At 36.6% G+C, this 130,359-nt stretch overlaps 13 protein-coding genes, 1 long non-coding RNA gene and 1 other non-coding gene across 18 annotated transcripts; 9 read left to right on the top strand and 6 right to left on the bottom strand.

The window, feature by feature from the left end:
- The first annotated feature begins 2,306 nt into the window (after positions 1 to 2,306).
- On the top strand, positions 2,307 to 16,295 carry LOC132312437 (cytosolic endo-beta-N-acetylglucosaminidase 1-like). The gene is made up of 11 exons (XM_059810806.1): positions 2,307 to 2,939; positions 3,229 to 3,366; positions 3,919 to 4,028; positions 4,142 to 4,253; positions 4,342 to 4,449; positions 4,805 to 4,917; positions 10,928 to 11,009; positions 11,722 to 11,802; positions 12,358 to 12,413; positions 13,228 to 13,363; positions 15,439 to 16,295. The coding sequence occupies exons 1-11, from the start codon at positions 2,541 to 2,543 to the stop codon at positions 16,150 to 16,152; spliced, it is 2,049 nt and encodes a 682-aa protein (XP_059666789.1). The 5' UTR covers positions 2,307 to 2,540; the 3' UTR covers positions 16,153 to 16,295.
- A 1,019-nt stretch (positions 16,296 to 17,314) lies between these two features.
- On the bottom strand, positions 17,315 to 18,680 carry LOC132314978 (uncharacterized). The gene is made up of 2 exons (XR_009483554.1): positions 18,461 to 18,680; positions 17,315 to 17,578 (listed from the first exon to the last, which is right to left on the bottom strand). It is a non-coding gene; the product is annotated as an uncharacterized LOC132314978 (long non-coding RNA).
- Positions 18,681 to 20,370: 1,690 nt separating this feature from the next.
- On the top strand, positions 20,371 to 27,109 carry LOC132314456 (cytosolic endo-beta-N-acetylglucosaminidase 1-like). The gene is made up of 11 exons (XM_059813320.1): positions 20,371 to 20,769; positions 21,161 to 21,298; positions 21,743 to 21,852; positions 22,007 to 22,118; positions 22,207 to 22,314; positions 22,508 to 22,620; positions 23,029 to 23,110; positions 23,201 to 23,281; positions 24,387 to 24,430; positions 25,612 to 25,747; positions 26,375 to 27,109. The coding sequence occupies exons 1-11, from the start codon at positions 20,371 to 20,373 to the stop codon at positions 27,107 to 27,109; spliced, it is 2,058 nt and encodes a 685-aa protein (XP_059669303.1).
- Positions 27,110 to 38,631: 11,522 nt separating this feature from the next.
- Positions 38,632 to 50,347, top strand: LOC132312435 (cytosolic endo-beta-N-acetylglucosaminidase 1-like). Of its 2 annotated transcripts, none has more exons than XM_059810805.1 (11): positions 38,632 to 39,223; positions 43,078 to 43,215; positions 43,599 to 43,708; positions 43,864 to 43,975; positions 44,075 to 44,182; positions 44,376 to 44,488; positions 46,025 to 46,106; positions 46,196 to 46,276; positions 47,372 to 47,427; positions 48,603 to 48,738; positions 49,397 to 50,347. In XM_059810805.1, the coding sequence occupies exons 1-11, from the start codon at positions 38,828 to 38,830 to the stop codon at positions 50,129 to 50,131; spliced, it is 2,067 nt and encodes a 688-aa protein (XP_059666788.1). In that variant the 5' UTR covers positions 38,632 to 38,827; the 3' UTR covers positions 50,132 to 50,347. The 2 variants fall into 2 exon arrangements, with proteins under 2 accessions (XP_059666788.1, XP_059666787.1); XM_059810804.1 differs by lacking the exon at positions 38,632 to 39,223 and adding an exon at positions 41,910 to 42,600.
- Positions 50,348 to 54,028: 3,681 nt separating this feature from the next.
- Positions 54,029 to 54,680, bottom strand: LOC132312434 (LOB domain-containing protein 12-like). Its single transcript, XM_059810803.1, has 2 exons — positions 54,525 to 54,680; positions 54,029 to 54,349 (listed from the first exon to the last, which is right to left on the bottom strand). Exons 1-2 carry the CDS (start codon positions 54,678 to 54,680, stop codon positions 54,029 to 54,031), a joined length of 477 nt encoding a protein of 158 aa, XP_059666786.1.
- An 849-nt stretch (positions 54,681 to 55,529) lies between these two features.
- Positions 55,530 to 63,534, bottom strand: LOC132314455 (uncharacterized). The gene is made up of 3 exons (XM_059813319.1): positions 63,410 to 63,534; positions 63,030 to 63,307; positions 55,530 to 55,569 (listed from the first exon to the last, which is right to left on the bottom strand). Exons 1-3 carry the CDS (start codon positions 63,509 to 63,511, stop codon positions 55,530 to 55,532), a joined length of 420 nt encoding a protein of 139 aa, XP_059669302.1. The 5' UTR covers positions 63,512 to 63,534.
- A 2,279-nt stretch (positions 63,535 to 65,813) lies between these two features.
- LOC132312432 (uncharacterized) lies at positions 65,814 to 74,508 on the top strand. The gene is made up of 11 exons (XM_059810801.1): positions 65,814 to 66,056; positions 66,923 to 67,010; positions 68,635 to 68,928; positions 69,237 to 69,395; positions 71,659 to 71,799; positions 71,921 to 71,977; positions 72,202 to 72,340; positions 72,940 to 73,044; positions 73,208 to 73,398; positions 73,833 to 73,874; positions 73,961 to 74,508. The coding sequence occupies exons 1-11, from the start codon at positions 65,950 to 65,952 to the stop codon at positions 74,120 to 74,122; spliced, it is 1,485 nt and encodes a 494-aa protein (XP_059666784.1). The 5' UTR covers positions 65,814 to 65,949; the 3' UTR covers positions 74,123 to 74,508.
- Positions 74,509 to 74,682: 174 nt separating this feature from the next.
- Positions 74,683 to 80,401, bottom strand: LOC132312433 (protein MID1-COMPLEMENTING ACTIVITY 1-like). The gene is made up of 7 exons (XM_059810802.1): positions 79,821 to 80,401; positions 78,636 to 78,979; positions 78,449 to 78,561; positions 77,202 to 77,273; positions 76,398 to 76,504; positions 75,600 to 75,693; positions 74,683 to 75,112 (listed from the first exon to the last, which is right to left on the bottom strand). Exons 1-7 carry the CDS (start codon positions 80,202 to 80,204, stop codon positions 75,060 to 75,062), a joined length of 1,167 nt encoding a protein of 388 aa, XP_059666785.1. The 5' UTR covers positions 80,205 to 80,401; the 3' UTR covers positions 74,683 to 75,059.
- Positions 80,402 to 85,159: 4,758 nt separating this feature from the next.
- On the top strand, positions 85,160 to 91,629 carry LOC132312431 (probable methyltransferase PMT23). Its single transcript, XM_059810800.1, has 8 exons — positions 85,160 to 85,761; positions 87,024 to 87,173; positions 89,521 to 89,791; positions 89,905 to 90,015; positions 90,249 to 90,420; positions 90,511 to 90,765; positions 90,856 to 91,050; positions 91,179 to 91,629. The coding sequence occupies exons 1-8, from the start codon at positions 85,285 to 85,287 to the stop codon at positions 91,378 to 91,380; spliced, it is 1,833 nt and encodes a 610-aa protein (XP_059666783.1). The 5' UTR covers positions 85,160 to 85,284; the 3' UTR covers positions 91,381 to 91,629.
- A 2,752-nt stretch (positions 91,630 to 94,381) lies between these two features.
- LOC132314977 (probable methyltransferase PMT23) lies at positions 94,382 to 99,258 on the top strand. 2 transcript variants are annotated; one of them, XM_059813739.1, is made up of 9 exons: positions 94,382 to 94,584; positions 94,690 to 94,993; positions 96,237 to 96,386; positions 97,354 to 97,624; positions 97,738 to 97,848; positions 98,039 to 98,210; positions 98,295 to 98,549; positions 98,636 to 98,830; positions 98,929 to 99,258. In XM_059813739.1, the coding sequence occupies exons 1-9, from the start codon at positions 94,382 to 94,384 to the stop codon at positions 99,128 to 99,130; spliced, it is 1,863 nt and encodes a 620-aa protein (XP_059669722.1). In that variant the 3' UTR covers positions 99,131 to 99,258. The 2 variants fall into 2 exon arrangements, with proteins under 2 accessions (XP_059669722.1, XP_059669721.1); XM_059813738.1 differs by having other exon boundaries at positions 94,382 to 94,993.
- An 889-nt stretch (positions 99,259 to 100,147) lies between these two features.
- On the top strand, positions 100,148 to 103,456 carry LOC132312430 (trihelix transcription factor ENAP1-like). 2 transcript variants are annotated; one of them, XR_009483270.1, is made up of 3 exons: positions 100,148 to 101,143; positions 102,049 to 102,164; positions 103,176 to 103,456. XR_009483270.1 is itself a non-coding variant. In XM_059810799.1 (2 exons), exons 1-2 carry the CDS (start codon positions 100,360 to 100,362, stop codon positions 103,187 to 103,189), a joined length of 798 nt encoding a protein of 265 aa, XP_059666782.1. In that variant the 5' UTR covers positions 100,150 to 100,359; the 3' UTR covers positions 103,190 to 103,456. The 2 variants fall into 2 exon arrangements, 1 of the variants encoding a protein (XP_059666782.1); XM_059810799.1 differs by lacking the exon at positions 102,049 to 102,164 and having other exon boundaries at positions 100,150 to 101,143.
- Positions 103,457 to 104,355: 899 nt separating this feature from the next.
- Positions 104,356 to 104,429, top strand: TRNAI-AAU (transfer RNA isoleucine (anticodon AAU)). The gene has a single exon. It is a non-coding gene; the product is annotated as a tRNA-Ile (tRNA).
- A 3,048-nt stretch (positions 104,430 to 107,477) lies between these two features.
- On the top strand, positions 107,478 to 109,532 carry LOC132314976 (U-box domain-containing protein 1-like). Its single transcript, XM_059813737.1, has one exon. The coding sequence runs from the start codon at positions 107,478 to 107,480 to the stop codon at positions 109,530 to 109,532; it is 2,055 nt and encodes a 684-aa protein (XP_059669720.1).
- Positions 109,533 to 110,576: 1,044 nt separating this feature from the next.
- LOC132312429 (uncharacterized) lies at positions 110,577 to 120,286 on the bottom strand. Its single transcript, XM_059810797.1, has 4 exons — positions 119,606 to 120,286; positions 112,794 to 113,279; positions 111,454 to 111,966; positions 110,577 to 111,062 (listed from the first exon to the last, which is right to left on the bottom strand). Exons 1-4 carry the CDS (start codon positions 120,116 to 120,118, stop codon positions 110,982 to 110,984), a joined length of 1,593 nt encoding a protein of 530 aa, XP_059666780.1. The 5' UTR covers positions 120,119 to 120,286; the 3' UTR covers positions 110,577 to 110,981.
- Positions 120,287 to 121,163: 877 nt separating this feature from the next.
- LOC132312428 (probable inactive receptor-like protein kinase At3g56050) lies at positions 121,164 to 127,549 on the bottom strand. The gene is made up of 10 exons (XM_059810796.1): positions 127,340 to 127,549; positions 126,997 to 127,128; positions 126,753 to 126,891; positions 125,722 to 125,793; positions 125,426 to 125,569; positions 125,195 to 125,335; positions 124,263 to 124,615; positions 123,320 to 123,510; positions 123,100 to 123,232; positions 121,164 to 122,023 (listed from the first exon to the last, which is right to left on the bottom strand). The coding sequence occupies exons 2-10, from the start codon at positions 127,097 to 127,099 to the stop codon at positions 121,452 to 121,454; spliced, it is 1,848 nt and encodes a 615-aa protein (XP_059666779.1). The 5' UTR covers positions 127,100 to 127,128; positions 127,340 to 127,549; the 3' UTR covers positions 121,164 to 121,451.
- Positions 127,550 to 130,359: the final 2,810 nt, after the last annotated feature.

Here is a 130,359-nt window from a genome sequence, read left to right as displayed (position 1 = left end):
AATGACGAATTTTGCCTTTTATATGTGTAATGTAGCCCAAGCAGTACAAAAACAACTAAAAACACCAAAATGGTGTTTCATGTTTTTGGCCCATTTTTGAAATTGTTTTGTTACTGTTTAAAACACAACAAGCCCAACCAAACATGTTTTGGGCTTGAAAGGGGTTACTGTAGCAAGCCTAAAACAAAACAAAACACATGCCAAAGAGCCCCTAAGTCCGTGGAATTGTCTATTTAAATGTGTGTTGTGAATGAAATTGAGGCAGAGAAGATAGAAAAACAAAGGGTGTATACAGAGAGTGAGTATAGAGTGAGTAGCAGGGGTCGAGAGTTTGAGGAAAAATACAGGTGAGCCGAGTTGCAGAGGTGGCCGGAGCTTGAGGAGATGATGATCCAATGAGGAATTACTCTTTTTTAGTGTAGGGTTCTCATACCTTGAATGGCATGGAGTGGTTTTGCCTCAAATAATTTTATCAAATGTTTTGATTAAATGCATATTTATTTTGTCTATATATACTCACATGATTATGTATGTTTTGTGATTTTATTACACTTTCATGAAATTCTTGTTATGGTTTTTCTTACAGGGACTTTCAGTCTCACCACTCTCCAGTTTCACGTACTGAAGATGAACGAAAATTGCTAGATACGGGCTTAGGTTGAAGATTCTTGCAGGATTTTATTTATTTATTTGGAAAATTTTTGTATATATTTGAGGAAATTAACTTGTATAAAAGATGGTATTTTTTTTTTTTATGATCTGATTGTATTTTGATGTATTTGGACTTGTATAAATTGAAGATTTTATTAGAATTTACGGGTGGTGACATTACTAAAATAAAGGCACAAGACAAACAAGTCTTAAAAAAAAAATTTATTTAAAAAATTGTGTTATTAAATTTATGTTTAATTTTAGCGCCCACCATTAACCACCTAAAAATTGACAACATTACGAAATTTCCTCGCTACTTCAAGACAGAACGCACCTCATCAATGATATCATCAAAATATTCAAAATTTAGAAAAAATTACATTTAGGAAAAGAAATAAATGGTTGTTTATTTCTAATATGTTGACAGATTGACCTCATCAATGATATCATCGAAGTATTCAAAATTTAGAAAAAATTACATTTAGGAAAAGAAATAAATGATTGTTTATTTCTAATATGTTGACAGATTGTTTTGTATGATGATGAATATATTTATTCATATCATGTATTTCTGCATCTATTTATATCATTTAGGATCAATTATTTATTTATTTATTTTAAATTATTTATAAAATTTTGTAAAATTTTATATAAAACCTTACCTCCAAATGGGGCGCAGCCAGTTCAGAGGGGCACAATGCATTTGTAATTTTTTTTTTTTTTTAATAAATATGACAATATAATTTTTTTTTAAATTAAAAAGACAAATAAAAAAAATAGTTATAAAAATAATATGTTAAATAAATAAAGTAAAAAAAATATAGTTACAAATATAAGAATCAAAATATTAATTAATAATATTTTAATTAAATACAATCACAAATGTCATCTATAAAAAAAAATAAGTTTAAAAAAAATAAAAAATACATAATTATACATAAGCTAAAAAAGAAATTTTTTGAAAAAAGGAAACACAAATTAGAAAAGGAAAAATATATTGTATATTTGAAAAAGGAATATATGTTATTTTTTTTTTTTGTCAAAAGAAAATTAAAAGAATTTGAAAATTTGAGGGGGATACTATTTAAAATTACTATGTAAGTGTATATATATATATATACCAAAAATATGTACCTATGTATAATAGGTAGGAGCAAAGTGAGAGGGGAGGGCACGTGACCCATCTGGGCCTTAATTGACTCTGTCCCTGCCTCCAATTAATTTTTAATTAGACAAATGAGGGTAATTTGCTACAGTAGAGTAAATTGTGGGTGTTTGTTATTTCAAAAAACAGAAGAGGTATTTTGTAACATTTTAAACCAGAAGGGGGGTTTAATGCATTAAAGTCAAAAATAAAAAAAACACAATACTTCTATCTTCACCAACAAAAATATAGATTATCTCATTATTAATGTAAATTAATAATAAATAATAAATGATTACTACTTCTTTACTTATCAAATACCAAATAACAAAAGAAGTCGTGTTCATTTACAGTGGTGAGGACTTAAAAATTGTTAAAAATATATATTAAAAAACTTTAGATTCCCAAAAATATATTTATTAAAGGTCATTAGTGAGTATAAATTTATTTAATTATATTTAATATATATTTATTTTGGAAACGAGGGAGCCGTAGGAAGGCAGTTCAGGTCAAGTCAATAATCAATAGTAATGTTAGTCCAACGCTCACAAGTGTGAAGTTCAGGAAATTTGAATCCAATGGCAGCAACGACTACAAAAAAAAAATCTTTTCTTCGTCATCTCACCGACGACTTCCTGTGCTGAATTGCTTTCGCGCCTATATAAACAGCCAAATCCTATTCTCCGTAACCATAAGAGCCTCTCTCAGATCAATTTACAACACTATCTTCTCTCTCTTCCCCAAAATGAACCCAAATGATGACAGCAGGAATGTCCCCTCCTCCTCTGATCCTCCACCGTTCGATCCATCCCAGCCCGCCGTGCCAATCTCCTACCCCCTCAAAACCCTAGAAGACCTCGAATCGAGGGTCTATTTTGACTCATTTCACTTCCCATTCAACAAAGCTTCGGTCACTCTTCAATCTGGTAATGGTTCATTGCCTAACCGCCCCAGAATTCTAGTGTGCCATGACATGAAAGGAGGTTACACTGATGATGATAAGTGGGTACAAGGTGGGACCTATGCCGATGCCTATGCGATATGGCACTGGTACTTGATGGATGTTTTCGTGTATTTTTCGCATAGTTTGGTTACACTTCCGCCTCCTTGTTGGACTAATGCAGCTCACAAGCATGGTGTCAAGGTTTGTGTTTTTTGTTATATCGATTACATGTGTTTTTGGAGTATTATAACAAGTGAATAGAAGTTCATATTGGGGATTATAAGATTTGGTTTGGCTCTGTTATGTTTACAAGACTTTGTACTGGGAATTGATAGTTGAAAATGAAATTGGCTGATACATATACATGTCTGTGTGATGTATATATACATATACACATATATGTTTGTACATAGACTAGTTTGAAACACATAATTGGAAGACTGAAGTTCTGTTTGTACATAATGTTGTTGCTTCTGTCATGTTGAATAAGGTACTGGGGACTTTCATTACAGAATGGGCTGAAGGGAGAGTTATCGCCAACAAACTACTCTCGACGAGGGAGTCTGCTCAAATGTATGCTGAGCGCTTGACTGAGCTAGCCGTTGCTTTGGGCTTTGATGGATGGCTGGTAAGTTCCCCCACCAAAAAATAAAAATAAAAAATCCCTGCATGCTTTACAATGTTTAATATTTAATTGCCAAGTTCCAAGTGCATATATAGTTCGGTGTTGAATGCTTCAGCTTGACATAGAAGGTTGTTTCCAGTTGTTTATGTGATACCTATATCGACTTCTCTAAATTCTTTTTTCTGTTTTTTGATGGGGTTAAAGTTCTTATAGGTTTTACATCCGTTGGGAACATGAAAACTGTTTAGATTAGGCAAAATTAGCTGATCTAAGAATTTGACGCTTTCCTAGTCACTTCATAGGCTTGGTTGATTTTTTGGATTCAAGCATATCCAAGAAAGAAAACGTAGAACTAGCACTCCAAGGAAACTCAAAATGGAAAAATTCCTGCAGTACATAGTGAAAACTGTGTTTTATCATGTGCATCTTTAGTGCTTTTGACATGAAAGAACAAAAAAGGTAAAATTTAAAATCTGTTCCCTTGAATTAAAGTGGCTCTCACGAGGATCATTCATGCACTCTCATTATTGTTGATATTGTGACGGTTATTTGCAGATAAATATGGAGGTTAGATTGGATGTAGGGCAAATCCCTAATATGAAAGAATTTATCAGCCAATTAACCAAGACCATGCACTCTTCAATGCCTGGATCTTTGGTCATATGGTAAGAGTTAGTTGATCCTACATTCTTAGTCATTGAAGCTTTCTTTTTACTTTTTCCCCTTTCTTAATGAAATGCATATAACTTGTGATTCTCTCATTTTATTGACCATGCAGGTATGATAGTGTTACTGTCAACGGCAATCTTCACTGGCAAAATTTATTGAATAAAAAGAATAAGCCTTTCTTTGATATATGTGATGGCATATTTGTAAATTATACATGGGGGGTATTGCCTTCTCTCTCTCTCTCTTACTCAAATTTTGATTTTGGTGTTACAGTTTTCTTGCATATACATTTTCTTCTATACCATGCAGAAAGACTATCCAAACCGTACAGCTGTTGCTGCCGGGGATAGAAAGTTTGATGTCTACATGGGTATTGATGTTTTTGGAAGGGGCACTTATGGTGGCGGAGAGTGGAATGTATGCGTGCTATTCAATCCTTGAAACTGTTTAATATCCTGTGTATATATTATATAACTGTTGGGAAGCTGGTAGTCAACATAACACCATATTATGATTCATGAACTGAATTTAGGTTATTTACTTGGTGGTCTTTGTGCTTGAAGCAACTTCTTTAAGCTATGTCCGGTAGTATGGAATTGGTGCCTTGGAATTGGAATTGAAAAAAAATTAGTTCAGACTTTAAAATATTTTTTCTCCAATTCCAATTCCAAGGTACCAATTCCATGCTACCGAACATAACATAATTGTTTTTTTATTCAATTGTTGGTAGATTTTGAAATTTCATATGATTGAGTGACCTTTTGCACCTCAGACAAATGTTGCACTTGATGTGTTGAAGAAAAGCGATGTGTCAGCTGCTATATTTGCTCCTGGATGGGTCCATGAGGTACCGCAACCACCTGATTTTCAGACTGCTCAGAACCAGTACTGAACTCAATTCTTGTTGCAAATTTTAATAATTTATCTTTTACTTCTAATATGCTTTCATTATTTTTTATGAAGTTATTTTTGTTGGTCTACGATTTCTTTAGCTACGATATTACGACACTTCACTCTATCAACAATTGATGTGTTGGGCAGTGTTGAAAGACATAAAAATTTGAAGAGAGAAATTAAACATGAAGAACAAAATGATAGACACACAAAGCCCAAACGACTGCATCACTTTTATTATATTCTCTCTTAATATTGTTTACAATTAGGACCTTTATTAATAGGTTGTTACGAAATAATGATCGAATAGGAGTTTATGAGAACAAGAGAAAAAATAGGCGCACACAAACGAGATAAGGATTTACGTGGTTCGGCTATGCCTACATCTACGGGGAGAAGACAGAACAATATTTCACTATGGAAATAAAGAGATACAATGCTTAAGTGGCTCACACCCAAAACCCAATTACACCCAAAATTCTCTCACACTTCGCTTTTCTTTACTAAGCAAACTCACCCAATTGTTGGATGCTTTAAACCATGTAGATCAAGGCTCTTTATAGCCAAAATGTCATCACTATTCGTGGACTTGGAGACCAAGCATAATGCTTGTTGAACACATATACTTGGAGGGCAAGTTGAATGATGTCATGGGTGAGCTATTGCATGATGATGTAAGTGATGAGCTATTGCATGGTGAGTTGGCATAATTTGAGCCACAACTATCAACAAATCTCCACCTTGGCGAAAAATTCAAGTGGGCCACTGTATCTCTGTAAAACAAACTGTCTTCTCCATTAAGCCCCTAAGGGCAATTTCAACATTTGAGAATACCAACCAAGTCCAAGCAATGCTTGAACTTGAGAGTCGGAATGGACTTTGTCATCATATCCGTCGGATTTTCAAGTATGCCAATTTTCTTCAATATAGTAATTCCTTCTGATATGACATCCCGAATAAAATGATATCTGACATCGATGTGTTTGGTTCTCTTGTGATACATTTGACTTTTGGTCAAATATATCGCACTCTGACTGTTACAATAAATAACAGTTGAGCTTTGCTGCAAACCCAAAACACTGACCAAACCTCTCAACCAAATGGCTTCCTTTACTACTTCAGTGGTCGCCATATATTCTGCTTCTGTAGTAGAGAGAGTAACTGTGGATTGCAAAGTTGCTTTCTAACTAACTGCACAACCTAAGAGAGTAAAGACGTATCATGTCAGAGATCTCCTTTTGTCTAAATCACCAGCGTAGTCGGAGTCCACAAAACCAACAACACTGCCAAAATAATCACTGCTCTTCTGATAAACTAAGCCAATATCTGCAGTACCTTTCAAATACCGAAGAATCCATTTCACGGCTAGCCAATGCTCTTTTCCTGGATTATCCATATATCTGCTAACTATACTGACTGCATGTGAAATATCAGGGCGAGTGCAAACCATTGTATACATTAAGCTACCAACTGCACTAGCATAAGGAACACGTGACATGTGCTCCTTCTCTTCTTCGGACTGCGGTGATAAAGCTGCAAAAAGACGAAAAGGAGCAGCAAGTGGTGTGCTCACAGATTTGGAATTCTGCATGTTGAACCGCTCAAGCACTTTCTTAATATAACTTTTCTGTGACAAACTCAACCCTGCCAGCTTGGCGATCCCTCTGAATTTCCATGCCCAAAATCTTCTGCGCTGCAATGAGATCTTTCATCTCAAATTCAGTATTCAACTGAGATTTTAACTTGTTGATTTCTGACATGTCTTTTATAGCAATAAGCATGTCATCAACATATAACAACAAGAATACAAAAGAACCATCTGAGAGCTTTCGGTAGTAGACACAAAGCTACTTCTCAAGTAGCCATAACTAACCATAAAAGTGTCGAACCTTTTGTACCACTGCCTTAGAGATTGTTTCAACCCATACAAGGATTTCTTTAACAAACAAACATGGTCTTCTTTTCCCTGAACAACAAACTCCTCTGGCTGATGCATATAAATTTCTTCTTTTAGCTCACCATGTAGAAAAGCTGTTTGGACATCAAGTTGCTTAAGCTCCAAGTTAAATAGAGCAACCATTGCAAGTAACACGCGGATAGAGGTGTGTTTCACAACTGGTGAGAAAACTTCATTGAAATCCACACCTTCTCTCTGACTATAACCCTTTGCCACCAAATGTGATTTGTACCTTGTATCTTTAACACCTGGAGTTCCTTCCTTTTTCTTGAAGACCCATTTGCAACCAACAATTTTCTGGCCTTTAGGAGGTTTCACCAACTCCCATGTCTGATTCTTATGAAGAGATTCAATCTCCTCAGTCATAGTAACAGTTTACTTGGCAGATTCATTTCCTGTAACAGCTTATTAGTAGGTGGAAGGCTCTTTATCTTCAATATTTTCTACCACAAACAAAGCATAAGCAACTAAATCTGGATAAGCATACCTCTCAGGAGGTTTAATCTGCCTTTTCTGTCTCCCTGAAGCAATATTGTACTGTTGCTCATCTGGTACTTGATCATCCTGCACCTCTTCAACATTGGGCTGAACTGGAGTGTTGACTTGTTTTCTGGAGCTTCAAAGTCATGCTCCACCTACTGCTTAACACCCTGAGATTCACCTGTAACAAAAGACTCCTTTCTCTGGTGAAGTAAAGCAAACTCATCAAAAGTAACATCTCTGCTGGTAATAAATTTAGGTGACTTAGGATCAGGACACCACAACCTGTATCCCTTCACCCCGGATGCATAGCCAATAAAAATACATTTCTTGGCTCAAGTTTTCCTTCATTAACATGAGCATAAGCAGGACATCCAAAAACTCTTAAATTAGAATAATTAGCAGGAGTACCAGATCATACCTCTTCAGGTGTTTTGCACTCAATAGCAGTTGATGGTGACCTGTTCACCAGATAGCAAGCTGTGTTGATTGCTTCAGCCCAAAATCCTTTAGACAACCCAGCATTGAAAAGCATACAACGAGCTCTTTCTAAGAGAGTTCTATTCATGCGTTATGCTACACCATTATGTTGTGGAGTCTTTCGAACTGTATGGTGTTTGACAATGCCTTCATTTCTGCAGAAATCGTCAAATTCTCCTGAGCAAAATTCTAAACCGTTATCTGTTCTGAGACGCTTGATTTTCTTTCCGGTCTGCTTTTCAATTATGGCCTTCCACTGCTTAAACTTAAGGAACACTTCATGTTTTTGCTTCAAGATATAAATCCAGACTTTCTTGGAGAAGTCATCAATGAAAGTCAACATATATCGAGAACCACCAAGAAAGGGAACTCTGGAAGGACCCCAAAGATCTGAATGAATGTAATCAACAGTGCCCTTGGTCCTGTGAACAGCTGTACTGAACTTGAGTCTTTTCTGCTTGCCAAAGACACAATGCTCGCAAAAGTCTAGCTTTCCCGTCTTTTGTCCACCTAGCAAACCTCGTTTGCTCAATTCTATCAAACCCCTTTCACTCATATGCCCTAAACGCATATGCCACAGATGGGTAGTTTTTGATTCTTGATCAACTGAAGAAGATACTAAAGCAGCTCCTGTCACAGTACTGCCCTGCAAAAAATAGAGGCCTTTTCTCTATTTTCCTTTAAGCATAGTAAGAGCACCTTTAAAAACTCTCAAAACTCCACCTTCAGCTGAAAATAATTTGAGTCACCTTGATAGTTGTGGCTCAAATTATGCCAACTCACCATGCAATAGCTCATCACTTGCATCATCATGTAATAGCTCACCCATGACATCATTCAAGTTGCCCTCCAAGTATATGTGTTCAAGAAGCATTATGCTTGGTCTCCAAGTCCACGAATAGTGATGACATTTGGCTATAAATAGCCTTGATCTCCATGGTTTAAAGCATCCAACAATTGAGTGAGTTTGCTTAGTAAAGAAAAGCAAAGTATGAGAGAATTTTGAGTGTAATTGGGTTTTGGGTGTGAGCCACTTAAACATTGTATCTATTTATTTCTATAGTGAAATATTGTTCTGTCTTCTCCTCGTGGATGTAGGCATAGCCGAACCATGTAAATCCTTGTCTCGTTTGTGTGTGCCTATTTTTTTTTTCTTGTCATTAATTTTCTCTTTGTTCTCATAAACTCCTATTTGATCCTTTTTTTTTCTTCATAACATAGGTGAAAGAATGCAAGTGATAAATATGAAAAATACATCGATGGAGGATTTCTAAAATCAATTCCATAAATCATTCTAATCAATATTCTATCATAGGCTCAAATCACTCCTATGATATTCTTCAACACCCCTGCTCAAGTTGGTACACGTTAACTTAAGTGTCCAACTTGAAACTAAATACGAAGTTGTCGAGAATTCGAGACGAATTGATCCGGAGATCCGCGACGAGTTGATCTGAAGATCCGAGACGAATTGATCCGAAGATCTGAGACAAGTAGAGTATTGAGTAGGGTATGATAAACCCGCTCTAATAGCATGTTGAAAGATATAAAAATTTGAAGAGAGAAATTAAACATGAAGAACAAAAGGATAGGCACACAAAGCCTAAAGGGCTGCATCACTTTTATTATATTGACGGAGGATTTCTAAAATCAATTCCATAAATCACTCTAATCAATTGGCTCAAATCACTCCTATGATATTCTCCAACAGGCAGTTATCAACACAATATCCTTGTCTACGTGTCTGACATTTCTGTGATACTTACAAAATGTTTTAATCATTGTTCCTCAAGTGCAACAAACTAGCTATGCTTGCCATTTTATCATAAAGCCTGTCAAAAAGTTGCAACTCCTCCATTTTGTCACTCTCCATTGGCCGTCCATTAAACCCAAAACATGAGGCTGTATATATAAATACATATACACATATACATATATAGACACACTCATAGTCAATTTACAACATTTTAAATACACAAATGTATAGCTGTGACCGCTTATCTACACTAAAGGAGTTGCCATGTCGTGTACTCCATTCTCAGTCAAAATTTGGCACCCTCATATATATTTGCCATTTTATCATAAAACCTGTCAAAGTTGCAACTTCTCCATTATTTCAGTCTCCATTGGCCATCCGTTAAACCCAAAACATGAGGTTGTATATATAAACACATATACATATATATAGACACATATAGTCAATTACAACATTTGAAATACACAAATGTATTGCTGTGACCACTTGTCTACACTAAAGGAGTTGCCATGTTGTATACTCCTTTATTTGTCAAAATTTGGCGCCCTCGTATGCGGTCAATAATAATAGCTTGAGAGGTTTTTGCGCATCGCCATTGTCAAGCATGTTATGTCTTTTTAAGTTTTGAGCATTAATTTCTTACTCAAGCATGCATCAAATCTCCAACAGCTTTGAGTGCTCATATTTCCATTGATCATTAAATGGGTATGGAAACATGATTAATGTGTAGTCGTGTACAGTGCAAAATTTAAGAAATTTCCATAGAATCTAACTATTTTTTTTATCATTTTCTGAAGTGCATGTTACTGTTTTGAAGGTCAACAAATTTTATCTGCATCAGATCTTTTGTATTTTCAGTCTTCAATGTTATGACATTACCATAGAATTTCTGCTTTCTCCACCAATTCTGCATTTGATAACATTGATTCTTTTCTGTTCCAGAAATTGTTTTTCGTAGAATATTAGTTTTGAGTTTAAAAAGTATTTGAATACCCTGTAATTTTTTAATGATGTCCTTTTGCTTCTACCCGTAGAAAGGTGTCACTGAAAATTATAATGGTTAGCCCTTATGCTATTTCAGCAATTCAATTATCATACTTGCCATCTGTGTTTTTTTTTTTTGTTTGTCAGGTTGGTCTTATAGATTCACATGGTAAGAATATGTTATCATTATTGAGGTCTCCACCTCTAATGACAAGTTTTCAGTTTTCTCTTTCATAGTGGTTCCACAATATAACCTTTTTTGTTCCATGTCTTCCTTCTAAATTGCATGTAGGCCTTTTAATTATTTGATCACCTTCATCTGTAATATGCTTTCAATTTTGCAGTTGGTGGGCCCTTGTTGAGCAATCATGGGGAATATTACAGAATTACCCCAAAGTACTACCATTCTACTCAAATTTTGATCAGGTTACAATTTCGTATCTCTTTTGTACTTTCTCTCTTCCTTCTTTTTCCCCATTTCTTTTTCCAAGTAACAGAGAATATGGAAGCTTTCAGGATGACTGTTTCTCAAAATATCTCACAATATTTTTATGTAACACGACTTTTTACATACATTTTCTGAATTTTACAAGCATGTCATGTGAATTTGGTTTTACTTCTTATAAGAATTAAATGTTATTGCTTACTCGCCTCATTTAGTAGATGGGAAGTCATGAGGTTCAGCTCCGTTACAGTGAATTCTCTTCATTATTCTCCAGTGACCACTAAGCTCTCATAATGTTATTTATTATGACAACGTTAAAAGAAGGGTCAACCATGAGTATTTGATCGGTCCAATTTATCATATCATTTGTCCAAAAAAGGATTATTTTGGTTTGGCCATTTCGTACATGATTCTAATAAAATTTTGTAGTTAAAGGAATTACTTGTGAAGTTGTTTTGGTGGAGACAAATAGATAGATATAGAGATAGAAGAAAAGGAGAGTGTGTGATTAATGTGTTGAACTCATCAGACCAAACTAATTTCTTTTCAACCTGTATGCCAAACGGGGCCTGCTGGATGCTGGATTTCTCAATTAGCAAAGATCTGGTGAGAGAGAAGTGGTAATGGGGGAAAACAGACCCCATACAGTGTAAACCATGTGTACAGAATGACTAATTTCTTTGACTTGTTCAGGGCCATGGTTACCATTATTCTGTTGATGGAGGGCAAGTACTAAATGCTCCTTGGAACAACATTTCTTCTCAAAGCTTTCAGGTATTAACTTTTTCTTTCTTTCTTGTGTTTTCTTTTGTTTTTTCTTTTCCTGTTCTCACTATGATACAGTGATTTGACACCATAACGCCCAAAATCATTGTCCGGAAACTTGTGTTTGGGACCATGTTCTTGCGATGGCAGTTGAACTGTATAATCTATGTCACCATACTTTTACTTTGTACCAACTTATCTGCCTTTTGAAATGCGAGAAAACTATTTTTCTGGAGACAACTTGTTTCAAGACATTGACAGAAACAGTGTTCAAAATGTTCTGGCAAAAGCATCCTTTACATTATTTTCATATTCTACAGTTTTGTAGAATAAAAAATATTTATAGAAAATTATACCAAACATGTCTCCAAGGTTTTTACAGGAGCATGTGTCCTGTCATAAGTCAGAGATATAACAAAATAATTCTCAGATTTACTGTAACATGCTCCTGTACATTCTGGTCCTATCACCAATGTTATGTTTTTAAATGAACACGTTATGTTATGATTTTTGTCCTTGCAGTATGCCCTTTTTACTTGTCCTAACTAATCTTATTTGTTACAGCCTTGCCTTGAGTTTTCTGGACGGCCTATCCCAAACACAATTCAAGTGCTTGTTAAGTAAGTTCCGTTGCTCATATGTGATGTAGGACCTCCATCAATATATCGCTTTTATTTCTTTGCAGTTTGTCTTTTGTACAGCTGTCATTTCCATTGGGAAGTATATGTACCAATTATTCACCTGATTTCGACAGGAAAATGTTATACATATAGAATCTGTATATGGACCCCAATTAGAATGCTGTGTCAGTGACATTTTTAAAATAATAAGGTGCTTTTTCTTGAGGTCCTTTGTTTTGAAGTGATAGAAGCCGAATGAAAAATGTCGTTATGTATGGAATTTTTTTTTGATGATTCTGTTCATATAACATCATTACTTTTTAGTCATATGTAGAAAAGTTCATGTTTTGGAGAACTTACCATTGAAATATTTTTCATACATTTAGATTTTATTTGGAGCTTCAGATATTTCCTTCTTTCCTGTGAATCATTTTAGAGCGGCAAATACTATGATATTCCTGAGAATCAATAAACTTTTGTGTACACCTTATGTTGCGTAGTTAACTGTGTTCATACATCTATGAGTGAACCACCACTTGGATCAGTAACCACTTGGTATGTGAGCTGTTCTTGTTTGTGTTTTCTTAGGATTGAAGTATATTTCAATACTCAGTAAATTTATATTTATAGTACCTTTCATGTTTTTGGTTGTAAGTTTGTAACCAGTGTTCTGGGCCTTCTGACTGCTTGTATATCTTGCTCCAGAAACATGTCCTCTGTAGTCTGTAGTGCATCACAAAATTCTCTATTTTGTTTCTTCAGTTAGATTAAATTTTAAGTATCATTTGATTGAATGTATGTTTTTAAATTGAAGTTCTAAGGAAGCGTCTTATAGCGGAGGAGGGAACATCACGTTTAAAGGAGCTCTTGAAGACAGTGCATATTTCACAACAAGACTCTTTCAGGGAGAGATTCTTTTGGCGAATTTACCGGTCTACCTTTCATATTCCGTAAGCGATCTCATTTGTGTATAAATAATGCAAACAAAATTGTATCTCAAACAATTCTTAGGTCAATTTTAAGTTGTGAGACCTGGCTATTACAACATCAATGCCATTTTTCTCTGTCTGGTCAGTGAGAATGTCATATTACAAGTGATCCAAATTGTGTGAAGAATATATCTTAACCCTGCCTTTTACGGATCAGAGCTTAGAATTTGTGGTGTATGTGGAGAGTAGGGGAAAAATGGGAGCCCGTCAACTATCAGTCAAATCAGAATTGTTAGAATGGTTAGGATGGACCAAACGGTCTGAAAAGGCACCATCCTCATCCTTTTTTTATCCCAATTGAATGGGGTCAGCCACACGATTCTCATCTTCTACTCTTCTCTATTACAAGTTATGTCTCCTGATATATTTAATTAAATATATGAAGGTCTTTTCTTATTATTTTGTCCGATGTATTAGTTTTGTCTAAATTGAACTAATCTTCCTTTTATATTGGTGCATCTATTGGTCTATCTTGTATATTCTATATCAAAACTTACTTTTTCTTATTTTATCGTTAATAAGTGTCACTTCTACATTCTTTTTTTCATAAGAACTAATTTCTTCATAATTTGTAGATTATTTAATTTTGTCCCTTGTAGTTATTCCTATCATCCATCTTTGTATTCTCATTTTAGCAGCATAAATGTGTTGTCATAGAATCTTTTTTAATACCAATCCTCTATTCTGTATAAAAAAAAAAAAAAAAAGTTTGCCTAATCATCCCATAGAATTTTCTTTTTAACCTATTTGATTCTGTCATCACATAGGAATATAGGATATCACTGGCCTGTTTCCATCTTGTCTAGCCTGTTCTAATCTTGCTTATTACATCATAATCTATCTCCTTTTTTATTGTTAATCCTAAATATTGAAAATAGTTATCTCGAGTAATCCTTTTTCTTAATTCATTTGAATGAAAATAAAAATAAAAAACAGTTAAATTCAGTTGGATTGATTTTTTGCAAGTTCTAACATGGCACCTTTGGAAATCCCATAATAATGATATGATAATTTGAGTTGTATGTCACTCTTTGAGTACTAAAAATTGATCCTCTGCTTTCCTTTGTAGTGGTTGCTTCATTTGTGGCATTTCTTCAACTTCTACATGAGGGTGGCACATGTTCCCACTTGCTCTAGTTCTCCCTCATTCCCATTCAATTACTCAATATTTTCCCTTTTGTTTACCTCCGATTATCACATTAGCTCTCTCGAGTTTTTTTCTTCTTAATTTTCTCTCTATTATTAAGGATGAATTAAAATAATAGTGGTTGTAGTTTAGGAAATATATAGCCAGACCAAGGGGATTAGAACTTTTCGTTGCTTAGACAAGCATAGATATGATTTAAACTGAAGGATTACATTGCCATGGGGAATCCGGAGGGTGCTAATTTACTAAATTGAGCCTGAAATATTTCAGTGACATTATGAACTCAAAATAAGTCATTTACATTTCTGTTATTTTTCTTCCTGAAGTAGATCTGCAAATCGAACCAGTGAGGGTTCTTGCATATTCTCAGAGTTTATTCAAAAGACTAGTTTAGGAAACAACAGTTTCACTTGACAGAGACAACCTAAATAGGTCATTGTTTTCCGCCACAGTTTTTTTTTTTTTGATTAAATCTGCATGTGGAAGGCTCAAGCTCTATTTTGGGATCAAGGTTTTCTTATTGCTGCTTTCATTTGATCTACTTAAGAGGGGGAAAAGTTCTGTTTTGTCTCCAGTTCTATTTATTCTAGTTCATTGTCAGAAACCTTTGGAAGGTCCATCTTGTCATCTCTCGTGGGATAATCTGGGACCCTTTTTTTTTTTTTTTTTGTCCTCTTCAAGATAATGTTTGTATTTGTAGATTATCATATTCCAGTGGTGAATGCCTCATCTGTAAACAACATTCCTTGGTCCCCAGAATTATGTCAGATCTATGGCTATATAAGAAATAAATATCGGATTGATGCTTGCCTGAACAGCAGCACTACGTCCCTAGTTTGTGTTTTAGCATTTTCATTTGTTCAGCTGTTGATGCCACTTTCTGTGCCAGGTGAAATCAGATGGGAACTCCCTGGTAGGCCTTTTGCTGGAGTTCTCTTCTACCCTGAAGGAGAGAACATCGGTTCTTCTTGCATCCTTTGGAAGTACAGTGGACCAGTTATCAAGCAACTTTAGTGAAGTGATCAGGCCAATTCGAGTTACAAAACCTGAAACTGCCCCAGGATGGGTCATTCAGGAGAGTAGCATTGCAATGAATGGATACACATTAACAGAAATTCATGCCGTATGCTATCAGTCAAATCCTGAAGTTAATGAAGATAATTCCTTAGCTCGCAGTCCATCAGAATATTTTGCAGTGCTGGGCCATATCACAGTTAGAACTTCTGAAAAGAACTCGATGTTCCCTCCATCTACTTCATGGTTAGTTGAAGGTCAATATATTAACTGGACTTCAGGTTCTCAGGGATCAAAGACCCTTAGCGTCAAGGTCCTTTGGAAATTGAAAGACGGAGATTCTTCTGAATTCCCAAAGTACAATATTTATGTGGAGAAGCTAGCAACTAATGCTGTTGGTGAAACGGGCAAAATGCACGGTGTGCCGGAGTATCTTGGGGTGGCGCAAGTGGAAGCTTTTTATGTATCTGATCTTGTCGTTCCTTTGGACACTTCTAGTCTCAAGTTCATTATTCAAGTGTGCGGCAACGATGGAGCTTGTCAGACTCTAGATGATTCTCCGTCTTTTCAACTGAATGTTGAAGGTTAGCAATCTATGTATGTTGCCTTTTAGCCGCCTCCTTTTGAGGGAGGGTGAATAATGTGTCTCTTGTATCTGTCAAGTGTGTTGTAGCGGGACTGAACTCTCAGTGAATGCTTATGTGATTAATTGTACTCTGTCGTCATTTCAAATATAGCTAATGTTGTGCCAAGATGGTTTTGTAACGCTACGTTTTTATGTTCATGTAATAATAATCAATAAATTATGAGGTTCCCCATTTTAAGAGAGAGAGAGGAGTGGGGCCTTTCCTCATTTTTCTCTGGCTTTTGAATTTGGGAGAAAAGAATTTTTATTTCTAAAACGGAGTGATGAATTTGAACTTAAACTTTAGAATTGAGGCGTAAAAATAAAAAGAAAAACTCAATTATATATTTTTATAAAAGAGAGAGAACAACTTAAATTCTCTTACGTATTAAGGTTTCATTTGTTTCGACATAAAATATTTTTTTTGAAAAATATTTTTGTAACGATCCAAACCGGGGGTCCGGATCGCTAATTGGGTCTTTCACCAAATCCGATGACACATCAGGGGTAAAATGGTTATTTCACAATATAAGGGGATAATAAGACCTTAAACTAGTCAAATGAGGTTTAAAACAGTCATTCTAGTCATTCCATGATATTCGGTGAAGTTCTACGGCCATTGGTTATGAATTCCCAAAAGTACCCTTACCCGGTTCAAGGGAAATTCCGACACTGCCCCACTAAAACTATCATAACTCTTAACATGAGTGGAATTTGAGGATGACGTTGGTCTCATTGGAAAGCTAACTCAAAATCCTTGAAAATGGACTCAAGAATGACCCTATTTGGGTTCGGAACGAAGAAGTTATGACCGTTTGAAATCTGGTGATCAAAGTTGTCAAGGCAAAAATGACACATTGGAGGACTTGAACCGGTTCAAGATGGGCAGTAAGCCCATACGTGAACCAAATGCACCCCTTGAACCGGTTTAATGGGGCTGAACCGGTTCAAGATGTCCAGAACCTTAAAATCAACCCAGAAAATGCTTAAAATTGATCTTGTGGACTTAGGCACTCCTTTGGTCCCTTGGTGACCTTACTCAAAGCGCAAACTTGTCTCAAATCCTCAGTACAATGATGAAACTAACATTACTAAATGATACTAAGATCGAATAAGACCATACACAAGTCCGACACATCATTAAAATTTAGCAAATTCGTCATACATCAAAAATATGGCCTTAAGGCTTTACATGGATGTTGAAATCATAATGAGACCACAAAATACAAGAGAATGGTCTCAAGACCATTTCCAACCATGTGGAAGATACAAATTGATCCCTAATATTATTTACAACAAAAGGGTTAAGATCATTAAGCACAAAAGAGTCAAGTTCATCAACTCGACTAAACTGGTGGTGGGTTATTGTCCGCCAATTCTTTGCCATGACCTGAAAAATGTTATTAATAAAAGGGTGAGCATAAAGCTCAGTAGAAGTCGCTTAAGGTAGTTTTGGACTCCCTTGAGCCACGTAACACATAAAGGAATGATAAGGAACCGGGGTCATGCAATGGGAGTCCACACAATATTTACAACTTATAGGCAACAAACTCAACACATAACACAATTCTACAAAATGATTTGCATATATGGAATATGATTCACCCATCCCAAACCTGGTCTATACCGACCCATCTTTCACTTTTCGAAAACCCACTAACTGACTTTACTGAGGCGAGATTGATAACTAATCCCGGTTCCATTTCTGGCAATGCTTGGCAATCGTTAAAGGGCCTAGTATCAACTTTTTCACGCCCTAAACCGGGTCGCACTCCCTCTAGGTCAAGCTAGCCCCGGACTCGCGAAATCCGATTCATTTTTTTTTAAAAAAAACACTTCCCTTCCTTAAAGAAACTTCACTTTTTTAATAAAACAAAATTTCCTTTCAAATTACCTCTAAATCTCCTTTTCATGCCATAGTATGCATTATAATGATTTTCAACCTCAAATCATAAGTTCATCACTATTGCACCAACAATATCATCAATTCATCCTATAAGAGTCAAGTAACATCCATGGCATACTTAAAAAGATCAACACAACAAGGACATCTTTATCCCAAGTAAGGCATGTTCAAGAATTCTCAAAATTTTCACATAACAAAATTAAGTAAACCATTAACTCAAGGTTTAAACAACTCATGATTTACACATATAGAGACATTCACAACTTAACAAGTTTATATCAAATTTCATGATTTGCAACATATATAAAAAAATAATAGAAATTTGTTTAAATTGAATCAAAATTTAAACATTAGGAAAACCCCTACCTCAAAGTGATTAGCCAATCAAGGCCTAAGGCTAAGCCAAATTTTGAACTCTTCCAAACCCAAGCAATATTGGTGCCAAATGAAAGCCCTCCTCAAGCTCATCAACTTCCTCTCTATGGCATCACCAAAAACACCCCCTAATCTCCCCAAATCCAAGGTTAAATATATGTGACATATAATTGAAGTATAGATATAATGAGAGAAGGGGGAGGAACCTAGAGAGAGATGCATGAAAATGAAGGGAAAGAAAAGGAGGGTTTGGTCTTACAATTGAAGCCTTGGCCCTTAGGGTGCCACTTGTCATGCCACCAATGGTTTCTATTTTTGGTGAACTTTCAATCTTGCCCTTGCTCATTTAATATAATGCCTCCTCTGTCCTCCAAAATATCTTCCCAACAATGAAGATACATGCATGAATATATGAGTGAAATATCCATAATGCCCCTCACTTAAAATGAGAAAACCGGGAGAAGTTCCTGAACCCGAAAATCGTTCCGACCTTGAACAAATTTTTAGAATGACACCACCACCTCTAAATGACTAAAATATACCTCTAGAACCCTCTGCTCAAGAAAATGACTAAAATGCCCTTCGGCGCCCTTGTGACACGCAAAACGAGGTACAAAAATTAAATAAATTCTGAAAATTCAAAAAACGCACAAAAATAGAAAAATGAGAAACTTCACAATTTTTCTTTTTAGGGTAAAATATTCTTTTATTTTTACTTTGTCTGTATTTGGCAAAGATTTACGTTGAGATTGAGGTCGAATCCATCTGGCGAGGCATGTAAAATAATTTGTCAAAAATTGATGGATAAGTTATTTTTTCAAAATTTTAATATATTTTTTCTAAGTAAATATTTTATGACAACCAAATCTCAAAAAATTAAAAATATATATATTTTTAAAAATTATTTTACTTCTAAACAAACGGAGCCTAGGTATTTCATGAAGAGAATTTAGTCATTTATCAAAAAGGGACATTGTCACTCATTTATTAAGGCAATGTCATTTTGCTATTTGAATTTTACTATTATTTATTAAGACACATCGGTTTGCTCTTTGCATTTCACAATTTAAACATGTTTTATTGGTGAGTGAAATTGATAACATTTACTATTGAATGTGATTATTAAGGAGCATGTATCCTATTTTCTATTGTCAGCCTTTAAAAAATATCATACTTAGTAAACAGCGTAAATAACCTTTTGATGCAAAAATATTTATTTATTTTATATAATATTAATAAATCATATGTGATAGAAATTTTATAATATTATATACCATAGTTATTTTATATTATATGTAAGTAAAAATATTTTAATTTATCATATTTTAAATGTTTATTCCAACATTTTTATGAAAACGGTCATTCCAAGGAGTGGAATCTTCTTAGTTCATTCCACTGGCACCAAAACGTAACAAATTCTTTAAAAACTCTCTTCTTATTTGGTGCGACATATGGTCTATATAAGTGTTAAATATTTTTTATATTTAAAAAATTTATGATACCAATGAATGAACTAAATAATATAAAATATTAAAAAGTTTTTATTTATTTATTTGTTGCAATAAATATTGCGTGCCAAAAGGCCCAAAACAAGTTTTAATAAAGGACATTTTTGTTTTCTGCTTCCACTCAGCAAAAACAAAATTACTAAACACCCCCGGTGAGGTTGCATATGAATTAACCGCGGGAAAATTTGTTCAAACCAACGTCCAGGTAGCAACTAACTACAAACAATAAATCCAAACAGCCACTTTTCTTCGTCGTTTCTATCGAACTCACACACAGTTGACTTCCCAAGCTGAATCTCTTTCGCGCTTATATAAATCGCCAAACCCTATTCTCCATACAAGCTTTCCTCGGATCAATTCATAACACTCTTTTCTCTCTCTCTCCTCCTTAAAATGAATCCAAATGATAACAAGAAGAAGAACATCCACTCCTCCTCCGATCCTCCACCTTTCGATCCATCCCAGCCCTCTGTGCCAATCTCATACCCCATCAAAACCCTAGAAGACCTCGAATCGAGGGTCTATTTTGACTCATTTCACTTCCCATTCAACAAAGCTTCGGTGACTCTTCCATCTGATAATGGTTCTTTGGCTGACCGTCCCAGAATTCTTGTGTGCCATGACATGGCCGGAGGGTACTTGGATGATAAGTGGGTCCAAGGGGGGACCAATGCCGATGCTTATGCGATTTGGCACTGGTACTTGATTGATGTTTTCGTGTATTTTTCGCATAGCTTTGTTACCCTTCCACCTACTTGTTGGATTAATACAGCTCACAAACATGGTGTCAAGGTTTGTCCATTGTTGTATCAATTGCGTATGTGTTTTGGATTAGTGTAATCAAATAAGAAATTGTGGCTATTTGAATTGATCGATTGGCTTGAAAAACAGAATGGAAAGAAGTTAATGCTGCGTTCAGCTGCATGGAATTGGAGCCTTGGAATTGGAAAAATTTTTGATTCAATTTTCTGAATTACTTTTATCAAATTCCATCCATTTCAATTCCAAAACTCCAATTCCATATAGCCGAACATAGTCTAAGCAATTTTGTATTGGGATTGACACTTGAAACTGAAATTGGCTTAAAACACACAAACACACACACACAAACACACTCTGTATTGGAAATTGATAGTTGTGTTTGTATGTGATGATCATGTTGCTTCTGCCTATGTTGAATAAGGTATTGGGGACTTTCATCGTAGAATGGGATGAAGGCAGAGTTATTGCTGACAAACTACTCTCGACGAAGGAGTCTGCTCAAATGTATGCCGAGCGCTTGACTGAGCTAGCTGTTGCTTTGGGCTTTGATGGATGGCTGGTGAATTTTTCTTTTTAAATATGTATTCTTTACCCTATTTATTATTTATTTTCCGAATTCCAAGTGCATATGAAGTTTGGTGTTGAATGCCTCAGCCTGACATAGAATGCCATTTCTAGTTGTTTATATGATGCATATATCCACAGCCATTACTAGGCTCTTTAGGTTCTTCGTTATGAATGTACATGTTTATAGATTTACATTCTTTGGTAACAAAAAAACTGTATAAATCTGGCTATTCAAGAAAGAAATCTTAGAACTAGAACTCAACAACTCGGAAAATTCCTACTGTACATAGACAAAAATGTGAATTCTTAAGTGCTTCTTTAATGGTTTTGACAAAAAAAAGGGTAAACTTTACTACTTCGTTTTACTTGTAGTAAAATGGTCATTCTCTAAAATGGTCATTCTTATCGTTGTTGACCTTGGGACTGTTATTTGCAGTTAAATATGGAGGTTGACTTGGATGTTGGGCAAATCCCTAATCTGAAAGAATTCATCATCCATTTAACTAGTACCATGCACTCTTCAATGCCTGGATCTTTAGTCATATGGTAAGAGTTAGTTGATTCCGCTTTCCTAACCACGTAACCGACCCCAAGTAGTTGGGAAAAAGGCTCAGTTATTGTTGGATGCATTTCGTTGAAAAATGGGATAACGAAATGTATATTACTTTTTATTCTGTCATTTAATTTGTTGACTATGCAGGTATGATAGTGTTACTGTTAATGGTGATCTAATCTGGCAAAACATACTGAATGAAAATAATAAGCCTTTCTTTGACATATCTGATGGCATATTTGTGAATTATTCATGGGAGGTATTGCCTTTTTTTTTTTCTCTTAGTCGGAAGTTTGATTTAGGTGTTCCAGTTTTCGTGCATACATATTTTCTTTCGCGCCATGCAGGAAGACTATCCTAAACGTTCAGCTGAAGTTGCCGGTGACAGAAAGTTTGATGTCTACATGGGCATTGATGTTTTCGGAAGGGGCACTTATGGTGGTGGACAGTGGAATGTATGTGATCTAGATATCATATATAACTGTTGGAAATTGTTAGTAAACATAACACCATGTTATGAATTGAATTTAGGCTATTTACTTGGAGTTGGTGGTGATTGTGTTCGAATTAACTTTTTTAAATGTCCTTTATTCAATTGTTGGAAGATTATGAAATGCTGTATAACTGTAATAACATTTTGCACCTCAGACAAATGTTGCACTTGATGTGCTGAAGAAAGATGACGTGTCAGCTGCGATATATGCTCCTGGATGGGTATACGAGACTAAGCAACCGCCTGATTTTCAGACTGCTCAGAACCAGTAATGAACTCAATTCTTGTTGCAAAGTTTCAACTAATTTATCTGTTACTTCTAATTAATATGCTTATAATTTAATTTTTTTAAAATTCTTTGGGTTGGTTTATAGTTTTTGTTAGAAGCTATGATATTAAAACATTTGTCAATCATTAATATGTAGGGCATTTATCGACACAACATCCTTGTCCACACGTCTGATATATTTTTGCGTCAGTTTGCTCTTATAGATTCGTATGTTGAGAATAATGTTTAAGTTTACATCTATCCCTTTCTTGGTGGCTCCATGATTAACCCTTTATTTTATTTTATTTTATTATTATTATTTTTTTGTTCTATATCTTCCTGCTAAATTGTGTATAGTGTTGCAATTGTTTCATCACCTTCATTTGTGATATGCTGTGGATTTTTCAGTTGGTGGTCCCTTGTTGAAAAATCATGGGGAATATTACAGAATTACCCAAGAGCACTTCCTTTTTACTCAAATTTTGATCAGGTTTGTAACTTTATATATCTCTTTTGTTCTTTTTTTTCTTTCTTTTTCTTCTTCTTCTTTGATCACATAATATTTGTGTAACTTGTTTAGGGACACGGTTACCATATTTTCGTTGACGGAGGGCAAGTACTGAATTCTCCTTGGAACAACATTTCTTCTCAAAGCTTTCAGGTATGAACTCTTTCTCTATTTCTTTTTTTTTATTCCTTCTTTTTCTCGCCTTCCTTCTTCCCCCAGTTCTCACTCTGATATGATCATTTGGGTTGTTTCCTTTTCATGGCCTAAAAATATATGTTGCTGGTTTCAACTTTTCCACACACCATTTGTATTTTCATAAATTAACTTTTTTTTTTTGGGAAATTATATAAATTAATTTTCTTCTCAACATTAACTGTTGTAGAGACCAAGGTCTTGACACCATCGCATCCAAGAATCCATTCTTTCATAAACTTATGTTCATGTGATTGGTATCGAATTGCTTAATCTATGTCACAATGCTTTAACAACTGCTGCCCAGTAAATCAGTTCTGATGAACTTTGAACTTCATGTCATGGCATGGGTATGAAGAGAGTACCAGCAATGAGAGAGAGAAAAAATTTGTATTGAATAAAATATTTTTCAAAAATGTTGAGGAAATAAAACCATATCCCACATTGGAGTCCTACTTAAAGTGCCTGGTATTCATGGTTCAGCGAAGATGGACGGACTGCAATTACTTAAAGTTTCAACTTCAAATTTTGTACTTAATAATTAATTTTCCCTAGTTGTACTTGGGAGGAATTTGATAAGCAATGCAAACTTCTATATGGGAATAGAATGTTGATAATGACCTCACTCTGTAAATGCACTACTTGCTCTTCACAAATCAAAAAATTTCAGTTGATGTTTTGACAATGTTAAAAGTTACATTCATTTAGGTAAATTTTACAGATTATCAAGGATATGTTTATAAAAATTACAAGAAGAAGTGAAATTATTCATGTCATTATATGAATTTTTAGTTATCCAAATTATCAAGGAGAATACTCTCTCTTTCACACACACACACACTCTTATGGACAAGCATTTTTGCTCAATTTTCCTGCTATTATCATATTTGACTTTAGAATTGTTATGAGTTTTTACTGTGTACTAACTTATCAGGCTCTTGAAGATGCGACAAAACTATTTTTCCTGCTATTATCATCTTTCTCATCAGTGTTATGATTTTTGTCCTTGTAGCATGTCCATTTTTACCTTTTCCTAATTAACTTTATTTTTACAGCCTTACCTGAGTTTTTTGGAGAGCCTACCCCAAATTCAATTCAAGTCCTTGTTGAGTAAGTTTTATTGCTCTCTCTTTTATTTCTTTGCAGTTTGTGTTTTATATGGCTATCATTTCCACTTTGGGAGTCGTCGTCGTCATCATCGTCCCTGCCTTAATCCCATATGGATGAGGTCGGCTACATGAATTCTCTGTCTTCAATCTTTTCTCTTACATGTCATTCGCCCACTATATGTAACTTTTTAAAGTCACTTTTAATAAGCTTATCCCATGTAATTTTTGGTTGGCATCTCTATCTCTTACCTTCTATGACAACTAGCCTTCCTCGTTTGACTGACGCGTCTCTAAGTCTCTAATGTATGTGCCCAGACTACGCAAGTAATAAGTCTACTCTCTCTAATTTTCTCACCAATGGGTGCCACCCCTATTTTTTCTCTCACATTTTCATTAGTGACCCTATTTCTTCTAGTCACTCTACTCATCCATCTTAATATTCTCATTCCTGCTACATGAAAGCGTTGTTCTTGTTTCTTTTTTGGGGCCCAACGTTATGCTCCATACAATATAGCTAGTCTAATAACGGTCCTACATAAATTTTCTTTTAGCCTATGTGTTATTCTTTTATTTCCACTCGGAAGTATATGTACCAATTAGTCACATGAAGTAGCCAAGAAAATAGAACAGACATGATTTGTGTATATACCCCAACAGTGACATTTTTGAAATTACAATACACATTGAGGGCCTTTGTTTCAAAGTGATAAAACCAAATGAACCATATCATTCTGAATGGAAAAGCTTATGAAAATTTTGTTCATATACCATCATTACTCTTCAGTCATATGTAGAACAGTTGAACTTTTGGAACACATGCCATTGGAATATTATTCAACAAACATTTAGAGTTTAAATGGAACTTCAGATATTCCCAGTCTTTTCTGTTAATCAATTTAGAAAAGGAAAAATTTCTGATTTTCCTAAGAATAAAAATAATTCTAACCACACCTTATGTTTCATGGTTAGCTAATACATCTATGAGTGAACCGCCACTTGGATCAGTAACCACTTGAAATGCAAACTGTTCTTGTCTGTAGTAGCTTTAATTGATTTTGATGTAACCGGTTTTTTTTTTTTTTTTCCAAATTCTCTATTTCCGACTAATTTTGTTTCTAAAGTTGGATTAGATTTTATGTACCATTCTTCTGCTTGAATTAAGCATATGTTTTCAAATGGAAGTTTTAAGGAAGCATCTTATAGCGGAGGAGGGAACGTCACTTTTAAAGGATCTCTTGAAGACAATGCGTATTTCACAACAAAGCTCTTTCAGGGAGAGCTTCTTTTGGGGGATTTACCAATCTACTTTACATATTCTGTAAGCCATCTCATTTGTGAATAAAACTTGCAAACAAAATGGTTCTCAAACAATCTGTAGTTGAGAGTGACTTGTTAGACCTGGCTATTAAGGTTAGGTTGATGTCCTTCTGTTCCTCTGGTCAATGACAACATCATTTGACAAGTGATCGAAATCGTGTGATTTATGTTTCTCAGTGGAGTCATACTATGTAAAATATCAGACCCCATGGATGATTTTAACCATCCAAATCAGATATGTTAGAATGGTTAGGATTGTCATCACAATGGTCTACAAAATACTACCATTGGTCGTAATACCATAATCATCATCCTTGCCTTATCCCAATTGAATGTGGTCGGCCTCATGATTTCCTCCTACTGTTCTCGATATTTAGTATTATTAGGGTCTTTCCTTATTAATTTATCCGATGTTAATTTTGTCTCAGCTTTATGTACTGTTGTCATCTCTCTTATGGACACTATGAAAACTTTTTTATTTTCTGTTTTTAACTCTCTTCAAGAGAATGTTTGGAGCATTGTAGAATTATATACAATCAAGAACACCAAGAAAGAAAAATCTGCATACGAGTTTGTGTCTTCCCATTCTCATTTTGTTCAGCTGTTGATGCCACTGTCTTTTATGCAGGTGAAATCTGATGAGAGCTCCCTGGTAGGCCTTTCTCTGGAGTTCTCTTCTACCCTGAAGGAGAGAACATCAGTACTTCTTGCATCCCGGGGAAGAACCTTGCTTACAATAAACCAGTTGTCAACAAAATTTGGTAAAGTGATCATGCCTTGTCGAGTTACAAAACCAGAAACTGCACCAGGATGGGTCATACAGGAGAGTAGCATTTCAATGAATGGATACACATTAACAGAAATACATGCTGTTTGCTATCGATCAAAGCCTGAACTCGGTAAACAGATACTAAATTCTGGATCAAATGGCGAAGATAATGCCTTAGCTCGCGGTCCATCAGAATATTTTGCACTGCTAGGCCACATCACAGTTAAAACATCTGAGCAGAACTCGAGTTTCCCTCCATCTACTTCATGGCTAGTTGAGGGTCAGTATATTAAATGGACTTCGGGTTCTCAGGGATCAAAGACCCTTAGTGTCAAGGTCATTTGGAAACTGAAAGATGGAGATGCTTCTCTATTCCCACAGTACAACATTTATGTGGAGAAATTGAGCAAAATGCTTGAAGGTGTGCAGGAGTATCTTGGAGTGGCACGAGTGGACGCCTTTTATGTTTCTGATCTTGTCATTCCTACCGGCACTTCTAGTCTCAATTTCATCGTTCAAGTGTGCAGCATTGACGGAGCTTGTCAGACTCTAGATGATTCTCCATCTTTCGAGTTGAATGTTGAAGGTCGGTAATCTATATATATGTTACTTTCTTGTTGCATGACAATAAGAGATCAAAAGAACTGCTCAGAATAAAATAGCCTTTTCAATATAACTTATTATCCAAAGTGTATGTCAATACTAGTTTTTTATTTCTAGAGTTGGATTTATGTATTTGAACTGCTCTTTAATTGCATTTCTCAAAAACTTGTCACAGTCTCATGTGGTACATTTTTATTCTCTCTTTTAATCATGCTGTTTTTTAATCCATTTAGTGATGCTATATGAAACTGCCATTGTTAAGACATTTCCATGTTGAATAATTGTCAGTTCCATGAGGCACAATTGGGAAGATATAAGTGAATTATTTCTCAAATATGTGGGGAAAAAAAATTAAAGCTGAAGGGAAAAACGTGAGTTTTTGAAATTCCTACTTGAATTGGTGAAATTTTCACCATTGATGAACTATATCTAAATGTAAAGACTAAATCATTGTTCGGCAAAATCAGTCACCCAGAGGCAGACTCTGGAAATTTTTTCTTGCAGGGGGCTGAGTTAGCAGTATGAAAATTAAGTTAAAAAAAAAATTATAAGACAATTATTTCTTTCTACAATTGACTTTGTTGAAAGTAGATCTAAGAAGATTACTTATTAATTAAAAATTATTTCATAAATCACTTATCAAAAAAAAAAAAATTATTTCATAAATCATCAAGTGCATACATTAAGGATTATGATAAAGACAGAAGATATTTGAAAACTTTGAACTTCCCTTCAAAACATGGACCTCCAAAAACAAGACTTAAAAAGACTCAAATTTAATGTTTTTGTGTGTGTGTGTGTCCTCTGAGAATATTGAAAACTAACTTTTTGTCGACTTGACAAGAGTTCTGATTCTACATTGTTGTTTCAGTGAAGCTATATCCTTTCTATATATATATATTCATATGGTTAAAATGTGCAAGGAAATAAAGTGAGACAATAAAGTGATGACAGACTGTCCAAGTTTCACTTATTGGTTTAGGTGATTAGAATTTAGAAAAACAAAATAAGGTCATTTATATGATCCATGATGCTGTATACATTATATATTGCAGAATAGACACTGATAAAACCAAGGGAGACAAAATTTAAGAATCAAACTAGTGGATTGTTTTGCTCGAAACACCAAAAGTCTTCAAGGTTTTTCTCCATCGATTGGTTGATTTTCACCGATTAGAGTTTCCTTGCTAAAAATAGAGGCACATTGAACCAAAACCTTTAATAAAAACTTCCATGTCAGCCATAGTCAATTAGACTTGTGAGTCGTACACAGCAAAAATACTTAGAAAGTTTCGTTTATTTTAAAAAAAACAAATCTTGTGTTTTTTTAACTTACTTTATTTTAACAATTAATAAATTAATATCATGCAATCTAAAATAAAGCAAAGTAAAGTTAGAGATAACACCGGGATTTTAGCGAAGAAACCACAGTTGATAAAATACGTCAACTGTTTGTATGGGAAAAATCTCGTGGACTGTGCAGTCCAAAGTAAACCAATCAACTATGCTTGAAACAAAGTACACTGAACTTTGACTCTGGCTCACATCCTATCGTTCGACCAAACACCAACTGCTGACAATCATCTAGCTTTACGACTCCCCATCCAACAGTAACTTGACCTCAGGCTTATGCTTGATCTTTGTGGAAGAGTAGCAGGTAGATCTGACAACACTCCCCGAATGCTCCAACTCTTTCAAAGTGTGATCGCTTTTACTTTTATTCAACTTCTGGATTTGATGTAAAAGTAGATCTGCTTTTGTCTGATCGATGTAGATGCAACTGTATGATCACGATCAGGATTCGAACAACACAACTCTAAACTCAAGTGTTTATGTGTATATGTTCTAGAAAGACAAACGGAAAATTCTCTAAGAATTTCTGAGACGAAAAATCTTCCTAAGGCTTTTTGAGAATAACAAATTGATAATGCAAAAGTCATAAATAAACCATTGTATATGACATGGTTTATATAGAGTATAGAATGACCTAATCCCTCTGAAAATAAGAAAAAAATCAGTGCATAGGATTTGGTACAATTCTAGACCAACTGGGAAACAATTCAGGATAAAGAAACTGAAGTTGGATAGTGAACAGGACACCTTGAACCGGTTCAGATGGGCTGAACCGGTTCAAGTTTGGCAGAAAATTTTCGAAGCCAAACTTGAGCATCTTGAACCAGTTCAGAGGGGCTGAACTAGTTCAAGTTTGGCAGACCTTGAAATTTTGGTTCTTTCAGCCTAAAATCATTCTATGGTAAGTTCTGAAAAAAAATGAAAAGTGTAGAATGTGTCCAACCCTGTTTAGAATCTTTCCTAAAGTGTTGTTCTTATCTTTTTCTTCAAAAAAATCTTCAAGCATGGTAAGTTTGAACAACTTCCCAGTTCTGTAGTCGCTGTCAAACTTGATAACTTGCAGAATAAGTAATTTGAATTACAACTCGACTTAGACTTGTTTTATTTACGATAATTGCCAAAAATAAAATAGGGCTAATTTCTAAAAACCCCCCTTTTGTTTTAAAAAAGTATCTACTAACCCACTCAAGTACGGAAACTATCATAAAACCCCTCAACATATTTTAAAATCTATCATATGATCCCCTCCCCTTTAGTTGACCGTCTAAAACTAACGTCTTCTAATCACGTGAGTGTCACGTGCACCAGATACCCCAATATAATGATGAAAGTACCCTTATTGTATGGAAATGACGAAAAAACCCTTTAGGTTTGTTATCTAACCCCACCCTCCCGGTTATGCATTGTTTATCTCCTTCCTTCTCTGTCGTTACATTGCATTGGTTAGTGAGGATTGCAGCCATAAAAGATCTCTTCTCTCGTTCGTTACTATCGCTTCTCTCTTCATTAACTTGCAGTCTTCTTTCTTATCTCTTCGTTAAGTGCCTTCTTTTCTCTTCTCTATTCTCTCTTTGCTCTTGTATTCTCTTGTTTTTGTCTATAATTGAAGTGGTTTGAGGATTCTCCATAGCAGCAGTATCATAAGCCCTAATTGATCTTTTAAATTCTTCAATTGATGATTTGAAGCCCTAATCGATGTATTGAAATCCCCAATTGATTATTTGAAGCCCAAAATCGTAGCCACTCTATGCCCTATTCGAAGCCCTAACCCGCGATCAGGGAACCCAAATGTCTTCTTTGAGCACACAATCTATTAATCGGCAAGATCTCAGGTATAACAACATAATATGTGGTTGTGGCTATCCAGCTGTAGTGAGAGTTACATGTTCAGATGAGTATAACAACAAAGGGAGGATATACTATTCTTGTGGTACAAAAAAAATGCTCTTTATGGGCATGGTGTGATCCGATTTGTACAATGCTAGCATATACTGAAACAGATGAAAACAAGTTTAGTGAAATTGCAGAACTGAAGTTCCGTTTGGAAGCAATGGGAAAAAGTATGGAATAAATCCAAAAAATTCTGAAGCAATTAGTTGTAGCATTTGTTATGTTCTGTGTTATTGCATGTATAATAGCTTTAGGAAGAAAGTAGTCAGTTGGTTTTAATATGAGGCTGTGTATGCAAAATATATTTTGAAGCCGTATGAATTAAGTGTGTATGCAATGTACTTTCTGAATTGTCAAGTGCATGAGTAAAAGTGTATGTTGAAGTTAAATTGTAGAATTGTAAGTGTTGAGCCTTGTGTTTCGAATTGCATGAACAAAATCAAAGTGACAAGTTACAATTTGTCAAAATGCATTTAACGTAAAGTTGCATATATATATTCAAACCAACAGCTTCACTATCCAAAATAGCTATACATTAAAAACATTAACTATCATTACACTGCCATGCATTGTCAAAAAAGCCAACACATTCATAGTCCAAAATAGCCATACATTAAAAACAGCCATTGTCATTACATTGCCATGCATTGTCAAATAAACCAACACATTCACTGTCCAAAATAACCACACATTAAAAAAACCACCACTGTCTAAAATAAACCATCCACATTACACCATTAGTACAAAATACCCAGCACTGTCCAAAATAAACCCACCACTGTCATTACTTAGCTTTACATTAAAAACATAAGAAAATACTAATATGCAGCCAACCATTTCTTCAATTTGTCCACCAAAAAAGCTGCACAAAAAAGCTGCTACCACTTTCATCAATATGCCATCATTTTTGTGTGTTAAGTGTGGAAGGAAAGTCCATATGAACCACTTTATATTGGGTGGATGTTGATGCCTATTCAATGGATGGAAAGTATGTGTTAGTTCAGTTTTGTTTAATGTAATGTAAAATAAAATAATAAGAGGTTGAATAATAATACATCTGAATGACCAACAATAGCTCTTCCACCAAGACCAAGACCAACACGATAATGTTGGGTGGATGTTAATGGCTATTAAATAAAGCAAAAAATGTCAACCTACATGTGTTTATAATGTATAATAAATATGAAATAAAAAAATATAATTTTTACCTTTGAATGAAGTACAACAGGTCTGTTACCAGCTCTGCCACTACTGCCACCACCTCTAGCAACTCTGCCACCACTGCCACCACTGCCACCATCTCTAGCAGTACTGCCAACACCTCTACCAGTTGTGCCACCATTGCCACCAGCTGTAGCAGCTGTGCCACCACTTCTGCCACCTCTAGCAGGTCTGCCACCACCACCTATGTGAACACCACCACTTATGTGAACATCACCACCTATGTGAACACCACCACCACCCCTAGTAGCAACTCTGTTAACTCTCACACCACCTCTGTTAACTCTCATACTACCTCTACCACCACCTCTGCTAGCAGACCTCCCACCTTCTGTAGTAGAATTCCTCCCACTCCTGCCAGTAATAGTTTCATCTCTACCACCACCTACACCACCTATGCCTCTAACCATTCTTGTTCTTCCACCCTTACCTTTTGGTTGTCTTGTAGCTTGTTCAAGTGCTTTACAAGTCCTTACATTATGACCCAAGACAAGACATTTAGTGCATCTCATTTTTGACCTCTTCACCACTGGACCTTTTGACTTGCTCTCATCTGGACCTCTTTTCCTGATCTTTTTAGGTCTTCTAGGTCTAGTCCTATGAGGTGGTGGCAGTATTGGAGCAATACCAACTTTTCTTTTCAGATTCCTTAAAGACACTGGAGTTATGACATATCCATAAGACTTCAAATATGTCTCTCTATAGTAAGAAGGGTGAACAAACAGCTTTAGATCAACCCTCCTATCCAAAATTGCTGCCACTACATGTTTGAAAGGTATGCCAGTTATATCCCAATACTTACATGAACAAGTTCTTGTAGCAAGATTCACATAATCACTAACCCCAGCTTCATTCCATGTCATGTTTTCCACCTTATACTTGTCATTTCCTGCATAACTCACACGCAGTCTTTTGACATCTTCAGAAACTTTATCCAATTTCTCTTTAATTTTTGGACACAACAGTCCATTAACCTTATCCATCATCTCTCTATTGCTTTGATACCTTACCATCAGTTGCTTTCTAATCTTCTCAAACATGTAAATTAAAGGCTTGTTCCTTGCCTTCCCAATGTAGCTGTTGAATGACTCACACATGTTATTTACACATAGGCTATTCCTACTCTTTGTAGTGTATGCTGACCTTGCCCAAACCTTTAAGGGAATCTTCATTAACCAGTCATGTGCATCCTTGTTAACTTCCTTCATCTCTTGCATATGTAGCACAAAATCAGGTTCTGTGTATGCTGTGGATGCATTCCAGAATATGTTTCTTAGTATTCTGCCTTTGTATTTCCGCCTGAAATTCTCATACATGTGTTTAATATAGAACCTGATATCTGCTCCAGGATATTTATGCTTAAATACCTCAAGTAGACCCTGAAAATAAGAGAACAAAATATTATAAATATGTAAAATATTAAAGTAAGATAATAAATGACCATATACATTGAAAGATAAACATGAATACCTTCTATCGATCTGAGATAAATGTGTACTTCTGATAATCGCCAACTAAAGCCATCAATTCATCCAAGAACCATTCCCAAGAGTCCTTGCATTCTGCCTCAACACAACCAATTACAATTGGATAAAAGCCATTGTTGCCATCCCTACCAGCAGCACACAATAAGTGTCCCCCACAGGGTCCTTTCAAGAAATATCCATCTAGACCAATAAATGGTCTACAACCCTATAAGAATCCTTTCCACATAGCCTCTAGGGAATAGAACAACCTATAAAATGAAGTACTATCATCATTATAGAGTATTGTTCTTACATTAGCAACACTCCTGGGATTTGTTTTTAGGATTAAGGCACAGTAGTCCCTAGCTCTTGCAAATTGCTTTGAATAATCACCTTGAATTATTAGTAAAGCCAACTTCTTTACTCTACCCACCTTTTGTTTTGTCACTTCAACATTAAATTCACTTTCAACTGTCTGCACAAAACCTTTCAATGAGCAATTTGGATCAGCCATAATCTTTTCAGTATAATGTTTTGCTAAATTACTATATGTTAGCTGACTATTGTGCCTTACACCAGTACAATTGTGAGTATCATTGAATATCTTTATTTGGAATGATTTATCTTCACCATTTTCAGAGGCATGAATTCTCCACCCACATTTAGCCTTGCATACCACTGTGACTCTATCTCCATCATTATTCACAAATGATAGGTCAAACTTGCCTTTTATAACTGCATCCCTTACTGCTTCTCTAAATTCTGCTGCAGAACCAAACTTCATGCCTATTTGAAGTTTTTTTTTCCCCAAGTCTGTATGAACATTGAAATTTGGATAAGGTGGGCCACTTATGGCATCATCTTCACATTCTTCACCACTTGAGTATACCAAACTCATCAACTCTTCACTTGGTGCAATTCAGAAGCTTGATAACTGCCATCATCCTTATCAGATTCAATCTCAAGTTCTTCATCATTTGTAACCTCATTCACCTCAGTTGCATCTTCATTATTTCTTACTTCATCAACCTCCTCATTTATCATAAAAGTTTCATCATAAAAGTCCTCATCTATCACATCTTCAATATCATTACCATTCACATCCTCGTCATCAATTTCATTTCCATTTCTATCAACATCACTGTCACTTCACTTTCAGGCAGATCAAAATCACTGTCATCTGCATTTTTAATTTCAGGCATACAAAAATCACTGTCATCTTCATTTTCAGGCACATCAAAATGACTATTATCTTCAGCTGCTATTGTAGGCACCTCTACTGATCTATCTCCATTATTCTCACCTTCTGTATTTCCTTCTTCAATAATTGACACCACATATATTTTAATTAGGGAGAACCTTTGGTTGTGTTCGAACATGTCAATGACATCCCTGTCAGTCTTCAACTCTTTTAAACTCCCATCAATGTAGGGCCTGTAGAATTGTTTACTTATTGTAGTAGGACAACCAAGCAGACCTATCATGTATGTAAGTTCTATCATGGATATGAGATCACTGTCTATACCTCATATATCTCAACAGACCCACCAACATATGGACTTAATTCTGTACTACCAAACTAACCACCATAATGCATTTCCAGTGTGTATAACTTTTGAAAAAGCAGGATTAAAACCTAAAACAATAAATTTCAACAAAACAATACCAAACATAAGATAACTAAAAAAATAATTCTGACACAGTTACAGTAATTTTAAACAAGTATTGTCAAACATCACTGGGACCACCACCCTATATTACTTAATTTAATGATCACTAAAACCAACAATACTCTAAGTACTACAAAATCATTAAATCCTAATATCAATACTCCCACCCAACAATAAGGACCCACATTGAAAAGGAAAGATTATAAAACCCTAAGAATTCCTCCCAAAAAAATATAGTATTTACTATTAATTTCAACAATAAATCCCTAAACCTTAAATTATGAAAAAATTGTTTGAACAATGAACAAACCCTAATTTTTGATCACTGGGACCACTACCATATAAACAAACCCTAATTTTTATTATAAAGCAACGGCAAAGCAACGACATTGGTAAAAGTTTGTCCACTAAACATCGAATTATGCCTACCAATCATTAAGGACCCATATTGAAAAGAAAACAATATAAAACCCTAACTACAAAGCAACGACAATAGGTAAAAGTTTGTCCATACCTAGCACCATTGTGTCGAACAAAAGTGATACGAACCAGTTAGAATCCACCAAGATCTTCGACCACTGAGCGATTACAGAAAAAAGTCACACACAACATTCACTTTCATAAACACTCAACACTGGCTTTCATCAATACTCAGACACTGGATTTCATCAACACTCAGGCACTCGATTTTATCAACACTCAGACACTCGATGTCATCAACACTTGCTTTCATCAACAGTCGCTTTCATCAAGACTTACACTTGCTTTCTTCAACACTCAACGCGCACACAAACACAGAACATAGATGGAGGCATAAAAATCGATTTAGGACATACAACCCAACCCCTACACGACGTTGTTTCACAAAGAGGCATAAACAACACAATACTACATCGTTTCATACGGGGGTATATTTGCCAATTCAAAATTCACATTTTCATTTTAAAATAATATTAAGGGTATTCTTGACATTTCACAGTAACTTAACGGTTCTGTGACGGAATGGGGGTAATTTTATAGTTTCTATTATATTATGGGGTTTTTTAATACTCGAGGGGGTTAGTAGATAGTTTCGATAAACAAGAGGGGGGTTTTTAGAAATTAGCCCAATAAAATAATATCTCGCAAGACATAGGTGTATATAAACCATGAATGAAGAAGGGGTAGAGTAACCAAAGGTACTGTAAATTTGTGACGTAATGGTATCGCTTTTATTTTCTTGAGTGGTTGCTGAGATTTAAGTTTTTACGAGAACAAATGAATGTGTGAATTTTTTATCAGTAAAATATATGTACAAGAAAAGAAGGGGAGAGTACACAAAATGTTTTAAAAAGAATTTTCACCACTGCTACTGTAATCACACAACTTCCATGTCTAATCACACATAGAATGGTGAAAGGGCCATGAAGAATTACAGGAGAATGGAACCAAAAAAAAACCTTCAATTGCATAGTCAAAAATCATTATGTGCTTTGTAAAAATTATACATGGAATTCATCTAAAATTTAAAAATTAATCCCTGCAATAGGTAATAATTTCATTTAGGTTGTGTTTGGTGGTATAGAATTAGAGTCTTGAAATTACAATTAGTAAAATTAGGAAAAAAAAATTAGTTCAATTTTTTGAATTATTATTTTTTGAATTTTAATTTTAATTTCAAAACTTCAATTCCATGTTTTTCATATCATAAGTTAAATAACCGCGCATTAAGTGTTAAGAAAGAGATGGGGCTCAAGACTCAAGAATCAAATTAACTTTCTAAGTCTAAGTGAATAGGAAAAAAATTAATTTATTTTTCGGCTAAAGAGGCAACTTTTTCCAAGAACTTGCAGTCACAGCTTATGAAACCACTAGAAATTGACAACATCAAGAAATTTCCTCACTACTTCAAGACTGAACCTACCTCATAAATCACATAGTCTGGTGCAAAAAATATCTTTAAAGTATATTTACAATGTATACCACATTTTTCACGTACAAAAAACACTCTTAAAGTTTTAATTTAGTGCAAATAGATCCATTTGACAAATTTAAACTCTAAGTTGACTAAATTATTGTTACTGAACCATTTTATAAAATATATAAAAATAAATAACTTTGTAAAATGACCGAAAAAGACATTATTGGAGAATGTCTCACTCGTGCAAAAAATACCCCTAAAGTTTCAACCTGATATAAATAGATCCCTCTGACAAATTTAAACCTTAAGTTGACTAAATTACCCTTACTAAACTATTTTTGTTTTTTATTTTTTATTTTTTATTTTTATCTTTACTTTTTACTTTTATTTTTCTTTTATATTTTTATCTTTATTTGTCCATTGTTGGCGTCCTCTAATAATGTCATTTTTGGTCATTATATAAAATTAGTGCATATTGATATTGGGAATTTTTTTTTTTTTTTTGTTTAATAGTGTCGGTACGAAAGAAAATAAAATAAAATTAAAAAAATTTAGTAGAAAAGAGTAAACTAAAATCTCAAAAAATTCAAATCCTTGTTTTACAAATTACTAGTTCTCAGAGTTTAAAAAAAAAAAATTACGTTTATAGATATATATAGAGAAAAAAGTTTTAAACCAAAAAAAAAATATATATATATATATATAAGGTAATGTGCACATAACACCCTATACTATGACGTTAGTAGCATATATACCCTTGGACATTTTCGGAAGAGTAAAAGGGCAAACATGTATTATAGCTCTAATTTATATCAGATGGGATATTTTTGCACAATGTGAAAAGATTAGAGATTTTTTTGCACATTTTTTTTAAATAGGGATAAAAGTACGACGTTTTTTGCACATTTTTTTAAATAGGGATACAAGTACGACATGAAATATACTTTAGGGTGCTTATGCACTTGTCCCTAAATCATATCATCAAAGTATTCAAAATCTAGAAAAAATTACATTTAGGAAAAAAAATAAATGATTGTTTATTTCTAATATGTTAACAGATTGTTTTTTTGTATGGTATAGATGACTATATTTGCTTATATAATATATTTCTGCATGTATTTATATCATTTGGGATCAATTATTTATTTATAAATTTTTGTATAATTTTATATAATACCTTAACTGCAGTTAATTTTCAATTAGACAAGTGAGGATAATTTGCTAGTTGGTGTTTGTTATTTCAAAAAAAGAAGGGGTATTTTGTAACATTTTAAAACCTAAGGGGCTTTAATCCAATAAGGCAAAAAAAAAAAAAGGTCTTCAGAGTGAGGATATACATGATATTATCGTTGATGTGGATCAATAATAAATGAATATATCTTCTTTAATTATCAAATTGGGTGGAATATATATTCACTTACCAAATCAAAGATCGTTAGAAAATACATCATATATGATCCCAAAAAAATACTAAAACTTTATATTCACAAAAAATAATATTTATTTTGAAAACGAGGGAGTAATTTTGACGTGTGAGAGCCCAAACTCTAATGCTCCGTTTGGATGCATAAGTCAGAATAGAAAGGAAACGATATTCATGATAAAAAATAAAATATAAAAAAAAATGATAAGAGCTCTATTCATATTTAGATTGATAGAAGATTATATATATATATATATATATATGTTTTTTAAAATAAGATGATAGAGAGAGAGAAAAAAAAATATATATATATATATATATATATGGAGAAGAAGAAGGGGAATAGTAACTAAATTATTACAATACTCTTTTAATTATATAAAATATAAATGGAATAACAATTTTCACTTTTTAATTATTAAAGACAATTTCAAAATTATAATGTGAACTATCCTGTTTATCTTTCCCGATTATTTCCTTTCTTTCGTTTTAAACAGGCCCAAACACCCACGCTAGCCCTCCAAATCGCTCGGAGCCCAAAGTTAGGAACCGTAGGAAAGAAGTTAAGTCAACTCATTTAATTATCATAATACTGTAGTTAGTCCAACGCCCCCATGTGCGAAGTTCAGCTCAAGTCATTTTATGGCAGCAACGACTACAGAAAAATCTTTTCTTGGTCGTCTCACCGACGACTTCCTGTGCTGAATCCGCCAAATCCTAATCTCCATAAGCATAGGAGCCTCTCTCAGATCAATTCACAACACTCTCTTCTCTCTCTTCTTCGAAATGAACCCAAATGATGACAGCACGAATGTCCCCTCCTCCTCTGATCCTCCACTGTTTGATCCATCCCAGCCCGCCGTGCCAATCTCCTACCCCCTCAAAACCTTAGAAGACCTCGAATCGAGGGTCTATTTTGACTCATTTCATTTCCCATTCAACAAATCTTCGGTCACTCTTCAATCTGGTAATGGTTCACTGCCGAACCGCCCCAGAATTCTGGTGTGCCATGACATGGCCGGAGGTTACACTGACGATAAGTGGGTACAAGGTGGGACCAATGCCGATGCCTATGCTATATGGCACTGGTACTTGATGGATGTTTTCGTGTATTTTTCGCATAGTTTGGTTACACTTCCGCCTCCTTGTTGGACTAATGCAGCTCACAAGCATGGTGTCAAGGTTTGTGTTTTTTTGTTATAATATCGATTACATTTGTTTTTGGAGTATTATAACAAGTGAATAGAAGTTCATATCGGGGATTATAAGATTTGGTTTGGCTCTGTTATGTTTAGAAGACTTTGTACATTGAAAATGAAATTGGCTTATACATATAATCATATACATGTCTTTGTGATTTATATATACATATATAGGACCTAATTCTGAACAGTTTGACAAGCAGTACATATAATCATATACATGTCCGGTGTTGAGTAGGCGTTTTTGTTCCTTAGAATCTTGGAGTGGTGATAGGGTTTGATCTTAGGTCCTCTCTTGGATAGAGGCTTTCCTTTTCTTGAGCAATAGAGGGTTTGAGTTGTTTTCTTCGTTATTGTAGTTGAACTGTTGAGGGATGGGATGATAAGATTGGAGGTGTGTGGTCATAGATTCTTGAGAAAATTCCCCTCTAGTCCTACTTTTCAGCATTAAAGACAAAGGAGTCCTAAAAAAAAAACAAAAAAATTATAAGACAAAGAAGTCACTTTACATAAATATTTTTAATCAAGTTTTAAACTAAATAGAATTCCTATTTTACCCTTTTCATATTCCCCCTCTCTCAACACCTTTCTCCCTTAAGCAATCTGCACGTCCTACCTGATACTGACAGGCCCAGGCGGCAAGCTTGCGAACCCAGTCCGGAGCCAAATAGAGACGTCCAAGTAATGTGCCCACACTACCTCGACCCATCTTTGCAAAACCCAATGGTGAGCTCCATTACAACTCCAGTGACGGTGAACCACCCAACTCCAGAGAAGTACTCCGATAGACAGAGGATAGAAAACACAGATTAAAGCAGTTTGAACAATTAGAAAGAAATGCCAAAACGATCATCATATACAAGAGATGACATCTTGTAAACATCACAATCAGTCCATCATCACATCAAAAGATTTTAATTGCAAATGTAAAAAGCAAAACATTATAGCATAGAGGAGAAACTAAACTACTGTTCAATCATCCTCACTCTCAAAATTGCCGCCGCATTCATCTTCTCTTACAAAAAATTGCACAGACCCAGGACCAAGGAAGGTCGTGGCCGGCCAGCACAAATCTAGCGCCGTCGATCATTGGTGTCGTTACATATTGATTTGCCAATAAAGACAATCTGTAGTTGCTTCCAAACCCAATCCTACAACCTCGCCCACCGAAGTTAATTTGTTCCTCCACAAACACACTGTAGATTGCCGCCGGAATCAATGGATGCCATGGTCACCGGAATCCATAAGGCCCCATAGTTGCTTATGAGGATGATCTGCCCGAATAACTAATATACGTTTTGAATTTAGTTTTTTTCCTTTTTAAGCGGCTATGAAATAAACATCTGTTGCTATAGCATAGAGGAGGAAAGGGGCTACTGAATCAAACTGGGTTCGCAAGCTTGAACTAGTTTAGTTTTTTTCCTTTTTAAGCGGCTATGAAATAAACATCTGTTTGATTTTAATGTATTACTTTTCTTAAAACCTTTTTATGTTGCTATAGCAAAGGGGCTACTGAATCAAACTAGTTCAAAAAGATTTTAATTGCAAATGTAAAAAGCAAAACATTATAGCATGGAGGAGGAAAGGGGATACTTAATCAAACCGGGTTCGCAAGCTTGCCGTCAGGAGAAAGGGGTTGAAAGGGTAAAATGAAAAAGGTAACGTAGGGATTCTATTTAATTTAGAACTTGATTGGAAATATTTATGTAAAGAAGGACTTCTTTGTTCTATAAATTTTTTAAGACTTCTTTGTTTTTAGGATTAAAAAGTAGGATTAGGGTGAAATTTTTCCTAAATTTTCTTTCCATCTGACCAGCTTTGGTTGCGTGTCATGGGGCGTGTGTAGTACTTGTGGTATGCGAGTTGATGTTTCCCTCGCTCTTAGTCGTGTTGGAATTAGGACATGATGTTTTCCTTACATTTTCATCTCGAAAGACAGGCGGTTTTGGGTTAAGGTTCACCAGTTATGCTATGAGAGAGGTGAGTTGGATCTTTTCTTCATACTCAAGCTGTGGGAGCCAAGTGAGTTGATGTTTCATAATGATCAGAGAGTGTTGACCATAGATTGTAGTGAGCCACTAGGAGCGACCTCTTGAACTTGGTGACATGTTTTATTTGATTTTTTTGTTTTGTGGCCTAGTGGACGGATGTGCGTGAATATGTACAAGTAGTACCAAGACGCTATTATACTGAACGAGTTATGAACACACAACTCAAAATGACATTATCTTAATTTTATATATAAATAAAAAAATATTATAATTTATCATATTTTAAATATTTATTCCAACATTTTTATGAAAATGGTCACTCTAAGGAAAAGAATCTTCTTAGTTTATTATGAAGCACAAACGTGAGAAAGAAAATGACAAGTTAGAGTGGGCATTTCATTCCACTGGCACTCAAATGTAACAAGGTCTTTAAAAGCTTTTTTCTTCTTTATATTTAAAAAATACTTGTTGCGAATTGCGACACATGTCAGACATGCCGGTATAAGTGTTACCACAATCCTGTGTTGCAACAAATATTAATATTTTTTATATTTAAAAAAATTATGATACCAATGGATGAGCTAAATAATACAAAATATTAAAAAGTTATTTATTTATTTATTTATTTGTTGCAAAAAATATTGCGTGCCAAAACAAGAGCAAATAAAGGGCATTTTTGTTTTCCGGTTCCACTCAGCAAAAACAGTAGTGCAAAACACCCCCGTGAGGTTGCATATGAATAACCGCGGGAAAATTTGTTCAAACCAACGTCCATGGTAGCAACTAACTACAAACAATAAATCAAAACAGCCACTTTTCTTTGTAGTTTCTATCGAACTCGCACACAGTTAACTTCCAAGATGAATCTCTTTCGCGATTATATAAATCGCCAAACCCTAATCTCCATACGAGCTTTCCTCGGATCAATTCACAACACTCTTCTCTCTCTCTCTCTCTCCTCCTCAAAATGAATCCAAATGATAACAACAAGAAGAACATCCACTCCTCCTCTGATCCTCCACCTTTCGATCCATCCCAGCCCTCTGTGCCAATCTCATATCCCATCAAAACCCTAGAAGACCTCGAATCGAGGGTCTATTTCGACTCATTTCACTTCCCATTCAACAAAGCTTCAGTGACTCTTCCATCTGATAATGATTCTTTGGCTGACCGTCCCAGAATTCTGGTGTGCCATGACATGGCCGGAGGGTACTTGGATGATAAGTGGGTCCAAGGGGGGACCAATGCCGATGCGTATGCCATATGGCACTGGTATTTGATTGATGTTTTTGTGTATTTTTCGCATAGCTTTGTTACCCTTCCACCTCCTTGTTGGACTAATACAGCTCACAAACATGGTGTCAAGGTTTGTCCATTGTTGTATCAACTGCGTATGTGTTTTCGGATTAGTGTAATCAAATAAGAAATTGTGGCTATTTGAATTGATTGGTTTGAAAAACAGAGATGGAAAGAAATTAAGGCTATGTTTAATTGCATGGAATTGGAGTCTTGGAATTGGAATTGGAATTGGCAGTGGTGAAATTGGAGAAAATTTTGATTCAATTTTCTAAGTTACTTTTCTCAAATTCTACTAATTCTAATTCTGAAGCTCCAATTTGATGCAGCCGAACATAACCTAAGCAATTTTATATTGGAATTGACACACAAACACACACACATAAACACACTTTGTTTTGGAAATTGATAGTTGAAACTGAAATTTGTTTTAACATACACACACATTATATTTAAATGTTTATAGAGCAGATTGAAACAGAGAATTGTAAGGGTGAAGTTGTGTTTGTATGTGATGATCATGTTGCTTCTGCCTATGTTGAATAAGGTATTGGGGACTTTCATCGTAGAATGGGATGAAGGCAGAGTTATTGCTGACAAACTACTCTCGACGAAGGAGTCTGCTCAAATGTATGCCGAGCGCTTGACTGAGCTAGCTGTTGCTTTGGGCTTTGATGGATGGCTGGTGAATTTTTCTTTTTAAATATGTATTCTTTACCCTATTTATTATTTATTTTCCGAATTCCAAGTGCATATGAATTTTGGTGTTGAATGCCTCAGCCTGACATAGAATGCCATTTCTAGTTGTTTCTATGATGCATATATCCACTGCCATTACTAGGCTCTTTAAGTTCTTCTTTATGAATTACGCTATTCAAGAAAGAAAACTTAGAACTAGAACTCAACAAATTGGAAAATTCCTACAGTACATAGACAAAAATGTGAATTCTAAATTGCTTCTTTAATGGTTTTGACAAAAAAAAAAAAAGGGTAAACTTTTCTAAATCGATTTACTTGTATTAAAATGGTCATTCTCGTCATTGTTGACCTTGGGACTGTTATTTGTAGTTAAATATGGAGGTTGGCTTGGATGTTGGGCAAATCCCTAATCTGAAAGAATTCATCATCCATTTAACTAGTACCATGCACTCTTCAATGCCTGGATCTTTAGTCATATGGTAAGAGTTAGTTGATTCCGCGTTTCTAACCACGTAGCCGACCCCAAGTAGTTGGTAAAAAGGCTCAGTGACTGTTATTGTTGGATGCATTTCGTTGAAAATGGGATTACGAAATGCATATTACTTATTATTCTGTCATTTTGTTGACTATGCAGGTATGATAGTGTTGCTGTTAATGGTAATCTTAGCTATCAAAACAGACTGAATGAAAATAATAAGCCTTTCTTTGACATATCTGATGGCATATTTGTGAATTATTCATGGGAGGTATTGCCCTTTTTTTTTTTTTTTTTTCCTCTCTTATTCAGAAGTTTGATTTAGGTGTTCCAGTTTTCGTGCATACATATTTTCTTTCGTGCCATGCAGGAAGACTATCCTAAACGTTCAGCTGAAGTTGCCGGTGACAGAAAGTTTGATGTCTACATGGGTATTGATGTTTTCGGAAGGGGCACTTATGGTGGTGGACAGTGGAATGTATGTGCTCTAGATATCATATATAACTGTTGGAAATTGTTAGTAAACATAACACCATGTTATGGATTGAATTTAGGTTATTTACTTGGAGTTGGTGGTGATTGTGTTCAAAGTAACTTTTTCAAATGTCCTTTATTCAATTGTTGGAAGATTTTGAATTGCTGTATAACTATAATAACATTTTGTACCTCAGACAAATGTTGCACTTGATGTGCTGAAGAAAGATGACGTGTCAGCTGCGATATTTGCTCCTGGATGGGTATACGAGAATAAGGAACCGCCTGATTTTCAGACTGCTCAGAATCAGTAATGAACTCAATTCTTGTTGCAAAGTTTCAACTAGTTTATCTGCTACTTCTAATATGCTTATATTTTAAATTTATGAAGTTCTTTTGGTTGGTTTATAGTTTTTGTTAGAAGCTATAATATTAAAACATTTCTCAATCATTAATATGTAGGGCATTTATCAACACAACATCCATTTACGTTTTTGTTATAAACCAGTTAATAAGTTGCAACTTTTCCATTTTTTCACTCTTACAAGTACATATCTATAAATATGTCTGTGTATGCATGTATGCATAACATATATTCACATATTTACATTGAAACTCCATGAACACGAGAATGTATAGCTGTGATTGCTTATCTACACTAAAAGTTGTCATGTTGTATACCTCATTCTTTGTCAAAATATGGCACCCTCCTATATAATCAATAATCATAGCTTGAAAGTTTTTTGCAGCATTGCCACGCATATAATGTCCTCTTTTTTTTAAAAAAATATATATATAAAAAAATAAAAATAAAAATTAGCATTAGCTTCTCACTCAAGCATGCAACCAATCTCCAACAGCTTTGGGTGCTCTTAATTTTGTGGATGAATCAATTGGTGATTAAATATTATTGACGTGCATGGTGCACAAAATTAAAGGTTTCATAAATCTAGTTATTTTCTATTATTTTCTCTGCGAAAATCATACTATTATTTTCCCTGCAAGAAAATCATACTTTCATTTTGAAGGTGAACAAATTTCATGTGCATTAAATTTTAGTTTTTTTAGCCTTCAGTTTTATGGCAATACTACAGAATTTCTTCTATGACCAGCAACACTGCATTTGATGGTATTGATTCTTTTGTGTGTCAACAATTGTTTTTCTTACAATATTAGGTTAAAAAGGTACTTGAATAGCCTGCTATTGGGTAGTTGAACAAGTCACATATCGGTTAGAAAACAAAAGAAATCTGGGACTTATATAAGGTAAGGGTTACTCCACCTAATAGGTTAACCTTTTGGGTTAGATACCCACAAACTCAATAACTGGTATCAGAGCTAGGTCCCAAAGAACCACATGTGGACGATCAAGATCCCCTAGCTGACGGGAAGACAAGAAGGGAGCCTCGTTCAAGGGACCGGTGACGTTTCTATCCACCGGGGTGAGCCTTGTTCAAGGGGGATTGTTGGGTAGTTGAACGAGTCCCACATCTGCTAGAAAACAAAAGAAATCTAGACTTATATAGGGCAAGGGTCACTCCACCTAATAGGTTAACCTTTTGGGTTGGATACCCACAAGCCCAATACTTGCATTATAAAATGTTGTAGCTCTTATGCAGTTTCAGCATTGCAATTATCATATCAAATTTTTTTTTTTTTTTTTTTTGTCGTCAGTTTGCTCTTATAGATTCATATGTTGAGAATAATTTTAAGTTTACATCTATCCCTTTCTTGGTGGCTCCATGATTAAACCTTTTGTTTTTTGTTCTCTGTCTTCCTGCTAAGTTGTGTATAGTGTTGCAATTGTTTCATCACCTTCATTTGTGATATGCTTTGGATTTTTCAGTTGGTGGTCCCTTGTTGAAAAATCATGGGGAATATTACAGAATTACCCCAGAGTACTTCCTTTTTACTCAAATTTTGATCAGGTTTGCAACTTTACATATCTCTCTTGTTCTTTTTGCTTTCTTCTTTCTTCTTCTTCTTTGATCACATAATATTTGTGTAACTTGTTTAGGGACACGGTTACCATATTTTCGTTGACGGAGGGCAAGTACTGAATGCCCCTTGGAACAACATTTCTTCTCAAAACTTTCAGGTATGAACTCTTTCTCTATTTCTTTCTTTTCTTTTCTTTTCTTTTCTCCCCTTCCTTTTTCCCCCAGTTCTCACTCTGATATGATGATTTGGGTTGTTTCCTTTTCATGGCCTAAAAATATATGTTGCTGGTTTCTACTTTTCCACACACAATTTTGTATTTTCATAAGTTTAACTTTTTTTTTTAGGAAATTATATAAATTGACTTTCTTCTCAACATTAACTGTTGTAGAGACCAAGGTTTTGACACCATCGCATCCAAGAATCCATTCTTTCATGAACTTATGTGGAACGATGTTCATGTGATTGGCATCGAATTGCTTAATCTATGTCACGATGCTTTAACAACTGCTGCCAAGTAAATCAGTTGTGATGAGCTTTGAACTTCATGTCATAGTTATGAAGAGAGCAACAGCAATGAAAGAGATAAAAAATTGTATTGAATAAAATATTTTTTTCAAAAATGTTGAGGAAATAAAACCATATCCCACATTGGAGTCCTACTTAAAGTGGCTGGTGTTCATGGTTCAGCGAAGATGAACGGACTACAATTACTTAAAAGTTTTAACTTCAAATTTTGTATCATTTATAATGCATTTTCCCTAGTTGTACTTAGGAGGAATTTGATAAGCAATACAAACTTCTATATGGGAATAGAATGTTGATAATGACCTGTAAATGCACTACTGGCTCTTCACAAATAAAAAAATTTCAATTTACGTTTTTACAATGTTAAAAGTTGCATTCATTTAATTAAATTTTGCATATTATCAAGGATATGTTTATAAAAATTACGAGAAGATGTGAAATTATTCATGTCATTATATGAATTTTTAGTTATCCAAATTTTCAAGGAGAATACTCTCTCTCACAGACATACACACACTTATTGACAAGCATTTTTGCTCAATTTTCCTGCTATTATCATATTTGACTTTAGAATTGTTATGAGCTTTTATTGTGTACTAACTAATCAGGCTCTTGAAGATGAGACAAAACTATTTTTCCTGCTATTATCATATTTATCATCAGTGTTGTGATTTTTGTCCTTGTAATGCCCATTTTTACTTTTTCCTAATTAACTTTATTTTTACAGCCTTACCTTGAGTTTTCTGGAGAGCCTACACCAAATTCAATTCAAGTCCTTGTTGAGTAAGTTTTATTACTCTCTCTTTTATTTCTTTGCAGTTTATGTTTATTATGGCTATCATTTCCACTTTGGGAGTCGTCGACGTCATCATTATCCCTGCCTTAATCCCATATGAATGAGGTCGGCTACATGAATTCTCTGTCTTCAATCTTTTCTCTTACATGCCATTTGCCCACTATCTGTAACTTTTTAAAGTCACTTTTAATAAGCTCATCCCATGTAATTTTTGGTTGGCATCTCCGTCTCTTACCTTCTATGACAACCAGCCTTCCTCGTTTGACTGGCGCATCTCTAGGTCTCTAATGTATGTGCCCAGACTACGCAAGTAATAAGTCTACTCTCGCTAATTTTCTCACCAATGGGTGTCACCCCTAATTTTTCTCTCACACTTTCATTAGTGACCCTGTTTCTTCTAGTCACTCTACTCATCCATCTTAACATTCTCATTCCTGCTACATGAAAGCGTTGTTCTTGTTTCTTTTTTAGGGCCCAACATTCTGCTCCATACAACATAACTGGTCTAATAATGGTCCTACAGAAATTTTCTTTTAACCTATGTGTTATTCTTTTATTTCCACTTGGAATTATATGTACCAATTACTCACATGATGTAGCCGGGAAAATAGAACAGACATAATTTGTGTATATACCCCAACAGTGACAGTGACATTTTTTAAATTACAAGACACATTGAGGTCCTTTGTTTCAGAGTGATAGAAACCAAATGAACCATATCATTCTGAATGGAAAAGGCTTATGAAAATTTTGTTCATATAGCATCATTACTCTTCAGTCATATGTAGAACAGTTGAACTTTTGGAACACCTGCCATTGGAATATTATTCAAACATTTAGAGTTTAAATGGAACTTCAGATATTCCCTTCTTTTCTGCCGATCATTTTAGATAAGGCAAATTTTCTGATCTTCTAGGGAATCAAAATAATTCTAACTACAACTTATGTTTCGTGGATGGCTAATACATCTATGAGTGAACCACCACTTTGATCAGTAACCACTTGAAATGTGAACTGTTCTTGTCTGTAGTAGCTTTAATTGATTTTGATGTAACCGGTATTTTCCAAATTCTCTATTTCCCACTAATTTTGTTTCTAAAGTTGGATTAGATTTTAAGTATCATTCTTCTGCTTGAATTAAACATTTGTTTTCAAATGGAAGTTTTAAGGAACCATCTTATAGCGGAGGAGGGAACATCACTTTTAAAGGATCTCTTGAAGGCAATGCGTATTTCACAACCAGGCTCTTTCAGGGAGAGCTTCTTTTGGGGGATTTACCAATCTACTTTACATATTCTGTAAGCTAGCTACCTCATTTGTGAATTAAACTTGCAAACAAAATGGTTCTCAAACAATTCGTAGGTTGAGTGTGACTTGTTAGACCTGGCTATTAAGGTTAGGTTGATGTCCTTCTGTTCCTCTGGTCAATGACAACATCATTTGACAAGTGATCGAAATCGTGTGATTTATGTTTCACAGTAGAGTCATAGTGGTAAAATATCAGACCACTTGGATGATTTTAACCATCCAAATCAGATATGTTAGAATACTTAGGATTGTCCTCACAATGGTCTAAAAAAATACTACTATCGTCATAATACCATCATCATCATCCTTGCCTTATCCGAATGGAATGTGGTCGGTCTCATGATTTCCTTCTTCTACTGTTCTCGATTACACGTTATACCTCCTATCATATTTAGTATTATTAAGGTCTTTTCTTATTATTTTATCCGATGTTAATTTTGTCTCAGCTTTATGTACTGCTGTCATCTCTCTTATGGACAATATGAAAACTTTATTATTTTTTGTTTTTAATTTTCTCTTCAAGAGAATGTTTGGAGCATTGTAGATTTATATACAATCAATAACACCAAGAAAGAAAAATCTGCATACCAGTTTGTGTCTTTCCATTCTCATTTTGTTCAGCTGTTGATGCCACTGTCTTTTATGCAGGTGAAATCTGATGAGATCTCCCTGGTAGGCCTTTCCCTGGAGTTCTCTTCTACCCTGAAGGAGAGAACATCAGTACTTCTTGCATCCCGGGGAAGAACATTGCTTACGATAAACCAGTTGTCAACAAAATTTGGTAAAGTGATCATGCCATGTCGAGTTACAAAATCAGAAACTGCACCAGGATGGGTCATACAGGAGAGTAGCATTTCAATGAATGGATACACATTAAAAGAAATACATGCTGTATGCTATCGATCAAAGCCTGTGCTCAGTAAACAGATACTAAATTCTGGATCAAATGGCGAAGATAATTCCTTAGCTCGCGGTCCATCAGAATATTTTGCACTTCTAGGCCACATCACAGTTAAAACTTCTGAGCAGAACTCGAGTTTCCCTCCATCTACTTCATGGCTAGTAGAGGGTCAGTATATTAAATGGACTTCGGGTTCTCAGGGATCAAAGACCCTTAGTGTCAAGGTCATTTGGAAACTGAAAGATGGAGATGCTTCTCTATTCCCACAGTACAACATTTATGTGGAGAAATTGAGCAAAATGCTTGAAGGTGTGCAGGAGTATCTTGGAGTGGCACGAGTGGACGCCTTTTATGTTTCTGATCTTGTCATTCCTACCGGCACTTCTAGTCTCAATTTCATTATTCAAGTGTGCAGCATTGATGGAGCTTGTCAGAGTCTACATGATTCTCCATCTTTCCATTTGAATGTTGAAGGTCAGTAATCTATATATATGTTACTTTCTTGTTGCATGACAATAAAAGTTCAAAAGAACTGCGCAGAATAAAATAGCCTTTTCAATATAACTTATTTTCCGAAGTGTATTTCAATACTAGTTTTATATATTTCTAGAGTTGGATTTATGTATTTGAACTGCTCTTTAATTGCATTTCTCAAAAACTTATCACAGTCTCATGTGGTACATTCTTTATTCTCTCTTTTAATCATGCTATTTTTTAATATATTTAGTGATGGTGTATGAAAATGCCATTGTTAAGACATTTCCATGTTGAAAAATTGTCAGTTCCATGAGGCACAACTGGGAAGATATGTATGAATTCTTTCTCGAATATGTGGGGAAAAAATATATATTAAAGCTAAAGGGAAAAACGTGAGTTTTTGAAACTCCTACTTGAATTGGTGAAATTTTCAACCATTGATGAACTATATCTAAATGTAAAAACTAAACCATTGTTCGGCAAAATAAGTCACCCAGAGGCAGACTCTGGAAATATTTTCTTGGGGTGGCTGAGTTAGCATTATGAAAATTAAGTTTAAAAAATGATAAGGCAATTTTTTCTTTCTACGATTGATTTTGTTGAAAGTAGATCTAAGAAGATTATTTATAAATTAAAAATTATTTCATAAATCATCAAGTGCATACATTAAGGATTATGATAAAGACATGGAATATATCTGAAAACTTTGAACTTCCCTTCAAAACACGGACCTCCAAAAACACGACTTAAAAAGACTCAAATTTAGTGTTTTTGTGTGTGTGTGTGTGTGTGTCCTCTTAGAATATTTAAAGCTAACTTTTGGTCGACTTGACAAGAGTTTTGATTCTACATTATTGTTTCAGTGAAGATATATCCTCTCTCTCTCTCTCTCTCTCTATATATATATATATATATTCATATGGTGAAAATGTGCAAGGAAATAAAGTGAGACAATAAAGTGATGACAGACTGTCCAAGTTTCACTTATTGGTTTGGTGATTAGAATATAGAAAAACAAAATAAGGTCATTTATATGATCCACGAGGCTGTATACATTATATATTGCAGAATAGACACTGATAAAACTAAGGGAGACAAAATTTAAGAATCAAACTATAATAGTGAAATGCAATAAAAATTTCAAATAAAAAAAATTTAAGATACAAGTATATTCAGGATTGATTAGGTAGAAAATTGAATTCAAGACTAGTTGTTGGTCCATTTCCAAGAAGAATTGAGATAGAAAAGGACAGGAGTCCAAGAGTAAATTAAAAGCTAAGTCCTCTGGACCCTGATCCTCACCTCCCTTGTCCGGTTTAGTACCATTACCATTACGTTCATGAATAAATCAACAATGCGACATGCTATATTAAAAAGTAACAATGATATAACAGTGACGCAATATAATTTAATCCAAGATCCAACACATTACATTGTGGTGCAACACTGCAACATTGTTGAATAGTGAATTCAAAATTATTGCATTAAAACCTGATGTGACACCTAGAAATGCTTCGAATATTGTGATTGGTAAGTGGAAAATGGAAGGACAATAACCCCTGTTCCCAAACACAAGAAACAGACTAATATGGAATAATTTTTGTGATTAAAGTGATTGGGCCCATCAATCACTTTTGGTATTTTTTGTGTTGAAGCAAACTGCCCCCAATGTCTTTAAGTTATTCAGTTCAAGGAAGAAAAGGAAAAATAAAAAAATAAATAAAGAAAGAAGTAGATAAATTGATAGAGGGAATGAGATTTGAAAACAGACAACCTTCATTTGGAAGCATTATCCTCGAGCCCTCAAGGTTCCACTCCCTCCCCTGTTTTCCAGTGAGTCTCAAAAATCGAGGTTGATAGAGATAATTGGGATTCCCTTTGTCTTGTTATCCCCCTTTCCAGTCACCTTTTACCTCCTCGGATAATTATTTTCATCTCCAACTTTACTCTGCTCTCTACCTTCTCCCCCCAATTATATTTTACGTAGTATATAACTTTCATGTACTAACCTAACTCTTGTCACATTTCTAGCTCACTTTTACACATAATACAACAATTTATAATGATTCAAGTCCAAAATGGCAGCTGACCCCACAACAAAACCATGAAGCAACTTGATTGAATGCCTTCAGCTTTGGCCCAACGGTAAAATTATTAAATTGTGATTTGGAGGTCACGAGTTTAAAATGAAAAATATTTCTCGAATATGGAGGTAAAACTGATTACATTACTTACATTTGAGTCGTCCTAGATTATACAATAACAAAAATCTCGTTCATTGAGTTAGTCCTTTTGTAAATAATAAATAATCCCATTAAGCTCTATTTTGTCTTATGTGACTGCTTACGTCTGACTCATCCTAGATTATACAATAATGAAAGTCTCGTCTATTAATAATTTAATAAATAGCTCCATTGAACTCAATTTTGTCCTGTGTGACTGCTTATATCTGACTCGTCCTAGATTATTCAATGACGAAAGTTTCATCCGCTGAACTAGCCCTTTTATATGTAATATAAATAGTCCCATTGAATTCTATTTTGTCCTGTGTGACTGCTTACATCTAACTCATCATAGATTATGCAATGATGAAAGTCTCATCCGAGTTAACCCTTTTGTAAGTAATAAATCGCCTCATTGAGCTCTACTTTGTCCTTTGTGTCATGAGCAGAGCAAGAATGGTGAGAATCAATGGGCTAAATCATATAACAGTAATGTTGAATCCCAAGAAATCAAAATTGATCCCAATGGGAGATTGATAAAGACTTGAGTACTATCAAATAATTAGAAAATGACAAAAAACCAAGTAGCTATTCAGTACCTTTTAATCTGATAAGGTTGGACTCAAAATCCATCCTGCTACACGTGCAGGGAGGAGGGTTGATAGTGATGGTCGAATTTTTTTACAAGTTTGACTTGGGACTTGCTTAGACATTAAACGAAGTGAGTGAGAATCTTTTTATGTCAGTTGTTGCCTTTGATTTTTCTCTTTTCTTCCATCTAAAACTATGCATTGATTCAACATATAATTGTATTGGAAGACAAATGTGGAACACATGGGGCTCACATCTCTTTAATTATGGCTCATTTAGATCTTTGATTTGTTCGAATATTAAGTTTAGGAAAAGGGTAAAAACTTTTCAACTACATTTTAAGCCACCTTACCCTTTGGTCTGAAAGTTCCAAAACTTACCATGGTCAAGTGAAAATCACTGTCAAGGTGAATTTATTGTGTGGAAATCAGAGTGCCTAGACAATCTCAAAATGACTGCTTGGTAAATGTTACATGCAGAATTTGGCTGACATACAGATTTTTTGAGAGAGCATTGACCCTTGCACTTTGACACAATAAATTAACACACTACTATATATTCTATATGGAAACATCATTTGTGTATAAACAAAGATACGTAGGAGTACCCTATTTTACTCCAAGCCCCACGTCCTACTGTTGACCCCATTGTCTTAACCTTGTTTTCACACACCCTATACCCTGGAGTACTTGCTATTTTATTCATGCCTATGACTTGTACTAGGAAGAAGTAAATAACCTACCCCTCTCTCTCTCTTTCTCTCTCTCTCTATATATATACACACACACAAAGGTCTGCTCAGTGCATGAAGCTCTCGTCATTGTGAAATCTGGAAAAGTCAGATGTACGCAGTTTTACCTCTGCATGAAAATGTTGTTTTTGGTTTTGAATTCATGACCTCCAGGTCACAACAGAACAACCTTATTACGTTGAGATCCACCATATACCATATATATATATATATATATATATATCATAAAATGTTGATCATTGAAATCAATTATAAGAAAGGGTTACACAACATGAAAGCAGCTTTTTGATTAAGAAGAAAGCATGTCATGTACGAAAAGGGACACTATTTTAAGAGAGTCATGGATTACACTGCTGTGACAGCCAAAGTTGAGGTGGTGAGGGACAAATTGAGTGGTTGTGGAGATAAAATGATTTGTCATATTGGTTGACAATCTGTGGAGTAGTAGTACATGTTGGTCTGCAGGCTTGCTCTTGCTGCTGCATCTGAAAACAGAGTATCTCTGCTTGAGCCATTGCAAGCTGCATTTGTAGCTCAGAGACCTGGTCTTGCAGATAAGATATGGCTCCAGCACACCCATAAACTGGATCTCTCATTCTCGCATTTGCTTCGTAGACTAGACTGATCACTGCATCCTCCCTCTGATGAACCGGAAGCTCCTGCTATGAACAAAGAAATATTGTCAATGTCAAAAACAAAAAGAACTAAATGCATACATGCACATATATGTTTATTTTCTATATGTATATGTATTCATAGTTTTGTAACCAAATGATTATATTTATGTCTATACATATATAATGATTGATTTTGAGAGATAGAGAAAGAGAAGACCTGCAACAGTTTGCTGACATTGCTAGCACCAAAGACCTTGTGAACGATGGCGAACTTATGGAGGTCATTAGAAGGGAAGTGAGGAGCAAAGATGCAGTCTTTCGCACATCTGCGTCGCAGCAACTTGCAGGAAGCACAAGGTGAATTTCCAGCCATTTTTCTGTTTGGAAAATCTCGAGGAAGTTTGTGTTGAAGGAAGGAAATAGAGAAGAAAGAGTAGTAGTATAAGCTATATGATACAGGAAAGTGACTATATTAGCTAAAAACAAAAGCTATAGAGTTTGTGGAGAATGGGAAGGAAGTGTGAATATTTATAAAGGGCTATGGATCACGTGTGAACCTAAGTGAGCATTAGATAGAAAATGCCTAATTAAATAAACAATTTTACTAGGTAATTTATACAAACATCTCTAGAGATTAAAGGGACTTGGTTAACGGTGTCAAATTAAGCAGGATCCACGGCCACTAGGTGTAGTCCCGTTTTGAAATTTACGCTCACAAATTCACGAGACGTTCGAATTTGAAAAAAGAAGTTTCTGGTAGTTACAAGAGAAATGTCTGTCATTTGTGTAGATGCGTATTAAAAATCATGAATGATGTCTATTATTTGTGTAGATGCCTATTGAAAATCGTGAATCCTGATACTAAGTAATGCGGACGGTATCCATACAATATAGCATATGCATGGCATCAGATCTCACAAGCTCACAAGAGTCAAACAAGCGAGGACGTTGGCTCAAGATTAATCTCTTTAATTATATCTCTCTAATTCGTTAACATACAGTTAATTTAGCATTTTATCTTTCAAAAAATAAAAATAAAAAGAACATTGGTTATAGAATTATATATATGCCAGCATATATGATACAAAATATAAATAATTCTTTTGTATTATGGGTCGATTCATGAATTTAAAAATGATCCAATTTTTAACAAATGTGTTCAAATTTATTCATATTCGTCTCAAGGGCACAGCAGCGTTAGTAGGAATGCAAGAAGTTAGTCTTAAAGAGCTTTCGAATCGTACTCTTGATTTGAGTGGTATCTATATTATAAAGCCGATACATGTACTTTAAAAATTTTTTTTATTCATATCCAATTAGAATATTGAGGAGGCCCCGGACGACATGGGCCGGATCCGACTCGCAAACACAACATTCAGTTCGTACAGCTGGGTCGGCCCATATAAAGACACTGCCATATGGGCCGAACGGGAGTAAGCCCATCAAAGGTGACCAGGGCTTATGGAGGAATAGGCCCAGATCCAGCAATCAGTAAATATCTTGTAAATATCTTGTAAATATCTATAAATAGGATAAGGAATGGAAAGGAGGGGGATCTTTTTGGGTTGAGGTGTAAGAATTCTAGAGAGAGAAAGAGGAGAACGAATTTCTTGCATCTTCAATTGGCGCCGTCTGTGGGAAACGCATGGAAGTTTGGTTGATCAATGAGGAATATCGAATGGATTCAAACCAATTCGGTTGATCGAGACTCGATCTTTGGGATTTGAATCCAGATCTGAGCGATTGTGACCTACTCTGGAGGAATTACAATTCTTGAAGCTTTGGCAGGAGTGACTTCAGATCTACGCAACAACGAGTTGTTCGATTGTGGCAGGATCTGACGGATTTAGAGTTCAGACAATTCAGATCTCGTAAACAGTGAGCATAATTCGGAGAATTAGAAGCCAGATCTAAAAATTCCTACTCACGAAGCTCGGGTTTACTCGCGAACTTGAGATTAATGCCTTTACTCCGTTCAGGAATAATGATAGGTGAAAGCTCCAATCCGATGGAGGCTGTCCAGCAAACAAAGCTTGAGGAGTTGATGAACTTGATTGAAGCTCTCAAAAAAGAGAATGCAGAATTGAAAGCTGGACTGCAGCATCGGCAAATACCTGCGGTTTCGCATCCACTTCCGGTCGGAGAAGGAGGTGTTCAATCTAATATCGCGCATCAAGGCGAACAGGACGAGAACAATTAGTCAGCTCACCACCGTGATGAAAGGATGATGGACAATTTGCCGCCAAATGTTCGTCGAGTTGAAGATCACGAAGGATCGACTCACGTTGATCCGCAGCGGGAAAGGTTCGACCGAGAGGAAGTGATGGAGGTTGATCGCCGTCGAGTAGCGTCGCCTTGGCAAAGAGAGTTTATAGAGGAACGGTCGTTCGATCCGTCTTACCGGCCCTCCATGGTTACTATCACTCATCACGGTTCGGAGGGCAGAACCGTAACTCACAGAGCTACCGCTGGACTCCAGAGAGAGAATGAAGCTCTCCGATCCGCAGCTCGGACGGTGGATTCACCATTCACCGACGAGATCTTGAATGCCCCGCATCCAAGGAAGTTTGCTATGCCAGTCTTTATTCTGTTCGACGGAACGACCGATCCGATCGATCATGTGTATCATATCCAGTTGAAAATGGCCCTGAATACGGAAAACGACTCTTTAATGTGCAAATGTTTCCCTACAAGCCTGGCCGGACCGGCGCTCAGCTGGTTCAAAAACTTGCCTAGGAGCTCCATTGGTAGTTTCAGAGACCTGTGCGATCGGTTCATAAGCCAATACTATGGGAACAAACGCCCGCCGAAGGACATCTCAAGCCTATTCACGATGAGGCAGCACAAGGATGAACGTCTCCAGGCCTTTCTTACCAGGTTTAATCTCACTAAGAGTATGGTGATCGAATGCCACCCTTCTACGGCAGTTCAAGCCTTCAAGTTAGCCATGACACGCGGAACTCCGTTTCACACCAGTCTGGTAGTGAACACGCCGACTACTATGGATGAACTCAATGAGAGAGCCGATGGCTTTGTGCGCCTAGAAGAAGAGGAGGCAGCTAATGCTCGGACAACGTCGCTTGTGTCGACCGAGGAAAAGTCCAAGGCAAAGAACAGGCAGAAGCAGGCTCAGCCGCAACGTCAGACCTCTTGGAAGGCAGAAAAAAGGTCCAGGGAGGAAGAGCTGATTACTCCGCTGAAGGTCACTCTGGCGAGGCTGTATCAGGAGAACAAAGATAAGTTTCATCCACCACTGCCAATTAGGCAACCCCTCGAACAGAGGGATCAAACTAAACATTGTGCTTTTCATTCTGATTTCGGTCATCAGACTAACGAATGCAGGAACCTGAGGAGGCAAGTGGAGATGTTGATAGCTAGAGGGGAGTTCGCGAGTTATGTTCAAGGTTCGGCGATGGAGCAGAATCGACCGGTGGAACAAATAAAAATGAGTCATAAACAAAGCTCCCACAATTCACAACCAGTTCGTATAATCAATGCTATCCATGGTCGACCCGAGCCTAGTGAAGAGTCAGATGAGCTGCTCCGGGTGCGCCTGCGGCAGGCGCAGATGAAGAAAAGGGTCGGCAATGTGACTACTCTACACCAGCAGAGCCCGTCGATGCAGATAAAGTTCGACTGGACAGACCTGCAGCGTGTTCAACTGCCTCATGACGACCCGTTGGTAGTCAGTTTGACAGTAGCAGATTGCTTGGTGCGCAGAGTTCTGATCGATCCTGGGAGCAGTGCGAATGTCATGCCGAGGGACACATTTGACAGGCTCGAGATTAAACCAGAGAGGCTCAAGCCCACTGGAAATCCCTTGTTAGGGTTCGATGGGAAGAGGGTGGAGCCCGTCGGGATGGTGGAAGTGGAAGTTCAAGCTGCAGAACGAGCTCTTATGGAAACTTTTGTGGTTGTGGAAATTCACCCCTCGTATAATCTCCTGATGGGAAGATGATGGATTCACAGAGTTCGAGGTGTACCCTCAACTCTGCATCAGGTCATGAGGTGCCTCGGGCCCGATGGAGATAAAGTGATAGACATTCGGGGGGATCAGGTCGCAGCCAAAGAGTGTTATTCCGTCACACTAAAGCATGCTGGGAAAGGAAAGGCGCCCGTCCGTTCGGCAAGCCCTAGATAGCAATTACAGGAACCTCCGCTCGAGCAGAATAGGGTAGAGGAGTCAGTCGACTTGACCGAGGAGCCCCTTCTGGATGTGCAGATCGATCAGTCCAGGCCAGAACGAACTACCAGAGTAGGTATAAGACTGACCAGAGAAGAGCAGCAAGAGCTAGTGGATTTCTTGTCCCACAATGCCGACGTATTTGCATGGAGTCACCTAGACATGCCTGGAATTAGTCCCTCCGTATCCTGTCATTCCCTGAATGTCAATCCCAATTTCAAACCAGTGAAACAGAAGCAGCGAAGATTTGCTCCAGAACGTAATCAGATCATAGCGGAAGAAGTCGATAGGCTGCTTGATGCGGGATTTATCAGAGAGGTGCACTACCCTGAGTGGTTGTCCAACGTCGTTGTTGTGCAGAAGAAGAATGGGAAATGGCGAGTATGCATTGATTTCACCAATTTGAACAAAGCCTGTCCGAAGGACAGCTTCCCGTTGCCTAAGATTGATCAAATGGTGGATGCCACCACTGGGTATGAGCGTTTAACCTTTCTGGACGCATATTCAGGTTATAATCAGATTCCTATGGACCCCGCAGATGAAGAAAAAACTTCTTTTGTCACCGAGCGAGGAACATACTGCTACAAAGTTATGCCTTTCGGGCTAAAGAATGCGGGAGCAACTTATCAAAGACTTGTTAGCAAAGTTTTTAAGAATCAAATGGGTAAGATTGTGGAAGCCTATATTGATGATATGGTGGTAAAGAGTAGGAAGAAGGATGATCATCTGAAGCATCTGCAAGATGTATTTGATGTACTAAAGCGATATGGGATGAGGCTCAATCCGACCAAGTGCTCGTTCGGTGTGAGTTCCGGACAGTTTCTGGGACACGTAGTCAACCGCAGAGGCATCGAAGTTAGCCCCGCTCAAGCAGAGGCTTTGATTAAGAATGCCGAGCCAAAGACGATCAGAGAGGTGCAAGCCCTCACAGGACGAATAGCTGCATTAAGTCGATTTATTTCAAAATTGTCAGATCACTGCAAACCATTCTTTGACACGATTCGGAGCCATGGAAGGCAGGTCTGGGGGGATGAGCAACGACAAGCATTGACTCATTTGAAGGAATATATGCAGAATCCACCAGTCCTGTCAGCCCCAGAACCGGAAGAAAAGTTATTTCTATATCTTGGAGTATCTGGTGTCGCGACGAGTGCTGTTCTGATTCGTTGCAATGAAGGGGTGCAATACCCGGTATTTTATGTAAGCAAAACACTGACGGAGGCAGAAAAAAGATACTCAAAGGCCGAACGGGTGGTACTTGCACTTGTAAATGCAAAAAGAAAGTTGAGGCATTATTTCGAATCCCACCCCATAGCTGTTCTAACAACTTTCCCAATCAGAACGCTTATGCACAAGCCAGAGCTCTCGGGCAGAATGACAAAGTGGGCCATAGAGTTGAGTTCATTTGACATAACGTATGAGCCGAGAACAGCTGTTAAGGGGCAAGCGGTAGCCGATTTCCTACTAGAATGTGACGCCGAAGATACGGAAGAGGACCTTAGATGCGGCTCTTGGAAACTTTTTGTGGATGGCTCCTCTAACCAGATGGGGGCTGGGATTGGGATCAAACTACAAACCCCAGAGGGTACTTCCTTGAGCCAAGCACTCAGACTTGAGTTCCGAGCCACCAATAATGAAGCGGAATACGAGGCGTTGCTAAATGGATTAAAGTTGGCCAGAGAGCTACAGATCAAAAGTTTGACAGTGTATAGTGACTCGCAGCTGATTGTTCGGCAGGTAAATGGTGAGTACGCGACCAAGGATGACACGATGGGGGCATATCGTTCTGCCGTTCTGCATAGAGCCAAGGACTTTGCAAAGATTGAATTCATACAGCTGCCGAGGGAACAGAATGCAGATGCAGACCGTTTAGCATGCAGTGCTTCGAGTTGCGGTGAAACATTGGCGAGGGTGATTCCAGTAGGAATAGTGACCCAGCCATCTATTTTCGAAGAACCGTTGGACTCTGACCCTTGGCAAGTCAACGTCATACCGTATGAACCGAGTTGGATTGACCCCATCATTACCTATATTCGAGATGGCGTTTTGCCTATGCAAAGGGATGAAGCTAGGAGACTCAAAAAGAATGCTGCCAAGTACGCCATCGTGCGGAACCAGCTGTACAGAAGGTCCTACTCTGGCCCATACTTGAAATGTGTCACCCCCGCGGAGTCGCAGCAGGTATTGCGAGCTATTCATGAGGGTGTGTGTGGCAATCATTCTGGGGGGCGATCGTTAGCGCATAAAGCAATGACACAAGGGTATTTCTGGCCAAACATGTCAAGAGATGCGGAGGAGTTCTCTCGAAGGTGCGATAAATGCCAACGATATGGACCATTGATCCACCAACCACCTGAGGAATTGCACGTAATGGCCTCGCCATGGCCTTTCGCGCAATGGGGGATGGATGTGGTCGGTCCTCTGCCAACTGCAAGAGCTCAGAACAAGTATGTGTTACTGGCCACGGATTACTTCACTAAATGGGTGGAGGCAGAACCGTATCCTAGCGTGACTCAGACTCATGTGAGACGATTTATTTGGAACAATATTATCTGCCGTTTCGGTGTTCCCAGATCAATAGTCATGGACAATGGCACAAACCTCGACAGCAGGCAAGTAAGAAAGCTGCTGGAGGAGTATGGAATCAACTAGAAGTTGGCTGCAGTAAGTCATCCTCAGGCCAACGGACAAGCAGAAATCACAAACAGAACCATTTTCGCCTGCATTAAGAAGAAGCTGGAAGATCATAAAGGGAAGTGGTTGGATGAACTCCCGAACGTTCTATGGGCTTACAGAACCACCCCAAGGCGGCCGACTGGGGAGAGCCCGTTCGCAATGGCGTATGGTACCGAGGCAGTTATACCGGTTGAACATTTAGTCCCCACTATCAGAAGCTTAGCATGGAGTCGAGATCAGAACGACAAGATGTTAAGATTGAACCTCGATATGATAGACGAAAGGAGGGACGCAGCGGCTATAAGGCTAGCATCGTATCAGCAAGTGCTGGCGAATAGTCACAACAAGAGAGTACAACACAGGGATTTTGCCCCTGGCGATCTGGTTCTGAAAAGAAAGGTGGGGATGGTCAAAAAAATGATGCCACCCTGGGAAGGCCCATACAGAATTGCAGAAGTCATTGGCAAGGGGGCATATACGTTGGGAACCATGGCGGGAAGGTTGGTCAGCAAGCCCTGGAACGCCACGTCTCTGAAGAGGTACTACCAATAAAAGCTAAGTTCCGACTTTAATTGGATGTTGTTTGTTGTCAATCAAATACGTATGAATGAGCAAGTTACTGAAATTTACAAAAAAGAATTTTCTTTTCCAACGGTCTACTATAAAAATTTTAAGCCAAGTGGCAAGTGGCATTCTAGCCGAGCGCCAGGCACTTAAGCAAGATAAGTGGCAGCTGGCACTATAAGCCGAACGCCAGACACTTGCTAAAAACTTAAAGCCAAGTGGCAAGTGGCATTCTAGCCGAGCGCCAGGCACTTAAGCAAGATAAGTAGCAGCTGGCACTATAAGCCGAATGCCAGACACTTGCTAAAAACTTAAAGCCAAGTGGCAAGTGGCATTCTAGCCGAGCGCCAGGCACTTAAGCAAGATAAGTGGCAGCTGGCACTATAAGCCGAACGCCAGACACTTGCTAAAAACTTAAAGCCAAGTGGCAAGTGGCATTCTAGCCGAGCGCCAGGCACTTAAGCAAGATAAGTGGCAGCTGGCACTATAAGCCGAACGCCAGACACTTGCTAAAAATTTAAAGCCAAGTGGCAAGTGGCATCCTAGCCGAGCGCCAGGCACTTGCCATAAACAAACACACGGCAAAGCTAATATAAAAGAAAAAGAGAGAAAAGATATGTATGTATTGAAGATAAGTTGAATAGAGCACAACACATAGGGAAAAAAAGTTCTGTCGTTTCATTAATATTGAGCATTGAGTTTACAAAAGAGAGATGTCCATCATTACAAAAAGATATGGAATGGAAGAATTCAAAGGAGCCCTAGCTAGACGCCTCAGTACCAACAGCATCCTGGTCGTGCCGACTCGCCTCCTCGGCCCCATCAGCCGTCTCACCTTCATGAGGTGGGGAATCAAGGTGAATGACTGAATCGTTCGGCTGGGGTTCAGCGTCAGCAATGGCTACGGAAGGAACCACGGTTGACGATTGAGGAGCGGTCAGTGGCAGAGCGGTAGGAGGAGCTGTGATGATCCTTGAGGAAGCAATGTCCTGGCACTCATCAAATATACGCTCCGCTTCGGTGGGTTCTGGGTCGACATAGACCCCCAGAGGTTCGATCCCCAGATCCATGTCTACCTCATCCGGAGTGGAGCTGGTCTGTCCCTCATCCGGAACCCGGTCGGCGAAACCTTCCCGGAATCCTTGAGCATACCTAAGAGCACCGACCCTTGAGAACCGAGCGTGAAGGGCCAGCATCCCACCACCCACTCTGCTGATCGCGTCGATCAGAGCGGTATGCTCGTCCAGAGCTCTTTTTTCAAAAGCCATCCGAGCAGACTGTTCATCAGCCAGAAGGCGCTGGAGTTCTGCCTTCTCTTCTCTAATTGATTCCCGCTCGGTCTGCCAGACGCTCTTCTCAAGCTGGAGGGCGTCCTTCTCATCCTGAAGGGAATCATTCTCCTTCTTCAGGACATCTCTCTCTTGCTCGGTTTTGTCAAGCCGAGCCAGTACCTCGGTATTCTTCATGGCGAGGAGGTCGTTTTCTTTATTAGCCACCTCCAGGCTGTCAGAAAACTTACGGGCCCTGGCGTTCCCCATCTCCACCTGCTTCTGCATGGCCATCATTCCGAACAATGTCTGCATAGGTGCACATTAAAAACGGTTAAGCCAATAGTCAGGTCGGGCGAAGGCAAGACCAAATAATATGAGAGAATTCATGAGTTAGAAAATAAAAGTCACCTCCATAGCAGATTGGGGAAAGCGGCTGAACACATCCTTCTGGGAAAGGCCCTTTGCCGCCTCAAGGTCCTTCGGAGTCCACATGCTCCTGTAGTAGGCCATAGCGGTCTGGCCATCCTTCAGCATGGTCTCATTCGGTTTCACGAACGTCCCATCCGTTCGGGTGTACCGAGGGGCCCATGGCGGTAAGGTGGGGATAGAAGGGGGGCCTGAAGCAGAAGCAGAGCCACCAGCTGCAGCAGGCCCAGAGGGAGCAGGAGCTCTGACCGCTCGGTGCAAGAGAGCACCCGGCCCGGAGACCCGGGTCCTTCTAATGAGAGGCTCATCCTCAGGATCGACTTCACTATCAGGACGAGGCCTTTTGCCTCGTTCTTTGTCCCGACCGCCCCCCGCAGCAGCAGGAGCTATGGTAGCTGCGGGGGACGCGTTCTGGTTGGCAGCAGGGGCGCTGGCAACAGGGTTAATAGCCACTGCGCTCGGGACAGTGTCAGATATGGTGGCTGAGGAAGAAGCTGACGCTGGAGAGGAGGTCGCCCCATCAGCAGGAGTGGCTGGGGGAGTATTTTTCTTCCTGCCAAAAGAAGGAATCTGAAGTCTGCTCATGTTGTAGCCGAGTGATGAGAGTGCTAAGAGGTTGTCTGAAGTGAGGAGATCTGAGCAGGAAGGAATATCGTTCAGAACGTATTTCTTCAAGTAGTTACTCCTATCCCTGCAAACACTATAGCTCAAGTCATCACAAGGTATTCCCAAGGAACGGCATAAGAAAGTGCAAAAACGAGGAACGCATGTTTCGCAGGGGCAGTCATGTTTATGAGATTTGAATTTCTTATAGGAGGAGACAGAACAGACACCAAAGGCGCTCGGGATTGGGTAATCCTCTGCAGCCGGCGAAGACCAAGCCCCACTAATGCCCACGATGCTATCCCTCCAACCCTTCTCAGATTTTATTGTGTCCGTACATATGGACATCTTCTCGAACGGGTAGAGGTGGTAGAAGGGTTCGTTAGTACGGATCTTACTGACCTTATAGCACAGAAGGAGGTCTATGAGGTCGAGGTCCAGATTTCTGTCACGCATCAGCAAGAGCATAACAGATATGATTCTAAAGAAGTTGGGGTTGACCTGCAGAGGGGATATCCCCAGTCTATTGAAGACATAACTAAAGAAAGGGTGCAGAGGGAACCTAACAACATTCAATTGAAGGTTCGTGAATAAGACTTCGCCGGGCAGGAGGCCGGCGCCGGTCATAATGTTAACATCCTGGGGGCAAACCCTAACTTCGATGTTGTCAGGAAGTCTAAGTCTCATACGAAGAACATCCAGATCTACAACCATGGTGGAAGTGCTAGAAAAATCTAAAAGGGGGTAAATGGAAGCCTGCCGAAAGTAAAAAAGAACGAAACTAACCTCGGAGGACTGCAAGATCGCTGGAAGAATGACTCTTGAAGGATTTCACCAGAAAAAGCTTAGCACTGTTCTAGAAAGAGAGAGACTTGGCTTATGATGGAGACGGTAAAGGGAAGTGAAGTGGAATTCTAGAGCATTATAAAGGCGAGGGGGCCCGAGGGCCGAAGCATCGGGAAGGCGAGAAATTCCTCGAGCCCCGGAACATTGATTCTGGATCTGACCGTCCGCTCCCCCACGTGGTTATCTCGAGCCGTCAACATCATGATGAGACGCCATCAATAATTACCCCTTATTAAATAAGGGGCAATTATGGGGGCAGTTGAGGAGGCGCGGACGACATGGGCCGGATCCGACTCACAAACACAACATTCAGTTCGTACAGTTGGGTCGGCCCATATAAAGACACTGCCATATGGGCCGAACGGGAGTAAGCCCATCAAAGGTGACCAGGGCTTATGGAGGAATAGGCCCAGATCCAGCAATCAGTAAATATCTTGTAAATATCTTGTAAATATCTATAAATAGGATAAGGAATGGAAAGGAGGGGGATCTTTTTGGGTTAAGGTGTAAGAATTCTAGAAAGAGAAAGAGGAGAACGAATTTCTTGCATCTTCAAATATGCAAAAATCCCTATGAAATAGAAAAGAGTATTCCACGTGCATTTCAAGTTTTTCTTCACAAAATTGATTGAGAATTTATGGATGTCGTCGTGAGTGGGTTAGTTAAGGTAGCCAAATTTTATTTTTTTTTATTTACCGAAAAAAAAAAATTCTCACACCCTGGTCCGTTGATATTGTTCTATGACATCATCATACACTCTGTCAACGGACCAGGACGCTAGACCATGATAAGAACAACGCCGTCACAATACAATAGCACTGCTCCAAACTTCGCCACGCGTTACTACAATACAAGTTTAATTTCGTCATCAGGCTCGCCGGGTCGGCTCGCAGAAAGTGAATGAAACATCGCGAGCTACAATATTAAATAGCCCTCTTGATCACAGGTTAGCCTTCTTCTTCGCGAGGCAACGATTGTCATATAACCGTTTTATATAAGCAGAGAATTCCCACTCGACCTTTTCAGTTCTCTTTCAACTTCTAGTGAGAGAAAGTGAAATATAGAGAGAGAGAATGGGGAAGGCCATGGCCGCTTCGCTTCTACTGTTGCTATTCTTGATCATACATACAAACGCTGGAGAAGCTTTCGACGTTCGTCAACATCTCTCAACTGTAACAAGGTTCATCTTACACTGAAATCTCTCTGTTAATTGCCTTCATTGGAATCCGTAATCGAACATCGAAAATCATGTTTCTAGGGTTTGGCTTTATTTTATGACTAAGTATATCTTTTTGCCGCAAATATAATGTTGCATCTGCCTATTTAATAGCATACGAGTTTGATTTAATCAGATGTAGATTGATATGTATGCGTGTCTCTGTTGCTATATTTATTTAGTTCTGCCCTCTGGTTGGTTGCCGAGAAACCCAGGAAAATAGGGTTTAAGAATCTTATGCTTGGTTCGTTTGAATTGAAAAGCTAGCCTTAACTGAAAGAAAAGTTGTATATATCTCGGTTGAGTAAATGTGATTCTTTCCTCGCCTCCCAAGTAATGATAAACATGTAATATGCAAAATTTTACTTTTTCTTTTTTGCAGTTCTGACAATTTTTGTGGAAACTAAATGGAAATAAATTCTTCGTGTGATTGTAATAAACGACTAGTCAAAAAATTTCACTCTGTTTTGCAGGTGTGAGTGTGTTGTTCTAGAATCTTGAGTATTATGAACTAATTATTTATTAAAAGCAATAGAACCCTGTTTTTTTTTTTTTTTTTTTTAAAGGAAGAAGTGCATGACTGAATATTCTTGTCAGAATAATGATTTTAAGGCCGAAGAGCTTGAACGAAATGGAGAGCCAAAGGTTTCCCATCCGTTAGATACACTCAACTAGGAGTGATGTGAGACCTCGTTGAGTGTATCCATTGAATGGGGAGTTTCGGCTCCCCATTTCGTATAAACTCTTCAACCTTAATATCATTACGCTTCTTGTTACCCTCTAATGGAATTTTTTGACTGATTACTTGCTTACACATTTTTTATGTGCAGTTATGATGCAGTGAAAGACAATTCTGAGAATTCATTTGTACCTTCTAACATTCCAGATAACTGTACCCCTATCCATTTAAATCTTCTGGTAATCCTCGTATGCAAACCTCAAATTGCTAGTGCAAATGTTTGCTTGGTCATTTATTTTCACTCCTGTGTACTTAAGTTAAGCAAACACTAGTTATAAGTTCCACAATTTTAAATTAAATGAAATATTTTATTTATTAATAGAAAATTGAATATTATCATTACCACTGCAGTCTCTATACTTGGTATCTTTTTGGGGCAATATAAGTAATGCCTTTTTAACTTCTGATTGGACTGATTTTATAGTTAAATTTCCATGTTTTTGTCTATTCATTATGAGGGAATCAAATTTTGTTGGATATCACTGAGTTAGTGGGAGATGATTGATTATTCAACCACCGAGGGCCTTGTGGCCTAGTGGTATCTCCTCTACCTCCCAAAGTGGATGGTGAGGGTTCGAGTCCCCAAATGGGCAACGTGGGTTTGTGTGCTTATTGCCAATGAAAAAAAAAATTTGTAGGAGTACATGGAACCATTGCCAGGAGCCTGTCTTATATTGCTGCATCAAAATCTGCACATTTTTTATGGTTTGGAATATTTTTGTATTGCTGCTATGTTCGCAATTGGCCCTGGGAAGTGGATATGAGGAATTGAACCATTGCCCAAGGCTCTAATAGGTATGTTTGAAACAACAAGAAAAAGCTAAAATAAACATATGGAGACTAGTTATGAAAATATAATAAATTATAAAATAAAAAATAAAAATTTTGCCAGCTAAGTCCAATTGACCTAACATGATACTTTTTTCTGCTTATTCAGTTAATGAGATTATTTATTCAAAATCTGTGCCCATGTCTTGGTAAAACTCACATCAATTATTCACATAAACACATTCATAAAAAAATGAAAATAAGCATACCGCAACATATAACATAGTTGGGGGGATACACAATGATAGGTTTACATGTTCTGTAGTAGGCCGTACTTGTGAGATCGTAGAGTGCATACATATATACTGGGTGATTTTGTTATTCAAGGAGAAGATATTCCATGTAGATTCAGTTCAATAGAAAATGAATAAGCACAAAGAGAGAATGTGCATAAATTAAGAAAAGCACAAAAGAGAATGCTAAAGAGTTGCATTTTGGCTTCTATACTCTCTCTCTAAGTGTCTTTTTTGAAATACATAAATAAATAAATAAAGCTGCAGTTATGTCTCCTAAAGAACTGCAGTTATGTCTCCTAAAGAAATCACAAGGAAAAAACCTCCAGGAAAACTAAGGCAGCATAATACCCCCAAATTCATCTGTAATATTAGAATCTTCCTTAGACCTGAACATACATATTTCTTTCTGGTACTGTCTTGATATGACAATTTTTGGCTGTGTTGGAACTTGAGATCTGCTACCACTTCAACCACATTTTTCGTTCAATGTGTTAGTTGCTATGCTAATGTCATATTAATAGTTGGCATTTTTAATGATATTTGGATGCAGCTTTACTAGAAAAGCTGAAAGCTTTTGTGCCATGTGTTACCATGCAATTTGCTGTAGAGTTTTATTGCTTTCTTATTTTTTATTGGGACTTCAAAAATTTTCCATTTAAGCTTTTTGTTATTTATACTGAGTCCAACCTATAATGCTATTTTATTTTAAGTTGTCTGATGCAAGATTTTGTCTTTACAGGCAAGGCATGGAACTCGAGCGCCTACCAAGAAAAAAATGAGAGAATTAAACAATTTGGCCGCTCGCTTGGAAGTACTTCTACAAGATGCAGAAGAACAAAAGTTGTCTTTGCAGAAAATTCCTGCTGGGTTACGGGGATGGAAATCTCCATGGAAAGGGAAGTTCAAGGGTGGAGAATTGATTAGCAAAGGAGAAGATGAACTGTATAATCTTGGGATCAGAATCAGAAAAAGATTTCCAGAACTGTTTGGTGAGGATTACCACCCGGATGTATATCCAATAAAGACAACACAGGTTGGCGATGTTTTAGTTTTTCTCTCACTTACTTATGCAAAGGACCTTCCACGAGATGTTACTCTAGTAATCATACAGTGAGACATGTATAAAGTTTGGTTCAGAGATTATTATTTTCTTTTCTTTTTTATTATCATTTTAGAGATATATTTTGTTAACATCGAGCTTCCTATAAAAATTGATCATCATAATGTCTTCCATTCAAAGTTCCTCACAGGACTGAAGGCTGTTTAAATCACAATGAATCTGATATTCTTTCTTGGTTCACTTACTCTTATGCTTTTTGTTTCTTTTCTTTATTGATATAGATTCCTCGGGCATCTGCTAGTGCCGTAGCATTTGGCATGGGGCTATTTAGTGGTAGAGGAAATCTTGGACCAGGACGTCATCGAGCTTTTGCAGTTACCAGTGAAAGTCGTGCAAGTGATCTAAAGCTGAGATTCCATGATTGTTGTCAAAACTACAAGGTACATGTGGAGAACTCTCTCTTGGCATTTCCCACACTGTCACATACACCACACTTACATGCATTGACTATATTTGCTCTTACACTCTATGCAGTGGAAGTTTTATCTACCCTTTAAAAGTTTAATAGATAAATCACCAATTAGATTGTTGTTTTTTTGGCCTCTTTGAAGGCTTGAGGCATTTTTGGCCTTGTGTTTGTCCATGGGATCCGCTCCCCTTTTGAGCGTTTTTTAATAAATTTTACTTATAAAAAAAAAAATAATAATAATAATAATAGATAAATCACCAATTTTAATACAAATACTTCAAACTCTAGTAAATCAAGATAACTGTAAGGGCTACGAGGACAAGCTTGGAAGTAAGAGTGTCAATAAATGGCAGACTTGAGTTTTCATATTCAATATTGTTTAAAGGTAAAACTCACGAGTTGCAGCTGTATTAAAGAAGTGGGTGATATGGCCATGATTTTAATTTCAAACCCACTAAACTCTCAAAAACTTGCATAATTTTCTATTATTTTTATTTATTTTTTAAATCATGGGTTTAAGCTTCATTTTGTTTTGTAACCATTGATATTATATATATCTTGGTTTTACATCAATTTTTGGTGTGGTATAATGATAATTTTTTGAATTCTCTGCTTATAATTGTCATCATAAATCTCATTAAAGCTATTTATAGACAAATACATATTGTTATCTGATCTTGTGCCATTTTATATTCATCATCACCATATTAAATGGCTTGAGGGGACTAAAATAATAGAAAAAATTCTAGTCAAATTTAGAATCACAGGTTACAAAGTTCTTTCCTCTCTCTCTCTCTCTCTCTCTCTGTGGGTGTGTGAAATATCTATAACTTAGAATCACATTATATATGGGAGATTTCTACTACAATGATATAATGTTAGTGTCCAAACATTACTTTGAAAAACAAATCGTTTTGGTATGTGGAATGGTGGAAAGGGAATCTAATCTAACATTAAATATCTGGTCTACCTTAGTCTTGGTGGCTTTGGGTCTCAACTCGCAAGCCCTAGGTCAAGGTTCCGAGACTGATCAAGAGAAAGAAAAAAAGAATCTAATATGAAATTTCCTAAATTGTGGTACCATAGGATAGGCCTTGATTGAGCACATAATTGGATGTTCTATTCATGATAAAATCAATGAAAATAGTCCATTCATTGTTAAAATATATATATCAGACTTGCTCATGTAGAAGCATTAGACCATGTGTATATATGCACGTCAAGTGATGTGCGTGGCATTTCCTTTTCTTACTCAAAAATTTTATTTTATCATGTCTATCTATTATACTCAATACTCAATGTTTTGGCTTATAATGGAAAAGTATGACAAGATATAAGAAGAAATCTTTTGGCTTGCAAATTTTGGTACTCTAGAATGAAAGTTTATGTGTTTTTGTGATTTTAAGGATGGTTGTACTAGTTGCAGTAATTTTGACAAAGATTACTTCTTATCTAAGAACCAATATGTGTACTATTTACTTGTAATGAACACTTCTATCTCAAGCATTATATTTGCAACATGCCAACTCAAAAAATATTAGTACCACTTCTTTATGTTTACTCCTGATAAGCAACCCATAGCTCATATGCTCTTCAGCATTGGAGCTTGAATATCAAGACATCAACTCCACATTAATTTGGTAAGATAGTAGTGGCAACACTTGTGTAGCAGCTTACTAGGTGGTGTTACTTATTTTAACCCAAATTGTGGAATATTTGTGATTAAGAGACATATGCTAAGTGCTTTATGTAGAAGTAATTCCACTTGAGAATCATTTAGGGAACTAATTACTATCTGCCTCATCAGTAAATAGAATTTTACGAGTTTGTTCAAGTTAGGAAGAAACTAACAAAAGTATAAGGACCTTCAAATTCTGCAAGGAACTTGGTAAACACCAAGTTGCTTTAATATTGGCTTCTGTGCCATTACATTTTTCTATCAGATTTCAAGGTTCTCTCAAGAATACTCTGTACTTTTTGCTTATATGGACTTGTGGTGGTTGCAGAGTCTAAACTTTGCATTTTTATAGAAGCTTGCAACTCTCATCATATGTAGAAATTTTGTATACTAGCCATCTTTGTCTAGTTTCACCTATGACTTTAGTTTCATGCATGTGAAGTATACTTAAGCAGCTATTCAAGATCTAAATTTTGCTTAAGCATTCTTTTTGGTTACCATCTAGTTGCAAGTTGCAAAGCAGTTATTGTCTTTATAACTTGAATTGTGGATGCAGAATTTTAGGAAAAGTCAAGAGCCTGCTGTTGATAAGCTCAAGGAACCTACATTGGATGAAATTACTCGTGCATTAGTGAGGCGTTATGAGCTGAATTTCACAAGGGAGGATATTTCTTCTCTCTGGTATCTGTGCAAGCTGGTGATTACTTATCTGTCTTTGACTCTTCATACTCTGATGAATGCTAAATTAATAGTTATTTTAACTGATTGGATTGAGATTGTCTTGATGTAATAATACATTTGGATTTTCATTTTGTCAGGAAGCATCGTTGTTGAACATAACTGATCAAGCTTGTACTTTATTTACTCCTTCTGAGGTAAGCAGGTTTTGTGCTTATTTTACTTAAACAAGTCATTCTATTATCCTCAAGTTCTTCATCCTTAGTATGTGTCGGACATTTTTTCTCCTTTGTGACTATTAAGTTGCAAGTTGTTTACATGTCTAATATAATGCTAGCATAATGAAATATCGATGTTCCTTCTTCTTCTTTTTTCCCTTTGTGCGCTATATGCTTATTACCTGCTAATTTTGTGCATCTAGGTTGCTTTGCTGGAGTGGATGGATGATTTGGAGTTGTTCATATTGAAGGGTTATGGTAATTCATTAAACTACCGAATGGGAGTACCTTTACTTGAAGACGTAGTTCAGTCCATGGAGGAAGCAATTAAGTATAAAGAAGGTAATATAACCCCTATGACTAGTGCATTTATAGTTTTATTATCTGCATCCTTGTGTGCCACTATTCTCCATTCACACTATGTCAGAACCTTTTCCGGATGGAGCTTTGAAATCTTCTAAAGTGAATTCGTACGAGGAACATGATTGATTGATGGATCTATCTGCTTTCCTTTTAGTGTTCTTTTGGTAGCGCAGAGTTGAAAGTTCTAGGTGGTTGGCATGGACCTTAACCAATACCGGTAGGGTTTAGCCTGACCTGGGAGCCAATGATATGATCATACTTTCAACTTATGTGATGTCACTCCAGGATATTGAACATTTGGTGGTGTGAAGTTTTCTTACAAGGGCATTAATTTTTTGCATCTTACAAATTACTATGCTGTTGGTCTTCCCCCACCCCAACCAAACACACCCCCTCTTTTGGTGGTTCTTTTTATTTGTATTTGCTATTAATCCATAACCTATGTTTTTTTACCCAGTCAGCAGAAGTTGGTTCTCCTACTATGGCATATTCTTTAAACTTCCTCTGGAATTTAAGTTTTTCTTTAGGACATTAATGCCATCATACTTATTAATACTCTTTTCCTTCTGTTCTGGTAGAAGCACATGCTCCTGGCACTTACGAAAAGGCTAGACTGAGGATTGCCCATGCAGAGACACTTCTTCCATTCTCATGTTTAATTGGACTCTTTCTTGAAGGACCTGGTGAGTGCTCTGCTGGAAAGTTGTCTACAACTTCCCCACCAGAATCTACCCCCAACCTAGAGTAGTTAGGTGGGGAAGTAGAATTAAACAGTTCTTCATACATATGCTTTTTTAGTACAAAATGAGCTGCTGCTTTAATTAGGTCTGTTGCTGAATCTTTCAGAGTTTGAAAAAATACAAAGAGAAGAACCCTTGGAACTCCCTCCAAAGCCACCTCAGAAAAGAAATTGGAGGGGCAGCACGGTGACGCCTTTTGCTGGGAATAACATGCTGGTTCTATACAGCTGTCCTGCTAACAATTCAAGCAAATACTTTGTGCATGTACTGCACAATGAACATCCCATCCCGATGGCAGTAAGATTTCAATGTTTTATACCTCAAGATGTGATTTATTTTCTTATTTAAAATTTGTGCTAATTAGATTATTCTTTACTACTGCTAGATTTTTTTTATCTTTAACTTCGTTTTGACACCGAATTTTATCTGAGGAGCACACGTCCAATGGATTATAAATTGGTTTCAATTTTGACTGATCCTAATTTGTTTAAACAGAAAAGTATAAATTACACATGTTCACATTTCCTGTTTCTTAGAGTTGTACCCTTCTACTGGTGTAATCTTACATATAGTTTCCATAGTTTTACTATTGTGAACTAGTCATAGGTTCTATGATTAATCCATCATGATATTGCAAAACTTGCCCAGTGCCTTGCAAGGAAATTTTTTTTTTTTTTTTTTTTTGTGGCATATATTTCCTAACTGTGACCGTCTTATGCTTTTGTGGATAGGGTTGTGATAATTCTGATTTCTGTCCATTTGAAGTTTTCAAGGTAGGTTTGGTTTAATCCCAAATCCAAATTTTATTTATGGAGATGATGGCTTCTCTCTTATTGAGAACTTTTCTTGCTTTCTTCAGGAAAGAATAGTGGCTCCTCATTTAAAGCACAACTACAATGTGCTCTGTGATGTGAAGTTGGAACAACCTGAACACAAGCCTGTAACCAGCAAGTTATCACAAATATTTAGCTGGCTCTTCTCGAGGGATTGTAATCCACCGTCCCAAAAAGTTGAGTTATAGTTTCTGTTTCAAAGAATCAAGGGAGTAATTCTTAAAAAAAATTCTCCCTTGTCAACGACGATGCTTTCTTAGCTTGAGTTTCAGCCACAGGCCAGCACTTTTAGAAATTCCTGGGCATGTGAGGATGGGTACGCAGATCATTTAAATGCTTTTTCTTGTATGTTACTATGTATGTAGATGACAGTTTACATGTCTCTGTTTCTGTTTTACCCAATTTAACTGCCTCTTGATTTGACATGTTCATAGAGAAACTTGTTGCCGAATTTGAAGTAACGGAAAGTAGAATATAAAAATCTGCTGCAATGTGCTGTTGTCTGTTGATACTTTTGTACAACCAGCTAAAGTGCAGCTTCTGATAGACTACTTGATAGTTTTATTGATCGTTAGCAAGTTCTTTTCAATTAAAAAATGACTAGTCTTGAGAATACAAAGAATATTTTGTGAGCACTGCTACATACTATTCAAATTCAAGCAACATACATATCAAAACTCCGAATTTAGAATGTGAGAGGGCTATCAGCCTATCACAAAAAGAATTGCAGTTCATTTATAATTGGACAGTACCAATGTAAAGAAATATGGATCACAATTTAATTGATTAATTTACATAAAATAAACAGTATTTGACATTTCCAGATTTCCTTGTCAAGTTGTACATGGTCTCAATAGCAGGTGCATACCAACAATGAACTCCGAAATTTGCAGAACTATAGTACTATTTTGAATGCTCTCTCTCTCTCTCTCTCTCTCTCTCTCTCTCTCTCTATATATATATATATATATATACACACACACATATCCATCTATCTACTTATCTATCTATCTATCTGAATGTGTATTTTATGTGTGTATGCATATTACTAACTGTATTCACAAATCGGAAGTAGGAGATATATGCTGCATGCACAAGCTAGACTATGAACTCAAAGACAGACCATCAGGGCTTCATAAATTGGTATGGTGGTGGAATCATTTTTCTTCCTTGGCAACCTGCAAAAGAGTTTGCAGAAAAACAATGACAAGTTGTTTAACCATTAATACAATTAAGTGCATTGAATTGTAGACGATTATTTGATGGAACTTTAGGACGACACATGGATAAGTGTTCCATTCTGTGCTGTAGAATTGAGATTTAACAATAGTGTTCTTATTAATTTGAATATGATAATAGGATATATATATATATATATATATAGAATTTAGTCACGTGACTAAATCAATACAAGTCAACAAGGGATGGATCTAATGCCATGGGAGAAAAAAGGGAAAATTTCTACATTAAACAAACAAAGACAAGAAAACTGAATTGGATGATTGTAATTATCATCTATAGGCTGGTATTTTAAAGTAGCTTTGGCCTAGTATTGTTCTGTTAAAATGGATTAGTTGTTGAGAATGGAATCATCAAATATTAGAAGGAATAGGTAGATCAGAAAGAAGTACTTATCAAAAAAAGACAATATCCTAGTTCACCCACCTTCATGGCCCCTAAATTCGAGCTCGCGCCACTCTTGGACCATTGCACAACAGCAACACATGAGATGTGTTAAGAAGTCATCACATGAACCTCCCTGCAAAACAGAGAACCCAAATTGCATTAAACTTCCATGATAATTATATTAACTAACTCTAATCTCTGATTTCTCGACAAAGCAAAAAGCCATTACTAACAGGAAACCATTTGCCTAGATTTCATTTAGTTCGACATATCTCTCTCCTTTTTTTTCTTTTTCTTTTTTTCTCTGTTTTGGTCCAGAAAAACCTACATACTTCTTCCTCTTTCTTCAAATAACAATATATTTTCCCCAAATGAAAAATAATTCAGTAATCAAATGGTTATGTTGTATGGTTCTTTACACAGATGTTCCCCGTGTAGTCTGTAGATATCAAGACCACCATGCGTGACGAAATTTCTTTCATGTCTTTCATCTAACAGAATTGCAATTGCCATAATAAAACAGAAGTGCCTAGACTGTCCTGATGTGAGGTGAATAAATTGCCCGAACAAATCCTAAACTATTTTGTTTGTTCATTAAGAAGCATCAACCAGAACAATTCTTCGAGCAAGTGATAAACATTTCCTGTCATGCATGTGAAAGGAAATAAATGGCCCAGCAACTATTACAGGAGTTTTATTGGAAAACAGTATTATTTTCCATGAAAAATGTGGCTTGACAAGTGTTTACTACAGAAAATTTAAAATGTTTTGTGCCGAAGGAAATGTGATATTCCTACACCTATACCTTGAGCTATTCTATATTTTGAAAGACGGTACCTCTATGCTATAAAGTTTTCTCAGTTTGCCCCTCATGCAACAAGTGTAACAGAAACAACCACAGAGTAGGGAGTAAGCCATCAGATCGTTGCAAGCACGTTCACGAGCTGCAGTTCCAAACAATGTAGTATGAGTAGTTAGAATTATAAATCCTCCCTCCAAACAATAATCTTCCTGTGACTGTTAGTATATACGGCAATAGACTACAGAAACAACCCTGAAAACAGGACAAGAGATTATTAACTTAATATTCCAGTAGTAACACCATATTTGTACAGAGAATATCATTGAACCTGAGCAGATATTATTTGACCATTCCATTTTCTAATCTTCCCCTCAAACCGGGCTGGGCGACAGGCATGGGAGGAAGAAACCTAAGAGAAGCAGCTCTTATCTGAGTTCCACACCAGCACAGCACAGAAAAGTGCCCCCTGTTTGTCATCCCTGCAGCTTTCCAGAGTTTACATTGAGTGTGTGGCCTAATTAGGACCTTCAAATCCTATTTGAGCCTATACTTTCTGTATTCTTAATTTTCTTTGCATTAATGGCCATTAAAACCTCCTTTCCAACCATTTGATGAACAAGGAACCCTCTCTTATTTGGGCACTGAAAGGCTAACATCGAACACCGTCTTCCCAAATTTGCATTGATCTAAACAAGTTCTACTAGGGACAATATAACCAGGAGGACGAACCATTATCAGATCTACTATTTTCTAGAGTACGTGTTCAACTTGCTGTTCATCTCTTCAGTTAGCATGTTAGTTTTGAGTATTGACTACTGCATTTTAGTGTTGGAGCTTACTTATTTCTCCTTTTGATACCACATGAGCAATCCATGTAAATGTTCCACAGGGATAGATGCATGTCTTTAAACCTACAACAGAAGATAACCAGATTGGAATTGAACATCTATAAAAATATATATACTGTAAATACTTCTAACCTACAGAAGAACACAGGAATAGAGTTTTGAAACCCTGGTTAGCGTGCCTTCTATTAAAACACAATTAGGATAGAAATACAATTATAAGTTCAATGAACATAAGTTAATTACCAAAAAAAAAAAAAAAAAAAAGATCAATGAAAATAAGTTAACAATGCAGTTTATGAAATGAAGCAGTAAACATCATAGAAAGCAAATAATTATGGTCGTATATTTTAGTTGGACTGAGACACACCTTTCTCTTTGATCATTAAATAATATGAGCAATTTGTCGAGATTATGACATTGTTCGAAAATAACATACGTTGTACTCACTTTAATTAACATGAAATGACAATGTCTAAATCAGCATAAATAAAAATAGTAGCGCAAAGCAGAACAACATAATAGAAGACAGAACAGAAACGACTTAGTCCAAAATAAAGTGGGGATTAGCCCACTGTCCTGTAAAGTGGTTTCATACTTTCATCCCCATTAAAATGGATTCTTAAGAGTAGATGGCTCTCGACAGCCATTCTCCAGGATTCAGTATCAGTTTTATGGTATAGATGATGCCAATTTTGTGTCGCATACACTCATGAGTAGGACTTCAAATTCACAGATGGATTGCACAGCACCAAAACCAGCAAAGAACAATATACTAAACAGAATTAGGGAGAGAGGTGGGAGAAGTATGTATGATTATGGCTGTCAGTCTTCTACAGAGCTAGTTTATTTATATTGTTGCAGAAGAGCAATAAAAGGCAATTGAGGGTGTGAATGGTGCAAACGGTGCAATCTTCCTAGTTGGCTGGAGATGGAATTGGTGGCGACAATTAATGGACATTCATAGAAGATATTGTAGATTGTATAATTAGGAATATATTAAAATTAGGAAACTTGACTTTCAGTTTGTTAATATTTGTTAGTAATGGACAAGAAGCATAGTATATTGCAAGACCTATCTTCTGCCTTAGTTAAAAAATGCCACAAATTATTAGGTGCAAGTTTTAGTGGGACAAGGTTCATGCAAGATATATATGACAATTGAGAAAGAAGAAAATGATGAACAAAAATTGCAGCATCCCAACACTTTCTGATGTATTCATACTCTTTCGGGATCTTACTTAAGCAAGGTTCACTGCAACAGTCGAAGAGATCAGTCTGCCACTCAGATTCAACCTGATATTCAGTTCGCAAGCCACAGGCCCCATGGTTGGATTTCGTATCCGTTCCATACCTGCAATGAAAAACCATTTAATACACTCAGGTACTCCCAAAATTGGCTCTTAGTTCTGTATGATCGACGCTTACTGAGATCCTGTATGAGTCTCTGCAACGAGGGAAACATTCTTTTCTGGTGGTACATTAACAACATCTTGTGTAACCTCAATGAGATGCTCAATCACACGGCATTGCTTCGTATCATTATTCACTTGTAATTTCTGTAACTCAGCATGCAGCTTCCCTTTCTCCTCTTGGAGAGCCTCGTGAAATTCCAATTCAGGATATCGTCGAGACAGTGACTTCTCCAATATATCAGCATCTTTCGTGGTACGATCCCTTTTCAGTATCACACTCTGGGCTTCCATATCCTCCTCATCAAGGGTGTATTCTCGATGATCCTCTTCAATGGCTTGCAAGCTGTCCCTCAAATTCTGAAGTCATCATTACAAGACTGCCTGATTACTACCAATCTTTCACTTTTAAAGTATTTTGAAGCCACACATGATATTAGAAATAAGTGGTTTGCACAGAGACTAAACATGAAAATTTAAGGCATGCTGCTGTTGATGTTTCATTATCAATATGTATTGTCAAAGCAAGGGCTGCAGATTATCAAATGTATATATATCATCAATAAAACGCTAGCCAAACTTGTATGGCCACACCCCTTCATAAACGAGGCCCAAAAACCAATTCTAAACCTATACTCCCACCATGTGTGGCTTAAATTTTTTAGCTATTGCACTACACCTGTGACTTAGGAAATGAATTGAGTTGATGAGCTTGAGTTTGTTCGGGTTTGGCTCCTTCATTTATGAGCTCAGCTCAGAAACTTGACGAGCTTGGGCTCGAGCTCAGCTCATTTAATAACAAAAATCATTTCGGCTCCATTTGAATTTTTTTTTCAAGATCACATTGGCTCCTTCATAAACTTATTTGAGTCTACACAAGTCTGCGCTTCCCTAAGCTTATGTTCGCGAATATATACAAATCTACATAAATTCATGTTTACAAGCCGAGACGAGCCTAATACCATGCAACGAGCCTAAAACACAAGCTCAAGCTCAAGCTCAAGCTCAACTGGTTTGGTTATATAATGAGCACCAGCCCAGCTTTAAGCCAGTCAAACCGCTTGCAGCCTTAGCAGTTAGGCTTTCGGTTCACAGTAGTCACTTTGTAGTTTAAATTACTAAAGTGGCCCTCGCGGGAAAAAAAAAATGACACATGTCACACTGCTCAAGTCTCAACCGACAATGATTCCACAGAACATACCTGTAGACGATACTCGTGGACCAGCGAAATCAACGGAACGAGCTTCAGATAGCGATCGATCTCGTTCTGCACCCGACGGAACTGATACACTACGCTCCACCCCATCGCAAGCATGTACAGATAGCTTCTCTCTCTGCAACTCTCCACCAGATCAAGCGCCTTCCTCAGCGCCACCTCCAGCCCATCTAACGGCTCTCCCGTCGCCGGATAACTCATCAGCTCCGTCGACGATTTCAGCTTCTCCACCAAGTTCCCGATCATCCTCACGTGGTCTGCCAGGTGCTCGCAGTTCGTCCGGTGCGTGGTGGCGTTTCTCGCCGCCGTTACGATCAGGTTGATCAGACTGATGGCGTCCACTCCGACTACCTGTGCAACACTCGCCATTGGTCCACCGGTGTACTAGAATGAAATCCTCTTTAATTAATACAGTAGATTTAGAGAGCGATGCAAAATTAATGCATCATATTTGATGTTTGGGTAGGAACGGAAAAGGTGCATTAATTAAAGGAAGTGATTTTGTGTCTGCTTTTGACGTTTTTCTCTAGACTTTTGCGCTTCGTCCCCATTGCTTTTGAGGAGAGAGTCGGAGAAGTGGACCAAAGTGGTGTGTGTGACTGTGTCCAATTAAATAAGGTAAGTATTCGGTGTGCCGGATGTACCTGCATTCGGTACATCAGAATCTCTCCCATGAGATGATAATATGACACCTACAACGACCAAGACGCAGTTGGAGGTTAGTCACGCGGCCAAAGTGGTCCGGCTCTAAGGCGATTTGGGAGTGATTTCGCACCAAATTAGTTAATTCAATTTTTACCATTCGTAAATTTGTTTTCTTAATTCTCTATTGTCATATAAATTTAGTGATATAAAACACCTATATTATCATATAGATATTTATTAATTATATTATTACTAATATATAAATTAATTACTTAAAATGCACATATACCCCAACTGTATGGCATTACTATATTATCACACACATATATATAATACATGTTTGAAAATATACCACTAAGAAACTTCCCAATTAAAAAATATTACAAATTAACTATACATCTATTAGTTAGAAAAGTTAGTTTATTTATTATTATTATTATTATTATTATTATATATCATTAATGAAATAAATAATAATGAATATATTTACATATGAATTAAAATAAATAAAAATATATATAAAATATATATATCATTTATTTAAATTTAATACACAGACACTTCCACTTTCAAAAAATTTAGGCTTTACGCTTTTACGCTCTTACTTTCGTTCCGCTCTCACACTCGCTCTCATTCTAAGTAACTTAGATTGGAGTACTTTAAAATATTTATTCATCTAATAATATATCTGATTGTTATTACTGTGCTTATTAAACAATGGCCAAGTTACACACTGACACGGGTGGCGTGAGTAAATGTTCTGATTTTAATTATAAAAAAAAAGTAGGACAAAATTATTATTTTATAAAATTTGATCATGTTGAAAAGATAACTGATGTAGTTGTCCGCAAGCATAAAATCTCGTCAAAATAAATTACTAGAAAATAATAAATGCGGAATAATCTATTAGTATATAATTTGTTCAAATCTTAAGAAAGTTAAAAGTAATTTATTATAAAATAACACATCATTATTTTTGTTGAACTAAGTTAGATTAGGGACGGCCGGGAATTTGCTAACCCAAGCCCGCCCAGGCCAGAGCCCACAAGCTTTAACTTTTCAGCGGGCAGGCCTAATTTTAAGAAGCCCAAGCATTGCCCTTGGCTTGGAATGGCAACCTAGGGTTTTTTTTTTTTTTTTTAAATGAATTTGAAGCTTAATGTCACGGGCCTAGAGATTTGGCGCAGCGGCACGGCCCGTGCGGCACCAAGGCGTTGCTTCGGCTCGCGCAAGCGCCCTGGTCAGCCACCATGACCTGCCCTCCCAAGGATACATGCTGACTGGTTTCGGCCTGCCATGGCCTCGTCAGGGGAACGGCTCCAGCTCCCGACCAGTTTGTGCAGGGATGGCCAACTCCCTTCTTCATAGTCAAGTCCACGACCAGCGACAAGCACCTCGAACTGAACCGAGTCGACCTGCCTGAACTCTGAAGAGGTACCATCCTGTGCTCCTGCACGCCCCTTCCCTGGAACCATTCCCAGTCAAACTCTGCTCTTTGCCAACCAGCATGCGTGTTTTCCATCCTCCAAGCGTCTTAGGAATCACTTCGTGACATTCTCCCCCACCCAAATCCTGCGACGTCCTCGTCGCAGTGCGGCGCTTCACTACTGCGTCCACTCCCTTCCAAAGTCTGCCTCCATGCGGTATGCTCGCCTTCCCACCATCGCTTCCTTGTGCAGCTCCCTGCACTGCACTCGCCCAATGATAGGCCTCGGACCAAGGGGACGTCCACTCCTCAAGGACGTGACTCTTCTCCGTCATGCCGCCTCCGCGACATCCCGAGCAAGCAATGGCCTTCTGCCGACTTGATGCTCGCCCTTCACCATGGTTTGCATCACCCAAGGACTAAGCACGAACTTTGGTGCGCGCGGCCCTCCGGCCCTTCAATGCGCAACTTCAACGGACGCCTCTTCCTGGGGAGATGGAGGCTCTCCCCCCCCAACTGCATTGATTCCTCCACATCGACGCAACTTCAATGCACCGTCTTCATTCTCTGACCCCTCCCGGACCGACAAGGGGGGCACCCCACCGTGCTTTACCCCAAGTCCTGCTCTGATACCATTTGTCACGGGCCTAGAGATTTGGCGCAGCGGCACGGCCCGTGCGGCACCAAGGCGTTGCTTCGGCTCGCGCAAGCGCCCTGGTTAGCCACCATGACCTGCCCTCCCAAGGAAACATGCTGACTGGTTTCGGCCTGCCATGGCCTCGTCAGGGGAACGGCTCCAGCTCCCGACCAGTTTGTGCAGGGATGGCCAACTCCCTTCTTCATAGTCAAGTCCACGACCAGCGACAAGCACCTCGAACTGAACCGAGTCAACCTGCCTGAACTCTGAAGAGGTACCATCCTGTGCTCCTGCACGCCCCTTCCCTGGAACCATTCCCAGTCAAACTCTGCTCTTTGCCAACCAGCATGCGTGTCTTTCATCCTCCAAGCGTCTTAGGAATCACTTCGTGACATTAAGCTAATTAAGTTATGGGAAACCAGTAGCTAAGTTTGAAAATTTCTCCTATGGATAGTTCTCTTTCAGCAAAATAAGTTCTCCTTTGATGATATTGAGTGTTCTAATTCTGATAGAGACAAAAATAAATACGAGTGCATGTGTTTATGAACTTTCGAATTGCAAAAATTAAACAAAAATAATAATTTTTAAAAGGACCAATGGGCAGCTGAACACAAGTCACCCTTTGATTGATTTAAGAATGAATCATTTGACTACCAAAAAATACCGTATGATTATTAGAATTTATTTGGTTCTAGTTTACCCTTAATATTTATTTAAAGATTTAAATCTGAATAGGATTGTATGAATGTTATTAATATTTTACCTTTATAATTTAAATAGAGTCTGAATTAAAATAAATTTTATTTGATTTGGATCAGGTTGTGAAAAAAATATATATATATCCTTTATCCATTTCAAAATTAACCATGATTTACCGTAAGAAATATTTCAACAATAATTCATATTTGATCCATTATGAACTCGAATTGAGAATTAAAACTAAAATTTGTTAAAATAAACTTCATATAAAACTAAAATTAAACCCCCTTCTTTTCAAAGTTGTGTCGGTGACAAGTGACAACAAATAAAGCTACAAATATCTTACGAAGTCCACTAATTCTTTCTTGTACACACAAGTGAACCCAACTCAAAACAGTGATCACTTGATCACTTGTCGGTCATCCCACTCTTTCATTGATTACTCATTATTATAACAACTTATTGGGCTCTCTATGCACCTAATGTTTTCAGGTATAACGAATTTAATGTTTTCAGGTATAAAGAATTAAATTGAATATTAGTGTGAATAGATCGGTGTATAATAATATCGAATTCTTAAAAAATAATTATGAATCAAGTGATACGTCGCGTATCAATTGATACAGCGAACTACGAATGTGTTTATTTTTTAAATACTTTCTTGATACCATTTTTTTTTTATTTTTTTTATTTATGATTCTTTTCAAATGTATGTTCTAGTTTTTAAAAATATTTTAAAACATTTTCAACAATAATTTTCTTTAAAAATTCTGGAATCCAAAGACTAATCAAATCGTTTCCTCCTTAATGACACATTCTACCTTAATTATAAATAAATATAGAGTAGGTTGGTATGTCGACTAAAAAAAATAAATGCATCATTCAATAAAATTGTTCACATCTACATATAAAAACGGCTCTCAACAAATTAGAGTAATGTATTTTTATTTGGTAGACATACCAACAATGATTTTAGTATACCCAACTCACCCAATATTTTGTTTGGTATTTACCCTTCTTTTCCTGTTCATTACTCATAGAAAAACTTTGTATATTTTATATTGACTTTTGCCGCCCATTAATCTTTCTAGCTTAGTAAAAATTCTCCTTCATCTTAAAAATATTTTTTTAAAAAAATTCTACTAAGGATTTTTAAAAATTAAAAATTTTTGAAGAGAGAGATTCTTCATTTAATTCTGTTTATTGAAATATTTTAAAAATATTTAAAAACACTCATTTTCTTAGAAGCCAACAAAATTATTATTATTATTATATATAATTTTGTATATGTTATTATTATTATTTTAAAATTAAAATAGTGTATTTTTATTTAGTAGACATACCAATAACTTGGTACAACAGACTCACCCAATATTTTGCTTAGTGTTTACCCTTCTTCTTGTGTTCATTACTCATAGAAAAAAAATTTCTTTCATTTTAAAAATATTTAAAAACATTTTCTACTAATGATTTTTAAAAATAAAAAAATTTTGAATAGAGAGATTTTTCATTTAATTTCGTTTATCAAAATGTTTTTAACATAATCAACAAGTCAGTGATCTAATGGTACCAGATCTTTTACTTTTTTAATATTAAGAGTTTAAGTTTCAATAGAGAAATGTATGAGAGTACCAACTAAAAAAAATTAAAAATATTTTAAAACACTCATTTTCTTGAAAGGAATCAAAATTATTATTATTATTATTTTTATACAGTTAATTTATTTATGCACCAAAAATATATTCGGAGTACTAAGTTACCAGTTGGGATCGGCAGGCGCGGTTTAATGACGCGCGTTTAGAGAGAGATAGAGAGAGACACACACACAGAGATTGTGATGTCAGACAACGCGCGAAAACATATAGTAATAATTTTGCGGGCCCCAGGTTCTTTCTTCATCCATCGAACTGGTCAAGTTCTCGATCAACATTCAAACGATAATCTTTCTCCTCCTCCTCCTCTTTTCTCTCTCTCTGAAAAAAACACGCACACACTTTCTCTCTAAAAGATTCAAATCAGTCTATTCTTCAACGACACCTTCAATGGCCATGTCAATTCAGAATCTCCTCAAGGAAAGAAAATACCCATTCATTTTCTCTCTCTCCCTCCTACTCATACTCGTCTCCTTCTTTCTCTTCACTACCTCTCACTCCCCTCTCTATTTCACCACCAATCTCTATAATCGATCACAGCCCACGATCTCTTCTCCTCCGCCGTTAGATCATAGCCACCTTCGGATCCCAAACGCTAACACGAACTCACCATCTCAATACGACGACGCAGCATCCAATTTCAGTGTTACATTCAGTGATTTGGACCTGAATTGGAAGACTTGTAAAGGTGGAGTGGCGACTGACTATATACCGTGTTTGGATAACATGAAAGCCATAAAGGAATTGCAGTCGAGGAGGCATATGGAGCACAGAGAACGCCATTGCCCGAACCCGAGTCCGAGATGTTTGGTTCCGCTTCCGCAACGGTATAGGGCTCCGATTCCGTGGCCTAAGAGCAGGGACATGGTGAGATTGATAATAATGCTTTGGTAAGATTTGAGTTCTTGTTTAGGTTTGTTGGATCTAGTTTTAGTTATGTTGACCAAATATCAATTAGGTGGTGTATTGACTGAATTATACTGTGGTAGGTGAGAGTGATATTTGAGTTTGGTAATTAATGAATTATTAGTCATCAAATTAATGTCAACTGTAATTGATGCTATATTTCTAAATGAAAAAGAAGCAAATTTTCTTCTTCTTTTTTTTTTTTTTTTTTTTTTTTTCTGCTCTTTATTTGTTTGTTTCACAGAATTTAATAGCTTCACAACTAGAAACTATTAGATTAAATTTTAGAAGTTAATTTCTTTTTTTTTTAGTAGGTCTACATACCAGAACAATAAATTTTAGAAGTTAATTTTCAGAGAGATTTGGTACATAAGAAATTGTGATTGTGTTTATGGTAGTGGACCATTGATAAATATGATTTTGTTGTGTCAAATTGTTTGCAATTAGTAGTGCTGATTTCGGCACTCCGGGGTTGTTGGAAGTGATAGGGGGTATAAAGATCTAATATTGGAATTATTTGCACAAAGTAGAATTATGACTCATGAGATTGATCTCTTGCTTGAACATCCAATTTTTCTTGTGGATGAAACAATTGTCCTTGTACATTGTGCTTGAAACTGTCAAAGTAAATGCCAATTCAAGTTCATTGAGTCTTTTCCTTTTATTTAGGGTTACTCCTGTTGATACATGCCTAAAAGTTTGATCTTGTCTTGCCCTGAGACAGAACAATGGTTCGCTAGTTGAATTTAAGTGATGCTATCATCAACCCACATTGGCTTGAATTTAAATTTCACAGAGGCCACCATTGAAATTTTCATCATCTAGAGCAACTGAGTGACTTGTTGATGTAGTTTTTTTTTCCTTCTGTCATTCTCTTTTTGTGTGTGTGTGTGATGTAAAAACTAGCCTAACTCTAACTATCTCTGCTTCCTTCCACTTTTTGAAGCAAATTGATTTGTAATCTTTTGGAATTATTGTTCTTTTATGTGAATAGAAGGTCTTTAGTTTAAGGATAATTCTATTTGGTTATTGGCAAAACAGGCTGCCTAGTTTTTTTTTTTTTTTTTTTTTTTAAAAAAAAAAAAAAAAAAAATTCCCCAGTAAGTCACTGGTCAAGGTGCCTAATTTATGTTAAGGAACTTTTACCATATATGTTTTCGTATTTATTTGCAGCCACTTGTCGCAAAATTTTCATTTTTTAATTTCAAATGTCTATTCTCCAGATATGGTTTGACAATGTTCCTCACCCAAAGCTTGTCGAATACAAGAAGGAACAAAATTGGGTGCGTAGCTCTGGTGATTTTCTTGTCTTCCCTGGTGGTGGTACTCAGTTCAAGCATGGAGTTAGTCACTATATTGATTTTATAGAAGAGGTACTGTATAAAGTCATCAACTCAAAACTGACTCCAAAATATATAATAGCTTGCATTCTGTGTCCATATCTCCTCATTCTATATATAATTGCTGCTTGTAAATGCATTTTGTTTGTAATGAAACTAGAATTCTCTTGTGTTTTCTTTATGCAAAATGGCTATAAAGTTGAAGATATACCTGGTTGAAAGAAATAGATTAAGAAATGCTTGCAGACCTCCATTGAAGAAAAGTTTTTCTCCTCCAAGATTTGAAGATATCTGAAAACTTTTGCACTAAAATGTTGAGGCATAGAATTTTCTGGTATTGGAGAGATTGGACCCATAATTTGTGTTTCTCATGTTTGTCATTTATAGTTGTTACCTTGATAGATATGTAACAGAGTTAGGGCTGTAAATGAGCCGAGCCGAGCCGAGTAATGGTGTGCTCGAGCTCAGCTCGGTCAACATGATAGGCTGCTAAAGCTCGGCTCGAGTTCGAGTCGAGCCTAGAAAATTTAGTTCGAACTTGGCCTGGCTCTGTTTGACGAGCTTCGAGCAGCTCGTTTGCTCATTTAAATTTTTTTTTTTTGGCTACTTCGCATCTAAGATCTGTTGTTCTAACAGATCTGGTACAAAAAATCTGTTGTTCTAAGATCTGGAACAAAAAATCTGTTGCTCTAAAATCTGTGTACTTCGCATCGAGCCGAGCAAAATCACATCTAAGATCTGTTTTTGGTACTTCGCATCTAAGATCTGTTGTTCTAACAGATCTGGAACAAAAAATAAAAAAAAAAAAAATTTGCATCTAAGATCTGTTAGAACAACAAAAAATATAAAAAAGTTTGAGAGAGAAATAGATTTGCAGTAATAAATCCCAAAATTTATACTAAAAATCAGTTTGTATATATATATATATATATATATATATATATATACATGTACAAGTTTACATGAGAGACGAGATGGGCATTGTTGGTGTCCCAATGGTGGGTATGTGTTTGATGAGTTTGTTGCTGCTATATTACCTTCAGGAAAACAAAAAAAACAAAAAAAAAAAAAGTTTACGTGAGAGAGAACAGATGGAGGCGCAATAGGCGTGACTTATTCCATCAACCCGAAACCTAAAAAAGTTTATACAGAAAGACAAGAAAGGCCTATTTGCATAATAACCACAAATTCTATATATAATTACAATCTGACCCCAACTTTTGTATATATTATAATTGGGTATGTGTGTGTGTATATATATATTATAATCGAGTATGTTCGTGAACGCATTATCGAACCCAGTTCGTGAACGGTTCATGAACAAACGAGTCGAGCCTACTGATGTTTAAGCTCGGCTCGTTTATAAATCAAGCCTCATAATTCGGCTCGAGCTCGGTTCCCTTATTCAAGAGCCGAGCTCGAGCCGAGTAATTAACGAGCCGAGACCGAGCAGTTTGCGAACGGCTCGGCTCGTTTGCAGCCCTAAACAAAGTCATAGGCATAGGTGTCAATGTTTAGAATCCATCATGATGCAGATTTTTGGCACATGACCCCTGAGAAAAGTGAAACATGATGTAACTGCCGATACAAAATTGCACACACTCTCCACATTTAAAGACATGCTCATGTATACACACCTGTGATGCTGTATGACTATAGAAAAAGTGGTCCTTCTGATGTACGAGTAATATTTACTGGAGCTATCATAGAATGTACGCTACCAGCCATATTGAAAGTGACTAACAATCGTGCAGTAAATATAGAAGTGTTGAATTAATTCTCTCCTAGGGGGCAAAGTAATGCATCTTTTTTTTTTCCCTCTGTATGATGTTGGGGGTATTTACAAACTCTAAGGATGGTTTTCAGTGTAAATTCATCTTTCTTTTCTCTGGATGAATCAAAGCTTCTCTATGCTGCAAATCTGATGATTATATATGGACCATGGATTTCTTTTTTCAAAATATCTAAATTGTAAGTTATAGATATTTTTCAAGTCACCTACTCTTCTGAATCTTGTAATTTTTATTTTAACTAAAAAATTGAAGTTTGAAAAAAAAAAAAAATTTACATTTGTACTCTCTCTCTCTCTCTCTCTCTCTCTCTGTCCCCCTTTTTTTTGGGGGGTAACGAGGAACTGTTCAATCCAGATGCCCTTTTTCCCTCCTTTGGTTTTGGGTATAAATGCTGAAATTTTGCTTTAAGTAGTTGATACTGAGTAGTGACCTCTGAGTTAAGAAACTTCTTCCCCCTCACCCTCTCTTCTGTTTTTGAGAACTTTGTGTATTCTTTACAATTTGCTAAACACCTCTGCGCGTCATTTGTTGTGGACATTGAATCTAATTAATTTTTTTACTACACATTGCTCATTGCTTTACTTCAGACTTGGCCAGAGATTAAATGGGGGAAGCGCATAAGGGTTATTTTAGATGTTGGTTGTGGTGTTGCTAGCTTTGGTGGCTATTTGCTGGATAAAGATGTTATTACCATGTCATTTGCCCCAAAGGACGAACATGAGGCTCAGATACAGTTTGCTCTTGAGCGGGGTATTCCAGCCACTCTTTCGGTCATTGGAACACGAAGGCTGACTTTTCCAGATAATGCATACGATTTAATTCACTGTGCAAGATGCAGGGTTCACTGGGATGCAGATGGTACTTTTTATGGCCTTATTTATGTAGTATTTATTTTATTAAATGCGCTGTTTCTCTGTCTCTCTGTTTGGAGGTATTGAGTGTGTTGCATTGCTTTTGGTTGATAACTGTAGGTGGAAAACCATTATTAGAACTCAACAGGATTCTTAGGCCTGGAGGGTTTTTTATATGGTCAGCTACACCAGTTTATCGGGAGGGTAAAAGAGATCAGGATATATGGAAGGGTTTGTAATCCAAAATCTCTACTTTTTCTTCTTTTTACCATTATATCTTTGCAGTTCTCATAGAAGTTTCCTTGTACCAACCACTGCCTTTTGCAATCAGACTGTGCTAAGTCGATACTACTTTGTATCATCACTGAACTTTATTTTTTTGCAGTAGACATTACGTTCAAGGTCGAATAAGGTGTTATTTCCTCTAACCTAACTTGGATATTTGTAACTCCTATTTCTTGCAGTTATGGTGGCTCTGACTGAATCTATTTGCTGGAAGGTAGTGGCTAAGACTCTTGATATATCTGGAGTTGGGCTAGTTATATATCAGAAGCCTGTTTCTTCTTCCTGCTATGCAAAACGCAAAGAAAATAATCCACCTTTATGTGATCAGAGTTATAGGCAGAACAGTTCGTGGTAGGCTATATGCCATTTTTTTATGCTCAGCAGTAGTAGTGATGGTGGTGTTACTGTTGTTGTTATTTAATGTTTTATTTTGTTCAAAAGGTATGCGCCCCTAGACGGTTGTCTTCCCCCTCTCCCGCTAGCTAGCATGGGTGACTCAGACAATTGGCCTGCACCCTGGCCCAAAAGGCTTAGCAGTAAACCTCCAAGCCTATCAACCGAACAAGATGCTGAAGAAATCTTCTATCAGGACACCAGACACTGGTCTGCACTTGTCTCAGAAGTTTATCTAGAAGGTCTTGCTATAAACTGGTCAAGCGTGCGAAATGTAATGGATATGAATGCTGGTTATGGAGGGTAAGAATTATAAATTTATTTAATTAGTTCTTATCACCATCACTTCTCTCTCTTAGTAATCATCTCAGATTTTTTCTCTGCTGTTTACAGATTTGCTTCAGCTCTTATTGATTTACCTCTATGGGTAATGAATGTCGTACCCATTGATATGTCAGATACATTATCTATTATATTTGATAGAGGGCTGATTGGCATATACCATGACTGGTGCGAGTCTTTTAACACCTACCCTCGATCTTATGATCTTCTACATTCCAGTTTCCTCTTCAGAAATCTTACTCAAAGGTACGACTATAAACAACATTGTTTTAACCTATTGATCATATGGTGAAATGGACCTTTGAGTTGCAAATTTTATGAAATCATGATCTGTTTTTTTTTTTTTTTTTTTTTTTTTTTTTGCAATATTTCAGATGTGACATAATAGATGTAGCTGTGGAGATGGATCGCATGCTGAGACCTGGTGGATATATGGTGGTTCAGGACACAATGGAGATGATCAACAAGATTAAGCCAATTTTGCATTCACTTCACTGGTCAGTAACCATACATCAAGAACAATTCCTCGTCGGGAAGAAAGGTTTTTGGCGTCCGGATGCCAAAATCAGTATATGAAACAAGGTGCTTATTGTTTTTCCCTGTATAATCTTATTACTATTTGTTGAAAAAAAAGGAAGGAAAAAGAAGATGAACACTATTCTTTCTCCAAATTATAGGAAAATTTATGATGTAGGGAATATAAATTAAGTTCATTCCCACTTTTCTTAGAAAAGTAGTTTATGAATTGTACGGATAAGGAGATTCTGTTGTATTGTTCATTCCAGCGATGGGAGTAATAGTTATACAAATTATTGTCTGCCTTCACTCTTTTCCCTGTACTATATTGTTTTTTGTTTTTTTTTAAATGAAAGTCCATTTAGGAAAAATAAATAAATTATAGTTATACACATTCAATATGTACAGTGCATTGAGTTAATGTAACATATCTATTGATATAGTTGTTCCTGGGATGGAGCCATTGATAAACCTTTTTGTTATGTTTGGGAGTACCGAATTGGTGATTTAGTTAAAATTTTGAACTAAATTTTCTCTAATTTCAAGTACAAACACAACATTTGTGAATTTTGTACCAATATCTCCGGTTGGAGGTTGCTATGACACAAGAAACGGTATTCCACTTACTCCAGCTGACTGGGTTCGTGACCACTATGACCATATGATGTTCCATTCCAAACATTTTCTTGTTTGGTATGACATTTTTAATGGAGTAAAATCAGTATAGGGAGGAGTTGAAAGGCTTGCTAACGAAGAGAAAAGGACTTAGCTGAAACTTTTGGACACAAAATAATTTGAATGCAATCTAAAATTTTAAATTTTTTTCTTTAAGAAAAATTGGCATTATAGACAAAAGTAAAATGATAGACAAAGTAATGGAATACCGAGATATATATAATATAAATAATAACATAATTTTATTTTTTAAACCATTTCAGAGCAACTTTTAATATAATAATTAGAAATGAATTAAGGTTTTATTATACTAATACTCTTATATAAATAAATACTTATATTTATATTTAGCTATGTCCATATCGTGTCTATATCTTATGCTTTGTTTGATTGGAGGGATGAAAAAATAGATGGAAGGGAGAGGGGGAAGGATAAATGAGGCATTCTTAAGGAAGAGAAGTTGTCTCCTTCACTTTTTATTTAATTGGATGGAATGAATAAGAGAATGGATGGATGATATGACATTTTTTTATGTTTGGTTGAAGGAATGGAAAGATAATCTTTGTATGTTTTTTAACCAATATACCCTCATTATTAACATGAGTGAATTTTTTTAAAAAGGCTAAAAATGAAAATTAAAAATTGTTAGTTATTATCCTATTTTCTCTCTCCTCTATCCCTCAAAATTGGGGGTAACAAAATACAAAGAAATGAGGGATCCTCTTTACTTCCTCCCTATTTTTCCTTCCCTTCAACTAAACGCAAAAAAAACTTCTTACCCATCCCTCCCACTAAATGTAACATTACTATTTAAAATTTTACATGTTCGATGTATTCATATTGTATACTGTCATTCGTGTCAATGCTACATAAGTGCCTGCATATGCATACAGTATGTTGTGCGCTCAATTGAAAATGCACAACATCATCCATATAATTATCCATATAATATACTATGAAAGATCTGATTTAATGACAAAGGGTAGAACTTATTTTGACATTTTTAATATGTGAGAGGGTATAGATAAACAAAACCTAGGCATTGCTTTTTGAAATGATTAGTTTAAGTGCATATTTTAGGCCTCAGTGTATTAAACTCTCTAATTTTAAAGTATTACATTATACCTCTCTCGTTTTATTATTATTATTATTATTATTTTGGCAATAAACAACCACTTTTTATTAATTATTACACCTAACCTTTTTTGACTAATGGAAGAAGATTAACCGGAAAAAAAGGGGAGAGGGAAATTTGTTGGGCACATTCTTTCTTATTCTAATTATTATTATTTTGTATTTGGCTTGGCCAATTAGAGAAAGAATGGAAAAAATGATGGAAGAGGTATTGTTTAGAAGAGTAACGATCTCTTGCTCACTAGTTAATATGAAATTAATTCGCACCATACACAGTAACTATTGAATGTTAAAAAGACAATTACCAAAATAATATAGCAAATCACATCCAATAGTCATCATGCATAATGTGAATAGATATCTTGTTAAGATCATTCATGTTGTTTAGAAAAAGAAAGTGTTCATCCCTCCTTTTATTTAATTTAAATTGGGTGAAATGAAAGAAAAGATGTGATATTATTATTTTATAATTATACTTTTAATTTTTTAGATTAATATTCTTAAATAAGGATGATAAACTCTTCTTCATTTTATCCGATTAATATTAGTGTTTTTTAATCATATTTTCTTCTGAGTTTTCTCTTTTCTTCCAATCTTCCTCTAACCAATAATTGAAACATAGGCTAATTCTTTGAAAATCTTGTTTTGTTTAACTTGTTTTTTAAAAATTCTACTTCCAAATCTTATCTTTAATCTCTCATCTATTTAAATCTCTTTATTATTTTTATTTTATTTTATTTTTTTGTTTAACTGGTGCAAGTAGATTTCTCCTTGAAAGAAGTTCTTTCACTTTTGCACTTCTTACGCAAGTCTATTTAAACACTTTGCTAATTTTATTTTAAAACATTTTGTACTCATTTCTTGATACCAAAAGTCAATATAATTATAATAAACATCAATAATATAATTTAATGACAAAGAAAAAATAAAATAAAAAGGTATATTTATAAAATTAAAATATAAAAATAACATTGACAGCTCCAGTATACTTGCTCTCAAGTATTAAAGGGCCCCACTGAATTTCAACGCCTAACGACATTCCGAATTCGCTCGAATATTTGCCGCGATATCACCTTTGACTCTCTCTCTAACCCCCCATTTCTCTCTCCATCATCATCTACTTATTCTACATCTCTCTCTCTCTCTCTCTCACACACACACGCACACACACCCCATACAAACAATCGAATCTCACTCTGTTTGTATCTTCGCACGTCTTCTTCCTCTTTCTCTCTCTAAAGATTCACCTACAATGGCCACATCAATTCAGAACCTCCTCAAGGAGAGAAAATATCCATTCATTCTCTCTCTATTCGTCTTACTCCTATCCGTCACCTTCTTTCTCTTTACTACCACTCAGTCCCCTCTCTATTTCGCCGTCAATTTCGACCAATCACAGTCCATGTCATCGCCTCCTCCACCGCATTCGATCTCATCACCGCCGCCGCCGCCGCAGCAGCAATCAATATCATCGTCTCCGCAGTCACAATCAACATCGTCCTCTCCACCGCCAAAACAGTGGATTTCATTGTCTCCGCCCTCGCAGTCGACATCATCGCCTCCACCTTCAAAACAGTCGATTTCATCGTCTCCACCCTCAGATTATAAACCTCCGATCTCAGATGCCAGCACGAATGTGAGTGTTGCGTTCATTGATTTGGAACTGGATTGGAAGGTTTGTGAAGGTGTGGTGGCGGTGGATTACATACCGTGTTTGGATAATTACAAGGCCATCAAGAAGCTGAAGTCGAGGAGGCACATGGAGCACAGAGAGCGGCATTGCCCCAAGCCAAGCCTGCGGTGTTTGGTTCCCCTTCCGCAAGGGTATAGGGTTCCGGTTCGGTGGCCTAAGAGCAGGGACATGGTGAGATTGATACTACTTCGGTAAGATTTGATTCTTGTTTTCGGTATTGAATTCTTGTTTTAATTTTATTGAATCGGGTATTGGTTCTGCTGATTTAAGCGTCATTTGAGTTTTGTACAATGGAAGCTGTGTATTACCTGAATTTTATCCAGACTTGTGATATTGAGTTTGGCTATAATTTACGAGGGTGTGCTTGGTTTAGGTTTCTGAAAATAGTTCTCAAAAACTCATAAAACAAAAAACTATTCTCAAATAATTATAGAAGACACTGGCTGCTTTTCATAGAACTGGAAATCAGAAAACTGTATAAAAACCTATTTGATTCGGTTTTTAGAAAACAGTTTTATCCGAAAACTTCTTGATAACTATTTTTTTATTACAAACCAAGCAAACCCTAATTCTCTGAAGCAATTTTTTTTTTGGTTCTTTTTTCTTTTATTTTTTGACAGATTTTGATACATTCACAACTAAAAACTGTGGATTAAATTTCAGAAGTTACTTTGCACAGAGATTGATACTTAATAAACTGTGATTGTGCTTAGAAAAAAGAAAGGAAAGGGGGGGGGGGAGCCAATCGTAGAGCTGATTCCACCATTGCGGGATCGTTGTAAGGGATAGGCTGGATAAAGATGAAAAGGTGGAATTGTTTTCACAAAGTAGCTGCTATCAGAATCACAACCATGTTCTCTCTCTTGAATATCCAACTTTACTTGTAACTTGTAAACCATACAGTTATCCATTTACACTGGAATTGTCAAAGAAAATGAGAACTCCAGTTCATAGTCTTTTTCTTTTATTTTATGTTATCTTATTACTGTTGATATATGCCTAAAGTTTGATATTGTCTTCCCACAAGACAGAAAATCATACAGTGGTGCCCCATATTGGCTTGAATTCAAATTGCAGAGGCTGACTACTCAAATTGCATTGTCTACGACAACTCTGTGGCTCTTTGGCATACATTTTTTTTCCCATGTAAAAATTAGCCAAACTCTAACTTTGGCAAAGATTTTTTTCCCACGTAAAATTTAGCCTAACTCCAACTGGCTCTGTTTCCTTTCAGGCTTGGAGCAATAGATTATTTGTTGATTTACTGTTCTTTTATGTGAATTGAAGTACTTTGAATAAAATTGTATATGACTATTGACTGAACAGGGTGCCTAATTTTTCTTGTTTTCTTATTTCTTTGCTGCCTAAATTGTCAAAAAAATTCAGTTTTTACTTTCAATTTTATATTTTCCAGATATGGTTTGACAATGTTCCGCACCCAAAGCTTGTTGAATACAAGAAGGAACAAAATTGGGTGCGCAAGTCTGGTGATTTTTTTGTTTTCCCTGGCGGTGGTACTCAGTTCAAGCATGGAGTTAAAAACTACATTGGTGTTATAGAAAAGGTAATATATAGAATCATTAACTCAAAACTGTGTTTCAAAATCTGTAATAGCATGCATTTCATGTCCATTGTTCTTCATTCAATATTAACTTGTTGCATTTAACTGGATTTTGTTTACAATAAAACTAGAATCCTCTTATATTTTCTTTATGCAAAATGGCTTTACAAGTTAAAAATATACCTGATTGAAGGAAACAGATTAAGGAAGAAACGTTTGCAGATCTCAATCAATGAGCAATTTCTTTCCCTGACAAGTAAAGATATCTGAAAACATGTGCCCTAAAAAGTTGAAATGGAACTTTAGTTTTGGCCTAGAATTTTCTGATGTTGGAGAGGTTAGACCTATCAATTAACCCTGCCTTCATGTTTGGCATTTGTAGCTGTTACCTTGACTAATATGTAACAAAAGTCACAGGCATAGATGTCAATGTTTAGAACTCATCATGATGCAATTGTTTGGCACATCACCCCTTAGAAAACTAAAATATGATGCAACTGACATACAAAAATGCACACACTTTCCTCACCTAAAGAGGTGCTCATGTATGTACAATTGTCATGCTGTCTAACATTATTAAAACAAGGTCCTTGTGATGTAGGCATAATACATGCTGGAGCTAACATAGAATGTACGCTGCCAGACCTTTTGAAAGTGACTAAAAATCAAGTAGTGAGGAGTAGGAAGTGTCTTGAATCAATCCTCTCTTATGGGCAAAGCCATCCAATTATTCTTCTTCTTTTTTTCCTTGGGTGATGTTTTCTGCCAAATTTTAGTGGATTATAAGAATAAAGCATGATGCAAAGGCATCCAACCCTTGTATTGCCAAATTTTTGTATTTTTTTTTGGGTCTAATCTGGCTTATGATTGGCTAAACAGTAGTCTTTGCATGTCCTTTGATGTGGACAATGAATCTAATTCATTTTTAGTATATGTAGCTTTATGTGATTTAATTCTTGATTTACTCCAGACTTTGCCAGAAATTAAATGGGGGACGCGCATAAGGGTTGTTTTAGATGTTGGTTGTGGTGTTGCTAGCTTTGGTGGTGCTCTTCTGAATAAAAATGTTCTTACCATGTCATTTGCACCAAAGGATGAGCATGAAGCTCAGATACAGTTTGCTCTTGAGAGGGGAATTCCTGCTATTCTTTTGGTCATTGGAACACAAAGGCTGACATTCCCAGATAATGTGTATGATTTAATTCACTGTGCACGATGTAGGGTTCACTGGAATGCAGATGGTATGTTTTATGGCGCTGTTTAGTTCTTTTATTAATATATCAAACTTGCTGTTTTCTTTCGAGCTGTTTTATCGGTCTTGAGGCTATTTTATGCTATTTGTTGATAACTGCAGGTGGAAAACCGTTATTGGAACTCAACAGGCTCCTTAGGCCCGGAGGCTTTTTTATATGGTCAGCTACACCAGTTTATAAAAAGGATAAGAGACATCAGGATATTTGGAAGTGTAATCCTAAATTCTCAACCTATTTCTCTTTCATTTTTTAAACTTCCCCAGTACCAACCATTTTCTTCTGTTATAAGACTGTATTAAGCCAATAGTGAACTTCATGCTTTTGCATAAAGCCATCAGGCTCTACTTCAAAAAATCGACTAGGTAGCCTAATTCGGACATTTGTACTCACTATTTCTTGCAGCTATGGTGGCTGTGACTGAATCTCTTTGCTGGAAGCAAGTGGCTAAGATTAGAAATGTATCTGGAGTTGGGCTAGTTATATATCAGAAGCCAGTTTCATCTTCTTGCTATGCTAAACGCAAGGAAAATAATCCACCTTTATGTGATCAATATTACAGGCAGAACAGCTCTTGGTATGCTTTTGGTTTATGCAACATTCTGATGGTCAAGTGATTCTTACTGTTTTTGTTGCTTAATGTTTTCTTTTTGTGCAAAAGGTACGTGCATCTTGACGATTGTATTTCCCCGCTCCCAACAGACAACATGGGTGACAAAGGCAGCTGGCCTGCACCGTGGCCCAAAAGACTCAGAAGTAAACCTCCAAGACTATCAACTGAACAAAATGCCGAAGAAGTCTTCCACGAGGACACCAAACACTGGTCTGCGCTTGTCTCAGAAGTTTATTTGGAAGGTCTCGCTATAAACTGGTCGAGGGTTCGAAATGTGATGGATATGAATGCAGGTTATGGAGGGTAAGAAATATCAGATTTATCGAACTAGTTCTTGTTACCACCACTTCCCTTCATTATTGCTCAGGTGTTCTCTATGCTGTCTACAGATTTGCTTCAGCTCTTATTGATCTACCTCTCTGGGTAATGAATGTCATACCCGTTGATCTACCGGATACCTTACCTGTTATATTCGATAGAGGGCTGATTGGTATCTACCACGACTGGTGTGAGCCTTTTAGCACCTACCCACGAACCTACGATCTTCTGCATTCCAGTTTTCTCTTAGGAAACCTTACTCAAAGGTATGACAACAAAATGTCTGCGTGTTTAACTTATGGATTACATGGTGATTTAAAGCTTGAGTAGCAAATTTAATGTCTGTATTTTTGCAACATTTCAGATGTGACATAATAGATGTAGCTGTGGAGGTGGATCGCATACTGAGACCTGGTGGATATATTTTAGTTCACGACACATTGGAAATGATCAACAAGCTTGGTCCGATTTTACGATCACTTCACTGGTCAGTAAGCATGCATCAAGATCAATTCCTCGTCGGGAAAAAAGATTTTTGGCGTCCAGATGCCAAAATCCGAGTATAAAAAATGGTCCTAGTTGTTTTTCCTTGTATAATCTTACTACTAGTTGCTAGGGAGGCTAATTTTTTTTTCACCAAATTGTAGGGAAATTTTGGTTCCAGAGGATAGATTCATGTCTTCTTTACTGAAAAGAAAAGGTTAATGAATTGTATGGAAACAGCTTTTATAGCTATAATAAGAAAATTATATTGTTCTGTTTTGAGTTTAATTCCAATATTATTTGCGCAAAGTGTTGTGTTTTATTTTTTATTTTTCTGACCTCAAAGAAGTGTTTTTAAAGTCGCCCAGAGCTATTGGCTGTTGCACATTATCCTGTGGTCCGGGACTCTTGAGTGCTACCATTTGACCGGGGTATTTACATGGATTTGCTTTTTTTTTATCTTATTTTTACGGAAGTTCGAACCCTCCGACTTCCTTTTTGGGAAGGAAGGAATGATAAAGTTAAACCATTTTTTTATTATTATTTGCAATGTTGAATGTCAATCCAAAATATACTCATGCTATTTTTAGAATTAAAAGTATATATATTTTTTTAATTTAAATTCAAAATATTGATTTGGTGTTCTCAAACTTTTAAATAATTTTGAGTTTATCAAGTAAATGTAATAAATCTTTACACATATGTTATGGGCTTACACAAGTGTTATCAATAATGTTGAATGTTACTTCTACAATTTACTTATGTTTGGAATATTAATTCGATAATTTAAATGTAACATTGAGTAATTTTGTATTGGAATTTGTTAAGTAATTTACAATAAACAACTACTCCGTAAATTTATTTTTTATTATTATTTTTTTTCTATCGTTCAATCAAACCATGAAAATCAAATTAATCAAAGCAAGACAAAAATATAGATTAACTGTTTAATTAATAAAAATTACAGTCTCAGCAATTAAACTATAAAAACCGTAACCATAAAATTAACCGCCTTTACATTTTTTACCTTTCGACAAGTTCGCAGTAAAATACAGACAGTAAAAAAAAAAAAAAATGGAAATAAAATCGTCAACTCCGTCCAACCTCCAATAAGGAGGACCGTGACGTTACCCTCCGGTCACATGCACGGCCAACCAGTCGCTTCCCTTTCCTTTCCTTTCCCTTTCCTCTTTTCACTTCCATTTCCCCCTTCTCCATATTCCACATGCTCTTTCATTTCCTCTCACTCCTTTCCCCTTCACCTCCGGCAGAAACCCATTCACAACCACAATCGCCCAAATCTGCCTAATTGATGGATAGCAAGGGTGCGCACAACACTTCCCGCCCCCATCTCGGCGGCGGAGGAGGCGGCGGCGGTGGCGGCCGAGAAGATTGCTGGAGCGAAGGCGCCACCGAGGCTCTAATCGAGGCCTGGGGAGACCGATACCTCATGGTGAACCGAGGTAACCTCCGTCAGACGGACTGGAAGCACGTCGCCGACGCCGTCAACGCCCGTCACAACGGCGTCAAGCCCCGATGGACGGACGTCCAGTGCAAGAACCGCGTCGACACCGTCAAGAAGAAGTACAAGGCCGAGAAGGCCAAGACCCTGCCGTCAAAGTGGCCGTTCTATCACCGTCTCGATCACCTCCTCGGAAACGCCGTTCCGACCAGTAACAAGAAAAATCAAAAGCCCCACACCGTTACTCTCACCGTTAAATCTAGGTCAAAACAAAACCCTAACCCTAACCCTAACACCATGGTCGTCTATTCCGGTGGCTTGTCCAGGCGGAACTCGAGTGGCTCTGATGAGAGCTCTCTTGGTGGTGGAAGAGACGAGGATGTGAGGAAGAATAGGATGGACTCTGTGGATTTTTCGGAGGACACCGCGTATAAGGAATTGGCGAGAGCAATTCTTAGGTTTGGGGAGATATATGAGAGGACTGAGAGCTCGAAGCAGCAGCAGATGATGGAGTTGGAGAAGCAGAGGATGGAGTTCATTAAGGATCTTGAATTGCAGAGGATGAATATGTTTATGGAATCTCAACTTGAGCTCGAGAAAATGAAGTTTCCAACAAAGTATGCACCTGGTTCAGGTGAATTTCAAAGTCTCAAACTTTATTACTTTTTTGTTTTGTTTTGATAAACGATTGATTGATTAGATGATTGAACCAATTGCATTTTAGAGATTGTTCAACTAGTGGTTATTAAAAGAGGTATGAAGGTCTGTGAACGGAAAATTGTGTTGTTCTTGACAATGTTGAAGTATGGAGAGGTGAACTGATAGGGATAAGCTGCATACATATTTGTTTATGTTTCGGTGAATTGAGTGATGGCAGTCGATATCTTGTTTGTTATTTGTTGAAGAACATAATTATTAGTTGAAGAAATTTGATTTGCTGTTCATGAGAAGGTCTTTTCCCATTCTTTTCTTGTTTGCTTCTCTGCTTCTTGATCTCTTCCCTATGATTTTTTTTAAAAATATCTTCAGTGCGGTGGTTCTGATGGAAACCATATGTGGGGAAAGATTTGCTACTGTTGCTCCCATTACTTTTATATCTGCCTGTTGGGAGGGGGGACAAGGATTTCCATTTTATTCCCGGTAATAGGATTTCCGTTTTTTGATATAATTGAATAATGTTCTTGCAACTGATGGGGGTTATATCTTATAAATACAATTGCTAATAATAATAAAAAAAATCTTAGAAATACATTTTCTTATTGTTGTAGGGGTTAAAGTCATGGTAGTACCGATTAATGTCATGGTGTCATTGTAGTTGCTGTGCTCGACATCTATGTAGTTTTGTTGGGGGATTAGTTGGAGACGTTCATGTTAAAACATTCCATGCCTAAATTTGTGGCTTCTGAATATATGATAGTGATACGGAGTATTCCAGGAGGTCTATACCTTGATGTGACGTCATTGTACATGTATCCACTAAAACAGAGAGTATATGATTTTTGTCGATGGATTTTATTTGACAATTGGTGGTTTGCACAGGCCATAAAAACTTGAACTGAATATTAACGTGTCGACGGATATTTGCTTCGGATATTTGGAGAGACATTTTTCTCTTGCTGCAACTGGAGATGCCTACTTTCACCTCTCTCCGTCAGGTGGTGGACTGGTTCATTCTTCACACCTCCAATAAGTCCATAAAATCCAATTTTTTGAGCGCTCTTTTTTCAGTAACATTATGGAAGATATGGTCTATTTGAAACTCGGCTCTTCATAATGGGACTAGAGATCAACCATCTCATACTGTTCAGGCTATTGTTTGGGATGTTATTACATATCTCAAAATCAGCCTATCTGATCTCCTAACTGCTTTTGGTTCTCAATGATGCCTTGCTTGGTTTTTTCTAGCATTTATTGGAAATGGGCTTTTTCAACCCATTGATTTGTAAATGGAGGCATGCCTCCTTATGTACTTGTAATGTTTTCTTTCTTTTTTTTATAAAAACCCCCTTTCAGGAAAAAAAAAATACCTATCACTTGGTGATGCAGGGATATTGCATTAGCACATTACCCAGAAATGTACTACCTACATACACATCACGTAGGAGGGAGGGAAAGACTCGAGTACATAATATTTGGCATTATTTTACACCAGTGATAGCTGTGAGACTCAAACCTAAAACCTCTAGCTTTAAAGCTTGAACATTTATCATTAAAGTTAACCTAGCACTTGGTGATGCAGGGATATTGCATTAGCACACCCATATTTGTTTCTGTATTATATACTTCTGGTTAAGTTTAGTCCCTGTTGGACATAGTCGTGCAGAATGTTGTGCAAATAAAGACTTGGTCTGTCAGAATTCTTGTAAATTAGTTTTACGAATTTACTTGATTTTGCATGCTCTCTCTCTCTCTCTCTCACACACACACACACACACACAAACACACATATTATACACATGGAAGTCAAAATGGTGGCTCAAAGATATGCTTGCTTTTTATTTTTGATTGTGTTTTCTTTTGCGTTGCGTTGTTTTGAACATCTGACATTGCAATTTGGAACCATGTTTATGATGTCATGATGTTCATGTTGGTGCTTAGCTTTTTATTGCTTTCCAGTTTCCATTTAATTTCGTAAGCTTTTACTGAATTTGACATACTACTAACAGGGAAGAAGTTATAGCTTGGCATGAATGCTCTCCTTGAGAAGGGACGGACAACTAGAAATTTCTGGGAACCGTCACAAGACCTCACTCCGAATGAGTATATTCATCCTCCCTGGCATGATACGCTATCTATAGATTCAAGTTTGAAGCATCTAATATTTAAAAGAGGATATGGCTGTATTATATCCATGGCTGTCATGTTTGTTGTATATTATTATTACTTATTTTGCTACAGATTTCTTGTACTTCAAAAATTTATCTAAGTGTATTATTAAATCAGTGTATCTCCCTTTCCCGCTCTTCGATTTTATTGTTTTTCATATTCCATCACGAACATGTGAATCTTGTTTCTCATAAAATACCGGTAATGCTTGTTGAACTGCTGATTAATTTGCTTCTATCTTCTTCCCCTCTTTTATTAAGTGGGTAATCAGTACCATCCATATGATTAATGGCTGTAAATTACTTCCATTGAATTATGGGGATTTTGTCAAAGGACATAATTGCTTTAGCGGTGTAGGAAGTGTGAAATCTGAGATATATTGTACCCTACTGAAAGTGATATGGATAGTGTGATAAAGTTTTGGTTCTCCCGTGGTGCCATGAATTTCATCCCCTGATTATCACCATGGCTTTAGGCCAGGATCAGATTTGAATCAATGTTGAATTTTTTTGAGCCGTTACACTGTATACCATCGAAGTTGTTCTTTTAAAATTTCACTGAAAATTTCAGTTGTGAAATCCATCTCCGAGCAAAATCCTGGTTAGAAAAAACAGAATGAAAGCCTTGTTCTTCTTCAAATTATTTGTAGACTGAAGAGAGTATTGTTCTTGAATTTGGAATTTGGGGTAAAGGACCATTTTTATTCATTTCCATGGAATTCTGGTTGAGATTGGTTATGGACCAGCTATTGTCTAGCAGAGGAGGTCAGTGAAAGAAACCATGTTGTGCAACCATGAACCTTGGTGTTGCTCTTAGGCACCAGACTAATGGCGCTGTTCTTTGGGTTTGTAGTAATCGTGTGTTAAGGCCGCTCTCGTGCACTTGGGCTAGCCTTTTCTATCTTGGTGCAAATTGTACCAATTAGGCATCTTTTCTTAGCGAGTTGCAAGCTAAAACGTGAGTTCCTTTTATTTTCCATTAGTCGTCTTCAATATAATTATATTTATCTCATAAGCAAACGGCCCATTAGCTCAGTTGGTTAGAGCGTCGTGCTAATAACGCGAAGGTCGCAGGTTCGAAACCTGCATGGGCCAAAATTTTTTTTTTTTTTACTCCCTTTGGCCTTTGCCCTTTTCCCTTTTCCCTTTCCCTTATGATATGGGCCTGGCCCAGACTTTGAATCTCTTCGTGTGGGGGCCCAAATGGGTTTTTTTAGCTTTTAGGATTTGGCCCAAATGGTTTTCCATTTACGTAAAGATCTCTCAAAATGTTTACCTCTTTATATTCAATTTCTATTGAACTCCTAGTAGCTGTAATTCTGGAATTGAAGTAACTAAATAACATGTTGTCAGCATTAGATTTAGATTTATTGTTTATTAATTTTTCCTCACCAAAGTCCAAACATTTTTTTTTTTTTTTGGGAATTTCAAGTCCAGGCATATTTGTCTTATCATCTATATGAGATTTGTATCTAATTAAATTAGTAACGCAACTAGAAAAATGATAAATAAATGTTACATACTTGGATGTATAAAGAATGACCTATTAGGCGGAGATAATCCAGAAACAAAATTCCAAACTCTGGTCACACCCAAGTCGAATGGGCTTTATTTTAATTAAGCATTACAGAATTAATGATAAAGTTTAGTGCTACTAAGCAGTATCAAGCTTGATGCTTTGCATATGTTGCGACATCCTACAATATCGGGAATGATGTACCCGGAGCCTCTCAGCCGTTAGATCATTTATCAGGTGAGTCCCATCACCAAATTCAACAGGCCGAGAACCTTAGAGAGATACGGTATTTCAGGGTATTGTAGACTTTTACGCACATCTCATTCTCTTTCTCATGACAACACTAATAAAAACAAGCATTTCTAATGGTGATCAATCCTAATAAAACGTGTACTGCAAAATAATAGCATTCCGATTGAGAATTTATATGTAGTGTTTGTGTTGTTTTTTTTTTTCCCGGATTGAGAATTTATACGGAGTGTTTGTGTTTTTTTTTTTTTCATATTGCAGAATAATAGCCTCTTGATTGAGAATTTATACGGAGTGCTTGTGTTTTTTTTTTTCTTCATAAAAACAAGCATTTCTAATGGTGATCAATCTTAATAAAACGTGAACTGCAAAATAATAGCATCCCGATTGAGAATTTATACGTAGTGTTTGTGTTATTTTTTTTTCTTCCCGATTGAGAATTTATACAATCTGATTTATAGACGGACAAATATCCTCATAAGATCAATCTAGTGTTGCTGACGTTTAAGATATGCTTGATCCAAATGCAGCCATACATTCATAGATTGAAACTTGAAACTCATGGATTTACAATCAGTTATTTACAAGTGTTGTTAAACACATCAAGAAATGTTGGGTGATACTAGGGGGCGTCTACAAACTCAACTTCTTCTCAAATTTGAATTAGTCTAGTTCGAAAATTAATTTGAACAAGTCTTTTCAAGCTTGACAATTTTTTATTATTTATTTTTGGTAGAGGATGAGGGTGGGTTTTGTTGCAATGGTAAGATTACTTTATTCTGATCTGGATGGCACAAGTTAAAATCAAAAAAATACACGCAATGACATCACATACACTGAGTTGCTCCTTTTTTTTTATTTGATGACGGTGGTGTATGAGCATCTTAGAGTGCACCTATATATGTAGTCCCTCCATTTCATATGTACCAAAAATTCATCAAAAAAATTCCTAGAGGTGGAGCTACCCCTTTTTACAATGGTGGTGTTAGCATTTTAAAGCTGTACCACCAAGTATATGTAGTACCTCCATCTCACATGCACAAGAAAATTATTGAAAAAATTCTGAAGGTAGTTTCAAGAGTTGAAACTTTCAACCGTCATGAAATGAGAGTCGTGTCATTAGACTATTTCTTAAGAGAGTAGAGTCAAACGAGAGTTAGAAATTAAAATCTGAAAATAAGAGCATAATTCCTTTCCATAATAGGTTTGAACAAGAACATCATATTTAATAATGTAGTGCAAGGTGTCTCAAAAAGTAGGAATTTCGAATGAGAGCAGTCATTCACTCCACAATAAGCTTTCTATTCCAACAACAGATTGCCAAGTCAAAAAGTCATTTTTAAAAGACAACATAGAGAAAAATTAGCATGATACAGGTGAATTTAGTCCCATTTAATTAATTAGTTGGGCAGGTTATTGCTTCCTTCCATACGCTACTTTCCCAAGCTCAAGACAAAGTTCTCAACTCCCATGGATCAAAATCAAACCATTTTTATATGACCCGCCTTTTTATCCTGCACTGTTTGTATATAATGCAAGGAGAGGCGATATAAAAAACGAAATTTTCAACCGAATGTAGAGCCAAACATTAGACTAGGGCATGTGGGTTCCACTTTCACCATCCAACGGAAGAGGAGTCTATTTTTAATTTTTTTTATAAATGGGGTGTTCGGACTTTTGCCTCAACTAATTCACATGACTCATACAAAGTGTCTTCTAAAACTTAGACTATGTCCACGACTCCTAAGAAATCTGTTTGACTCTCCATTCAGTTGAAATTTCGAAAAGTTGATCCTTATTATAATGCAATTGTCTAATGTTAGTCTATTTTTTTATTTTTTTTTTATAATCGGGGTGTCCGGACTTTTACCTTGACTAATTCACATGACTCGTATAAGATGTTTTTCAAAACTTAGACTATGTCCGCAACCTCTAAGAAATCTGTTTAACTCGCCCTTCGGTTGAAATTTCGAAAAGTTGATCCTTACTATAGTTGTGCAATTGTCCAATTGCAGTGCTTAAAACAATTCATGTTTAAGGTCTGACCAGATGATATAAGACAATCCATAACCAAACATATATATATGTGTGTGTGTGTGTGTGTGTCTTTGAATTGAATATAAAACTGGCGGGGAATATAGCTAACCCTATAAGGCCGGTATGTCCTCCAAGTGGCAGCACCCCAGTAAGCCTTTCCCTCCTACTTAGCCATCTTATTGTTGTCGCCTATTATAAACAGTACAAACAGAAACAGTCAACAGTCCATCACATTATTTTAATTTATCACAAAACGTTGAACGTCTTCCCAAGCAATCTAAACCCTAACAAACCCAAAATCACAAAAACAACAATGAACAGAAAAAACATAATCAGAAACCATGGATTTAGCTCTACCTCCTCTCATGGTCTCTGCAGGCTTTCTTCCAACTGGTTCATTGCTAGAGTCCTTGATCTACATCTCCAATGATGTTACCTCCATTGAAAAGCTTCCATTTGTGCAGGTCAAGAATGTATCCACAATGATAAGAAGGATCAAACTTCTTTCTTCATTGTTTGATGAAATTCAAGAAACTAACAGCCCACTTCCTCCATCATCAATCCTCTGCCTCACAGAGCTCTTCTCCGTGATTCGGAGGGTGAAGTTCTTGACACAAGTGTGCAAGGAAGGCAGTTCTTTGTGGAACCTCATGCAGACGGAGTTTGTTTCGAATCAGTTTCACGTGATTGCGAAGGAGATGGGAAGGGCACTTGATATTTTGCCTCTCAGCTTGCTTGATGTCACGGCAGACACTAGAGAGCAAGTTGAGCTTCTTCACAAGCAAGCCAAAAAGGTTGAATTGTTTGTTGATCCAAAGGAGGTTCAAAGAAGAGAAGAGCTTCTCGGAGTAATGGCTGCAAACAATGAGAGGAACAGCAAGAAAAAGGGGTTGATTGATTTTGGGAAAGTGAGGGAGATCCTAAGCTTCATTGGATTGAGAAACCCTGTTGATTATGATGAAGAAATATCGAAACTCGAGAGAGAAGCTGACAAGCAGGCAGGCACAGGTGGACTAATAGTGGTTTCCAACATAAACAATCTCATATCCCTTGTTTCACTATCCAAACCTATGATTTTCAGTGGGGGAACCAATGAAAAACTGAAACTGCGCTCGGCTTCATTCAGGAGGAATCATGATCATTCTTCATCTTCTCAGTCAACGATTTTCAGCATCCCGGATGAATTTCGTTGCCCAATCTCACTTGACTTGATGAGAGACCCTGTGATAGTTGCATCAGGGCACACTTATGATCGAAATTCGATTGCCCAGTGGATCAATTCAGGGCATCACACATGCCCCAAAAGTGGGCAGAGGCTAATTCACATGGCCCTCATACCCAACTATGCACTCAAGAGTTTAACCCAACAATGGTGTGAGGAGAACAACATTCCAGTAACTGAATCTGTATTATCATCTTCTTCGGATATGGGGAGAAGCAGCAGCAAGAGAAAGTTATGTGAGAAAGTGATTGATCACATTTCCGCCACAAAAACTGCCTCGGATGCAGTCAAAATGACAGCAGAATTCCTAGTGGGGAAACTAGCAACCGGTTCACCAGTTATCCAGAGACAAGCAGCATATGAGCTCCGGTTACTAGCAAAAACTGGCATGGATAATCGCAGGTTAATAGCCGAGGCAGGAGCCATTCCTTTTCTGGTGACATTACTTTGTTCCCCGGATCCAAGAATTCAAGAAAATGCAGTCACTGCACTTCTTAACCTCTCAATCTTGGAGAACAACAAGGTACTAATAATGTCAGCCAGAGCAATTGACAACATAATAAATGTTCTACAATCAGGGAAAACAATGGAGGCAAGAGAAAATGCAGCAGCTGCAATCTACAGCTTGTCTATGATAGATGATTACAAGGTGATCATTGGTGCGAGTCCCAGGGCCATACCGGCCTTGGTAGGGCTACTAGTAGAAGGCACGACAGCCGGGAAAAGAGATGCTGCAACAGCACTTTTTAACCTTGCAATTTATAACATGAATAAGGCAAGTGTTGTTACTGCTGGGGCAGTACCGTTGCTCATAGAGCAGTTGATGGATGACAGGGCAGGAATAACAGATGATGCCTTGGCATTGCTTGCTCTGCTTTTGGGGTCCTCTGAAGGACTGGAGGAGATAAGAAAGAGCAGGGTGTTGGTGCCTCTTCTTATTGATCTCTTGAGATTTGGATCTCCCAAGGGGAAAGAAAATTCGATTACTCTTCTGTTGGGGCTGTGCAAAGATGGTGGAGAGGAGGTTGCAAGACGGTTGCTGATGAATCCGCGGAGTATCCCTTCTCTGCAAAGCTTGGCTGCTGATGGCTCCTTGAAAGCTTGTAGAAAAGCCGATGCTCTACTTAGGTTGCTCAATAGATGCTGCTCTCAAGCTCGCAATCCTGTTGGATAACAGAGCTGATTGTAAGTTGTAAAGTGCAGTGTATATTTGTGGAAATTACATAAATGAATATTGTGTTCATTTGTCACTCTTGTCATATATATGCCAATGTGTTCATCTTTGACAGATAGGGTTTCGGTAATTATCTCCTTTTATTCAATCAACCAAGATATTGCTTAGACATTCAATTATTTATCTGAAAATAGTTTCTGCAAGCAGTATTTGCCAGAAAATCAACAAGGCAACCTTTGGTCCAACCCTACCGCCCACTGGTACACAAGTTTAGGTTATTAGTGTTCTGATGATATTCCCATGCCATTTGATATCTCTCCACAAAAATTACACATCAAATAGCATATAAACATAGCCATTCAATTTCAACATTGACACACTGTGGCGACCTTGTGGGCGGGTGTGTGTGAGCGTGTGCAGGGGTACCAGTAGGCTACCACATTGGGCGAGTTACAGGTGCACAATCCCACATCGTCTGGGTGTGGATGGGGTAAGTACTATATGTAGATTCAACACCCTTCTATGACACAACGCGTTTTAAAGCCGTGATAGCCGTGAACCCATCAAAACTCTGTAGTTAAGCGTGCTTAACTTGGAGTAATACCAGGATGGGTGACCCCCTGGAAAGTCTCTGGTCTGAGTGAGCTAAAAGCGGACAATATTGTGTCTGGCCAGGGTGAGGGTCGTTACAAATGATATCAGAGCCTGACCCAGCCGGAAATGTGGCCGTGTGCAAGGGGCACCAGTAGGCTACCACATTAGGCGAGCTACAGGTGCACAATCCCACATCGTCTGGGTGTGGATGGGGTAAGTACTATATGTAGATTCAACACCCTTCCATGACACAACGCGTTTAAAGCCGTGATGGCCGTGAACCCATCAGAATTCTGTAGTTAAGCCGTGAACCCATCAGAATTCTGTAGTTAAGCGTGCTTAACTTGGAGTAGTACCAGAATGGGTGACCCCCTGGGAAGTCTCTGGTCTGGGTGAGCCAAAAGCGGACAATATTGTGTCTGGCCAGGGTGAGGGTCGTTACACACACCATTAAAGGTAAGCGAGGATAAGCCTTTTTATTTCATTTCTTAAAATTCAAGAGGAATTGGGAAAAGCGGTATGTCAATACAGAGTGCAAAATATAATCCCACAATACAATTTTTTCCTAAAAACATAAAAATCTGGGCGTATGTTGCCTGGCAACACCGAAAGAGAAACAAGACAGAGTCAGATCCTTTGGCGTAGGCTATGCTTATCTGGTGCAGAGAAAATTATGACTGTACAGATGCCTTCAATAATATGTTACACCTGTGTTGCACATCACAAAACCTACCCAGGATTTGGAATTACGAAAAACTGGCTAGTGACGGGCTTCCTGCATTAACTGAATGTTGCTCAGCATTGAAAGTTTTCGTACTCAGCATCAAACAAGGATTGAATTGACTCCAGAATTTACTATGGTGAAGAGAAGCTGAACTGCACACCAGTCTTCCCACGGTCATGCTCGAGTTGTTTCAGAATGTAACAGTAATTAACCTGATTGATAACAAAATCAAGATGTGAGTGAGGTTCTGTGATTGGTCTAGTTAGAAAATATTATCAAAAAAGAATCAGGAAGAAATTAAATTTCAGGGAACTGTCATGAAGGTGGCACTCATGCAAGGCACATACAGTTCTTACGGATCTCATATAAGAACTTGTCCAATTAACAACTTTCCAAAAGTACACTGCCAGCAAGAACAATATTAACACCCCCAACACACCCACAAAGAAAAAATACAATCGTGCTGTATTACATAAAAACACCAAATTAACGTAGGAAAAGAATTTCTCAAAAGACTCCTGGAGTATTATGAATATTTAACGGCCTCCCCACTTTCTTGAGTTTGAAGACCTGTTATATAAAGTTTCAGGACAAATAACTCACCTCCATGCGAAATAGTTTGGTGGGTACAACAATCCCAAATCCTGCAGAGCTTCGGAAAGACTCCTGGAATTTCTGAAAAGAAAAATCTTTGAATGCATTTTCTGTTAGTTTAGTAAGGTTCCCAGCACAAGCAAAAACATGTCCGTGGATACCAGCTTCTCTTAATACCCTCGAAGGAAGATCGAAAGAGAGGTCCATGAAGGAAGTAAGAGCAAGGTCGCCACCAAAAAAATCCCTTCCAGGAGTGTCAGAACTTTCATCATTGGAATTATCTCTAATTTGCCTTTGTAGATCACTAGCGCCCACTCCCCTTGACTTAAAACCCAACAATGTCTTTGGGCCTCCCAAGGTGCAAATGGGAGAAGAATTGCCACCCAAGAAGAATCTCTCACGAATGTATGAGGGCATGTTAAAAAATCCACTTCCCCATGGAAAAATCACCCCACCAGAGATACCGAAGTTCAATGCAGCATGATCAAAACCCAAGGGGAAAGCATAACGAAGATCAAACTCCTGTTGTGGAACCCAATATTCAAATAAAAAATGAGATTGGTTCAGCATCAGATACATAGAGGGGCAAAAATATGATAAGGTTATGATTGTCATCATAACTCATAGCACAGTAAACACATCACTAATGGGGAAGGGTCACAAGTTTATTTTTTGTTGATCACTTGGAAAACACACACACAAAGAGTTATATTACCATGATAATAAAACAACCAACTATAATCAAAACAAAAGAATACAAGCATTTTTTTATATTATTTCTAAAGACAGCCTAGACAAGTCGAGAATTCGCAGAGTAGGTCATCACCATAACTTACAAGCTAATATTGGAAAATGTGAATCTTAACTTCCTATCAGAGATCGAAACACAAAGTCCTATAGATTAGGGATCAAAACAAGAACCTCATAAACATGCAAACCCCATTCACTTGGGAAAAAGGTAAGGATGATGATGATGAACCTTAGAAACATATACAATAAAACAATTAAAAGGACCACAAACTAGGGACCCATTTGGTCAGGACTCCACCCCCGCCAAAAAAAAAAAAAAATTAGAATACCACAAACTAACAAAATTAAATATTATATTCTTCACCCCTTTTATAGTAAAATATAAAATAACAGACTTTAAAGGGACTAACAAGTAAATTTATGCAGAAGGTTTCAAGTCAAAGGAAAACCAAGACATATTTAACATATGTCATCGCACCATATAAGATGATGACATTACAGCTTAAGTGGAATAAAGAAATACAAAAATAGCTTGGGAGAATATAATTCAATGAGAATAGAGGAAATCAACAGAAAAGGCACAAAAAATGTTACTAAACCTGGCGGAAAAAACGTAAGCTCCGATAATCTGGTACAAGACCACCAATTTTAGAAGTACAAACAAAAGCATATCCTTGAGTCGGTCTCGAAGGTGAATTTCTCCTGTCAATCTTACATGTGTATCTCAGAGATGAGAGTAAACCATGTCCAAGCTGCCTCCTTATTGACCTGGATGACATTTGTGATGGATCTGTTAAGGTACACCAAGATAGATTATATGCTAAGTCATGGTTACTTGATGATATTAGGCCAATAGAGAGGCCCAAGGATCGCTCTTTGTAAGAAGAAAACTTTAACCAATCTTGGGTAAGCAGAGACACCCGAGCTGCCATAGGAGTTAACAGTCCTTTGAATCTGGGCAAAGACACACCAGCACTAACCTCTGATGTTTGATCCCAGGAGCAAGCCAAAGAACCATCCCAAAGGTCCCCGAGTCCAAAAAAGTTTTTCAGCTTGAGTGATCCTTCAAGTGACCAAGATCTAGCCTACAAAAATAGTTCATGATAAAACCACAAGAGCCAATATGGTGACATTTATGCAATTCTATAACCAAAATGAGCAAAAAAGAGCATATTCAGATCACAGAGCAAATTGAGCTGCTCTCCTGAAGCCAATTTAAAAATGGGTTAATTTTATTGACACCCCCTCAGGTTTAGCCAAATATCACATTGAAACACTTTTCGAAAATTACTATCACTCACATTACAAACATTTGGTCCGTTTTTCACTCACACCCCAAAAGTTACTTTTCAGATGTGTCAGACCACTTTTTACTTGTAAGAAGACATTGTTAACCCTTTGACTCTATGTTGACTTAGAAAAATAGTGGAAATGACTTGGATATCCTTTTATTTTGATTGTGTGAATTTAAAATTATTCTATATATATATATATTTTGGGCACATGACCACATGTTCTAGCTTACTTAAATCCTAGTAAAAAATTAAATTATGTTTTCACATTTTTTGTAATTGAACGTTTCAAAGACAATTCTTCTTGCTGTAATTTTAAAACATCTTATATTGAAGTCAAAAGGGAATGATTCATAAAAGAGGTATGGGATGGTGTATGAATCTTTTTAATTGACATACAGGAAGAAAAACCTCAAGAAATAGAGAACCATAGAAAATGGGAACGATACATTTGAAAGATTTATATATATATACAAGAAATAGAGAACCATAGAAAATGGGAAGGATACATTTGAAAGATTTATATATATATATATATATACACACACACACACGTACATACATATTATCTGTATATGCAACAATCTTTTCTTTGGGCACATGTTCATCAAATACACTGCAAATTAATAGTAATGGCAATCATTATTGATGGAGCACCAAGTGGAAACCCAGGACAAGCAGGCAATAGAAGTGTTCCCTAGAGGCAGGGATGAACATTTCATTGCAGATTCGGGCAATAAATTGCAATTGGTTCAATTTGTGGAAGAGGAGACATGTCATTGTTAATCGGTGTTGTCTATGTAAGACCAATGGAGAGTCTGTGGATCACCTTCTCTTGCACTGCCCAGTGGCCCATGACTGTTGGAGTCTTATGTTGGGTCTTTTTGGCGTTCAATGGGTTATGCCTCGGACTTCACGGGGTCTTATTGATATCTGGAGGGGACAAAGGGTGGGGGCTCAAGTTCGCGATTTCTGGAGGGTGACTCCCCTTTGCATTTGGTGGTGTCTCTGGAAAGAACGCAATAAAAGATCCTTTGTTGGGGAGGAGTTATCCATTGGGGCTCTTAAGTATTCTATTATTTGTTCTCTTTTTAGTTGGGGTATGGGGAGAGATTGTTCCTCTGTTGAGGAGCTTTTGGACTTTTTGGGATCTTTGGATCCTTAGGCTTTCTTTTTTTCTTTGTTCTTGGTTCTTGTACAGCTCTTGGGATGCGTTCCCCTCTTGAACGTTTTCTAATATATTTTACTTATCAAAAAAAAAAAAAAAAAAGAGTTATTTAGGAAGGCATTAAATCGGCTCACAATTACAATTTAAGCATATTCTTGTGGAAATTGATTCTCTAGTTGATTGTACTCATTGCAAAGGAGGAGGATGACAATGACGATGAAGCAGATGTGCCTCATCAAGGATAGTCACATACTATCCCAAGGCTTTGCTACTTATCCAGCAGCAGTTCAGCTACGTGGAAGCAATTTTTGTAGCTGACACCAGCTACGTGGAAGCAATTATCGTTACAAAGAAAAAATAATTAGTTACAAAGAAAAAATAATTAATTATTCTGTTACAATCCAACTCTACCAGGCCAAACTTCAACTTAGTGCCAAGTTTTTAATTTTTGAATTATGGTTTGGGACTATGACTGTTCCGTTACCATGAAATTAATTTATATAAGATTGTGATTTATGGAAGAGCTCACAACAAACTGGTGGTTTTTTGAGTGTTGCAGAGGAGAGAATTAAGTGTATAAAGAGAGTGGTAGTTGGTGGTCGGCGGTGATGGGGTGTTGGTGGTGCCGCGGCTATGGTTGTCTGTGTGTAGGTATATGTTTGTGTGTATGATAGAGAAGAAAGAGATGGAAAAAAAACAAAACTAACATGGTCCATTCAGTAGAAGAGAGAGAAATGGAAGAGAGAGAAGGAGTGGGGTAGGTGAGAGTAATGAATGAGGGGGATAAAATAGCTATTTTAGTTGGATGATATTTTGAAATAAATGGTATTAAAAAATTAGGGGTAAAATTGCCTTTTCAAACAATTTTAACAGTGTCAGTGACGAAAAAGTAAAATTGGACCTAAGTGATAGTAATTTTTGAAAGGTGTTTCAATGTGATATTTGGCCAAACCTGAGGGGGTGTCAATGAAATTAACCCTTTAAAAATTAAAGGATAAAAAAAAATTGATGAATTGTTAATTGTTAGGTGATGCAGTCCATAATTTCACAACCCAGAATTCACAGGCCACCCATTAAATGTGCATGAACTTTGAGACATGCTCTTAATATTAATGCTAACACTAGTTCCCGTATGATATGGACTAAATAAACATCCATATCATTTCTCACAGTTAGCAACTACAACAAAATTAAATACCAACCACAAGTTAAGGATAAAAAAAAGATTCCCAAATGCCCTAATTACAATCAGTTTTCTTAAGATGACAAGGTTACAGTTCCAAAACAAGTTGCTCAAATACTCTATCGTAAATAAAATAAGTAATAAATAAATCCTCAATCATCTAATGGTGTACCATCTAAACTGTCCCTCCATTTTCCTGAAAACTTCAATTAATAAACGAAATAGAACTCGACATTTTAGAAAGTAAATACACACACTTAATAATCTACAATGCTAGTTTATTAACTAATTGGTCCACCCTATACCCAAGGCCCATAATGTAATGCATGTGAAATGAATGATATTGTGCTAAAAATTAATTATGTGAATACATGAACACACAACAGACAACAAGAAAGCATGCACAAGCACAACCAAACAATTAGAGGCAATAATCTATGAAAATGTACAACTAAATAATTTCATATTATGTTAATAGAATGTGTTTTTGAAACCCAACGTGAATTTGTCACCAAAAGGGTTGGTGCAACTTTAGTACATTGAGACTCAACCTAGAGTTGTCACTAGAAGGATTTATACAAAAGCAATTATACTGTTGTAATTTTATTTGGATTATCAATCTCAAATTAGAGAGACCCAGCCTGAAACAAACTGGAAAGCTCAGTTGGATCCTAAAGATCCCACTTTGTAAGCCCAAACAGCTAGGATCATAATAGCAAGATATTTCCATATCGCCGTCATGGTTCTGGGGTCTTTCAACTCACAGGTCTCGACTGTCGAAACTATTTTCCTTAGGGAACAAAACCCTAAGGATACTCTCATAACCTATAAACAATCTTGGTATCTCATGCACTGTAGTCAGAATGATTAAAAGTTTCCCCATAACCAATTTCCTAATTTACTTGCCAAGCATTACCATGTATTAGACTAATGTTACTGATTCTCTCAAGACCCATATTCATTGTACATCCATCAGTCCATGCATGCATTTGTCATTTTATTAATATAACTGGCCCACAAATTTATCAATTTACAAACAAAACCAGTGCATTAACATTAATCCATGCTTTCATTGATTATAAATATGGTAATTAAGAATCAAAATTGTAATATCCGTTGAATGAAAACCACTAATTTTAATTGAACAGGGAAAGTATATATATATATATATATATATATATATATATATATATATATATATATATATATATATTGTGGGCGGCTAGTCAGATAATTTTGTAAATTGAAAACCAAAGAACAACCAAACAAAAGTGATATTACTATTTTATAGGAGGGTAAGTCAATTCTACATTTTCTAATTATTGAATTAACACCCAAAACCTATAATTAGTAATGTCTATAAATATATAGAGTCATGACCTGTCTGGTCCCCATTAATAGAGAGTGCTGGGAGGGATGGACTAAGATAGACCTAACTTTTGGCATTATTTTCATTTTGCACAAAGTGGCTGTTCTCGGATAATAATTCTATACATAAGTATTCGCTATATATACATGTATATATTACTTACATAGAAGGTATAAGATCAACATTCAATTTATCTACTACACTCCCAATTAATTCAGCAAAGGAATTTCTCTTGAAATATGCGAGGCACACAAAATGAGGAAAGGTCAATCCCCGGTCAACGGGGTTGGATTGAACTGAAACCAATCCATCAGGGCAGACTTGGCACACGGTTTCAAGTAGACCCAACCAGACCGCCACAACCCTCAAATGCCCACACTCTCCAGGCATGCAGACGGGGTTCTGCTGGACACTGGACATGGCTAGGTCTTCATCCTCTGAGCTGCAATCAGTCTATACATTTGAATACTGAAATTTCCACCGGCTATCCTTTAATTCATTACTAATAAATTCTAATTTCAAACCCAAACTGTAGGAATTGTTCACATATATTCATTAAAAGTAGAAGACAATGGTGTGAAATCATAGCATGGATTAGCCAGAATCTCACTGGAAATTTTATAATCCTCCATTAATGCCTATTCGAGTTTTTTTCTCAAATCAGTGCATGGTTCGCCCAACCGTATGAAATTAACTCATCCTAACCCCATCCAACATGTTGGAAACACATGTTAAATCGATCAATTGAAGTTATAAAGACTCATTTGTGAGAATTTGATCAAAATAGATTTCCATTATTCAAAGTTTTCACAAAAATTCACCATAAATTTAAACTACCTTAATCCAATGTTTTTAAGACATCAGACCCACTTTATTTTGCATAGGGTCCTCTTCCCTAATACTCACTTGGTAGGTCCTCTTCCTGAATACTCGCTTGATGATAACCCAACTTTAAGTCAATCTTAGAAAAGTCTCCAGAATCTCTCAGTCGGTCAAATAGATCATGAGTACCAGGCAGAGGATCCTTATTTACTTTAACTACATTCAGCTGCCTATAATCAACAAAACCGCATCGAAGCTTCCTTTTCGTTGCTGCTTCAGAGACAAACTCAGTCTCAGAAACCACATTCCAACAGGCACTCCAGTTGCTCCTTTAACACCCTCAACTCCGCAAGAGGCATATGATACGACGATAAGGAAATTGGAGTAGTTCCTGCTACAAAAGTTTAACGCCCTCCTGAATGACAACCCAGTTCTATAATACATTGAAAACCCATTGACAAAGGGACTCATGGCATCAAGTCCCTGTGAAATCTCTCTCTCAATTGGGTGAATGAGAAACCCAAGTAGTTCCTGAATTACATTGACATACTCACTGACAGAGGAACCTGCTTTACCATATGCGTTTACTCCACCATCAATAAACTAAAGAAACCTGACAAGAGAAAATCCATCTTGAATGCCTTTATTTAATCAAGGGTCCATCAAGAATGTGAAATGCCGCTATCTTACCATAACATTCCACCTTGAAATGGTAGGTTGCATGCCAATCCATACCTAAGATGACATCGCACTCCCTCGTCTCGATAACTATCAAGTTGGTTGGCTTATCAGCCTCACCAACTCTCACTACGCATGCTCTGTCAATGTTGTAAATCAGCTGACAGATTCTTGAACATGAAAGGATCCCTCAACAACCCAGGTAGCAAACCAATGATGCAACAAATGACGATAATACGAAGGAATGAGATGCTCCGAAATCAAATGGAACCACCCTGTTAGGTGTATGATGACTAGAAGGTACCTTCCACTACTGCATTGGATGCACTATCATCTCTCTAAGTCATAGCAAGCACTTGAATTATTTACGAAATGTCACAAAATCAGTGATTCAGATCCCTACTTCATATGTTGTGTGCCCAAACACAAGGTTTAGTCATGAAGGAATATCCTTCTTCCTCAGCACTGATATGTGATAACTGCTAACGGAGGGAAAATGACTAGGAAAAAGTCACACAGTTGTGTAGACCAAAAAATGGTGATCTGTGCCAGTGCCTGTCATGTGCCTTAGAGTCAGGCATACTGCCATTGGTCAATGGTGTCTGGTCCAAAAATTTGTCCACACAAGTTCATTCAACACTAAATGACAATTTCCCTGTTGCAGATTCAAAACAATTTCCTACAATTTCTAAGCCTTAATGTCACATATCATCAGGATCATTGAATCTAATCCTCTAACAACTTGATAATAACAATAAAAAACTAAAAAAAAAAGGCCCAATTTAGAGTTCATTCGCTCAACAGTAAAAATTTATCATCCAATTCCAAATTCCAATTCATTCATCACTAAGCAATAAACATTAGCTTATTATGTATATATATAGAAGTGAGAGAATCACCTCAGGTTTCGAGAAGAAGCCAATTTCACCGGTGAGGGGTTTTTTGGTCTCGACAACCTCTACGATGACATTGGCGGTCGCCGGCAGCTCAGGCGGCCCCGAATCGAGCGTAATGTTGACGGAATCGAAGATTTCGAGGCTTTGAAGGCGAGCATTTGCAGTAGTGGCAGCACGAAGAAGGTCTTGCATTGTGGTGGCGTGCCTGAGTTGTTCAATTTCGGCTTCGATCAATGAGTCATTGGTCTTAGTGCTGCCCTTGATCAACACACGGTGGACTCTCAGAGGAACTCTCTTCCTTGATATAGAAATGAATAGGTTCTCCATTTTAGCTCTCTCCGACCGCATTCTCGATTCTTCTGTCAGATTTTCTTCTTCTTCTTCCTCCTCTTCATCGAAATCTTCATCGTCATCGTCATCGTCTTCGTCTTCGTCGTCATCATCTGAGGGTTCTTCGTCAATAATTGGGGGCTCCAAGATCGGGTCCTTCTGCTGTTCTTCGACTGAGACAGCCATGGCTATTATATAATCCTATTTATATATATAGGGAGAGAGAGTAATCTGATATATATCCGATATATATATATATATATATATATATATATAGATATTTATAGAGAGAGAGTAATAACTGAAGTCGGAAGCAAGGGGAACTGGGTAAAGGACCTGGAGAGAGGGGGAGAAGATGGGATTCTTACAAAGATAGTACCGTATAATCGTAACAGACCAGTAAGACCACTTTCCTTTTTCCACCTGTGTTTGGTGTACGTAAGTTTTGTTTTCTTTTTTTAAGTTTTGTTTTATATTTATTGTAGTTGAAATATTTAATTATTTAGAGATTTTATAGTTACAAATTGATAAATGAATCTGAACTTGATTTCGAAAATTTTATTAATTTCTTTGAAGTAGGAGCAACATTTATAGATATTAATTTTCTATGATTAGTAAGTAATGATTTTTATTTTTTTTAGGGCCTTTGTTTTTATTGATTTATTTTTTGTTTTTAGGTGGGTGGGGGTGTGGTGGGTTGTAGTTGTCCTGCTTGTTTTGAATTTATATATATATATATATATATATATATATATATATATATATATCAAGAAACAATGTAGTTGTAATTTATTTATATCCTCTAAACAGGGCTGGATTTGGCCCCCGGAGAAGGTATCATCATCATTCAATCTCTTGGGTTTAAAAAAATTAAAAAATAAAAATAAAAATAAAAGTAAGGGTATCATCTTTTAAGTCACAACACTCATGCCTTGTTTGGTTCGAAGGAAAGGAATGACGAGGCACATCCTACCCACATATTAGACCAAAAGGGAGGTGGAGTAAAAAGAAAGAAAAAATGGTGCATAAATGTAAAATATCATTTTTACTTCAATTATTTACCAATTTACTTTGTATTAGTATATATAATGAGAGAATACATTTTAAACAAATATAAATTCTATCTTTCCCAAGCAATTTCATTGCATATGGAAATTAAAGAACACAACTATTTTTTGTGCTCCTTAAATTTCAATGCATTTTCATTCAATATGGAAATTAAAGAATGTAGTACAATGAAAAAATTATACAAATATGTAACTTCCATACTCCCATAGTCCCATAGTTTCATATATATATATATATATATATAATTTGCTTTTATTCTACATAGCCAAATTCTAAACATCAAACCAAAAGAAACAGGACTTAACCAGCTTTTTCCCTATCTCGGCCCATGTACAGATATCATGTTTCTAAGCTAGATACAAGCTGTATCAACCTGCGAGTAAAATTTACTTTTGCCTCACCAAGGAAGAAAAAAAAGCAGGCTTATAATTACAAGTTTCAACTTCACCTATTAGTTTGCTTCTGTTGACAGAATCTCAAGCTCAGCCCACCAAAGAGGGGAGAGTTTTGGGATTGCTCCATCCGGTCCTATTGCCGTTATCTCTCTCAACCTTGCAGTAACTTCTTTCATGTCCGGTCTCCGGTTTTTGTCAGGGTGAACACAAGATTTAATCACTTCACAAAGTTTTTCGAGCTGATCTCCTTCGAAAGATTTTAGAGTCGGATCTGCTATTTCTTTAAGGGGCTGTTCTCCCCTCAAATAGTCGGATGCCCAGTCCTCAAGCGAACTACTATTACAATCCACCGAGTAAGGGAGCCTGCCTGTTACCATTTCGAACAATATTACACCAAAGCTGTAGACGTTACTTGACGGATGCAGTTCCATCTCAGTAGCTGCTGCCTCAGTCCAGAAACAAAAATCTGAGATTTTGGCAGCATAGTCTTCAGTGAGATGGACAGCCGTAGAGTTGAGGTTTTTGTGTGTCATTGGTGGCGTCAATTGGTGCATGTACTCGAGGCAGTAGGCCATCCCCATTGCAATCCTCATCCGCATCACCCAGTCCAAATGTTCTGATTCTTTTACTGCAGGATAAAACCAGGGTTAAAGGTCTCATTTTCCTACAACGCTAGAGGTCAATACAAAAGGAAATAATATTCCCGCATACAGTTCATGGTTCTTACATGACCTTATCAGAGTGTCACATGCATATAAAAAAATTCTGGGTCATACTTCAGCACCAAAGATTTATGTCCACAAACAATAACAGAGACCAAGTCAAAATATATCTCAATGATTTAAGTCTAATCTTCAAATTAAGTTTCTTCTTTCATTACTTTTTTGAGGAAGATCACAACGCCTCATACAGCCAATTCAGACCAAGTTATTTGACAGTGATAACTATGACATGAACTAATAAACCCTCAATTTTTTAGCAAGTGGGGTGTTTAATACTGAAATATTTCTTTTTATATAAAAGAGCTTTATATGAACTAGACCGAGTCATTTTGTTTAATATTGAATTAAGTTTATGCTGTTTCAACATATTTCCTTTTTTTATCTCAAAAATCAATAAAAATATTTTATATAGAAGGATCTCACTAAAACATTCTTAATAAAAAGAATTTCACTAAATAATTTCTTTTAGGAGAAAGATCACAACCACCCAGGCAGCCAATGCAGACTAAGTCATTTTGGTAGTGATATGAACCAGTCCAACCTCAACTTTAGTATAGTGGGAAGTTAAATAATGAAATATCTCCCCAATATAAAAGAGACTTATATGATTGGACCAAGTCAAATATTTAATACAGATATATGTTGTTTCAACGTATTTTCTATTCTTACTTCTAATTTTTTGACAAGTATAGACAAAAATATTTTATATAAGTTCATTAAAATTTTGATGATACCTGACACTGAAAAACATATTACATGGTTTTACACACTTCTAACATCAAATTAATTTGAGGTCTCCTTAGAAGCATTAAAAGGTGAGCCATGCCAAATGTTCAGTAATAAAAAAATGTAATACCTTCCAGAACACATGCACTATTTCTTTCCAGATTATTATTAGTCTGTGTTCACAGCTAAACCTAAAATATTGACCGGAGTAAAAATCTGTTTCCACATAAACTGAAATATAGAGTTAGATACTTACTGTGTAAATGCTCAAAGAGGGTCCCATTTGGAGCATATTCGAAAACCATCATTCTAGTGAATGGCTCCTCTTCCTCGCAATACCCAAGAAGATTCACAAAATTCTTGTGGTTCAATTTTGATATAGTGTCGATCTGAAACCATTACAGAACGGAACATTCAGGATAGCTCGAGTGAATTGAAACAACACAAAACTTAGTTCAATTAATTTGTCAAACTACCTTATTCCTGAACTGAAATTCCAGATTCTTAAACCAATCCTTGGAAGATGTAACTGCAACAGATACCACGGATATTTCAACCCCACTGGACAATGTTCCTTTGTATACTTTTCCAATTGGTGAAGAAGAAATTATGTTGCTGAAATCTTCACAAGCTGTCTCAAGCTCTGATCTCTTGAGCTTTGGCACGCCTGAGATATGCAGCCACAACACAGAAGCACAAGATTTAAACATATAAATCTTATTCTTAAACATATAATTCAACAGGGACATAGGGGAAGTACTGCCTGCTATATAAGCTTGATTCATATGCATGTAAGCAAGGATTATCATGTAGTAAATATAATATATATATATATATAACCAACGAGCTAGTGGCCTAGTGGTACCAAAACCCTACTTCCCAAAGGAGGTAAGGGGTTCGAACCTCGGTGGAAGCATGTGTGTGTGAGTACCAACTAGGGGAAAAAAAAAGAGTAAATATAAAATATATTTACACACAAACATAAATATATATATATATATATATATATATATATAAAAATATATATTCAAGGATTATCCATCCACAGACTCTCCAATAAAGATGATTGGGGAAAATAGTAAGCCAATTAAATGTTCCCAAAAATCTTGCCCAAGGATAACGTTTCCGGGAGTAAAATAACAGTACAAGATGCAGCATAAGAAATACTTCCCTTGATAAACCAATTAAATTAATGCTTAGGAAATTATCTGTTTTTATTAAAAGACAATCAAATACGTGTTTAACTAGATAACTGCTTTAATATGAGAGAACAGAGATTCCAACTCTAAATAATAGCCCAGTAGCATTCCTAGGAGCCAACATTTAAAGAGAGGCCACTATCCTTCTGAGCATCTTCAGAAATCAGAATTAAAAAAAAAAATGCAACTGTGATTTGTCCCTGTGGGAATGAAAACGTACCAGTTACAAATGCTTTCTGCAGCTGCCCACTTAATCCTGTGGCCCAAGGTCTGACAACAGCCACCTTATTGCCTCGACAATATAATATGCCAATGACCAAAATGAGAAACAATGCCGAACCCCCTATGGCTAAAGAGTATATTAGAACATGATGGTTTTTTGGACTTTTTGCTAGAGAGGGTGTGGTTGCAGGAGATGGGGAAGGGGAAGGGGAAGGGGAAGGGGAAGGGGAAGGGGCAGAGGAAGGTGATGAGGAATATACTTCTGGCAAGACCGTTTTAAGATTCTTTGGTGAATGATCTGCCACCAATAGCAATCTCCGTTGAGCTACATCTCGAGTTTCATCAATGTTCCTGGAAAAATATAAAAGCATCTGTCATGAAGCTGACCAGAAAGCAACAAGCCATCATGGCTTGTAATAAATGTTGTATATTAATGTCAATCAGGAGCAATTTTCTCTTTTCCTTTGCAATCGAAACCCAAAAATCTTTGAACTAGCTCATGCTTGATAAGCCAAGTAGATGAACGACCAGCGTTGCTCATGTTCCGCATATTTATTTGTATTTCTCATTTACAATGAAGTTTATGAAGATTGACCCTTTTTTTTTAACACCTATTTTCCCCCACTTGGAGCTTGAACCTCAACCTCCCTCTTGGGAGGTGGAGATCATACCACCCAGGCAAAGAGCCCGGTTGTAGGAGTAGCAAGTTCTCTATTAGGTTGGAGGATATGAAAAGACCGTAAAGCCCTGCTGATGTGTGCACAAGATAAACTCATGACTCCATGAACCACAACAAAGATATAGCATGCGAAACCCACTGCATTTAACCACTAAACAAAATACAAGATTTACACTTTCTTATGCCTTACCTTATTGAATAACTAGATTAAAAAATAGAAAAGTTATTTCAAATTGACTGCACACATGTACCATGAGACGGATCTTTTGTTGCAAGATAATCTTTGCACAGCATTAGAAAGCTTATTCTCATCTACTTGAGCTTCAGAAAGCATTGTGAGCTCATGAATTTCAGGAGATATGCAACCCAGAAGCTCGTTGTTGTCCAGTAGACTGCAATATAATCAGAAAATGAGTTGAGCTGCGCAGAAAATAAAAAGATGTCCAAAATGACAATTAAGCTACTCATTATTGTCGACTTACAGGATTGACAGTGATAAATTATTGCCAAGTCTAGGAGGCAGTGGTCCACGGAAGTTATTGTACCCCAGGTCCAACACCTCCAACTCCTTTAGCTCTCCAATTTCTTCAGGGATGATTCCAGAAAGAGAGTTATTGCGTAAAATACTGCAGAGAACTTCACAGTAAAAACAATGCCCATAAAACAGAAGGTGGGATACAAAAAAATTAAAAGAAAAATATGGTCCCCCTTAAGATGAATAACAATAATATATATTACAGATCATTTGCAACTATGTAATAAATTGATATATCCTTACATAGACTTTATGCGAACCAGGTCTCCAAGATCCGGTGCTAGTGTTCCTCCAAGACACAAATCTTTCAAGTTCCTGCAATTGGTACAAATTCAAAATCTAGAATGATTAAAACTCATCATCCATTGAAACCAAGATTCAAAACCATTTATGTGTAAAAATTGAATTTAATTTAATATCAGAGCAATATTCACTTAACAGTTGATTAACCATCCTTCATGTTAAACAACAAAATTCATGGTTTACTCATTGATTGACATTTGACAGATACCTGAATTTTTTTCGCACACGATATTGAACCAATTCTCAATACAGAACAACTAGATATTAGTATATACACTTATCTCTTGGAACTGCCTAAATCATAAGTAGCATATATAATCACAACGAAAATCAATATTTAATATTCTACCGCAATCACTTATAACTATATATATATATATGTATATCAAGAATTGCACTTCACATCATAGATCATGATGATACCGAACATAGAATAAGTGTTAAATCGTAGGATGTGGATTTAATTATTTGTGGAGTTGTTTAAACCTTTTTTTTTTTCAATTCCAATTCCGAAGCACCAATTCCATGCTACGAAACATAGCACTTCACATCATAGATCATGATGATACCAAACACAGAATAAGTGTTAAAATCGTAGCATGTGGATTTAATTATTTTGGGAGTTGTTTAAACTAATTTTTTTTCAATTTCAATTCCAAGCCGCCAATTCCATGCTACTGAAAGTAGCATAAGTGTTGAAATTGTAGTATGTGGATTTAATTATTTTGAGAATTTCTTATTCTGATTTATCTAGAAGGTAGGGAGAGGGGTAAGTAGGTTTGCTCATACCATAGATCTAATATACACAAATCTCATACATCTTTTTAAAGAAAAACCAGAAAAGAGTCATATATATATATATATATATATATATATATATATATATATATATATATAAAGTGTAAGCTAAAAAAACAAAACAATCACTTCCTATAATCATGCAAAACAATATATCACAAAGAATTACTTACAGAACCACAACATTTCCGTTCGAACACTCGACGCCGAACCACGAACACGGATTAATCACTCCGACATCATCATTCCAATTCGACAAAGCCCCAAATGGATCACTCACAACTCTATCTCTAAATTTCAACAAAGCTAAGCCTGCACACAAAGAAATAACATAGGACACCAAATTCAATCTTCACTTTCCCAGAAACCAAACAAAGCAGAAAGAATGTAAAGTCACTGCCACCACAAAGCTCATACCTTCTTCGTTGAGAGACCAACACAGATTACAATTCCGGAACAGGAAACACATCATCACCGCCATGAAAATCCGGCGCTCACTGGATCTCCAAAAGTCCATCATTCCAACTAACTAGAAGAAACCCCAGATTTCTTCTCTCAAGATAAGATCAATAAAAAAAAAAATCAGAACTGGGTTGAATCAAAAACAGCTCAAACAAACTAAAATCTGAAAACCCGTGTGGAATTTGTCGAGATCGAAAGTGGGTTCGCGTTATTGCGAACTAATTTAGACCAGAAAACGAGAAAACGCGTGAACCCAAAATTTTTTGACTTCGTAAAAGAGTAGAAGACGAATAGTTACTCATACAAACAGTGATACATATATATATATATGTAATCATATAAATACTACGTATGTGTGTATGTGTGTTGTTGTATGTATAGGTGAAAGAATGGGTCTAATTAAGAGGGAGAGGGAGAGGGAGAGAGGGAAGCAAATGTTACGGCAAAATTACGGAAGCAATGGGGGCAAGAAAGAAGCAATACAATACTAGTGCCGGCGATGACTTGGGAATATAGATACATTACATAGAGATAGAATACAAGTGTTTATATCGATTGGACTGAGTAAAAGCAGACAAGTCATTCATTGGTGGGCCAACCTCGTAATTATCTTTATTTTTTTAATCTTTGCTTACCTAAGTACTCGTTAAGTCTGTTAGTTTTGGCGGGTAGTCTTTTGATAAACCAATAAGTATTAATAAAGTTAGCAAAGCCTATGTTCTTGTAATACAATAAAATTGTTTCAGAGTTGTGGAGAAATTGGTGAGCCAGTTAGGGCAAATATTAAATTAATGAGGAATTGGATTTAGGGGTTTTTTTTTTTTTTTTTTTTAGAATAAATAATTGGGAATGAACTGAAAATAAATAACTTTTGAAACTAAATCGAGCTTATTTTTGTAATTTATCAAACGAGATCAAATTCCATCTAACTTGAATAATTAGATGTGTCAACATGTATCTACAAACAAACTCCTTGAGTTTGGTCAACATAACTTGCTTATAAGATTTTTTTGTATATATAATCAATTTTTGTCCTTAGCAATCTTAGTTTCAATCTCCAGAACAAGTTTGAAACTAATGAAGTGAACTAAACAAGCCGAGTTCAACAATAAATGTTCCAGTTAATTTTGAACACTAATACATGAGCCCTAGCCTCAAGCTCGAATTTGGTCTAAATTCGGCTTAACTCAATTTGTTTATTATGCTCTAGGGGAAAATAATTAATACTCCCGTGCAATGGAGTCTTCCCATTCACCTTAATGATAAAAAATTATATTATAGTATATGATTGGTTATACCCAATAATTGTGTGCCTACTTTAGATAGGTGACAAAAGTGTTTTAAAACGCCTTCAATTATTGACTTGTTACAAAATATCCTCCTCAACTATTAATTGTTGTAATTAAATTCTTCAATTCTAAGAAAGAGTAGTATTACATTCCTAAGACTAACGAAAGTCACACTGATCATTAAGTTGGGCACATATAGTGAACGTGATGTCAAATAACCTACTTAATGACCTAAATATTGGTAAAGTGACTATAACGAGGGGTATTAGGTTATTAAGTAAATTATTTTATTATATGAATATAACAAGGGGTATTAGGCCATTAAATAAGTAATTTTATGTAACATGCATTACATGAATATAACAAGAGATATTAGATCCTTGAATAAGTTATTTTATGTCACGTGCAACACACGTGTTTAACTTACCGGCCACAGCAGTTAGCTTCAAAAGTATAATGTGATCCTCTTTAAAACTTGGGGAGTCTTAATTCCAATAGTTGATGGATGTTTAGAGGGATAGGAAAAGTTACTTTGCCAAACACTTGATAAAATCCATGTTTACCACTTAAAAATCATGTTTAACTAAACAAAGAGCCGCCTAAGTTTCAAAAGATGAAAACACAAAGAGCCAAACATCACAATGGTGGACCTTCTATGAGTGACGTGACCCCCCTTGTCATTTTCATTTACTATAATGTGCTACTTGTTTATTTTAGTAGTACATAAAACTTCCCAGCCAATCGACATGTTTTTCTATTGGGATGAGAGTGACCGAAAGTGAAATCCTTTTGCTTGGTCGCATGTCTTCTTTCTTGCAGATGACCATAACAACTTCCATGATCCAGTCCTTTTATCATCCTTTCATCGATCTCTTCCACGTGTTCAATTACAGTCTTGAGAGCTCCTACCATTCAAACAAAAGGAGCCATACTCATTCCGAACACCAAATTAGAATTTAAAATCTAGGTACTAGCGGAATCAAGATTCATAACCATAATCAAGGATGGAATTAGGATTTTAAATTAACGGATATTGGGGCAAAATATATATATATATATACACGTAATCACAAAATTTAGAGAGGCACTATATAATTTTTTATATATATAAAAAAAAAAATTAGTAAGGGTATTGCTTAATTTTTTTCATATAAATAAAAAAAAATTAACATATATTTTAGAGGGCAGGGCAGACCAGGTCAAGAGGCACATGCCCCCGGCCCTTCATTGGCTCCGTTTCAACCATGATATTGATTGCATCGTGATGTAACGGACTTAAATGAATATCAATGTAAATCGATCGAAGAATTTACCCCTCTTACATTCCGAGTTCAGAGTTAATAAAGGGTAATATACTAATATTATCTTTAAACAATTTATAATTTTAAAGATTTTTTTTTTTTTTTTGAGTAAATAGTTTTGGAGGTTTTTTTTTTTTTTTTTTTGAAATTATTAAAAACGCATTAAAAAATTCCATAATTTTGTAGCTTGTTTGACTTTTAATTTCTCTCTTTTTTTTCTTTTTCTTTTTTGGGTCCTCTCAATAAATTAGAATAGCTAAATGTAGAGAAAAATGTGCACACCGGAATATTAAATGATGTGGATCTCCAGCTTCTTGAGGCAACTTTTACTTTTCTTAATAGACTTATAGTAGTGGGGTCCAGTGTTGTGACAACGAAATTCACTAGAAGCTAGTAGTATTATTGGTTTTTGGCTGTTTGGCTCTAGTGTTTAACTCATAAGAAGGGCACACAGATTGCGTAGGTTTTGGTCTAAGATCCGACCTAATTTCAATTCTCTTCTTATCCACTTTGAACAGTGATTTAAATCCATGGGACGTGGATGGTTTTTCAAGAACAACAATCTAGGTTTACTTCTACATCCAATTCATTCTTATCCCTATTTTCACATTTTGAAATTTATTTTGATTATTTATAAAATAAAATAAATAAAAAACACGTACTTGGAGCAATTCACAATTCACACCAACCACTCCATTAAGAGTGGCGGGTTCCACCATCACACCCTG

This window comes from Cornus florida, unplaced genomic scaffold, assembly GCF_030987335.1.
Source record: "Cornus florida cultivar Cherokee Brave unplaced genomic scaffold, ASM3098733v1 CherokeeBrave_3.0.0_Hap2_Chr06, whole genome shotgun sequence".
Classification (NCBI taxonomy): Eukaryota; Viridiplantae; Streptophyta; class Magnoliopsida; order Cornales; family Cornaceae; genus Cornus; species Cornus florida.
This window is presented reverse-complemented; position numbering and strand designations above follow the sequence as displayed.

Bases quoted from the DNA above. Each gene is read 5' to 3' on its own strand.
- LOC132312437 (XM_059810806.1), top strand. From the start codon at position 2,541: ATGAACCCAAATGATGACAGCAGGAATGTCCCCTCCTCCTCTGATCCT. The intron at 3,367-3,918 runs GTAAGTTCCCCC...GGTTATTTGCAG, and splicing joins TGGGCTTTGATGGATGGCTG to ATAAATATGGAGGTTAGATT. The intron at 4,450-4,804 runs GTATGCGTGCTA...TTTGCACCTCAG, and splicing joins ATGGTGGCGGAGAGTGGAAT to ACAAATGTTGCACTTGATGT.
- LOC132314456 (XM_059813320.1), top strand. From the start codon at position 20,371: ATGAATCCAAATGATAACAAGAAGAAGAACATCCACTCCTCCTCCGAT. The intron at 21,853-22,006 runs GTAAGAGTTAGT...TTGACTATGCAG, and splicing joins CCTGGATCTTTAGTCATATG to GTATGATAGTGTTACTGTTA. The intron at 22,621-23,028 runs GTAATGAACTCA...TGGATTTTTCAG, and splicing joins TTTCAGACTGCTCAGAACCA to TTGGTGGTCCCTTGTTGAAA.
- LOC132312435 (XM_059810804.1), top strand. From the start codon at position 42,202: ATGAATCCAAATGATAACAACAAGAAGAACATCCACTCCTCCTCTGAT. The intron at 42,601-43,077 runs GTTTGTCCATTG...ATGTTGAATAAG, and splicing joins CTCACAAACATGGTGTCAAG to GTATTGGGGACTTTCATCGT. The intron at 46,107-46,195 runs GTTTGCAACTTT...TAACTTGTTTAG, and splicing joins TTTACTCAAATTTTGATCAG to GGACACGGTTACCATATTTT.
- LOC132312434 (XM_059810803.1), bottom strand. From the start codon at position 54,680: ATGGCTGGAAATTCACCTTGTGCTTCCTGCAAGTTGCTGCGACGCAGA. The intron at 54,350-54,524 runs GTCTTCTCTTTC...TGTTCATAGCAG, and splicing joins ATGTCAGCAAACTGTTGCAG to GAGCTTCCGGTTCATCAGAG.
- LOC132314455 (XM_059813319.1), bottom strand. From the start codon at position 63,511: ATGGCCTACTACAGGAGCATGTGGACTCCGAAGGACCTTGAGGCGGCA. The intron at 63,308-63,409 runs GTGACTTTTATT...GCACCTATGCAG, and splicing joins TTCCCCAATCTGCTATGGAG to ACATTGTTCGGAATGATGGC. The intron at 55,570-63,029 runs GCGCCTTCTGGC...TTTATAATATAG, and splicing joins GAAGAGAAGGCAGAACTCCA to ATACCACTCAAATCAAGAGT.
- LOC132312432 (XM_059810801.1), top strand. From the start codon at position 65,950: ATGGGGAAGGCCATGGCCGCTTCGCTTCTACTGTTGCTATTCTTGATC. The intron at 67,011-68,634 runs GTAATCCTCGTA...TTGTCTTTACAG, and splicing joins CTATCCATTTAAATCTTCTG to GCAAGGCATGGAACTCGAGC. The intron at 73,875-73,960 runs GTAGGTTTGGTT...TGCTTTCTTCAG, and splicing joins GTCCATTTGAAGTTTTCAAG to GAAAGAATAGTGGCTCCTCA.
- LOC132312433 (XM_059810802.1), bottom strand. From the start codon at position 80,204: ATGGCGAGTGTTGCACAGGTAGTCGGAGTGGACGCCATCAGTCTGATC. The intron at 78,980-79,820 runs GTATGTTCTGTG...TGATGACTTCAG, and splicing joins TCCACGAGTATCGTCTACAG to AATTTGAGGGACAGCTTGCA. The intron at 78,562-78,635 runs GTAAGCGTCGAT...TTTTCATTGCAG, and splicing joins GAGACTCATACAGGATCTCA to GTATGGAACGGATACGAAAT.
- LOC132312431 (XM_059810800.1), top strand. From the start codon at position 85,285: ATGGCCATGTCAATTCAGAATCTCCTCAAGGAAAGAAAATACCCATTC. The intron at 89,792-89,904 runs GTACTTTTTATG...TGATAACTGTAG, and splicing joins GGTTCACTGGGATGCAGATG to GTGGAAAACCATTATTAGAA. The intron at 91,051-91,178 runs GTACGACTATAA...GCAATATTTCAG, and splicing joins TTCAGAAATCTTACTCAAAG to ATGTGACATAATAGATGTAG.
- LOC132314977 (XM_059813738.1), top strand. From the start codon at position 94,382: ATGGCCACATCAATTCAGAACCTCCTCAAGGAGAGAAAATATCCATTC. The intron at 97,849-98,038 runs GTAATCCTAAAT...TATTTCTTGCAG, and splicing joins ACATCAGGATATTTGGAAGT to CTATGGTGGCTGTGACTGAA. The intron at 98,831-98,928 runs GTATGACAACAA...GCAACATTTCAG, and splicing joins TTAGGAAACCTTACTCAAAG to ATGTGACATAATAGATGTAG.
- LOC132312430 (XM_059810799.1), top strand. From the start codon at position 100,360: ATGGATAGCAAGGGTGCGCACAACACTTCCCGCCCCCATCTCGGCGGC.
- LOC132314976 (XM_059813737.1), top strand. From the start codon at position 107,478: ATGGATTTAGCTCTACCTCCTCTCATGGTCTCTGCAGGCTTTCTTCCA.
- LOC132312429 (XM_059810797.1), bottom strand. From the start codon at position 120,118: ATGGCTGTCTCAGTCGAAGAACAGCAGAAGGACCCGATCTTGGAGCCC. The intron at 113,280-119,605 runs GTGATTCTCTCA...CTATTTTTGTAG, and splicing joins GCTTCTTCTCGAAACCTGAG to GCTAGATCTTGGTCACTTGA. The intron at 111,063-111,453 runs GTGAGTTATTTG...GTTATCAATCAG, and splicing joins CCAAACTATTTCGCATGGAG to GTTAATTACTGTTACATTCT.
- LOC132312428 (XM_059810796.1), bottom strand. From the start codon at position 127,099: ATGATGGACTTTTGGAGATCCAGTGAGCGCCGGATTTTCATGGCGGTG. The intron at 126,892-126,996 runs GTATGAGCTTTG...CTTTGTGTGCAG, and splicing joins TTGGTCTCTCAACGAAGAAG to GCTTAGCTTTGTTGAAATTT. The intron at 125,570-125,721 runs GTAAGGATATAT...AGTTCTCTGCAG, and splicing joins CTGGTTCGCATAAAGTCTAT to TATTTTACGCAATAACTCTC.